Source organism: Corylus avellana, chromosome ca3 (assembly GCF_901000735.1).
Source record: "Corylus avellana chromosome ca3, CavTom2PMs-1.0".
Lineage (NCBI taxonomy): Eukaryota > Viridiplantae > Streptophyta > Magnoliopsida > Fagales > Betulaceae > Corylus > Corylus avellana.
In genome coordinates this window covers 5,469,035-5,583,871 of record NC_081543.1, presented here as the reverse complement: position 1 = coordinate 5,583,871, position 114,837 = coordinate 5,469,035, and the positions used below count along the sequence as shown (strand labels likewise).

General features: G+C 36.7%; 20 protein-coding genes and 1 non-coding gene across 22 annotated transcripts; 7 read left to right on the top strand and 14 right to left on the bottom strand.

The window, feature by feature from the left end:
• The first annotated feature begins 1,217 nt into the window (after positions 1-1,217).
• Positions 1,218-2,437, top strand: LOC132174812 (peptide methionine sulfoxide reductase-like). Its single transcript, XM_059586498.1, has 2 exons — positions 1,218-1,617; positions 1,975-2,437. The coding sequence occupies exons 1-2, from the start codon at positions 1,282-1,284 to the stop codon at positions 2,227-2,229; spliced, it is 591 nt and encodes a 196-aa protein (XP_059442481.1). The 5' UTR covers positions 1,218-1,281; the 3' UTR covers positions 2,230-2,437.
• On the bottom strand, positions 2,346-4,499 carry LOC132174811 (vignain). Its single transcript, XM_059586496.1, has 4 exons — positions 3,782-4,499; positions 3,414-3,649; positions 3,184-3,324; positions 2,346-2,988 (listed from the first exon to the last, which is right to left on the bottom strand). Exons 1-4 carry the CDS (start codon positions 4,221-4,223, stop codon positions 2,719-2,721), a joined length of 1,089 nt encoding a protein of 362 aa, XP_059442479.1. The 5' UTR covers positions 4,224-4,499; the 3' UTR covers positions 2,346-2,718.
• Positions 4,500-6,199: 1,700 nt separating this feature from the next.
• LOC132174916 (F-box protein CPR1-like) lies at positions 6,200-7,798 on the bottom strand. The gene has a single exon (XM_059586669.1). The coding sequence runs from the start codon at positions 7,702-7,704 to the stop codon at positions 6,559-6,561; it is 1,146 nt and encodes a 381-aa protein (XP_059442652.1). The 5' UTR covers positions 7,705-7,798; the 3' UTR covers positions 6,200-6,558.
• A 5,093-nt stretch (positions 7,799-12,891) lies between these two features.
• Positions 12,892-14,172, bottom strand: LOC132173994 (F-box protein CPR1-like). The gene has a single exon (XM_059585711.1). The coding sequence runs from the start codon at positions 14,170-14,172 to the stop codon at positions 12,892-12,894; it is 1,281 nt and encodes a 426-aa protein (XP_059441694.1).
• A 1,933-nt stretch (positions 14,173-16,105) lies between these two features.
• LOC132174798 (autophagy-related protein 16) lies at positions 16,106-20,157 on the bottom strand. Its single transcript, XM_059586478.1, has 5 exons — positions 20,080-20,157; positions 19,619-19,745; positions 19,173-19,354; positions 18,844-19,039; positions 16,106-17,281 (listed from the first exon to the last, which is right to left on the bottom strand). Coding segments are annotated over exons 1-5 (1,530 nt in total). The 5' UTR covers positions 20,082-20,157; the 3' UTR covers positions 16,106-16,258.
• Positions 20,158-20,812: 655 nt separating this feature from the next.
• On the bottom strand, positions 20,813-26,495 carry LOC132174678 (uncharacterized). The gene is made up of 5 exons (XM_059586318.1): positions 26,016-26,495; positions 24,443-24,479; positions 24,088-24,324; positions 23,925-23,972; positions 20,813-21,563 (listed from the first exon to the last, which is right to left on the bottom strand). Exons 1-5 carry the CDS (start codon positions 26,315-26,317, stop codon positions 21,072-21,074), a joined length of 1,116 nt encoding a protein of 371 aa, XP_059442301.1. The 5' UTR covers positions 26,318-26,495; the 3' UTR covers positions 20,813-21,071.
• Positions 26,496-28,259: 1,764 nt separating this feature from the next.
• Positions 28,260-29,294, top strand: LOC132173992 (protein JINGUBANG-like). The gene has a single exon (XM_059585710.1). It carries the CDS (start codon positions 28,260-28,262, stop codon positions 29,292-29,294), a length of 1,035 nt encoding a protein of 344 aa, XP_059441693.1.
• Positions 29,295-36,893: 7,599 nt separating this feature from the next.
• On the bottom strand, positions 36,894-37,331 carry LOC132173991 (uncharacterized). Its single transcript, XM_059585709.1, has one exon. It carries the CDS (start codon positions 37,329-37,331, stop codon positions 36,894-36,896), a length of 438 nt encoding a protein of 145 aa, XP_059441692.1.
• Positions 37,332-37,454: 123 nt separating this feature from the next.
• Positions 37,455-37,526, bottom strand: TRNAT-UGU (transfer RNA threonine (anticodon UGU)). Its single transcript has one exon. It is a non-coding gene; the product is annotated as a tRNA-Thr (tRNA).
• Positions 37,527-38,539: 1,013 nt separating this feature from the next.
• Positions 38,540-40,474, top strand: LOC132176129 (protein MHF2 homolog). Its single transcript, XM_059588257.1, has 6 exons — positions 38,540-38,699; positions 38,811-38,859; positions 38,946-38,986; positions 39,700-39,739; positions 39,893-39,946; positions 40,060-40,474. The coding sequence occupies exons 1-6, from the start codon at positions 38,673-38,675 to the stop codon at positions 40,161-40,163; spliced, it is 315 nt and encodes a 104-aa protein (XP_059444240.1). The 5' UTR covers positions 38,540-38,672; the 3' UTR covers positions 40,164-40,474.
• A 2,934-nt stretch (positions 40,475-43,408) lies between these two features.
• LOC132174735 (leucine-rich repeat receptor-like serine/threonine/tyrosine-protein kinase SOBIR1) lies at positions 43,409-45,586 on the bottom strand. Its single transcript, XM_059586392.1, has one exon. The coding sequence runs from the start codon at positions 45,502-45,504 to the stop codon at positions 43,606-43,608; it is 1,899 nt and encodes a 632-aa protein (XP_059442375.1). The 5' UTR covers positions 45,505-45,586; the 3' UTR covers positions 43,409-43,605.
• A 6,683-nt stretch (positions 45,587-52,269) lies between these two features.
• On the bottom strand, positions 52,270-57,011 carry LOC132175250 (protein SIEVE ELEMENT OCCLUSION B-like). Its single transcript, XM_059587124.1, has 7 exons — positions 56,737-57,011; positions 56,525-56,602; positions 55,548-55,996; positions 55,333-55,442; positions 54,333-54,466; positions 53,770-54,243; positions 52,270-53,044 (listed from the first exon to the last, which is right to left on the bottom strand). The coding sequence occupies exons 1-7, from the start codon at positions 56,947-56,949 to the stop codon at positions 52,424-52,426; spliced, it is 2,079 nt and encodes a 692-aa protein (XP_059443107.1). The 5' UTR covers positions 56,950-57,011; the 3' UTR covers positions 52,270-52,423.
• Positions 57,012-65,616: 8,605 nt separating this feature from the next.
• On the top strand, positions 65,617-72,254 carry LOC132173611 (protein-L-isoaspartate O-methyltransferase-like). Its single transcript, XM_059585147.1, has 4 exons — positions 65,617-65,863; positions 70,160-70,433; positions 71,073-71,237; positions 71,726-72,254. The coding sequence occupies exons 1-4, from the start codon at positions 65,843-65,845 to the stop codon at positions 71,953-71,955; spliced, it is 690 nt and encodes a 229-aa protein (XP_059441130.1). The 5' UTR covers positions 65,617-65,842; the 3' UTR covers positions 71,956-72,254.
• An 821-nt stretch (positions 72,255-73,075) lies between these two features.
• LOC132173610 (protein-L-isoaspartate O-methyltransferase 1-like) lies at positions 73,076-76,303 on the top strand. Of its 2 annotated transcripts, none has more exons than XM_059585146.1 (4): positions 73,076-73,295; positions 74,723-74,993; positions 75,522-75,686; positions 75,796-76,303. In XM_059585146.1, exons 1-4 carry the CDS (start codon positions 73,077-73,079, stop codon positions 76,044-76,046), a joined length of 906 nt encoding a protein of 301 aa, XP_059441129.1. In that variant the 5' UTR covers position 73,076; the 3' UTR covers positions 76,047-76,303. The 2 variants fall into 2 exon arrangements, with proteins under 2 accessions (XP_059441129.1, XP_059441128.1); XM_059585145.1 differs by having other exon boundaries at positions 74,711-74,993.
• A 1,560-nt stretch (positions 76,304-77,863) lies between these two features.
• Positions 77,864-82,272, bottom strand: LOC132174695 (28 kDa ribonucleoprotein, chloroplastic). The gene is made up of 4 exons (XM_059586338.1): positions 81,657-82,272; positions 81,453-81,554; positions 78,397-78,678; positions 77,864-78,111 (listed from the first exon to the last, which is right to left on the bottom strand). Exons 1-4 carry the CDS (start codon positions 82,197-82,199, stop codon positions 78,049-78,051), a joined length of 990 nt encoding a protein of 329 aa, XP_059442321.1. The 5' UTR covers positions 82,200-82,272; the 3' UTR covers positions 77,864-78,048.
• A 1,754-nt stretch (positions 82,273-84,026) lies between these two features.
• Positions 84,027-88,492, bottom strand: LOC132174797 (probable galactinol--sucrose galactosyltransferase 2). The gene is made up of 14 exons (XM_059586477.1): positions 88,204-88,492; positions 87,454-87,719; positions 87,266-87,356; positions 87,127-87,175; positions 86,949-87,040; positions 86,741-86,848; positions 86,516-86,635; positions 86,007-86,417; positions 85,776-85,917; positions 85,497-85,564; positions 85,236-85,370; positions 84,905-85,131; positions 84,713-84,801; positions 84,027-84,624 (listed from the first exon to the last, which is right to left on the bottom strand). Exons 1-14 carry the CDS (start codon positions 88,380-88,382, stop codon positions 84,343-84,345), a joined length of 2,259 nt encoding a protein of 752 aa, XP_059442460.1. The 5' UTR covers positions 88,383-88,492; the 3' UTR covers positions 84,027-84,342.
• A 2,472-nt stretch (positions 88,493-90,964) lies between these two features.
• Positions 90,965-98,661, bottom strand: LOC132173820 (probable galactinol--sucrose galactosyltransferase 2). Its single transcript, XM_059585435.1, has 16 exons — positions 98,574-98,661; positions 98,265-98,474; positions 95,094-95,708; positions 94,344-94,609; positions 94,140-94,230; positions 94,001-94,049; positions 93,824-93,915; positions 93,617-93,724; positions 93,392-93,511; positions 92,883-93,293; positions 92,651-92,792; positions 92,372-92,439; positions 92,120-92,254; positions 91,790-92,016; positions 91,592-91,680; positions 90,965-91,502 (listed from the first exon to the last, which is right to left on the bottom strand). Exons 3-16 carry the CDS (start codon positions 95,270-95,272, stop codon positions 91,221-91,223), a joined length of 2,259 nt encoding a protein of 752 aa, XP_059441418.1. The 5' UTR covers positions 95,273-95,708; positions 98,265-98,474; positions 98,574-98,661; the 3' UTR covers positions 90,965-91,220.
• On the top strand, positions 97,422-100,830 carry LOC132173822 (proline transporter 1-like). The gene is made up of 8 exons (XM_059585438.1): positions 97,422-97,599; positions 97,718-97,942; positions 98,028-98,122; positions 98,237-98,423; positions 98,541-98,665; positions 98,751-98,966; positions 99,615-99,845; positions 99,942-100,830. The coding sequence occupies exons 1-8, from the start codon at positions 97,485-97,487 to the stop codon at positions 100,089-100,091; spliced, it is 1,344 nt and encodes a 447-aa protein (XP_059441421.1). The 5' UTR covers positions 97,422-97,484; the 3' UTR covers positions 100,092-100,830.
• A 2,272-nt stretch (positions 100,831-103,102) lies between these two features.
• LOC132173821 (proline transporter 1-like) lies at positions 103,103-105,898 on the top strand. Its single transcript, XM_059585437.1, has 8 exons — positions 103,103-103,260; positions 103,448-103,672; positions 103,756-103,850; positions 103,966-104,152; positions 104,266-104,390; positions 104,477-104,692; positions 105,268-105,498; positions 105,595-105,898. The coding sequence occupies exons 1-8, from the start codon at positions 103,146-103,148 to the stop codon at positions 105,742-105,744; spliced, it is 1,344 nt and encodes a 447-aa protein (XP_059441420.1). The 5' UTR covers positions 103,103-103,145; the 3' UTR covers positions 105,745-105,898.
• Positions 105,899-106,779: 881 nt separating this feature from the next.
• LOC132175976 (putative pentatricopeptide repeat-containing protein At5g37570) lies at positions 106,780-109,417 on the bottom strand. The gene is made up of 2 exons (XM_059588074.1): positions 107,475-109,417; positions 106,780-107,359 (listed from the first exon to the last, which is right to left on the bottom strand). Exon 1 carries the CDS (start codon positions 109,289-109,291, stop codon positions 107,618-107,620), a length of 1,674 nt encoding a protein of 557 aa, XP_059444057.1. The 5' UTR covers positions 109,292-109,417; the 3' UTR covers positions 106,780-107,359; positions 107,475-107,617.
• Positions 109,418-112,613: 3,196 nt separating this feature from the next.
• LOC132176297 (aldehyde oxidase GLOX-like) lies at positions 112,614-114,471 on the bottom strand. Its single transcript, XM_059588464.1, has 2 exons — positions 113,203-114,471; positions 112,614-113,118 (listed from the first exon to the last, which is right to left on the bottom strand). Exons 1-2 carry the CDS (start codon positions 114,453-114,455, stop codon positions 112,686-112,688), a joined length of 1,686 nt encoding a protein of 561 aa, XP_059444447.1. The 5' UTR covers positions 114,456-114,471; the 3' UTR covers positions 112,614-112,685.
• Between the last annotated feature and the right edge of the window lie 366 nt (positions 114,472-114,837).

Below are 114,837 nucleotides of genomic sequence, written 5' to 3'. Positions count from 1 at the left end.
TAACCTTTTGAAGAAGGGTTGGCCCCTATTAGAGTGTATCGTTTGAATGGAAGAGTATAGCAGTATGAGAATACAGAGTCATTAGGAGTAATTCTAGAAGTCCTTGTGGTCTTCTAAAAATGAGGAGACTTTTAAAATTACAATTAGATCAAAATTTAATAGTGATCAATCACTAGGCTAATTGTGATTTTAAGAATCACATTATTTTTAGATGAACACAAGAGTGATATAAGAGGAACTTGTAGTATTACTCGAGTCATTAGAGACTGTTTTGCCAACTGTCCTGCACCTTGTTGGAAATATTATAATTAGCCGTTTGGGCCAGTCAGCATGGGCCTTTGCCCCAGCCGTTTGGGCCTACTGTTTTACAACTTGAGAGAAATCCCATGCCAGACGTCGCATGCGTACAAATTTAGACAACTGTTTGTCACAAACAGAACCAACAGCTAGACTATTTGAGTCTATTTCTACAATATCAAACTAGGAATATACAACACAGAAATGGTAAGTACAGAACAATCCTGTGTCACCCAAAAAAATAAGGTGGTAACACAAGATAATTTAAGAAAGGCACATTATTTTTGAAGTAACATAAGAGTAATTTCTAACGTTACTATTTAAGTTTTTGAGAATGAAAATTCGAATTAATAACTTCTGTTTCATGAAATGTAGTTTCAACTGATTGAACTACCCATTAAAAATGGAAAAAGGGTCACATTACTCCTCAAGTTAAAATTACAAAATGTGGAATGCATCCCTTCAATAATCTCAAAGGACATGATACGTGCAACTTAGATATCATTGGTTGACTTTTTATTTTATTTTATTTTTTGTTATTTTTATTTGTTAAGCATTTTAATAATAAAAATAAATGTAAAATTAATCATTGTAGTTGACCTAAATTATAAATCACTTAATATGATATAAAAATTAATTTATAAATTTATGTGGTTGACCTAAATTACAAATTAATTTATACAACATAAATATATACCAAAATAATTATCTACTCCCTAAAATTAATTTTCATTAAATAAATTAATAAAATCTGTCATTTTTACGCATCATTTCTAATATATACGTGACACGTGTTATTATTAATTTTTTTTTTTTTTTTTTTTTTTTTGGTATAACACATGTGATAGGCCGATCAGAGACCACAATAATTTTGCATGTTTTTTGGGGATAAAAATGTACCTGACCAGTTTGCAAGGACTAGATTCACTCATTGATTTGTATAAATCTCTCTCTTTGGTCAATTGAGACTGGGAGCGTTGAAGAATGGCCGCCATTTCTGACAATATTGGCAACAACCACAATCCTGCTCTTGATCCAGATACGGATGCTCCGAACAATCCGGGTCACGAGTTCGCCCAGTTCGGAGCCGGGTGCTTCTGGGGAGTGGAGCTGGCGTTTCAGCGAGTGGTCGGCGTGGTGAAGACGGAGGTTGGGTACTCCCAGGGCCACGTCCCGGATCCTAACTACAAGCTCGTGTGCTCCGGAACCACCAACCACGTGGAGGTGGTGCGGGTCCAGTTCGACCCGGAAGTTTGCCCCTACACCAATCTGCTCTCTCTCTTTTGGGCTCGCCACGATCCCACAACCCAGGATCGCCAGGTATCTCTTCCTATAATGAGGCTGGTGTGTTGCTTTAAAAAAATAATAGTTAGAAATGAGAAAAATGTATTTATAGTTATTTTGATGAGTAAAATTTGGTGAGAACCGATAAAAATGCTTTGTGAGGGTTCGTTTTACCATGGAAATGATCCCTGACTATTAACTCCACTTTGGGTTTATAGTCCCTCATCTTAACTTACTGTTCACAGCGAAAGCTCTATGGTGACTTTAGGGTCGGATTGGGTTTATGATTTTAAAGGCCATTTTTTTTTTCTTGGCTGTAATCATATAATATATACCAACCCCTACTACTTGATGTAACCTGGCCTTTTCAAAAACGATTCACTTGTCTGTCAGGGTGGTGATGTGGGAGCACAATATCGATCAGGAATATACTACTACAATGAGACCCAAGCTAGTTTAGCCCAGGAATCAAAGGAAGCTAAGCAGTTGGATTTGAAGGATAAGAAGATTGTGACAGAAATTCTTCCAGAAAAGAGATTTTATAGGGCAGAGGAGTATCATCAACAATATCTGGAAAAGGGTGGAGGTAAAGGCTTAAATCAGTCTGCTGAAAAGGGTTGCACTGACCCTATCAGATGCTACGGTTGACAAGTATGGTACTGTGATTGGAACTCTGAAATATGTTGGTGTTCTTGCTTGGAACCTCTTAAAAGTTCAGTTATGTGTATATTATGCATTGAAAGCATTGTAGTTATATTATCATCTGTGTAAGTTGCAATCGTGCTTTTGGAGAATTTTTTTTTTTCTGTGTTAATGGGTCAATGGATGACTACCAATAAAGTATTATTTGATAATCGATTTGTTTTTGTGGACATGCTGTAAATATTTGATGAATGTAGCAGTTTGCTCATCATAACAACACCAATAATGTTCCAAGCAGGTGTTTCTGGAATTCTGGCAGTAAAATTTGAAAAAACAAATATGGTTTTGCCTTCACACACACACAAACAATTCTTGAACTCTTGATCAATTATTTGACATTATTTGTTCATGAAGCCATGACAGCAACTTCAAACACAAGAAACAAGAGCTGAAACTGAGAAAAGGCAAAGGCAAAAAGCCCCCTGTGAATATTGTTTACAGTTCGTCTTTAGAAGGATAGGATATTGAAGGTCCTAGAGGGTTATTTGACTTGTTCTTTATGGGATATGAAGCCTCCATTGCAATACCACACAGCCCCTCCTTCTCAGAGATGCCACGCTGCATCCTTATGTAACCCTTCTCTCCCCATTCTGCTCCCCAGGAGTTCTTCACTATCCAGTATTTGGTTCCATCGAGGGTTATTCCATATCCCACAACAGCAACTCCATGATCCAGCTCTGTCCCACATTTTCCAGTATACACCCCCTGTGATCATGTGCAGCCAATCAGAACATAAAAAACTCAGTTAATTCCTAATAACATCATGTTGCTTTTAGTTCCACAAGTATTCCCATTTTCCTTTTTTCCTTTTTCTTCCTTTTTGGTAACTTTGGCTCCGAAAAATTAGGAAAAGAAAGGATCAAACGGAGCCTTATCAACTCATATTTGCAAATAGTTTACCTCCGAATAGAACTGGAAATCAGAACCTCCAGCATCTATGGCCACAGATACAGGTTGATTTGCAGCTGCTTTAAGCAATGCGTTCTCGTCGTTAGCAGGCACATTCTCATGCCCATCAATTGACACCACTGGAGAATTTTCCTGCACAACCACATGTCTTAATAATTTCTTGATCATAATAATCTAAAGGAAGTATTAAAAGTTTGATAAATCAAACACTATATATACACCTTGGAAGCATCACAAGTTCCGTCTGTCGCTTTGTAAGGGTAATTAGTTTCTATGTTTATGCCCCCCTTTTGCTTGATAAACTCAAAGGCATATTCCATTAACCCTCCATTGCAGCCTTCATTTTTTTCAGTGTCACAATCTATCAACTCTTGCTCAGACAAAGAAACTAGCTTATTGGTCTTGATTTGATTAACACCCTCTACTGCTACAACGGTTGAAAAGGCCCAGCAACTACCTGTTGAACATTAACAAAAACATTCCAGTATTATGTCATTAATTACCCCAACAATTTTGGTGCCTGAATCGCTAGCAATTCAAACAATAAATTTGAAAAACTTGGAAAACAAGGGAGACAAACTCTCCTTACCACAATGGCCTTGGTCCTTGACAGCGGTCACGGCACCTTTCTTCCTCCAATCAACAGAGGGGGGAACTGTGTCCTCATTCTCGTACATGAAGCTCCGACTTCCAAGTTGCCTTCCTCGGAACATCCTGTGGTGCTTAACCTTGGACCCTGCATAAGTGCTCCTAAACTCATGGTTAGTCATGTCTGCAAACTTGTTCAACTTCAGCTTATAAGGCTTGTCCATCTTGTTGGTATTATGAACATGCATAACATTCTCCCTGAATACATTGAAGCGCTTGTGCTTCTCATCAAGGTTCGAGGAGACCGTGTGGTGGCTCCTCCACCTCTCATACAAATCCCACAAACTTTCCTCGGACCCCAAATCCTTCTCATGAAAATCAAAAGCCTCAGCCACCCCAAGAACCAAAGCAGCAAGTAAGAGAGGAACCCAAAAGAACTTCATTTTGAACAATTACTAGAATTCAAAACCAGATGGTGGGAATGGAGACCCTTGGGACTTCTTTATATAGCGGAATGAAATAAAAAGATATGGATGAAAGCTGGAGAGAAGATAACAATGTAATAATAATAATAATAAATGGAGAGGTTACAGTTCCTTATGGGCATCAACAATTCTAATCATGGAGGAAAAACAACAAATTAAGGGGTTTTGAGAATTATGGAGAAGATGATGAGTGAGTTTGGTTTACTTATACAAGCAAGGTCTTTCAAATTGCAATGATAATTAAGTAGGATGGGAAAAAATTCTCCTGTTAATTCGGGGTTAAATGGAAAACTTGCGTGTGTTTGGGGATGGTTTTAAATGCCAAACACGTTACAACTTAAAGGTGTGTTTGTGTGTATAAGAGAGAGAGAGAGAGAGAGAGAGAGGACGAGGAAGGTTACGTCTATATTGGCATTTCATTGCTTCAAAATGGATTGGGTAGATCCCTTTCCTTTTCCCCAGAATTTGAATAGGAAAAAAAATGGATTGGATAGAACTAATAGACGTAAAAATTTATAGAATATTTTCTATATTAGTTTTGATGTATTTTTTCTTATTAGATATTTAACATAATTGTTTGTCTGTAATTAAATCTTCAGGATTTGCTTATCTTTCTCAGCTCACTTCACCTATCATATTTTTACTCTATTATATGACTCAATCAATTCAAGTCAACATAATCAAAGTGTAGCCCTATTAAACTTTAGAAGGTGGCCGTAAGCCTCTAACGCCAAACCACCTCAAATCTCTCGTCTTTCTTTCTCTCTCTTCGATTAAAAAAATTGGATCGGTCTTTGAAAAAAAAAAAAAAATCTCAAGGGTTTGTTGAAATTGTTACGTCAACATTGTGGAATAATAGTGGGATAAAAATATTGTATATAACATTAGTTTTATTTTTAACCTTTGAATTGGGAGTGGATGAAAGCTAGCTAAGTAATGCTATATACCACATTTTTATTCCATATTTATCTAATTATCTTACTTTGTTGATGTAGTATTGTTAATCTGCCTTTGAAATTTTATTTTATTTTTATCAATGACTAATTGACATTACAACATCAACAAAATGAGATTAAAAGAGTGGTTTTTCCATTTCTGAGGCTAGAAATGAAGGAAAAATGGTTTTATTTTCTATCTATTTACACGAATTATCTGTGATATATCAGCAGAAAGTTAAGAGTTTTGTCGCATAGTAAATCATTTGCCTAGCTATCCACTGTCTTTATTTGGCCGAAAGCCCCAATAAATGGCAAGGCCATCAAATGTTCTCCATTGGCAAAAGCAACCAAAGCCAGCTCGTAACGGCAAGCCCTAACCTTTTGCTTGGAGGACACGCTAGCGTTATGTGTTGGGCACCGTTGGGTTGTTCAGTTTTTGGTGTGTTATCCACCCCAAGACTCCAACATGGATGAAAGTAAAGCATGCATGTTACCATGAACATCAACTGGGTGCCATGCCTTTCCGTCATCCATACACATGGACAGAGCCATGTCACACTAGTCTAGAATTCCAACCATTGCTAAGAAATTCATTCAATCTAATCTATTAAACTACGTGTGCATCATTCAAGTACGTAAATGTATGTAAGAATCACATGCCCTGTTAATCCTATTATAAATGTAAGTAAGAATTACATACTCTAAAAATATATGTCAATTTAATAGATTGAGTTGAGTGAAAACCTAGATTATGTCGAGCAATAACAGTGTCTCACAATTGAAAAAGCTAAAAGAATCAAAACACTTGTGGGAGATGAGTAACATCAGCTTATAAGATAACCCAATAAGTAGCTTAAGCAATAGAATCCACTTGTTTGGCTTGCTGCAGTAACCCTTCTCTGACCCTCTTCATCTCCGTTTCCCTTTCCTATCTTTCTTTCTATGAAGATAGACAAAAGGGTGCCAATTTATAAAAAATAAAAAGAAAAAAACATCAAAAGTAAGTATGAAGTACATTTCCATATATACAAGGTTTATTTACAAGCAGCAAACAGTGAATACAATACCAATTACTTCATATTCTGGTTTTGGACAAAACTTCATTCACAACAGGGTTGCAACTGAATCTTGAAGTCTATACATGTAAATTGAAATTCAACATAAACCCAATATAACGGAAAGAGAACAAAATCAAACCAAATTCAAATTTCGATTCATCCATATGTCTTGAGTGTTAGACAATGTGTAGACAAAAATCTCTTCCTTCTTGATTATCCATCATCACTTGCAACGCTCCCTCATATGCACAAAGGAAAACACACATATGTATAAGTTCATAAAAGAAACTAGATGCACTAAATTGAATCACAGTTATAACCATGAAGCAGAACAAGGCTTCCCACGCAAGTCACCGTCTGAAACAAACCGGGCATACCCTGAATCTTGACCCTCCTGCTACTCTTCTTTCTAATGTCATACCAAAAGAGATGCTTGGAATCATGCTCCATCAGAACCTTGTTTCCATCCTTGGAAATCACCAAAGGCTTGCAGTGATTAAAATTCCAAGGAACTTCACCATGCACAATGGTATAAAGCCGAGTCCAGGAGCTTGCCACCCCGTACTCCTTCATCACCCAGACTTCATTAAATCCCATTGAAACATCTTTGCAAACACAGAGGAGGATGCGTCCTCCCCACACCTCCAATGCCATACGGGTCATCGCATTGCAGTCCGATTGAACTGGTAGCGTATACACCCGAAACTTCTCGGTTGCAAGATCGAAACCCACAAGTGTCTGCGAGAGATGGACCCCATCAGTTACAGGAGTAACCAACCAATGCAAAATACCGTTTAAGGACGCTGAGCTCAAGGCCTCTGGATTCGAACAAATATATGACTTCTCGTAAGGCCATTCGTCTTCTACCCTTCTCCAAGAATGCGCCCTCAGACTGTATGCCTTGACTTCAAATGCGCTTGGAACCTCATTTGTTTTATAGAATTCCACAACCCTGAAAACCATGTAGTCGTCATTGATCGGATCGTGTCCGAAGGCGAATTGGGGCAAACAATATTCGTTGAAACCAGAGGGTTTTTGTATAGGCTCAAAGGGTAATTTCTTGTATTTTCTGATCAATGGGTTCCAAATCACGATCTCTTCCTCCAGGTCTTGGATACAAACCAGGCCATTGCAATAGCCCACGATTTTGGTGCAACCTTCGGGATCGGGCAGTGGCTGGTGGATCTTCACTGCGCTGCCGAACCGATCATCTTCAGGAAAAGGCACCGAGAAGTAACTCTGTGGCCGATCGAAGTCCCGTTCCTTGACAACAAGAATGCGTTCCTGACTGATGTGGATGGATCGCGCGAGATGCTTCTTGATAAACTTTGCGCCATTGATTAGGGCGTACCATCTCTTCGAAACGCATTGGAAACGTACGAGGGGTTTGGTGGGTAACAGGGAAAGTATATCGTCGAGTAGCTCTGTCGGGAGTTTCGACATGGGCGGATTTGGTGGCGGAGATGGAGGATCGGATTTCTCAAGGCGGGAATTTCATTTCTTTGGGAGAGAAATAAAAATGGGGAAACCCACGCGATGTGAGGGTTTGTTTGTTTTGAAATTCGATCGTATTTGGGTTAAAAGCCCTAATTCTCGTCTAAGCCCATTTGCATGTGTTGCTACGATGCAAAGCCCACCAGCCCAGGCTCTCTCTCTCTCTCCCCTTAATTTGATCTTTAGGAGTTTTCTTTAGCATATATCCACCTGAGCTGAGCATTCTTTTAGTATTATTTTCATAAATTATTTTCTTTTTTGCATTTTGTTCCTTGCAAATGGTTTCTTTGCAAATATAATCAAACGAATTATGGAACACATTGTTAGATGGACATAAATTTTCTAGAGCTCTTACAACTCAATCTCTCTAAAAAGTGACGTGCCCTTTTTTTTTTTTTTTTTCCTAAGCAAACAGGAATGACGGAAAATAGGGGTTCTCCCCAACAACAAACCCAAAATAAAAAATATAGTGCAGAAAATACAACCAAATATCATAGTAAAAAATAGGTCAAAAAATGACATGGTTTTCTTTGAAAGGCCACATAAAGTGATAATTGAAGCAAAGCCAAAAGGCACGAGACTCATTAGCAAACAACTGAAACGACAACCAAGTTGATGTCGGTGAATGATGAGTACTAATGAATTCCGAAACAAATCTGACGAAGAGAATAATTGATCTCCAGTAGCCAAAGTTTCCATAACAAGATCAAATAACAAAAGTATAGGGAGATTATAAACCAAAAAATTAAACCAACAAAATAATAAAGAAAAATACAGAAAAGCAAACACATGCAAAACACCAAAAAATAGCTGTTATGGCGGAGCAAGGCAGCAAAAGAGTGCATAGGAGGAGTCGCGCACCAAAGAGAGGAAGACACGGACAATGCGCGGGCGAGTGGTGCTCGGACAAAGAAGAGGTAGGCTGTGACGGGTAGTAAAGAAGATAGGGAACACAGTGGTGAGGCACATAGGAGGAGGGAGTTGACGATGGAGGCCAAACCTGGAAGAGATGATTCAGCCAACAAAGCTAAACAGGAACGGAGAGGCGGACTATGACAGAGTGGAGCAGCCAATTGGACTAGGAGAGGCGGGGCAGTGGCTAAGCACATAGAGCAAAGGAGACCAGAGTTGGTGATATGGAGTTCGGAGAAACAATATTGAAGAACAAAAAGAAAAACAATGAGGGACAAAAGGAAAGAGACGGAGTTCGGGGAGGGAAGAGAAATGGAGGGAAGGAAAAAATCTATCCCCCTTCCTCTAAAGAGCCTCACAAGAAGAAGAAGAAGAAGAAGAAGAAAAAAGAAGAAGAAAAAGAGATAGAAATACTTTTTTACTCTTAGAGAGAAGCGGGAGCTCTTTCTCTTTGTAAATTACTATTAATGACATGTCCTTTAAGCATGTGATAAGCATACGTTTTCTTTGTTGTTTCCAATTAGAAAGACGGCTTAGAAGGGGACTGATAATAATAATATAAGTGATTTATTACTCCCAACCTTCACAACATTAACTGATTACAAGCTTTGAGACCCTGGAAAGCTCAAACATCAATCGGCCAGATTTATTCTGAGTTTGGCATGTTCAGAATAATTACCATTTACAGCAATCCCACAACTAGTTTAGCTTTTGTACAGCATGCATATATATACGGTGTCTCTCGCACTAGTCAATACTACATTTCCACCTCGTGACAAAGAGATGGATGTAACAGCAAGTGAATGTGCAACTACTTCACTTAGTAGTTTTCCTGTGTGAATATCCCATAATCGAAGATTCCCATCAACGTGGCCAGAACAAATGATTTGCTGAAGCAGAGAGCATTGCAGTTGCTATAAAAAATGATTGTGTTGATGCAGTAACCCTCATTCAATCATAAGCTGCGCTTACAGCACGACGACTTGAAATTTTGCTTCCATCTACGGCACATATACTTTATCTGTGTGGGCAGTAAGAGTATGGCGGATGCGGCCGGAATTGACGTCCCATACATACAAGAAGTTCGAGCTGCTAGCTGCAACTACGTACAGATCTATTATCATGGGTAATAGTAAGATCAAGAACAGAGCCAAGGCAACCATAAAGAGTATGACTTAGTGATCCACTGTTTGTATCCCACTAATCAATTTGCCAGAATTGTGCTCAAAACAATATGGAAGCACAACCACCTTCATGGGCATGTATCATGTGCTTGCATACAGATTGAACGGATGATTCCAAAGAGAATTCAGCACCATCTTCGTTCCGGCGGACCATGCCGTCCTCCTGCTGCCGAGTAAAGACTTTCTAAACCAATAGCTTGAGCCGATCAACCATATCTTCATAAATTGCATTTGCTTAAATAGATCAAAGAAAAGTCAATTCTTTTCTTAACATTTTTTTTTTTAAAAAAAAAATCCTTCTAAAGGCAATTCTTCTAAATCCTAGTCAATCTTCCTTTTTTAGTGTGTTATTCTTAATAACTATGAAGAGTTCTCTTCCGCTACCAAAACTAAAAGGATTAATGAAAATCCATTAATTCAAATAATGAAAATCTTGCATTATTAAGATATAGGATTAATTAATAACCATTGCTGTCCGGAAGGGTGTGAGCTTGTGCTTTTACCTCACAATTGTCTTGTATGGAGATTCCTAATACTATGCAGAATGCTCTGAAAGTTCCTGAGTGGAAGGAGGCTATCTTCGAGGAGATGAAAGCTCTTAAAAAAAATGGCACGTGAGAGTTAGTTGATCTACAAAGAGGAAAGACAACTGTAGGGTGCAAATGAGTGTTTACAGTCAAGTATAAATCCGATAGCTCTCTAGAACAGTATAAAGCTCAATTGATTGCCAAAGGATTCACTCAGACCTATTGCATTGATTACTTGGAGACATTGCTCCAGTCGCAAAGCTAAACTTTGTAAGAGTTCTTTTGTCACTTGCAGCTAATTGTGACTGGCCTCTGCAACAGTTTGACATAAAAAATGCATTTCTCAATGGAGACCTGGAGGAAGAAGTGTACATGGATGCACCTCTAGGATTTGGTAAAAAGTTTGGCATAAAGGTGTGTAAATTGAAGAAGTCCTTATATGGGTTAAAATAATCACCAAGAGCCTGATTTGAGAAATTCACTTAGTTTGTTAAAAGTCAGGAATATACTCAAGGGCAAGGTGATCATACGATGTTTATAAGACATTCACAGGATGGGAAGATAGCGATATTGATTGTGTATGTAGACGACATAATTCTCACTGGAAATGATGTATTTAAGATGCAGATTGGGCAGGCTCAGTTATTGACAGGAAATCCACGTCAGGATACTATACTTATGTATGGGGAAATATGGTCACATGGCGAAGCAAGAAATAGAATGTGGTTGCAAGGAGCAATGCCGAGGCAGAATATAGGGCTATGGCTAATGGAGTTTGTGAGATGTTATGGCTGAAGAGAATTCTTGAAGAGCTGTGGATGCCGGTGAACATGCCAATGAAGTTGTATTGCGACAACAAAGCTGCCATAAGTATTGCTCAAAATCCAGTGCAACATGATTGCACGAAGCATGTAGAGATTGACAAACACTTCATAAAAGAGAAGATTGATAGTGGAGCTGTTTGCATGCCTTTTGTTCCTACTACTCAACAAATAGCCGATATCTTCAACAAATGACTTTTCAGACCTAATTTTGAGCTCTTTGTAAGCAAGTTGGGCATGATAGATATCTACGCTCCAACTTGAGAGGGGGTGTCAGATTTCTAGGGAATAAATTAAGAAATTCTATTTTTTGCAAATAAAATATGAAATTATTATTTCAGATTTCTAGCCTACTGATTTTGTGGCTTTTCTAATTTGGTGGCCTTCCTCTACTATTTATCTTATAATCGTCTCTCTCGAAATTCAATAATTCTTCTTCTCAAAAAACCTTCACTTATTGAATGGAAAACCCAGATTATGTCGAGCAATGACAGTGTCTCACAATAACAAAGCTAAAAAAAATCAAAACACTTATGAGAGATGGCTAACAACAGCTTATAAGATAACCAAATAAGTAGCTTAAGCAATAGCATCCTTTTGTTTGGCTTGCTGCCGTAACTCTTCTCTAACCCTCATGATCTCCATTTCCTTTTCCAGTCTTTCTTACTATGAAAATGACAATGCGTGCCAATTCATATATATATATATATATATATATATACAAGCATCAAACGGTGAATAACAATATTTCAAAATTCTGCTTTTGGACTAAACTTCATTCACAGCGGGAGTTGCAATTGAATCATGAAGTTTATGCAAAGTAAATTGAAATTCAACAACAGGAAGAGAACAAAATTAAACCAAATTCAAATTTCGATTCATCCATGTCTTGAGTGTTGGTTTTTTCACAAAAATCACTTCCTTTTTGATTATCCATCATTACTTGTAAGGCTCCCTCACATGCATTAAGCAAAATACATATTCAAAAGTTCATAAAAGAAACTTGACACTTCAAATTGAATCACAGTCATAACCATGAAGCAGAACAAGACTTCCCGCGACAGTGGCCGTCTGAAACGAACGGGGCATCTTCCGAATCTTATTACTCTTACTAAGATTATAACCACCAAAGGCTTGCAGTTGTTCACAATTTGGGTGAGATCACGCAGTGGCTGGGGATCTTCACGTGGCATTTCTCTGGGGATCTTCATAGCTCACTACTATATTCTCACTCTAAACAATAATGCTAACTTAAACATCACCGGTTAGGCAGTACAAAAAATAACTCTAACAAGTTTCATTTTTTGTGAATAATTAAAACATACACTTACATTTTCTGAATGAAATAATTAAAAAAATCCAAACGCTAATGGGAGATGAGTAACAACAGCTTACAAGATATATATATAAAAGCAGCAAACGGTGAATACCAATATTTCAAAATTCTGCTTCATTCACAGTGAGGGTTGCAATTGAATCATGAACTTCATACAAAGTAAATTGAAATTCAACATAAACCCAATATAGCAGGAAGAGAACAAATTAAACCAAATTCACATTTCGATTTTTCCATGTCTTGAGTGTCAAGCAAGGTGTAGGCTTTTTCACAAAAGTTACTTCCTTTCTGACTATCCATAATCCATCATTACTTGCAAGGCAGGCTCCCTCAAAAGAAAACACCTATGCAAAAGTTCATACAAGAGGGCTTGATGCATTAAAACCATGAAGCAGAACAAGGCTTCCCACGCATGTAGCTGTCTGAAACCAACTGGGGAAACCATCCCTCCTGCCACTCTTATTTCTAAGCATGTCCCTAATATTAAACCTCCTGCCACTCTTCTTTCTAATGTCATACCAAAAGAGATACTCGCGATCCTGCTCCATCAGAACCTTGTTTCCATCCTTGGAAATCACCAAAGGCTTGTAGTAACTAAAATACCAAGGCAATTCATCACCCACAATGGTATAAAGCCAAGTCCAGGAGCTTGCCACCCCGTACTCCTTCATCACCCAGACGTCATTAAATCCCACTGAAGCATTCTCACAAACACAAACACATAGGAGCATGCGTCCTCCCAAAACCTCCAATGCCATATTCACATTGCGGTCCAATGACTCCAATGGAACTGGTTGCGGAAACACACGAAACTTCTCGTTTGCAAGATCAAAAGCGACAATGGTTGGCGAGAGACGGGCACCTTCAGTTAAAGGAGTAACCAACCAGTGCAAAGCACCGTTTAAGGACTTCGAGCTCAAGGCCATTTCACAACGAGAGAGACGGGCACCTTCAGTTAAAGGAGTAACCAACCAGTGCAAAGCACCGTTTAAGGACTTCGAGCTCAAGGCCATTTCACAACGAGAAATATATGACTCCTGGTAAGGCCATTCGTCCTCGACCCTTCTCCAAGAATGCGCTCTCAGACTGTAGATATTGACTTCAAACGCTCTTGAAAGCGGATTTAGTTTTAAGAATTCCTCAACCCTCAAAACCTTGTAGTCGTCATTAACCGGGTCGTGTCCGAAGGCTAAATGAGGCAGCGAATATTTGTAGAAACCAGAAGGGGGTCGTGAAGGCTCATAGGGTAATTTCTTGTACTTTTTGATTGATGGGTTCCAAATCACGATCTCTGCGTCCAGGTCGTGGATAAAAACCAGGCCATTGCAACAGCCCGAGATTTGGGCGAACCTATCTGGGTCGTGCAGTGGCGGGTGTATCTTCACGACCCTGCCAAACCGACCGTCGTCGTGTAAACGCACCGAGAAGTAATTCAGTAGGTAATCGGAGTCCCGTTCCTTGACAATGAGAGTGCGTTCCTTATTGGTCTGAATGGAGCGGTCGAGATGCTTCTTGATGAAATCTGGGCGTCTGATTAGGGCGTTCCATGACTTGGAAACGCACTGGAAACGTAATAAGGGTTTGACGCGTAACTGGGAAAGAATGTCGTCAATTAGCTCTTCCGGGATGCTCGACATGGACGCTTGATTATGAATTTGAAATTCAAAGGTTTGCAAATGGTTTTTGTTGTTACCGTGCACAGCAATGTGCCTACGTTCATAGGAGAGAGAGAGAGTGCGACTTTATTTTTCTATTCAATAATTTAGAGTTACAACATAATATATTTATAGGAAAATCCTAATTATAAGTATTTTGAAAAACTCCAAAATAACCCCCTACAACTTATTTGTTCCTAGGCCCACATAAACTAATTACACCCAATGAGCTAGTAGTAGAATATGAGTCACTTGTTCCAACAGTTTTAATATCGGTAAAATAAAAGTATTACTGGGATTAGGCGGAGAGGGATGAGAGACAGAGAAGACATATAAAACAAAAAAATATCAACGATCTCCTACATTTTTTTTATTTTTTTTAAATTACGAAATTTTGGCCGTATTCAACTACTTGAAAAGTAGTGATTAGTGGAACACCGGCGTGCTTAAACAGTAAGCACACCGGTGGCATGGCACATGCCACATTTGCGATGATATCATCTATTAAAAAATTTATATGTTATGGAGACAATAAAAAAATAAAAAAAAATAAAAAAATCTTAAAAGATTTTTTTTTTTTTTTGCAGACTTATTTTTCTTAAAAACCAAAATTTAGGTTTTGGTTTAAAGTTTTTTTACAACGTAAATAATAAGAACCTAATAAAAATATACTTAATTCTCAACAGTAATATTATTTCTTTTTAAAAAGTGCCATTTTGCACCTATTTTTCAGGTTGTTTGATGTAAAAAAATAACTAAATTTTATAATTTAATTTTTAAATTGTATAGGATTTGCTCCAAAAAAAAAAAAAAAAAAAAACGACGGTGTTGGGAGTCTTGAAACTTTTTACATGAGCTTTCTATTCAAGACATAGAGTCGCCTTTCATTTTTGGAAAGGAGAGTGAAATTGGGTGAACCGAAGGCCACTTGGCTTGGTTTGTTGTGCATGGTTTTAAGGTCATTTTTGAGAAAAAATCAAAGTTAATTATTCTCTTTAATTCAGCTTCTGAATTCTTTAATCAGGTGATTGATTTTGTCTAATTACTTAACAGAACGCCGAAAAAGCGTTTTCTCTTGTGAACGAATAACAAAATGGAAGTATAGATCAATAAATAAATTAATGTAATGTTGATCTTGTTTATGTAGTGAAGGTTGTTGGCACATTTTAAAAGCCCAGGAAGTAGGCATCCATGATCAAATTATATCAAATATTAACAACAGTTATCTCATATTATTTGAAAATTTTCTTTCTCTAGACTGAAAAGCTTACATGAAAATGAAAATGACAGAGAAAGAAACCAAAATCAAACGAAAATTACCAAATCTATAAAGACAAATTCGCATATTTGAAAATTTTCTTTCTCCAGAGAATGAAACGCTCAATATGATTCAACAAAGAAAGAGAGAGATGAGAGTACCTGATATGCCAACCGAGAAAGAGAGGACTACGTGTTGAGTGTGAAGGAGAAGATGAGAAGCCCGACCGAGAGAGAGAGAGAAGTTGTGCGTGCGTTCTAAGCGTGAAGGAGAAGACTGTGTGGGTTTAGGCCCTTGAGGTGAGTGTCTGAATGAGTTTGGAAAAAATGGTTTACGAAATTATAAAATGTAAACTGTTTTCCAAAAAATGTACAAGCTTTTTGGTCAACGAAAATCATTTTCAGTTGAACTTTTATTTTATAGCACACCAAACACTGTATAATGCCAAAAATATTTTCTGAAAAATATTTTACGCCGAAACAAACGGAGTTCTAGATTGTTTAGTGTACCACAAACTGAAAACAGCATTCTTTTAGTATTATTTTCACAAGTTTTTTCTTTTTCTATTTTGTTCCTTGCAAATGGTTCCTTTTCAAATATGAAAGCAGCAATTACGACGCACATTAACTGATTATAGGCTTTGATACCCTGAAAAGCTAAAAAATCAATCGGCCAGATTTATTCTAGAATAATTACTATTTACAGCAATCCCACAACTAGTTTAGCTTTTTTACAGTATCCGTATATTTACCTTATGAACATAAAGAGTAAATAACGTTGTCCTGATTTATCTCATTGACACCATATCCATCATGTCCAGGTACAAATAATCCCATTCTTGTCTGCGGAGGCTAGAGGTTTTCCAAGCCCACTCCATGAACAACACAGCACAGGAGAGGTGTGTTCCCCAAGAGTACCCACTATATCACCTTTAGATATGGACCAAATATACACAGATCCATCAGCGGATCCAGCAGCTACATAGTTGTCATCAGGACTGACGCAGGATCGGCTCCAATTCGATGCAACTCTGTTTCCCGTCGCTCTGAATGTGCCACAAATTTCTAGAGATCGCATATCAAACAAATTGTGCACGTTGTCTCTCCCACTAGTCAATACTACATTTCCATTTCGTGACAAAGAGATGGATGTAACAGCAAGTGAATGTGCAGCTACTTCACTTAGTAGTTTTCCTGTGTGAATATCCCATAATCGAAGATTCCCATCAACGTGGCCAGAGCAAATGGTTTGTCCATCCATGCTGAAGCAGAGAGCATTGCAGTTGCTATAAAAAATGATTGTGTTGATGCAGTAACCCTTATTCAAGTCCCATACTTTTATGGTACGATCATAAGCTGCGCTCACAACATGACGGCTTGAAATTTTGCTTACATCTACGGCACATACTTTATCTGTGTGGCCAGTAAGAGTATGACGGATGCGGCCGGAGTTGACATCCCATACATACAAGTTGTTTGAGCTGCTAGCTGCAACTACAGATCTATTATCGTGGGTAATAGTTAGATCAAGAACAGAGCCAAGGCAACCATAAAGAGTATTACTTAGTGATCCACTGTTTGTATCCCATATCTTGATCGACCTGTCTTGTCCCCCACTAATCAGTTTGCCAGAATTGTACTCGAACAATGTGGAAGCGCAACCACCTTCATGGGCATTGATCCTGTGCTTGCATACCGATGGAACGGATGACTCCAAAAAGAATTCAGCACCATCTTCATTTCGGCGGACCACACCGTCCACCTGCTGCCGAGCAAGACTTTCTAAACCACTAGCCTTGAGCCGATCAACCATTTCTTCATAAATTGCATTTGCCTAAATAGATCAAAGAAAAGTCAAGTGAGGCAAATCACTCTGTGCTAAAAAGGGAGGAAAATAAATAAATCTCAACTCCTTTACAAACAAGGAAAAAAATTCAAAGTGGTTGCATAAATAATCCATGTCTACACATCATATCAAATCCAAATCTAACTTCGTATTGTTTTAAACAATGGTTTTCAACATTTTTCATATGGTACCATAGCTCTTGAATTGTTGTATCAAATTACAGCATGATAAATCATCTTAAATGACAAAACTACTAGTTCCATTTCCTCTGCAAATCACAAAATCTTTTTCTTTACTAAAATATAAGATATAAATGCTATTTTTCTAGCCATGGTATACGTCCCCATGAGCACTCTGCGAAACACAAATTATTTCCAATTAATTTGACATTTCTATTATTCTTTTCTTGTGAGTATAATTTATATTAACGAATGAAAGAGCAAACCCCATGCAAATAATGTATATATACACAAAGCGGAGGAACAAAGAAATAAACAAGAGCACAAAAATAAGAGGCACAAAACATTGGCAGAACAAACCAAGGGTGACAAAAAAACAAGAAAAAGAAATGAAGACAATTTTCACTATGCTAAAACTGAAATGCAAGAATACAACAATTTCTCCAACTCTCATTCAACTCTCTTGCACACAGTTTTTTCTACCTCTTACTCTCTTTTCTTCAATCTTTCCTTCTTTTTTTCTTTTTTTGTAAGGGGTTTGTTATATTTTTTGAATAGTTCAGGCCCCACAAAGCATACCTTCCAAACACATGAAATGAAAATGGTGATAATACATCTTCATTTTACTGTTTCCTAGGCATAGGGCCATAAATCACACAAATAGGTCTTAATGAATTAAATAAACATTTCTATTAATAGGGGGCTTCATATAATTTCTAGGCATGTTTACACACACAAATATCTTTTCTTAATATTTTCAAACAAAAAAAATCCTTCTGATGGCAATTCATTTAAATACTAGTCAACCTTACTTTAAGTGTTATTCTTAAAAACTTGAAAAAAAAAAAAAAGGTGTTATTCTTAATAACTAAGAAGGTTCGCTTCCGTTGCTAAAGCTGAAAAGATTAAGGAAAAAACAAAATTTTCCTCCAGACCAACCAATTTTCTTTAAACTAACATGTGTCCAAAATGCATGTGAATCACATGCACTATTAAAAATGAATGCGAAAATCACATGCATTTTAAATACGTCAATTTAATAGTCCAACTTGGAAAATTTTGTCCTTAATGAAATTCCTTTAACTAAAATAAACGAGGACAACACAATTATAACAGTACTAATTAAAATAAATGAGAACAATACAATCTTAGTGGCATTATAATAGATTGTCAGGTATCACATGCCATTAATTGCATCACCAGTAGCCAAAGCTCGACCAGTTTTTAAAATATTAGCCGCCTGGGGGTCAAGCGTCCAGGTGTACAGTTCACAACCATGCGTCCAGTTCACAACCTAAAGCAAACACTATGTATCACCATAAAACTACTCCTGATTCCATGCTTCGCAACTATGAAAATAATATAAAGTACCTCATTGAGCCGTTCAGCATCCTGCATCTTCTGCAGCATCCAGCGATCAATTAACATCTTATTTTCGGCCTCAGCATTCTTAGCTTTAATTGTCATCTCTTCCAGTTGTGCTCTAAGTTCCAGGTGCTCACTCAGAACCAATTCTAAAGCTTTAATCTTTTCTTCTAAGTCCATCTTCAATTGAGAGCATTCGTCCCTGCAGCATATACCTAAGTTGAAGTCATTCATTCACCCAACAGACTGAAAATCGAGTATCATCAAATGGTTGTTTATTTATCTTTCTTTTTTAGGTAAGTGTCTAGTTGGCTAAAACATGAGTAAAAGATAACCTTGTTTGAGTCAACTCTGTCTGCAGATTCGAGATTGCTTCTTCTTTCTCTTGAGCTAAAGCTTTCGAAGATCTGGATTCAGCTACTTCCACCACGAGTTGTTCAGACAAGCGCGATTGAGCTTTGTAACATTGCTGAAGTTCCAACTCCAGATTTTCTGCTTTCTCTTTCCATTCTGATCCCTTAAGGGACACGCACAAGAAATCTCAATCACAATATTCAAAATCATCAAAACGGAACATCATAAGGGGCACAAACATTAAGACTCTGCATCTAAAAGGCGTTCAACTTTACATCTCCTAATATTATTTAGCAAGTCATATATATTACTATTTTCAAATCAATTTCCAATTTAACAAATATATAGAAGTTTGTTTTCAAGCAACTTGCAAGTTCACAAGCAGAAGAAAATCATAACTTTTGAAGGGCAAATAGCAAGAGAGTACCTGAGAGACGATGGGCCTGGAAAGAGCGATGAAAGCTGGACCATGAGCGCCTTCTTCGAGCAAATGCCGCTTACGCAGAGCCCTCAAAGCGTGCTTTATCGCTTCCCTTGCTATCTCGTCCTGTGACCTGCGAAGATTTTCCGCCCCATTTTTCATCAAAATTCAAAAATAATTTTTTGATAAGTAAAGTGATTGTTATAATATCAAAATGCAAAAATAATAATAAAATTCCTTTTGTTTGGTTGCTGAAAAAACAAGCAGGAAAACAAAATTCCACCTCTTTTCAAAACAAAATCACCGCTCAACTCAAGCCAGAGTAAAAAATTGATTCGTTTTGGAGTTGGGATATAACAAAACCAGCTGATTTTTTGTTTTTCTTGTAATTTCTAGTCAACCAAACGGAATATTAACACAAGAAATAAATAAAACGTTTTCTGAGAATAATTAAAACATGCACTTACATATTGATGGAATTCGATTGTATCAGAGCAACTGATGGTATTAGGGTTTGCGAAGGAGGAGTCAGAAGAGCAATTGTATTCTTCACAGGGGATTAAGAGAAAGATTTGACGTACAGGGGTACTTCGGGAATATCAAATTTTTGGATAGCCAAAAAGAAAAAAGATAAAAAGATAAACGACGATCGTTGCCTTCGTCCTAAAGATAAACGACGATCGAAAAATTCGTTTTAAAAACTGAATTTTTATTAAAGATGTAGCATACTTGTGTCCTACTTGTATCTTTCTAGGTGACCTACTTGTGTCCTACTTGTATCCTACTAACAATGATGTGACTATTAAAATCACCATTGAGCTTGTGATTAATTATTATTGAATTTTGATCAAATGATGATTTTAATAGCCACATCATTTTTAATAGGACATAAGTATGCTACTTACAATTACTCTTTTTTTTATGAACCCTTACAAATAAACTTCCAACACTTTGAGAGCCAACTCAAGTACTACAAGTGATATATTTAATTAAAATAAGAGATAAATTATAGAATTAAGGTTAGAATTCTAGACATTAACTTCGATACCATGTTAAATTAATATTATTACAAAAGTTTAAACTAATAAATTTTATAGTTTAATTTAACACAATTCTTGGACATTGGTCTCTAAAAATTGTGTTGAATATGAAGCAAGCATGCCATAACATGAAGTTGCCACAGCTTTCTAAACACGATCATGTTAACTACAAGCCTTGATTTCTTTCAACAATGAAAAACAAAAGAGGTTAGAGTTCTTCCATTGACAAGTGACAACCAAGGTAATGATCCCAATATATCAAACTCTACAATCCATGACACAATTACAGGAACTTGAAGATACAAATTCAGAAACCATAAATGAAACCCAAAATAATTTGCTTATCCTTCCCTCGTAGCTTTTTTTTTGTCATCTTCCCCAAGAACAGATTCAGTGCACAAATTTCACTAAGAATAGGACTACCCAGCTCGGATCCGATCCAACCAGTCGACGCTCTTTCGTGCTCTTTCTAGTTGGTGGTCAATGCTTCTCCGGGATTTCTCATGGTAATCCACACTTTTCCGAGACCTTTCCACTTGGTCAAATGGGATTCGTAACTTTTCTAGCTTGTCAATGTTATGAAACTTGTAATCATGAATTTTCAGTTTTTCAGGCCTGTCGATGCTTTTCCTCGGTTTTTCTCTCCAGTCACTACTCTTCCTAGGAGCCTCAAAACAGTCAGTACACTGTCTGGGCTGTTCAATTCGGTCTATGCTGCTCCTTGGACCATTCCTAAATGAACGCGACTTTTCAACTGTCGATAAGAACTTCTTTAGATGCCTAATGTATTCAGGATAAAGCTCCAAATTACAGTGGTTTCCTCCTTTGAGCCATAAAGGTTCATACTTCTCCTGACACAATTGCCAAAGCTGCTTGCCATGAGAACAGTCAACAACTTCGTCAGCAGTTCCCTGAAGAACAACAAGAGCAAAACACCGAATCAGATAATTTGATACTTCATTCAGAGATTGTGCAAAGTATGACTGGGAAAAACAGGGAAGTCCAGAAAATCTTAATGCTTAAAGTTGATTGTGCATTTATAAAATGGCAATAGCATGTAAAATCAACGTTCCAAGCCTGCCCACATGAACAACTTGTCATTAAGATAATATCCACACAGCTATAGCTGACTTCTTTTTATTTTTCTGAAGAAAAAAAAATGCTATTTGTTCATCATTTATCATGATAGTGAAGTGTCATAAAATTTTCTAAGTCATGTTGACTGTAGACTCCAACGTAGAAAGTAAAGATTTTTCATAATTCCAAGTTCTCCTTGCTACAATTTTCCTTTTCCATTTCTCTTCGTTTCATTTTGATTTTCTTCATTATTACATGAACAATGCTTATGTGACGGAACGTATGTGTACTGCAAAAATGAATCTTCCCAGGAGATGGACCAAGACAAAAGTTGCAAAAAGCAGATGCTAGATATCCATAGAAGTGCCACAAAAACGAACTTGATCTTTAACTTTTGATGAACGATTTCCCCTAGAGTTGTTATTGAATTTTATATGCCAATGTTGACAAAGAAATCAAATTTGTAGTGTTGTTTATTTCTTCAACACAATGCAAAGGAGAAATATTCTTAAAACCTCAAATTATGTTGGCGAAGTTCAAGATAAGAGCTGGAACCTTTCTTCAAACAGAAGGTAGGCATGTAATAAACATTTAAAATCATACATGTCTACTGGGCCACTTCTTTCATCCATCTATTACTTCGATCAACAACTCGATCTCAAAAATTCTTGAATCCCAACAAGTTGGCGTTGGCAACAGCTGATGAGAGAACTTTGTGAAGATTTAGCTCCACCCAAAACCATATCCTCTATTAAATTATAAACCATCATATCATCTTCCATTGCATATACCTTAAAAGCATGATTCTAGCCTTCCTCTTTCCCTAAAAGGCCACCTATTTAATAAAAATTTATCTCTTTGCTAGGATACAAAAAAATCTGTTGCACATCATCAAACCATAGTAGACAACTTTACTTATTTTTTGTCATAATTGCTGCTACCTCTTCCTCTTTTTTAGGCTACCCTGCCGGTTGACAGGCATTCTACAACTATAAACTTTTAGTTTGTCTCTTCTCTCAGAAAGCAGAATCCAGATATCAAGATTACAAACTCCACAACATCCTATGCCATAAATTTTCACTCGTGTACTAGAGCTAGTTGATGCCATCAGCAACAACGAACATCACATTTACAAAGGTGTAGGACCATAACTAAATTCATCATTCTTAAGGAAACTACCTTGAATCATTAAAGTTTTGTGACCATAGGAAGATGGACAGAAAGGGATAAAGGGAACTCAGTTTTTGGTGTGCCCCTTTTGGGAGGGGGGGTGGCTGTTGATCATCATAAGTAATAGTAGTTCACATAATAGAATACAGCCTACCTCGTTTCAAATCCTTTCCCTCTCATGGTTGAACAGAAGTCCTTCCCCTCATTAAAGAGGAACATCACTTTCAAAACAACCACTAAATCACTATCCAAGCATATCACAATAAATACATTAAGATCTTTTTATTCTATCCAAGGAAGAGGAGCAAGAGAGTAAGTGAAGGGCATCAAATATGGCAAGAATTTGCACTATCCATAAATTTTGGAATAATGGAAATTAGTTTCATAACTGCCTTGGTTCATGCTCCAATTTTCGATATTCCTTTTTATTTCTCATCAAACGAATGGCATGAGAGGACCTTTCCCTAGTATGAGAGGACCAGGAAGGACACACCTTTGATTCAGCTCACTTCCTATTTCAACTGCGGAAGGTTAACTAATAATTTTGGCACAACAGAGTCCTGCTCATATCCTTGGTTTAGACAAAAACCTTTATCTCTTATCTCTAGTCCTTTTAAGTGCCTTCAATTTATATATATTGCAGTTTCAGTCATTGCTCTTACTTGCAAGTGAGATGTGAGCATCTGGTCATGAACTACTTTCTCTGGCTTCTTACAGAAGCACTACATTCTCTCCATTATCCCGTGCCACTCAATTTTCTCAACATGTTTTTTTTCTTTCAAGGAATTACCTCAGATTCAAAATTTGCTATCATACTTTGATTCCAATGTTTTTGTGAGACATAATGGAGCATTTTATTTCTTTATTTCTATGCAAGTCCAACTCACCACAAGAATGAGTTTGCATGGATTGTTCTAATTGAATGATACTGCTTTAATGTAGTCAACTACAAGAAACAGTAAATACAAGAAGCATGTCACAAAAAACCTAAAACAGTAACACTCTAATAATAGAGTAAAACTTACATGAATCACCAGCACAGGACTCTTTACCAATGGAATTTTGTCAATGTTCTGCACAAAATCAAAGTAAAATAATATTCAGAGAAAGAACATGCACAAATATTTTTTTTCTATATAGATGTAACAGTTAATGACAGTGATATAGATCAATAAACAAGCATTTGACCTTATAGATGTCAAACCAGTATGAGCGCTTCACAGGATACATGACCCTTAACCCTGATAGTATGGGACTATGCAGGACAACAGCTCTTAGTCTAGGCAAACGGACAGCGAGATCCAGTGTGGGGCCACTCCCGACAGATTGCCCATAAAGGATTATGTCTTCCTGCTTAGCACCATAGTTCTCTTCAAGACACTTGTATGCTGCTTCAATGTCTGCATAAGTATTCTGCTCACTTGGCTGCAAAAACATTCACATATGAGCTTCAGAGTGCTAATGTGTAGCATTTTCAAAACATAGAACAACTAGAAGGAAATTCATATTGCCTTTTTTTTTTTTTTTTTCATACTGTGGTTACCTTGCCGGATGACTGCCCATATCCAGTGTAGTCATACCTGCATAATTTCATAAGATGATTGAGAGTATGTCCAATATCTGACACTTAGGTGGAAAGTCAGTTGCCTCCTATCGAGAGAGCCATCATACAATAAAAATGGACACTGTAAACTATGACTTATGCTACCAAGGCATATCTTCTGGTTTTAGGCCTTGGAACAGAGACTCAAACGTTATGAAAACCAAATATGCTACTAATAATAATTTTTAAACGACACTACAAAGCCTTTTTTTATAATTAGGGTGAGTGGTGATCTTTCAAGCTAGTTTTTTTCAACTTTGAAAATACCTTGCCTTTGTTTAAAAAAGTTTTCTTTACCACACAAAACCAACTGAGATTCTTTTCTTCTGCATCCAAATGAATCCTACTCAACTAGGAGACGAGAAGGAAAGTAATTCTAAGTTAGGGGTGCATTAGAAGCTAAATCTGCAATCACTGTAACAAATTATTAATTAAACCAGGAGGTGGGTGAAAGCTCGTGGGGAGATATTCAGTGTGCTTTTTGTAGAGGGTGTATAGAGAATCTTGACCCCCTCTTCTTTAGTTGTGGTTATAGTAAGAGCCTGTGGCAAGTTGTTATGAGAAGAAATTCTTATGGCTCTATTCCTTCTTCATGGCAAGAAATGGTTTATTTGGGCTTAAAGGAGTGGAATAATTATAGTTTGAAGGCCAATCTGTGTAAATTTCTTGGGGTGTTGTGGTTTACAATTTATGGTGGCAAAGAAATTTCATTCGGAATGGTTCTCCTCCTAAGGCTGAAGGAAAGCTCTTGCAAGATGTTATTTGGGAAGTCAAGCGTAGAATTAAAGGCAAAGTTAAGTTCAAGCTGAAACCTGAAAATGAAATTCTATGTCATCTTTGGGGTCTGAGTCTGGATGTTTTGATTTGATTGAGGGTTGCTGCATTCACCAACCTCTTTGAATTCATTTATTAACTTCCTTTTGGCTCATCAAACCCTGGACCAGAAGTAAACTAGAAAGAAACATGAAAGCTATAATTGCACCTAAATCTTAATGGCAAACTTACTGCAGGAGTCCCAACTTTCCAACTTTATTCATTGAATCAATTCATTAAGCTTAATAATCTAAGCAGCTTAATAGAAATTCAAAAGATTTTTCGATTCCGCTACTACTCTTTATTTCCCAATAGCACCAAGAAGTCGGACAACCTACGGATAACATCACACGCCAATCATATGAAAGAATTAAATCTACTCAGAGAACAACGAAAAAGAAAAATCTATCATTTTTTCCCCGTTTGGATCAAGATTTGAACCTGAGACCCTAACCCAATCCCAGCCCAACCCCACATGGAAACAGCTTCAACATCCCATTCTACTTCAATTCCTTCCAGGCAAAGAAACTCGAATTCCCACAGACCACGAAATGGGTATACTTAATTCATCTTAATTTCATCAACTTACCCTCCATAAACACAGAACACCAATCACACGAACAATTTACATGCATGAAAAAAAAAATAATAATAATAAGAACTACCAAATTTGACAAAAGGGTAGAGAGAACATGCACACCCCATGAGATTGAGCCGCAAATGGACGCTGAGCTCGACGAAAAGCTCATACATTTGGCCAATATCGGCCGCGTTTCCATGAGAGTAGAGGATGGTGGAGGTGGCCATGGGGTACCGGACGTACACGGCCACGATCTCGGTACCACGGCGCGTGGGCAGCCTCAGGACCTCGACGTTCTCGCGGTGAGGAAAGGGGTCCAGGAGCAAGAGCCCGGTGGCATCGTCCGTAATCAGCTTGTAGGAAGGTGGGTTCGGTGGAAAGAATGCAAATTTGGCAGCCATTGACGAAGTCACCCCACCCATTATCTCTCTGTGAGACTGAAGCTCTGGAAAGAGACTCACTGGCAAATTGACATTCCTTGAAATTTGTTCAGTTTCTTGTGCTTGCTGCTAAGCTCACTAGCTCAGTGACAGAGAGGACTGAGGGACGGAGAGTCACAGAGATATGAGTGAGAAACACACAGATTTGGGCATGGGGGGTCTATAATTAATTCCTATCCATTTGTTTTTCCCCTTTAGGGGGAGGGGCAATGATACTGTCACCACTTCTCTCGTGCAGTTCCACAGTCCATCCTCCACGTGTCGTGTTAATGCCCATTTGTTTTTTTTTTTGCACTAATGTTCTTCTGAGACTCTTTGGCATGCTTGCCTACAAAAATAAATAAATAAATAAAAGGTAACATTGGATGTTTAAGAACTCTCAAAGATTTCAAACAAAAGCATTTACCACTTTCTTTTTTCACTTTTTAGAAAAACTTAATAAGGGTATTTTTGCCAAAATAGATTTAGTGTACCGTTATATCTGATAATTTTTTAAAAATGAGAATATTTATTAGCCTAATAATAAAGAAATCTAGTAGGAATAATAAATCATCGTTGTAAATTTACCTCGTATATAATTAATACTTTGACACACATGTTGTCTATTTTGGAAGGTTTTGATTCATCAACGGCTGGACATGAGTCTGCAATACCTTCTAGATTGACGGCTATGATTGCTTCAAAGCGTTTAACATCTTGAAATTCCGGGAGATTTCAATATTTGATTGTGAATAATACAAATATTTACTGACACATAAAACACGTACCATTTAATTGACTTTTTAGATACCTAAATAATTTATGGTGCATGGTAATTTGGTACTTTTTCACATGCACCTGTCTCAAATCAGAAAAGTACCCTATACACAGGAAAAGAAGACCAGGCTAACTACATAGGAAGCCATTGTTTTTATGTGCATTTTCAACCACCAATTTAATCATGTAATTGATAAAATACAAGCTATTATATCTGGGCGTGATTATATTAGTATTTATTTATTGGAAGCCGTATAAAAAAGGTCTAAATTAAAAAATTGCAGATACTCTCTCAAATTCAAATTCAACGGAGTTATAGTCTGACTCAGTTCTATCAGGGCATCTTCCCGTTAAGATATTAATGAAAATTCAAAATGGTTAATACTAATTAAGCATATATAAAGATTCTCTATTACAGAGATTCGAACTTACGCCTTAATACATGTCCTTACTACTTAAAAATTTTCTTAGACCATTAATTAAACCATCACCATGCATGTTCGGGACATGTTAATTTGTGGGAACAACGGATACTTATGTAACAACAATGACGTGCATGGGTTACGACAAAGCTCATGAAAAACCCAAACATCATGAACTTGAAGAAAGTGCAAAAAGAGGGTCAGAGAATTAAAGTGGGGTGGGAAAGAAATCAAAGGTAGAACTGATCGAATCATGTCAATCAAATGGGCTACTTCAAACTTCCAGATCCAGTTCAACCAGGAGGAGTTCTGGCAGCTCGATCGCCGGCCCCTGATACCGCGACTTCATCGACTCCGACGAACCCATCGTCCTCATGATGATCTCCTGCCATGCACGCCATCTCCTCCATCAACAGTGCAAAAGACAAAGGAAGCTGCTGCTGGTCATTTTTTCAGAATTTTCCTTCATGTAAAAAATGAAAGAAGTCTAGAAAAGAACCAAAAAGTACTATTTCTCCAACCCCCAAACAAATAACTCGCGAGTATATATAATTAGAGAGAACCAAAAAGTATATTGATCACTTCTCCTATTATTGCCACAAACCAACGCGGCTCTGGCTCCCCCGACTATATTTAGCCGTGTACATCTTTGATCTTTTGATGAATAAAATAAACACAAACCCTTTACTATATATATATATATATTCCCCCGCCTCCAACATATTTTCACCACTGAAATCTCCCAAATGCATACCACTCAAACCACATTATTGGCACCTCAAACCAACTCCCATATAAGCTGCTGCCTCGCGGTTCACGACAACCTCCTCTACGCCGCTTCCATCAACGCAGTCAACGTCTTCGATTTATCCAACTACACCCTCGTCGACGCGTTCAACGACGATCCCACTTCCGGCGCCGTCAAGTCCGTCGCATTCAACGCCACCAACGTCTTCACCGCTCACCAAGACTCCAAGATCCGCGTATGGCAAATGGCGGAGTCCAAAAAACACCGCCTCGTGTGCACGCTTCCCACCATTATGGACCGTTTTCGCCGTTCTCTTTTGCCGAAGAATTACGTTCAAGTCCAGCGGCAGAGGAAGCGGCTTTGGATTGAGCACTGCGACGCCATTTCGGGTCTCGCTGTTAACAAAGGGCTGATGTACTCGGTTTCTTGGGATAAAAGTTTTAAGATATGGAACGTGTCGAACCATCGGTGCTTGGAGTCTGTGAAAGAAGCCCATGAAGACGCCGTGAATGCCGTTGTCGTCTCTGATAACGGCGCCGTTTACACTGCTTCGGCTGACGGGTGCATTAAGGTTTGGGAGAGAAACGACGGCGTGCGAAGGCACACTTTGGTGACGACCCTAGAGAAGCACAAATCCACCGTTAATGCGCTGGCTTTGAACGGTGATGGATGCCTGTTGTTTTCGGGTGGTTTTGACCGTCGGATCTTGGTTTGGGAGAGGGAAAACGGTGAAACTAACAACATGGTCTTCAGGGAGGCACTGTCGGGTCACACGGGGGCAATCCTATGCTTAATCAACGTCGACGATTTGTTAGCCAGTGGGTCATCTGATCGAACGGTGAGGATTTGGCAACACGGAAAGGACACTGGGTACCATTGTATGGTGGTGATGGAAGGACATGAAAAACCGGTTAAGTCGTTGGTGGCAGTTTCGGCAGGCGCTTCCAACGGGGTCGTTTCAGTTTGCAGCGGCAGTCTAGATGGAGAGATTAAGATTTGGGAGATTAAAAGAATAACAGTTCCTCAAACTTGACTACTTTGTGATTTAGTGGTTGAAATCACATGATTTCACATGTTGTATTTTGTTAATATTTTTCTGCGACATATATTGAAAGGTTCGTGCACTTCCAAGTTTTAAAATATGTACCGTTGAAATCATTATGTCAGGTTGATTTTTTGTTTCCTTCATGTTTGGAGGTTTGGCTGGTGACCACGTCTTATGAAGGGAAAGTTACTAGTTCGAATCATCCTCCTCTTGTATGAACACATGATTTCACATGTTGTATTTTGTTAATATTTTTGTCCGACATATATTGAAAGGTTTGTGCACTTCCAAGTTTTAAAATATGTACTGTTGAAATCATTATGTCAGGTTGATTTTTTGCTTCCTTCATGTTTGGAGGTTTGGCTGGTGACCACATCTTATGAAGGGGAAGTTACTAGTTCGAATCATCCTCCTCTTGTGTGAACACATGATTTCACATGTTGTATTTTGTTAATATTTTTCTCCGACATATATTGAAAGGTTCGTGCACTTCCAAGTTTTAAAATATGTACTGTTGAAGTCATTATGTCAGGTTGATTTTTTGTTTCCTTCATGTTTGGAGGTTTGGCTGGTGACCACGTCTTATAAAGGAGAAGTTACTAGTTCGAATCATCCTCCTCTTGTGTGAACATGTCAAAAAAAAAAAAAAAGGTTTGGCCCTAAGCTCCATTATAACTCAAATAATTTTATACCCAAATCTTAAATATCCCAAATTTATCATGAGCAACAACTCAAATTAATCTGTTACTAAACAAATTAGGCATGAGCAATAGCTTTTATGAGAAATGTAAAAGAGATTTACACAACAAATCAGGCAGCAACATAGAAGCTGAAGCGGCATCATTACGACAAAATGTTGGATTCTACTTTGATAGGTATTTGAGTTGAAAATAAAAATATATTAAGAAACAATTATTTTGTTTATTTTTTGTTAATACTTAATGAATACTAATTATTGTACAAATTATAGAGTGTCATGTCAATTTTAAAGAAAATTATAGTACCACGAGCATTTTCTTTGTCTTAATGACTTTTGCGATGTTATCGGTTGCTAGAAGTTATTATAACACCAAAAAAAAAAAAAAAAATGTAATGAAATTAATGAAATAAGCTTAATGCTGCAAATAACATCACAAATAACTCTCTTTTAAGTTGTGTATATATATACTTTCTTAAGCATTCGCATATAGTAGGAGAAACCTTTATATATTTTCATGGTGATCATGACGGCATGCTTTAGGAGACCCACGGCCACTACTATATTGCTTCATCGTTCTCACATGGTGACATGCTTTTATAGCTTGAAGAAGATCACTGTCTGGAAAGTGCTTTCCACCTGTATCATATATATATATATAGGAGACTCTTCATTTGCTCATTTCAAAGCCCTCCCCTAAGATAATTGAGATCGAGGCCATGTTTGGGTTTTGTTTATTAATTTAGTAGCTTATAAATGACTTTTCAGGGAGATCCAAATGGGCTCTAGGTCATGGACATAACGAGATTCATGGAGTAGAGTCCCCACTTTAATATACATTCCATAAAAGTGGGAGCAATACAAACCTGAAATTAATTAAAGAAGTTTTGTCTTGTTTAAAAAAAAAAAAAAAAAAAAAAAGTGTCCCATTTAACCACATTGAGTTGTCTGCAAGACTCATTGCGTGAGTGCTTACGTTGTTTCAAATTAATTGTAGCTCAGTCAAATTTGGGCGAGCGTCTGCAATTTTCACTGTTTAGATCTTTTTTGTGCGACTCATAGTTGGTAGGTGCTATTATAGTCACAGTTAGTCTCCTGACTTACCTTTTTTTTTTTTTTTTTTTTAAATTAATCCCTTGAAATTCCATGTTTCAAATGGAAAAGCACATTTGATGGTGCTGCTTCACATTTTTATACTTCTAAGGGCATATAATTAATTCCATTAGGTGGCCATGCACGTTTCTAATAATACAAATCGATGACAATGATTTTACAACTAGCAATCACTTAATTGGGTCCACCAATTAAATTAGTGACCATCTTAGGATTAATTATTTAAGATTTTGATTATGCATGAATATATATACCATGTGCAAGCTAGTGCACACATGAGTTGGTGGGTTTGAATAAAACTATATACCAAATGTTGACGCGAATTTTTGCAAGGTCGGATTGAGTGATGATCACCTTTTTTTTTTTTGTAAGCTCTATGTTCCTTCTTACACAGGAGACACGAGTTGGTGGGTTTGAATAAAACTATACTAAATGTTGATGCAGATTTTTACACTGCCGAACTTAGCGAAAGAGCACCTTTTTTTTTTTTTTTTTGAGCTCTATGACCCTTTTTATGCAGGAGTTGGTGGGTTTGAATAAAGCTATACACAAGATGTTCATTGCACGGTGACCATGAGCACCTTTTCTTTCTTCTTTTGGTGCTCTATGACCCTTCTTACACAAGATTTTTTTGAGGTGGTCTCTAGAAGATGTTGCCTGGTTTTTTGCTATGTAATGAGTACGTAGATGTGTACTAAGGTAACCGTTTGGTACGCGGAATGACTATTCTATTAGAAAAAATGAATATTTTTTTATTAAGAAGTAGGTGTAATAGAATAGTCTTGGTGTTAGAGTATTTAATAAAAGATCTAATACTTGGAAATTGGAATGTCCGTATCCTCATGGGCAATGGGAATTGCTATTCTTAGGCTATTTCATTCCATATTTTTCTATTTTCAATAAAAACTATTTATTTTCCTAATTAAATAGTCATTATGCATACCAAATGTAACCTAAGGGTACGTTTGGTACGCGAAATAATTATTTCATAAGCCCCAAAACTTATTTCCTTTCCAAATGATCTGGAACCCACGTTCACTTAAGAAAAAAAAAACCAATTTAAATCTAGTTATTTCTTGAACGGACCAAGTCATTTGGGAACAAGAATTTGGGAAAAAGAGTTTTGGGTCTATAGCATTTCCCCATTAGAAAAAATTAATAGCTTTTATTAGGTTTATAAGAAGACTGAATTAAAATTAATGATAAAATCCTTGTCATGTACTCTATAAACACTTGGAATATGAATTCTTCTCGAATTACTAGATTCTACTCTGATCCTTATTTTAAGGTCTAACATTAACCTATGTTTAACTCCTTCATAATCAAGAATTTCTTCAACATCAATCAACAAAAGGATTGGATTAACCATGCATGAAAACAGGTCGTTCTTTTAATTTGTTTGTTTGTTTTTTTTTTTTTTTTTTCTAGTGACCGAAAACATGCATGTATAATTAAGTTTTACGAGATATTCTGTATTACTACCTCCATGCACTAACATCCATTTTTAACGTTAATTAATTACAATAATTTGTTTTCTCATTGTCAAAGTACATTAGCTGTCTTTTATGCCATTCGAAGTTAGCAGCTAACATGCAGCAGAGAGCTGATTGCCGGTGCCCGGGGCTCCGTGGCATTATGGGATTTGCAGAAACACCGTGAATTTAGGCAATGATAGTTAAAGTTTCCTGAGATGGTATAATGCTATGATGAAAAAACAAAGGATTATAATAAGCCTAGAAATATGAATCCCGGATTTCAATGAGATTTCACCTGACTGAATAAAGAAAACTGCATTACACACTTGATTTCTCTGGCACCCACCGATAATCTAGCTTAATTTGTCTAGCTGCCTAATAAAGAATTCATGCTATCTCACAAAAAATTATATGAATTGTGACCGTTTATTGTGTGGAAAGACTTTAAAAATGCTACATATTAAAATAGTCTTTTATGGTATATAAAAGTTTAGAATCACAGTAGTAGTCGTTTTGAAGAAGAAATATCTTTTCAAAAGTAAAGAATAAGCCTTTAGGAAAAAAATTCTTTTTGACGGCCTCAGTAACTTACCACCTTTTTAACATGTAGCATTTTTCAAGCCGTTCAATTCAACAAACACCTAAATTCGTGTAATTTAAGAATTTAGAATTTAAATTTGAATCTTGAATAATCTGCGTCTCAGCCAAACTGCAACTCTTGGTATCTTTCCTGATCTTTGATGGTTATTAGAAGGTCCTCTAAATTTGGCTCATTCTAATGTTATCTATTTGCAATTTCACATCAAGATGGTTCAATTTTTCAATTTCAGCATGATGTAGTACAGCTCCCGGGAGAAAACTCTTTCCCGGGAGATGTAGTACGGCCCTTGGGAAAACCATTCCTGGGAGCTAATTCTCTCACCCGGAAATCAATTCCGGGAGAGAATTTTCTCTCTGCCCGGGATTCAATTCCGGGAGATAATTTTCTCTCAACCCGGAACTCAGTTCCGGAAAAACATTCTCTCTCAACTTGGACTACTTGTCTCCCGAGCTCAATGACTGTTGATCCGAGACAACTTGTTTCTCGGGATTCACAATTCTGACACCTGACACAAAATTTGCTAAGCGCCGAAAAGAATCTTATCAAAGCCACAATATTAGATGGACAGTGATGTCAGAGCCGTAGCAGTGGGCAGGAGTGTCAAAGCTGGAAAGGCCGCAAATTTTGTCATTAGTGCAATGAATAATTAGAGCCACAAAGCATGTCAGATCTGTCAACCAAAAATGAGTTTATTTTGGGCTATTCATATTAAGGCCGTAATTTGGGATAAAATAATTTATATTATTTTATTATGTTTTTTTTCATGTTAGAATATTTTTATTGCTGTTCTTTTCTTATAAATAGGAACATTTCAAAAACAATTCCTACTTTTATCAATCAAATATATCTGAGAATTCTCTCAAAACTTTTCTTTGTGGAGAACTTATCCTACAATCTGAAGATTGTGTTGTGTGTGAATCTGTGAATTGAGCGCTGTTTATCAGGTCAGAAGACGCAGAAGCTCCTAACCTTTTAGTTACCAAGTCTTCCGCTATGTCACACCACATCAAGAATTGCCCACCACGCCCAAACCACCCATATACTTTCATGGTTATTCAATTTTTTTTATCGAAATTATACTAGTTTTCACATCCAGAGCTAAAAAATTGAATATAGATTCTTGAAGATGGGTACAGTAGTTGGCAGATTCAAAAAGAATGCTGTCTCTTTTGAAATCCCATGAAAGCTGGGGGGTCGCTGTGCAAAACAACAGGCATTGAAGTCACCTGCTTCATATCCATATATGGAAAGATAAATGGCTAGCAATTAATTGTTATGGGATTTCAATCATTCTAATGGGAGGTGAGCCGCTCCCATAGAAAACACAAAAGAATTTGTTGTGCATTTATAAATGTAAACCAGACTAGATTCTGAAGCAGTCCTTTGTGATGCATCAATGAAGCATAGAAAACAGACATGCAAAAGGTCTAAAGTGAACTCAAAGGAGGCATCCACTAACTGTGAGCTTTACTTCTGCTATTATAAACATACATTTCAAATTTGGTTTCACCAACATTTGTGAAATGAGCAAGTGAACACGAATTTTTGAGCAAGTTACTCCACAATCTAGATTGACAGATGAAAAAACTAGAGTGTAAACGTGATTTTGGAAGCAAAAATAGCATGGTTACTAAAGAACAACGTTAAAGAAGAGAAGGGAGACAGAAGCTGACAATGTGGGAGTTTCATATACAAGGAAACCAAATTGACTCCCTTCAGACATGATTTTCGAAAGGTCAAGTATGCCCTTTACCCTGCCAAACTCTTTCTTGGAACGCATGAAAAGCACCACTGCTCAAAAATCATTCTAGTTCCACCCATGTTAATGAAAATGATGACTTATAGCACTGCACAGTCTGAAAAACTATGCATGCTGAAAATTGAGGCAATACAATATAACAATACTTTGTGGCACAGTCTTAAAATGATGATGAACTCTGCACATGATATCGCCAAAAGTAATTCTTATAAAAGTTCTAAGTCCATGACATTGCCCAAGCGAAAAGTTATCACAAGCACGCAATCAACCTCATTATAGATTAACTGTGCATCAACATTTTCCCGTTTAAGTGGCAACACATAAAGTCAAACCATACATAACTTAACAATTTGGGTGCATGTAACCCAAACCGTCTATCATCTCTTAACTAAAAATGCACATTCAAGTCTCGGGCAGCTCAATTGACTGGGGATCACGCCTTATGAAGTGAAAATCACTAGTTTGAATCTCCCTCCTCCTCTTTCCCTCCCTTTGTGTGGACATGTCCAAACAAAAAAACAAAAAAACTCCACATTCAACTAAAATCATAGGCTAACATTTCTTCCATTGATACCTTAAGTCACTTCCATTTAGGTGTTCTCCCGCCCATAAAACTAACTCTTCTAGCCAGAATTATATCAATCCTCCTCGGTGAAGTCAGTAGTCTTAGTTGCGGATAGAGACATCTCCAAGCCAACTCAACCGAATTATAAGATCAAGATCAGCCTAATTGTTGAAGATATCAAGTCTGATAAGGATAAAGATCAGAATAGTCGAAGTGATAGATAATCTCCTACTTCTCTGTATAGAACTTATCGTGCATAGAGTTTATCATGTATAGAGTTTTACTTGCTTACATTCTGTATTCATACCAGTCTCTTTGTAACAAATTACTGTATAAATAGAAAGCCTTTACCAACGTTGAGGTAAGGCAGCAACAACAAATACATTCTTAACTTCTATATGGTATCAGAAGTTCCACCACCCACTACCAAACACCTCTCAACTAATTCTTGCTCATTGTACCCAAGACTGGTGCTACATCTGCTATATCACAAATGCATTATGCATATATAATTTTTTTAAATAAGAATACCTTTCTTGCCCTGTCAATTGTCCTCTCAACATCCTTTTTTAGTTATGTGCATTAGATTGACAAGTTGTTCAGCAATGTGCACATATATATTCTCTTACAGGGAAGCACGGCTGCCAATATTTTGTAGGAGATATTAGAGAACCATATAATAACAATATTAAGACAGATAAAATATGCAAAAGAGGGAATTCCAATTCAGTTTCTTCGTTCTTGGCTCAAGAAAAAAACAACAAAAAAGTGATATTTCTAACAAGCAGGTTGTATTGTGTTCAGTCGTTCCTCATTAGTCATTTCTGCAGCTATTCTAATTTAAAATTCATAAGCAAAAGTAACTCTTACAAATTTGCTATGCTAAATGACATGCATTGATGCTGACATACAGTCATACACAATACAAACAGTACTTTAAACAGACAGTCTCAAGCTGGGTTAAAGAAGAAGGCTTGTGGTACATAGATGGCCAACCTATAGCAGGTCACACCCTGTGTACATTACATGTAACAAGGAATTACCTTCATACACATTTACACTGCCTATCAGTAAAAAGGCTCAAAATAATATGCAAACGCAATCCGATGCGCTTTTTGAGGTAGACTACAATTTTATCAGCAACGATTCAATTCACAGACTTCCCTGCGAATATGCCAAAAACTTTAATTAAACAAAGAAAGTGAAAAAGAAAGCAATTTTCAGATGGTAACACTAAAATGTTAGCTCCCAATGGTAAATTCCATAATTCCCAAATGGAAGAAGAAAAAAAAAAAATTAACAATTCCATTCCAAATCTCTAAAGAGACTGGCGCAATATATCTCAAAAACCCATCCTCATTAGTCATTCCTAACCGATCATGCCCTAGCCTTGCGACGAAGGCGCTTCCTGAGCTTCTTGTACTTATGCTTGTTCATCTTCTTCTTCCTCTTCTTCTTCACACTGTCAGCCCAAACCCTCCTCGCATCATCATCATCGGGTTCGACCTCCTGGGCCTCGAGCACCCCAAAACGCTCAAACCCAGTGGAGGAAACGGGATTTAAGCAATATCCGAATGGGAAACTGGGGAAGAATCGTATTGTTTGAACGGCATCCACCTTTGCTCTGCCATTGGGACCCAAAAGAGGAACTGGATCGTTCGCATATTCTTCTGGTTGTTTCGTTGTGTCGAGAGGGGTTTGGTGGGGGATAAATGAGGGTATGGGTTTTGGAAATAGTGGGGTGTTGAGGGTTGTGATGAAGATGGTTCTTATGGAGGGAGTGCTTTTAGTGAGTTTGTGTATAAGGCTCGCCATTTTTGGGCACAGATGAAGCAAAATGCTATTCTGGGACTCTCGTTTGGAACTCGACATTTAGAAACGCTCTGACACTTAGAACGGCGTCGTTTCACTTGGGGAAAAAGACAGGTAAAATGCAATTGCCCCCATGCAGGATCGAACTACAGACCTTCAGTTTACAAGACTGACGCTCTACCACTGAGCTATAGGGGCCACTTGCGTTAACACAGTGTGTATAATAAAGTATTATACTAAATGTATTAGTTATATCTAGGAATAAAAAACCTGACTAGTGACAAAAGGCTACTTATTCTCCTATAGTCCTATATATAGAGTGATTGATATGCACGTTCAAGAAAATTTTCTTAACTACTTCAATAATAAACTAAACTTTTCATGACGTTAAAGTAAATAAAATTTGACAGTAAATGAACATACATTTTCGACAATCTGCTCATATAAATTATACTCGAACTTAGTTTTTAAAAGTAGAAAGTTGTTCAATTATTAAATGAGATGTACTTAAATAAGCTCGACTCTATTCAATTATGTGAGCCTTGTTCGTATAAAGTTCGAGTCGACTTGTCACATGTTTGTTTAACAAACTTTTTATACGATGCAAATAGGTACAACCAAATTTTGCAATTTCTTTTGGGAATAAATGCATTTTTAGTCCATTTGGTTTGAGATTTTAGCAAACAACTTCCTAAGTTTTTTTTTTTTGAAAAAAAGAATAATCACTCTTATGGTAAGAAAAAAAAAAAAAAAAAAATCCTACCATCATTTTGACAGAAACTACTATGCATATGAGTTCTAATTATAGTGTGACACATGTCACTTACCATAAAAAAAAGTGAAAATTTAACATGAAGAGGTTCAAATAGTCGAGCTTGCCAATCAATGTATTACGCTCTTCATACATATTTTTATAATGTTTTATGTATTGTAATTTGTAAGTGACCCATGTCATTATGATTAGTGTTGAAATAACACGTTAATGAATTATGTCAAATTATTTGATAACACGAGTAATGTTAGAAGGAGAATTCTTGTCTTTTTTGTGTCATCTTAATGTGATATACCTTTTAAAAATAATTATTGAATTTATGATGATTATTATTAAATTTTGATATATTATAAATATTTAAAATGACAAAAAAAAAAAATTTTAAAAAAATTAAAGAATTCTCTGAAGCATTAGTCGAATGACATGTGTTTACCTTGAGTTCGCGCGCAAGGATTGGAACGAGAAGACGAAAACGTAAGCCTCAGAGATTGGGTCCAACTCTCAGTGGCATTTTTCAAAATTCTCTCTCAATAAGATCTTTCTATCATCTTTGTAGCTCGTTCTAGCTTCTAATGGAGGACGAGACCACCTTCGATCCTGTACAAACCCTAATTCTTCCACCTATTATTTCATTTCCATATTTGAATTTCAGTACAAATTTGTGTGTCTGACTCTTTTTGTTTGGTTTATAAATTTTGGTGTACGCTCAGGATCTGATTCATGCCATTTTCAAGCTCGTGTGGACCAGAAGAGCCCTCGGTTTCAGACTCTCATCTCTTTTTTTTTTTTTTTGGTCTCTTTTAACTCTCTTTGAATCTTATTCGGTTCTTCGTGTCCATTTGCAGAGCGACAAAAAAACGAAGGCGCCGATGCTTTGGATTTCCAGGTATATTGTTCCTTCTCAGTTTCTCCCATTGTGTTTTAATCTTTCAATTTGATTTCGAATTCCGATGATTTCTATGGGCAACTAAAATTCGCAGCTGAAAATTGCATTTTCTCTTATTGTTCAATGTCTTTTTATGCAAATTTTCAGGTTAAGAATTGTGTCATTATTCAATTTATTTGGGAGATTCACTTTGGGGAGTCTTGTAAATGGGGCTATGATATAACATGTTGGAATACTTTTCAACTCACGAAGCTTGACCTTACGGGTTTGAATCCAATTATATTATACATGTGTGTGTGTGTGTGTGTGTGTGCGAAACAAAGATTAAGTCTCAAATTGGAAATTTGTATAAGTATACGGCTACAGTTACGGCTACAGTTATTTTTTAAAAAAGTATTTGCAAATTACAATTGAGAGAAACAAAAAAAAAAAGAAAAAGAGAGGAAATTTTGTGTTAAAGGCAACCAAAGGGTTGCTAGAATGAGTCAGGTTGACACTTGTGTTAAAAATGGTGGGTAAAAGTTAAATTCTAAAGTAGAAATTATTTTGGTGCCTTAGAGAGAAATAATGTTAATATAAAGCTCTACCATCTTCTCTAATTGAAGCATCTAATATTTAATCTAAAGTACATTCTCTAGTTCCAGCTAAGTTCTTGCACCTAAAGCTCTTCTTTGGCTTCTGAATTGTGAAGTTGTGTCTGTTTCGTTGGTTAGGTAGGAGCTGGAACATCCAAGAAGAACCGGCCGACTTACGGTATCTTACATCATAAATTACTTCATTCTATTGGTGGTTTTTTGCATTTTTAATGGATAGAGCTTGTTGTTCATTGTGCATTAATGTGTAGGTTTAATTGTTACTGACATCATTTAAATTCTTGTTCTATTCTTTTGAACTTTCTTCATGCAGCCAATGCAAATGCACTAAAGCTGAGTTGTGAACTTCTTCGTGTCTTTATCACAGGTGGTGTATCAAACTGAAATGAGAACTTAATGCTCAGTTAAGACTATGGATGTGGTTTAGTTTGCATTTCTATGTTCCAACATTTTCTTACAAAACCCTTTACCTTGAAGCAGAGGCCGTGCAGCGTGCTGCTACAATTGCTGAAGCTGAGGGTGTTAGTAAAATTGAAGCAACTCATTTGGAGAGGATTCTCCCGCAGTTACTTCTGGATTTTTAAGGTACTCCAGAGCATATAGCAGCTTCTATCATTTTCACATAAATGTTGGACTCATACTTGAGCAAGTGTCGTAGCGGTATCCTGGCTAGCTGTGACTCGTATGTCCATACAGCGACTATCGACTCCAATACATCCATATGGGTTTTACTCTGTTTGCTGCTTCCTAACCTGTTCAGATATTGCAGACTATAACTAGTGACTTTGTAAAAGACAAATCAATTTGAGACTGAAATGTAATACTGGAATACTAAATAATCACCTGATGCATTCCGTTTGTGGCATGAAATAGATGGAGAGCTGGCTAAATATCATATTTAATTTTTTAGAGTATCATTATACTCAATTTGATATACTTTTTAATCCACATTGATTCATCATCCACCAAACAAATTATGGTATGTGCTCCTATATTTTCATCCAGGAGTCATGATTGTTCCCCACTGTGCATGAGTTCGAGTTATAATTTCTTGTCTACTGGTACAGATATATGTATCTCAATCAGTGGTATTTGCCAACATACTTTGTAGAGTTAAAATGGTTCCTCTGAGTTGGCATTACTTAGTCAGGTAAGAGACTGGCAGTTTTGTCCATTATCCGACAGGTTAATGCAGTTTGGATGCCTAGCAAAACGAAAAAAAAAAAAAGAAATGCTGGCCAGATTGGACTAACGCTGATCAAGTCGAGCCTGGTTTAAAGCAATCTATATCTGTACAGTATATTTTTTTGATGTATATATCTTTACAGTAAATATATAGGTTGTAAGGTTCTTTTGGGTGGTTTCTTTGAGATAATATCGCGTCCTTGAGGATAGCTTCCCTTGAATTTGATTGTGCTCTTGTACACAGTGAATTTGATAGTACAAACGAAACTTTCCTATTCAATATAGCACTCAGTCCACATGAATGAAGAGAGGAAGTGTACAAAATTATTAGAGGATATGAAGTGAAATCTGAAAGCTGAGACATCAGAGATACTGAGGATATTATATAGCATCTATTAATTCTAGAAGACTCTCACAGTTCATGCTCACTTGCTTGGAAATTGAGATCAACAGTTTTCTAAACCTTTTGGAGGTTTGCCTCAATTCACCAATGTTTTGCGCCTTATTATCTCTTCTCATGAGCAATATGCCTTGTGTGATCATTTTTTATTGTGATCAAGATTGAATATACTGTATTATATTTCACTTCAATAACTGTGTTTCTTTTTTGTTCTTTGCTAAAAGTATATTCAAGCATCCCTTTCAATTAAATTCGTTCTCATTAATATCAATCAACCAAACAGGGGTAGCGACTGCTATTTGTAGCATTCAGTTGTCTGCATAAGCTCATTTCTAATGTATTAGTAACAAAAGTGATGATTTGTCTTTCCTTTCTATACTTGATTATTTGACTAGTATTCTAGTAAAAGAGGTAATAGAAGTGGCCTGCTATAATTTTCAAAGGATAGTTCAATCGGTTAGAGACTACACCTCGTAAAATGGAGGTCACTAGATCGAATCCTCCTCTCCCATTTCCCTCTTATTTTGTGGACATGTCAAGCTATGAACCTTGACAAATTCATACTGAAATATTGGTTTCTCATTCATATTGATAAAGCTAGTAGCTCATCATATTGTTTTTATGATCCTCCATAAAAAATGAATTTGCAGTGCTAGATATTTCATATTTGTAGATGGCCCTCAAAACTTTGTAATTTGGTAATTAAGATATCATTCATGGGCCTAGAATGATTGTACCTCTAATTACTTAGAAATAGAGTTTCCATAATAATCGATGCAGAAGTCAATATTCAACAGGGCTGACCTTTACTCAGGAATCTGAATGAGGGGTAAGTTACTTGGTCTATTTTTTTTTTTTACCAAGTCTGCAGAACTGAAACGTTTATTTTATAATCTGAATCATTAGTCTTTTTCTATTCGGTTAAACAAGTGAACCTTCAGATAAATTCTGTCATCTGCTTGCCTGATAGAAAAAGAGGATATTTAATGTTTTGTTCACACAATGTTAGTGGATGACTAACAGAAGTGTTGACTTCTGTTTTGTAATATGTGCCTAAATACATGTAGAATATGAAGAGAGAGAAAAACACATGTAGAATAGTAAATATTGTCATGAGGAGTAGAAGGAAGCTAGGCCTTCCTTTACTGGTATTCATACTGCTTATAATACTCACTCCATGATTGAGAATGATGGAAAGTTGAACCAGACTCTTTTGAAAACAAAGGTGAAAAGACTGAAGAGGATAAAGTAATGTGTAACGTTATTGGTTATTTCAAAGATAGCACTTTGTTTGTTTCATTAAAAAAAAATCAAAGGCAGAGCACTTACAAGGGACTTTCATTTTCTTCAAATGTTTTAATTGCTTCTAGAAGGAATATTTTAGCCTTCCCTAAATGCCTTTTGCCAGATCTTTTGTTGGTACCGCACTACCACCTTCGAGTGAATTTAGGGTTGGGAAAAACATAATTATTCTAAGACGTGCCCAATATTGGTCCAAGATTTTTGTGGGAGTTTGTGTTTGCGGATACACTTCTTATGCCATGGTTATTTTGGAGTAAAATTTTTGTAATTGGGAGTTAGAATAACCCCTTGCTAATCTGCCGAATTGATATATTTCTAAAAGAGAAATGTTATGTACATTTTCAAATGCTTATTCTCAAGTTTCGGGTGCACACGATGTAGTAAAAAAAATTAAATTTGGATTTAAAATCTAATAGTGATTTATCTAAAATCAAATGGTGATTTTACTGCCACGCTAGAGAATATGCACTTGATATTAAACATTAATAAAAATCTGCTCGCATTAAGGATTTATCTTAATATTTGTACCTTTTCGGTTTATGTACCATTTCGTTGAAGTATGACTTAAACCTAATTGAGCTGCAAAACTTTTTTAATGATACATCGACCAGACATTTATCAAATAAATATAGTTGCTTCTGACATCTTAGTTAACTGGAAATTTTTAAATATGGCATGTAGAAACTTGGTATTTGTGATCTTTTCAAATTTCTGCCATATATATATATTAAAAAATTTATTAATAAGAAATAAACATTAGAATTATACTTCTTTGTTCACTTAGTCCCTAGTGCTTCTGATGTCAAGGTTCATAGCTTAGCAACTATTTTTCCCGTTAGGTTTATCACAATTATCAGATTCTCAAGCTATTTATAATTTTTCCCGTTGCATCCCAAGAGAAACAAGTGGAATCATTTCAAGCGAAGATTTTTGAGAGCAAAAAAAGACAAAGAAAATGTAAATATGATACCTTCAGTTTATGAGCAATAGGCTTAACCAAATGCAGCACACAACATACAACAGTTTCCTTAATGGCTATTATACATCATGATCATAGACATGTAATTGATCTACTTAAAACATATATTGCTGGTCACTTGCATGATTATTGTTCCCTTCATTCTGAAACACATGTATCCTTAATGCTTGATTTGAGACAGCATGCACCTAACGTCCTTGCTGTTAGGCCTTTGCTTTGGGTCCTCCAAGGTACAGAAGCAAGCAATCTTCAAGACCAAGAGCATTTGCTCCTCAAACCCATTCCCCAAAAGCTTTTCATCAATCGCTTGTCTGGGATTCTCCGATGTCATCACATTCCTCATCCATTTCACCAAGCTCATCTCGTTGGTATCCTGGAAGAAGTTATCGGATGGGAGCTTTCCTATCACCAGAACCCCCAGCATCACCCCGAAGCTGTAGATGTCACACTTGTCGGTGAACTTCAGCGTTTGGTGGTACTCTGGCGCTATGTAACCCACCGTTCCGGCCACGTTGGAAGTCGAGATATGCGTGTGAGCATCAGGCATGGCTTTTGCAAGCCCAAAATCAGCAATTCGAGCTTCCATGTCGTCATCCAGGAGAATATTCCCAGGCTTGAGATCTCGATGAATTATACGCGGGGTGTGGTTCATGTGAAGATATTCAAGCCCTGCAGCAACTCCTATTGCAACCCTGAGCCGGGCAAACCAATCGAAGTCTCTATTGCCTTCCGAGACCTCATTCAACAAGTCTTGTAAACTGCCATTCTTCATGAATTCATACACAAGGTAATGGCAGTCCGGCCGGCTCAGATGGGCTAACAGAGGAAGAAGATTCCGGTGCCTAATTTGACCCACGGTGTTAATCTCCGAACGAATTTGACGCATTTTCTTGTTTAGAACCTTGCTGTCTTCCTCGGTCAATTCTGCTGCATCCTTTGGAGGTTGAACTATCTTCTTTATGGCAATCATTTTGCCATTGCTTCCAGGCAATTCAGCCTTGTAAACCTTGCCACACCCACCTTGTCCTATGATTTGCAACGTAGCCATTTGATCGTCGTTCTCCAAGAAAGCCAAGTCCTCTGCTTTTTTGATCAAAGGACTGAAGATTGAAGGGCCCGATTCCTTCCCTCCACCTTTTACAACAGCCCAGATCAGCTTAAACAGCAAGGAAAATATGAGCCCGGATATGGTTCCTGCCATTGCTCCGGCAAGGAATCCGAGTATCCACCCAGCTAGCTTCCTCTTACTGTTTTTATGTTTGCGAGGTTGGTGCACCGGAGAAGGAGCTGGAGCAACAGAAGTAGCAGAAGTAGCAGTTCTATTTGCAGCTGGTGAAACTGCTGATGCGTTGCTTCCTCCAGGTGAATTCTCAGCCAAAATGTAACGTTTTGGAACATCGGATGCCGAGTATGAGAGCCTGTCCATCAATGGGGCTGAGCCTTCAAGAAATTGATTTCCAGAGAAGTTGAAAAATCTGAGATTACGGAAAGAACGAATGGATGGCGGAATTTTCCCAGTAAATAGATTGTCTGCAAGAGAGAGATTTTCCAAGTTGGGAAAATACTTCAAGAAACCCAAGTCCCCGGAAAATCTATTGGAAGCAAGATCAAGGACTCGAAGGCGTATAAGCGAGGATAATTCACTTGGGATTTCCCCTGAAAACTGGTTGCCTTGGAGGTTGAGAATTTCCAGTTTCCGACAGTCAACGATTTGGGATGGTACTTGGTCAACGAGTTGGTTGTTAGGAACAGAGAGCTCTTTGAGCTCAGAGAGCCGCCCGATCGCCGGGGACAGGAACCCAGTGAGCCGCTGGGATTTAAAGACGAGTCTAGTAACTCTGAGCTCATAGGAGTTGTTGTTTGAGAGTCTCCTCTCACAGGATACGCCGGCGGCCATGCAAGGTTTGGTAGAGAGGTAAGGCTGGTGACCGTTGAGGCCCAAGTCTTTTTGAATGATGGAGAGGGCTTTGAGATCGGAAGGGTTGAGAATTAATCTCCCCTGAGTGAAGAGGAAGAGGGAGAAGAGAGTGAGGAGGGAGAGGTGGGGAAAAGTCGCCATTTTCCGTCAAGGTGTGTCGGTCGGCGTGAGAGGCCTCCCTTGGTGGATGGTGGGTGGGGTGGGTGTCTTGAGGAGTTCAATGGCTCATGTTGGGTGGTCGTTTTGTTTACTTTATAGGAAAGTAGGCGCCCCCGCCTTGTGGAAATTTTGTGGAAATTAAAAAATATTTTTATAAAATAAAAGAAAAGCAAACAAATAAATAAACCCGCGGGGCACATAGTACTGAAAATGTGTATCTTTCTTTTTAATTTTTAATTTTTTTAAAAAAATTATTTTATGTTTTAATTTTTTTTTTTTTTTTTTAAGTTTTGGGTTTTGAGAATAATTTTGTAATTTGTTTTGAAAAATGTATTATTGGTTGAGTCTTCATCTTAAAACCCATTTGATAAACTAGTTTTGAGAAGAGTTTTTAGAGTTTAAAAAGTGCAACGAGTCCTTTATTTTTAGTTGCTTGGCGATATTTGCCCATTACATTTATCAAATTAACGAGATGTTTCCACTTTGTGTGCTATTTTCTGATGAGCAAGACCGGGGATTGAAAGATGACAATGGTGTCCTAACAACTCAAGTATGCTGCATTTTTTAATCAATCACCATCATCATTTTAAAATAACACTTATTTGACTATTCCAAATTTACATTACACTATTCTTTAATGGCTTTATTATTCTCTTAGTCAAGGCTGTCGATTGTGTTTAGTGTGACAGATTTGTGTTGGATCGATTTACAGTACAATTAAATTAAATTAAACATATCAAATATCTTAACTATGACCTGACCCGACCCGACTCTCATAACATGTTTAATAAGCAAATCACATCAAGTTGACCCGACTGGATCCGCCCCCTTTTTCACTATTGCTTATGGGGAAAAAACATCACTATTGGTTTTGGAAAGCAAGACCCATTCAACACGCATAGGATTTTTTTTTTAAAAAAAAAGAAGAAGAAAAACACTCATAGTCAAATCCATTAAGCACGCAAATGTCCGTCGCTTGGACGCGTTTTTAGTGGATATTGAAGCTTCTGAGAAGACTTCGAGTCAACACCCCCTTCAGAGATGAGAGTCAAGTCTACAAACGCCATTCAAGTCTTTGAGCCATTTTGGGCCGTTGGATCATATCATAATCGAACGGCTTGATATTGACAGAAAGTGAGAGCCTCCATCCAGCAAATTGCTTGGTTGCTGCCCTTTTCTAAACGCCGGATTCAATAATTGCAATGGAAATTCCGGCTTCCCCAATTAATTGATTCATTGAATATTCTCCATTTTAGATGAATTTCGGATTTCGGTTCCTATTTTATGGATCTTATCCACTCTTCTTTTTCTTCAAATTAATAATCGAAGAAAAACAAAAAGAAATTATAAATTATTTTCTTACAAATGAAATTATGTTATGTTCAATTAAGAATGGGGAACAAAAGGTTTGGAATAAGGCAAAGCCGCCCTTCATTCTTAAACTCCACTATCAAACAATATATACTAGTAAGGGAGTCAAACAAATAAATTCATAAAAATTTTTAAATTGATGTGACAAGAGTCTTTAAATTAAAAAAAAAAATGTAATTCTCTCATCTTTGTCTGTCATGTTAGTTTGAAAAATTTTCTAGATTCATTTGTTTAGCTCCCTAGCACTTCTTTACACCGAATATGTCCAAGCATAGAAGAAAAAGAGGGATAGGAATGGGCATACTGGGTTATTCCCCTAAAGCTAATGTGATTTTTAATTTTTGGCTTTCAAAAATTAAAGAATTTTTATTTGTAACAAAAATTCGTGATGGAAAATTCTTTGTAGATTATATTCAATCCAGACTTTAAAATCCGTCCCTAGCATGATTTAGACTTTTGCAAACATGTCCCCTCCAAGAAACCACCATGCAATTTCATTTTCTTTTTTCTCTCCTTTGTCTATCACGTCAGTTTGAAAAAAATTTTGAGTTCATTTGTTTGGCTTCCTAGCACTCATCTACTCCAAATATGTCCAAGCATAAAAGAAAAAGATGGATAGGAATGGGCCTACTGGGTTAAAAGGACCAAAAAGCAGTGTTGGGAGGAGAACTAGAGTTTTTATGATGTCTTCTTAAAATTATGTTACACATTTTTATATATATATATATTTTTGACATTTCTACACAAGATGGGGGAGGAAGGATTCGAACTAGTGACCACTACTTCACGAAGCGTGATATCTAGTCGATTGAGCTACCTTTTAGGGACAATTACATTACATTTGGGAGGACACAAATAGAACTCTAATCCTCATTTCATCATTACTCCAAAATCAGTTGATAGCGTATCGAGGTAACAATCAGAAATTGTTTAAATATGAGTAATGTTAGAGACCATATTTTTATCCTATTTTTATCCTCCTAAAGTTGATATGACTTTCAAAATCGCCATTAAATTTTAGATGAATCGTACTTGAATTTTAATTTTTTGGCTTTCAAAAATTAAAGAATTTTTATTTGTAACAAAAATTCGTGATGTAAAATTCTTTATAGATTCTATTCAATCCAGTCCCCAGCATGATTTGGACTTTTGCAAACATGTCCTCCCCTCCAAGAAACCACCATGCAATTTCATTTTCTTTTATCTCCGTCCATGTCGTCCAATTCTAAACGGCACTTGATGTTTTCAGACTTTAATTCTAAGTGGAACTTGAAGGACTGGTTGCCGGCCCCCTTTTTAACGTCTAAGCTCTACCCCATGCGTTTACTTTGACTTCCAAAACATCTATCAAAATTCAGATACACTTGCTTCGGTTATACTTGGACTACCCAATAAGGTTTGAAAAGCTGCCAATTTCGTTAATTTGTTAATTCTTTTTATTTTTTGTTTGAAATTTTTATGCATATTCTCAATAGGGGTAAAAGGGCGGGTCTAACCGCACTAACTCTAACTGCTAACCGTTTTTGAAGTCCATTACGAAAAATCATTAACTGCCTCAGTGGTTATAGTTAACGGTTTTGAAAAAATTTGCTAACCGCTAACCACATTTATGTATATTATATAATATATATTATATTTATATATATAAAAATATATGAAAACGAGATTTTTTGAGTGTTTTAAATATATAAAAAATCTAGAAATGTCGTATGAAAATTACTTTTGTGTAATATATATATATATATATATTTTCTCCTAGGCACGTACGTACAGAAGTTTTAAATTTTTGTAATTGTTGGACAATTCGTGTCTACTTGTCCTTGAGAATTACGATTTGGCAATAATTGAAACCAAGGTCTTAATTACCTTGTATACTAATAATTCGATGATTATGTTTTAATTTCTTGTTATGCTTATTAGTTATTACGTACGATAAATAGACAGTCGTGTTTGTTTCTTATGAATGATATGTCGGTTGGAATCACAGGGACGACATTTTCTTCGTAATAGCTAGGGTTGAAATGTCCAAGGCCACTTTAAATTGACTTTGAAATCTTTATTATCTCTGAAAATTTGATCATGGCATTTTCAATTTTGACAAGGAGTAGGGAACGGGAATAGAAAATAATAACAATAATAAATAAAGGCAAAGTTGGTGAAACTCTACTTACAGTTGACAACTGGTGCGACCAAAGACTCCAAAAACGTTTTGGAGAAATTTTACTTAACCTATTTGAACTTTTATTATATTTATAATTACTTTCATAAACTTTAACAACTCTTAATTGTCTTCAAAAGGTAGCTCAATTAATTGGGACCACACTTAGTAAAGTAGATGTCATTAGTTCGAATCTCCCTTCCCCCTCTTGTGCGGACATGTCAAAAAAAAAAAAACAAACAAACAAACTCTTAATTTAGTGTATTCAATCTTTATTTATTTATTTATTTTTTAATTTTACAAATCCGTTAAATCTCTACATAGGGGTGTCAAAATTTTCAAAATACCTTTCATTTTTTTAAGGAAAAAATGAAGAAAAAAATGCAATAATTTAGGCTTTGGACAGGAGTGAATGGAATTTGCAAAAATACTCATGCCCGAATCTTTGATTTTATTACTATTATTATTTTAAAAGATAGAAGTATTTTGAAAATTTTGACAAGATTGAATAAAAAATCCTAATGGAGGGGTGAAATTGAAAAAATTGAAAGATTAATACATTAAATTGAGAGTTTTTAAAGTTTAGAAGAGTAATTGCAAAAGCAGCGACAATTCAGAAAGGTTTAAGTGAAATTTCCGCAAATGTTTTTGAAAAGACTTGTAATTATTGAATCATTCTATTCGGACCTCTAACAATTTGTTGTCCAAATTGCTAACAATCTAGACAACAAATATCAAAGAGTTTCTATAAAATTCACTTGTCTAAATAGGTGAGAGCGGGTTACTTGATATCTGTTTGAGCAAGTGGACTAGCTATATAGGTTTTCTCACTTTTACTGGTTTTTTTTTTTTTTTTTGTAAGTACATCCATTCAATCAAAAGAAATTACAAAGAAAACTAAAAACATAAAACAGATACAAGCTAAACTGAAAAATCCAATCCAGATAGACCACTAGCACCTCAATAAACTGGAAGGAGATCAGAAAAGTGGAAGACATTAGCAAATGCAGCCGATGAAAGCCGCAATGTTCTATGATGGATCATCTGGAGTAAGAAAACCCATAAAAACTTAAATCTTGACAAGTTTCTAAAGAAACCATGAAGATTAAGTAGAAAAAGAACAATGGAATAAGGGTTTCCTTCACAGACACAGAGTCTGAGGCCCAATCGGTTCGAGTTATTTTTAAAAAACCAATTCAGACAGACTATTAGCACCTCAATGAATTGGAAAGAGATCAAACAGGTGAAAAAGATACAATACACAGACACAGAGTTTAAAGCCCAACCAGTTCGAATTAAACAAAGAGCAACACAACAATAGAACATAATGGAAATACAAGTCAAAAAGCAGAAAAAAAATCTCTAAGTCCAAAAAACAGCGACACCAGAAATGGAGGCAGAGACGTGGATGAGCTCATGTCGGCACGTGAGGGCCACGTGCCGGCGCTTGTTGCCGGGAGGATGTTGGGGAACGCCAAAAGGGGCCGGCGGCAGTGTGGAGGGGCAGAGGAAGGCGGCACATGCTTCGCAAGGCACACCATGTGTCGGCATGTGTGAGCCACGCACTAGAGAGTAAGATCTACTCTCGGGCGCGTGTGGACCATGCACGCACTGGCGCGTGGTGGTTGGATGGCGGCACGGTAGGTAGCATCTGGAAGTTGAGTAACTCAGGATCTCGGTGGAGTGGCTTCTTGAAATTGATAGATCTGACTTTGAAAAAATCAAATCCAAAAACTTCTGAAAGTTTGCAAATCTAGGGTGGAGGACAACGGTATGATGTTGAAACCGGGCGACTAGCTATGGAGAAGGGACTGGTGGTGCTTTTGACAAAGATAAAACCTCCAAAAGAGGCAGATAGGACCTCCGAAGAGGCGGTAGGAAGGGGATGGAGAAAGATAAAGGGGGAAAAGTAAGGGGAAATGGTGGGAGGAGAGAGCTGTGACTACCTCCCCCTAGGTCGCCGGAAATACAAGGGGAAGGGAAAGGGGTTTTTCTCTTCTGGAAGAGAGCGAATGGTGGGATCCTTTTGACTTTTGAGTCATTAGTCGGGCTTCTATTTGTCATCACTTTTACTGTCTGAATTACTAATAATTAAAACAATAAAATTACAGAAATTTCTATATGATCATTTAAGTAACACCGGTTTTTAAATATTGTTTCCTTGGGGATTGGCCGGCATAATATGATTTTTCCCTAAGTTGGGGGACCTCTCCTCATATCTGGCGGAACATTGTACCGTTGAACATGGGAATAATTAGTTTCATTGAGGTACTCATGATCCTCCATCTGCTGCAAATAATCAACTATTTTTAATTTAAAAACCTTAAAAGGTCGGATATTTGGACATTTTAAAAGAGTCAAATTACACATTAGTATGCCCAAGTTTGATTCCCTTATTAAAACAGGCTCTATGAGATTATTGGGGCAAAAAGAATGTTCTTCCCATCTACTCATAGGAAAGTGAATTTTCTTTTTAGGTTAAAATGGTCTATATATATATACTTTATCAATTAATGCTCTGCCTTTGGGTTTTAGAAAGGTAAAAAAAATAAAAAATAAAAAAATTGGGTTTTGGACTTTATGAGTTTATAAGATTAGTTTTTCTTCTATCCATTTGCTATTAAACTTGTTTATTAGAGTAATGATTAAGCGACTAAAATTTACCTCTTCCTATAAATTTTAGTTATTGAGACAAGTATCAATTTAACATGGTTTCAGAGTCAGAAATCGTGAGTTCGAATTCTAACTCTAACAATTTACCTCCATTTAAATTAAATATTCTATGTAATGGGTCTCACTTAAATGGTTAAAACCTATCAAATATTGTTCCATGTACATTTTTGTCATATCTATAAATTCCTTAAAAAAAAAAAATGGGACGAATGACGATGGGAAAAACCTTATTCGGGGGTGGTGGTGTCGGTTTTTTGGCGCTTCACTCCTAACCCTAACCCCACATCGTTGGTTTAGAGGAAACTCCAGCCCTTGCAAAGGTAGTTTTGAGAGTGGAGTCCCCTCCAACTCATCCTCTTTCGTCTTTTTAGTAATTGAAGACAATGTCGTAGCTAATATCTAAGCTACTCTTCCAACAAATTTTGGCTCAAAGCGGTTTTTAATTGACAACTACATTGTTGTCACAAAAGATATATTTTTACACGACATTTTATACTAGAAAACATATCCATTAATTAATAAGATAACAAATTTTGACAGCACACTTTTATTTATCAGTCACAGCCTCAACTCCCAGACATTTCACACAAACATCATTAGTACGTACTATAATACCAATCCTAGGATTACTAGCTAGTTCTTCCAACCAGACAAGCATATATATATATATATATAACATTGCTCAATCGATCTTGTGACTTATTCGTCGGTGCAGCAGCGGTACATGAAGAACTTCTCCATCGGACGGGCACACTCTGCACACACCACAGTCTCCGGGATTCCGCCATTGACTCCGGGAAGGATGAGGCGGTTGCAATGCTGCGGGAGGTGAAGAAGTTGCAGGCGATTTTTGAGTGCTGGCACAAACCCAATTTGCGCAGCTTCCTGTTTCCACTCCTCGAACTGTTCCAGACCTTTTAGAGCGATGTCTCCTTTGGCTCTGGCCATTTCACCCGGCGCTCCGTACACCAGTGCCCATCCTTGTTCACTGCCGTCGAAGCTAAGCATAGTCATCACCTCCGGCATGATTTGATCGTTTTCGACGGTCTTCCCATGCTGCAATTTTGAATACAACATGCTCTCCAGTCGTGTCCAAAAGAACCATGTGAATGTGGGGTCCTCCAAGAAGCGACTAAGATGATCTTTTTTGATAATTTCATTGTTTTTCCGCACCTTCTCCTTTGACTTGCTCTTCCCCAGGTAAAATATTTCTAACTTGATCTTAGCACTATTGGCAACAACTTGTGCTTTGGTTGTGAATTTCCGGATCCACTCAATGTCCTCTCCTCCATATAAGCATACGATCATCCCTTCTGCCATCTGATCATAATTAAACAAGGAAATTCTCTATGAGTATTGTAATCATATATACTTTCTGGGGTTATTAAATCTTAGCACGGGAAATGTTATTTAGCATTCTTAATTGAGTTGGCATGCTTGGTTGGTGAATAAAGCATGCTAACTCAACTGATAATGCTAAGAGAATGCTAGGAGAGTGTTAAATAACATTTCTCATTATTTAAAGGGTGGTTATTGATAAAGTAAAGGAAGTTGAGTATTATTTTCTACAATACAGTTCATCGTGTGTTTTGGAGTTTATGGTATCAGGGTTATCTCATATCGGTTGGGGAAGGGGCTGGTAGTTAATTAGTTTATAAGTGTAAGGCAAAGATTCACCTCTTGAGCTAGCTTTTAAGGTTGAAAGAGGTCCAAGACCACCCAACATTGGTACCAGAGCCTATGTTTGACCAACAAGTCTCGGCCCAACAGTCCACTGGAGAAACGAGTTGTTTTTACTCCGACTTAAGGCCCAATGTGTGAGGGAGAGATTGTTAGGGTTATCCCACATCGGTTGTTTATAAGTGTGAGGAAAAGCCTTACTTCTTAAGCTAGTTTTTTGGGTTAAGATAGACCTAAGACCACTCAATACACAGCTCCCTCGTCCTCGAAGTAGCTGTGTTTTGTACTAGTTGATTCACATGAGTTGATTAAAACAAGTGCATGCGTATATGAGTATGAGTAGAAGGTTTCAAAGATGGAGATACCGATTTTAGTAATGCTGGATCAATGCCGTCAACGAGCAGCTCAGGTGTCCAAGTTTCTGACTTCCATAAGGATTCCTCTTTCTCACTATTGAAAGGGAAAGCCGAATTCCCCCAAATCCACAGCATGTAGAGTGCATTTTTGGAGACCACCTTTCCTTGTGGATCTAATGAAACTAGAATTGACTTCTTTGCAAAATGCCACACTTCCTTGATATACTTGATGACTGCCGGTTCCATGATCGATGGATTAAGCACAGTGTACCATGGCATCATTGATTGCAATTTCTTGAATTTCTCTTGCCAAGGGGTCAATATATCCAAAATTGGGAGCCACACCACTTCATATTGGATCTCTGTCGTTGGAGTTTGTGAGCTTTCGTAGAATTGACTAAGAATAAGAATTTCTTCATGGGAGATGTCAAGATCCGATATGAACAGTAACACATGTTTTCTCTTTAGTACTTCAATCTTTACCTGTTTGTCCAAAAGAATTCAGTTGTTTATTTTTCAATTTTGAGTTCAAATTTGAGCTTAGGTAAGTAAAATGGGATTTCAGAGAAAACCTGTGCCTTGGTAGCACCACTGTGCAGATCTTCCATGGGGTGTATCAATGCCCTGAGATTCTTCATATTGTCAAATTGTGGTGATTCGAAAAGGTGGACGAGATTATGGAAGTATTCTAGATGTATCTTCTCATCTGCATCCCATGGTGAACACATTTAGCCCTTAATTAGGTGTGACTTGTAAAAGAAACTTCTCTGGTAATCAAGTTCAAGTAGTTTATCATAAAATCAACTCGTAAAAGTCATTGGTAAATGATTCATCTCTTGAATTCGCCGTATCAATTTGAATATGTTCATCTAATTACTCTTGTAAACAAAAGAAAGGTAACTGTTTCATAATGTTAATTCTAAATATGTTGTAAATTAAGGAGGAGTTCATTGAGTATTCTGCAGAAAGGTAACTGTTTCCTGATTCTCATGAAGGATGCTCTGCGAAAACAGGGGAAAGGTTATTTAGATGGGGATGTAAAGGGGAATTTCATTGTGTATTCTGCACACATGGAATAGAAGATCGTGATCAACTATTTTATGTGGAAAGATATTATGAGAATGTGTGTGTTCTTTCTGAAGGTTTCCAGCAATGGAGAAAGAAAAGTTTAAAAGCAAATAAATGCAGGCTGGTATATGACTCAACTTTGTATGATATTTGGAGAAATAGTAATGAAACTAAACATGGAAGCCAACTCAAGACAGAGGAGCAAGTTATGCAGAAAATCAAATGGGATGTACGAGCTCAGATTTTGGGGAAAGAAAAGTTCTAAAGAACAGTAAAAAATGAGGGCATCTGTTGTAATTGGGGAATTGATTAGGGGATTTTGGTGTAGATATGTTTGAGAGCTTTATTGTAAAAGATAGCTGGGGTTTTTTCAACTGTGTTTGCTGAAGTGGTTTGTAAGAAGAGTTGTTTGTTTGATATAAAAATTTACTCATTCATCTTAAAAAAAAAAAAAGGGTAAACATGTTTTTAAAAATATTGAGAACTTGAATGTGAATGGCCAACCTATATGTTGATTGCAGAGAGCAAGTTGCTTCATGAGATGCTCGTGTATGTTGTTGACCTTATGAGCCAAGCTTGATAGTTCCCACGCCTCTGTGGCAGATGCAGTGTACCTAAAATCAGTGTGAAGGGGTTGTTTATAACTTTATATATACATATGGTACACACATATATATATTACACTGACTAATGAGGTTGATGGGTCATGGAGGACTCACTCTTGTCTCAAACCTATAAGGCCTGCAATCTGCGAGGCACAAGCAACTATGCTTCGAACTGTCCAGTAGGTAGCAATGGGGATATGAGCTGTGGCAGTTGACATTGGTGGTGTGTCAGGTGAAATGTACTGAGATGGAAGCTCATTGAACTCAATAATGCACTTTGTTACGTCTATGATGGCCTTGACGAGTGTGTTGAGTGCGCCAAGCTGGGGGTTTAGATAGTTTGAATGCTGTGAGATGTCGGGCAGCTGCTTAAGGAAAGCCACGGATTTGGCAAGTGGGTTTGTTGTCAAAAGGTGAACAACGAGCCAGAATTCACCAGAATTCACAGCAAAAGCTGCTAGGGCTATGACAGCTTTTGCATCCCATGAATAGCTCGAAAGGGTGTTGAATAACACCATAGTTGTTGCATGTGCATCACCACCAGCTGAGCACTTGCATGATAACTGTAATAATAATACATGCACATATCAATCAGCTGATTTTATTTCTTCCTACAATTTAACAAGAGGAAAAAAAAGAAAAAGAAAAAAGAAGATAGGAAGACCCTTTGGTCATTAGAGGGATGGTTTAAAATTAGGCTCGATGAGCGAGAACGAGGCCGGGGGCGGGAGCGGGGGGTTATGTCCCGTCAGGTGCGTGTATAACTTACCAATACAAAAATTAAACACATAAGCATCCACATATATGTATCAGTCGATTAAGAGAGTAATATCTTCATTTCAAAAGATAAACTGAGCTAGACATGAAGAAAGGCAAATGCTCACTCCTAATTAAAGCACCTTCCGGATTATATATAAACTAATCAATACATTTTTCCTGTAAAAGAGAGAGGTAAAAGAAATATTTGTTCTGCTTTTTTCAGATAAAGTTATTAGACTAAAGAAGGACAATTAATTAAGCATTTGTTCTTAGCAGCAGAATGGCATAATTATAAGGTTGAGAAGATGTTTGACTCAGGTCTCAAAAGCAACCTCGCAGGAAATTTTATATATAAGGTGAGCCAATGCTTCAAGACTGCCAATAAAATCAGCCGGATTAGTATTGTCGTCCTACACAAAAACACAGAACATCATCAGTTAGTTAAATAACATTAATAATTACAAATATTTAACGTTATTTTGTATGTAAATAAGAGAAAATGAAATAATTAAGATGGCAAAAGAGAAAATGAAACGAGTAATACTTGATGAACACCATCAATGCTAGGAACGGCACGACCCAAGATGTCCTCAATGATATGGAGAATGGGCTTGACATCAACTTCACGACCATCAGGAGAATGCGTTGCCTGAATTTGCTTCATCATTGCATTGTCGTCGGATGCTGAAAACATCCGACGGTCACTCTTAATCAGTTGCTGCTGCAGCTTAAGAGGTGTCTGTGTGTTGCTGGCCATGTTGATCAATTATGGGTGGTTTGATCAGTAGGCAGGAGAGTGATATATTACTTGGGGTTTTTTTTTTTTTGGCGTGGTTTTTCAACTACGAAATCTTGGGCTTATATAATGAGGGAAATGGAATAAAGCCTTGTTGAACATGTACCTTGCTTGCAAGGGGGTCTAAACAAAGCTAAAAGTCATGTTTGGGAGGATAAGTTTATCTGATTATTGTGGCCCCTAACCATGTTTACAGCATAAAGGAGCTTGGTGTCTAGGATTTCCAGTCAAAAGGAATGTTGGCAATAGATCTGCCTAGCTTAGAGAGAGTTTCACGTTTCTGACATCATCAAGCCAATGTCACCTGCCCACCTCAATCACTTTGAGTAAATATTTACTCTGCCACTCCCCACTAGCAATATTGATGTAACAGTCAAAATTAGTCTTAGGACTAATGAAAAAGAAAAATCAAGGGTTATCCCCCTCGCTTATGAGTTTTTTTTTTTTTTTTTTTTTCACATTTTCAAGAGTGTCACACGTACAAGAGTTGTGGAAGCGGACACAAGTCTAAAACCAGAAGCATACTTTGGAGAGTCTTTTTTAGCAAACCCATAATATAACATGTCGAGCACTAAACAACTGAAATGACATGACAGTAAAAATCAATCTTCAAATTGGTAAAGACTTATGAAAAAAAAAAAAAAATCAAGGGTTAACAATCTTCTCCTTATGTATAAGTCCATGACCATATTTGCTCAACTCTCCATCGCTTATGAGCTTTTTTTTTTTTTTTTTTTTTCTACATTTTCAAAAGTGTCACGCGTATAGGAGTTACAAGAACGAACACAACTCCAAACCAAATAGATGAGCTTATAATATGGCATGTTGAGATGCCATACAACAAGCTTAAAGTACTCATAAGTTTGGGTTTTAAAAATACTATTTTAACCGCTCACACTTCTCACATATTTTCAAATGGGAGTCTCTATTCTTTTACCCACATTCATATACTAATTACGGAAGGAAGGAATCTTGCTGGGATTATCTTACCATAAATTATCGGATTTAAAAGGAAAAAAGTGAAAAGTGAAAAGAAAAATAAAGAACCTGTGCTAAACAATGCTCCTGGAGTTGGTACACCTGTCATGTTTTATGCATGCGGCCGAATGATTGCAGAGCTCTTTTGCATCATACTTTTTTTCCTTTTCCTTTTTGGATGCCAATCAAATGTACATGGATTTGGGCATTATCCATTGCCATAATACTACGTGGTGGTTGCTAAAAATTGGTTAATTAGGAAGCATCTCCATCTAATCCATATGTTGCTTTACCTTAAGGAATCTTTAGCCTTCAACTTTTGAAGCACACCAACTCAAGAATTATCTTCTTCCTTGAGGATGATAAATTTTAGGAGAAACTTCAGTAAGTCCCTCCGAACTTTCAGCCAATTTGACAAGCACTCCTGAATTACCAAAACTCTCACTTAGGCCCACTGAACTTTGGTTTACTCACATTTTGAACCATTCTGTTAGTCTTCAACGTTAAAGTCAAACAATTTGACATTTTATGTCAATTTTACCCTTACCCCAAAACTACACCGTTTTGTGCCTTAAAACTACAACACCTATCCAGCCCAAAACGACATCGTTTTAGGCATTAATTTTTTATTTTTTTTAAAAAGTAAAATTTAAAAAAAGGACGAAATCGGGGTGGCTGGAGCCACCCCCTGGCCGGTCTGGGGGTGGTTCAACCACCCCCATGGCGGACCACCCCCAAAACACCCGATCCCTTTTCCTTTTTTTTTGGCCTTTTGGGGGAGGCCGGACCACCCCCTTGGCCATGGGGGTGGTTCGACCACCCCCAGACCGGCTAGGGGGTGGCTGGAGCCACCCCGATTTGGTCCCTCTTTTTTTTAAAAAAAAAAATACTATACTCAAAACGACGTCATTTTAGGTTAAGTGGTGATGTAGTTTTGAAGCCCAAAACAGTGTAGTTTGGGAGCCCAAAACGACGTAGTTTTGGTTGAGGGTATAATGGGCACAAAATGTCCGTTTAACAGTGAAAGCTAACATAAGGGTCCAAAGTGAGAGCAAACCAAAGTTCAGGGAATGCTTGTCAAATCGGCTGGAAGTTCAGGGAGGTTTACTGAAGTTTCTTCTAAATTTTATCAACAAATCCAAAAGGAAAAGAAGTGAAGGATTTATATTACTTTATTATATAACCAGTGAGTTTTAACTGTCAAACTCTAGAAGTTTGAGAGCTTTTCTCTCCCGCACCTTATCTCATAATTAACTAATAAAAGTAGGACATAAATTTCCTTTAAATAGAGGAAATATTCTCCAACTCATTTAAAATAGTGTTAAAGTGTCTATAAACATTTAAAATGCATATTAAATTTAGTCTAAATTAGTAAATTACTATTAATAAGGTTAAGAATTTAATGTGTTTTTTAAATATTTATACACATTTGACATTATTTTAAATGAATTGAAGAATATTTTCTCTAGACTGGTTTAGAGAAAATTTATGTCTATAAAAGTATTTAACGAAGGACTTAAGTAGATTTTGTGTTCCATTTGAAAACGATTTATGAATTTAGGACAAATGGACTAGAAATCAATTTTTAATTTTGAACATGTATATAGGGAGTTATAATTTTAAGGTGCAAATGTCAAAATAACAATTTCAATTCGGCCAAACAAAGCAATATACATTTCATGTGAATTTTAAGGTATCAAACAATTTTGGTTTGGATATGTTTCCAACACTTAAAGAATAAAAAAAGAAAAAAATGGTCTGGATGGAAATAAAATTGCCATAAAAAAGTAATTGATGCTTTGGCGATTTTTTTTTTTTTTTTTTTTTTTTTTTTTTAAGTAGTCTTGCAATCTTTCGTTACTAGAAAAGGCTAACAACTACGATCAATAGCTTTAATGTCAAGAATATTAATGTGAGGGGATTCCTCAATATGGACTGGTTCGTCCGTAAGAAAAAGTGTTTCATTGGCTAGCTTATGAGCTACCCTATTTCCCTCCCTCCTGTCATAGGACACTTTACAGTTTTGTAAACAATTTAGCATGACCCTTTAATCATCAATTAGTTGGCCATATTTGCACCGATTATTCTCCTCTTTCGCAGCACTTGCACTACTTGAAGAGCATTCCCTTCTAATTTCACTTGTCAGAAACCCAATTCTCTAGCAAAAATAATGGCCCACAACAGTAGCGGATTTAAGAATTTATCTTAATAGGGGCGGAAATAAAATAATAAAATATAATGACAAGATAATTTTATTTTTGTTCTATTTATATATTATATTTTTATTATAACTAGCACATAACCCACGCTATGTGCGGGATTCTTTATTATAATTTAATTTCAAAAACTTAAACGCATCCCATCTTACTTTTTATTATAAGTTAAAATATGTGTGTGCAAAAATCTATCACGCATCTTTTAATGAAAACACATACAGAATGTTATACACTAATATATTACTGAACATGTACTTTTTTTTTTTTTTTTAAGTATACCAAACATGTACTTAATGAAAAGTATAAAAGAAAAAAAATAGTAAGAAGAAAACTTGAATTCTGATTATCAAAATATTAATAGAAAATTAGTAGGAAACTCTGATATTGTTGATGTGATACTTATTATATTTCAATACAAATAAAACTCATAAAGTTCTAATTATTTCAGAAAAATACAGAGTAAAATAAACAAAATCTTATAAAGAATATATATCATTCCTTATTTTTTGAAATAGTAATCATTACTTTCTCATTAGAAAAAATCAACCGATGGAATGGTATGCTCCATCGTTACAATGTCTGAGATACAATCAAAATAAAATCTTCACTCAATAAACAAAATCTTCTCTCTTCTTTTTAATATAAAATAAAACACATATTTCACTCAATATTTAAAGCAATCAAATAAATCTCTTAAACACTTTCAAACAATGCTAGAAAATCTGAGTAATCACAAAAAAAAAAAAAAAAAAAAAAAAAAAAAAAAAAAAAAAAAAAAAAAAAAAAAAAAATCCAATAAAATATTCAAATAAATTAAAATATAAAATCTTATTGGTGTGATACCTATTATATTTCAATACAAAGAAACTTTCTAGAGAAACAAACATAAAAATAATCAATTTACTGTCATAAAACATTTATACATAGACACACAAAGATAAATCCAAACAACAAAATTTTCAATTAAATAGAAACACTAGACGGAATCAAATACAGTGCAAAATAAATAAAATCTTTTTATTTTATAAGTACCTAGTAAAACAAAATATTGCACTCATCATTTAATGCGATAAGATAAATCATCTTAGGTTCAATGTTTAATTATCTCTTTAGTGTTTTCGAAAGAGTTTTTATTCTTTTTTTTTTTTTTTTTGCACAAAAATCAAATAAACACACTATAATCTTCCATTAGCCCACTAAAAATCCAAACAATTTATTATCTTAATTCAGAAGTTGCAATTTTCATCAAAGAACAAACTAAAAAAAATAAACAACTTACAAATACAGTTAATACTCAATTACAATTGTTTGGAGAGGGTTGTGTTATTTTTATAAAGGGTTCGTTTGAGATTGCAGTTTTAATAAGTACGATTTTAAAAATTAATTTTTTTAAAAATTGCATTTTTCAAAGGTTAAGAATAAGAATTACTTCGGGATTGAATTTTTAGGTTATTATTGTTGAAGAGTGGAGAGAGGAAAAAAAAACAAAGTTAATTCTTGAAGTTTTAGTTTTTCTCAAATAAAAAATATACACATAGAAGATTGAAAAGAAGAATTACTTCAGGTTGATTTTTTAGGTTGTTATATTTGAAGAGTTGAGAGGGAGAGGTGGGAAGAGAGAGAGAGAGACGTGGGAAGAGGGAAAAAAAGAAGAAGTTAAATAAGTGAGAGAGAAAAAAAAAATCCGAAATAATAGGGAAATCTTTATTTTGTAGCCTTATTATTTTGTGTTAAGATTAATTGCATAAAAGTAAAAGTAAGATAAATTGTAGGGAAAATTATATTTTAAAAAGTTTGGAGCGATTTGTAATTCGACCTCCAAAGTTTCAATTTTGACAATCCACCTCCCCCAAATTTTCAAATTTTTGCAATTTGACCAATTGTATTCAAAACTTTCCATATTGCCCCTAATTTTTTTATCTTTTTATTTTTTTATAAATAAAATTTGGGGTGGCTCTTTGGCGATCTAGCCATTTTTGCACCCCCAATTTTTTATTATTATTTTTTTTTTATATATAAAAATAAAAATTATGGACAATATGAGAATTTTAGGATAATATTGGTCGAATTGCAAAAATTTGAAACTTTTGGGGGCGTGGATTGCCAAAATTGAAACTTTGGAGGTTGAATTATAAATCGCCTCAAACTTTGTGAGGGGGGTAAAATGTAATTTTTCCTAAATTGTAATGAGGAAAAAAATAAGAGGTTGACTTTACCACTAATCGCAAAAAAATGGTTAATCATAAATTAACAAGGGAAATTCATTCTATTTATGATAAGGTTCGTGTCACTCGAGTAGTCAAGAAAATATCATTATTACGAAATAAGTATAATCCATCTTCAGTTGGCACAAGCCGTTTGCATAACCTCTAGATGTGGTACAATCCGTTTTCCCTAGGTGTGGACTATCAAATCTTCTTAATTAGTTACACGTAATTAATGGATAAACATAAGTCATCTTCGGCTAGTACGGATCCTCTACCCAAATTAGACTAAACTAGGGTTTTCTAGGCATGACCTATCAAACCCTCTTGATTAATGAATCAATTAAACTGTTGTATAACCATCATTCTTATAATCATAGAAAATAAGAATGATTCAATTCAATCAAGATAAAAAGCTTTGTAAGACAAGATAAGAATTCTATCATTATTGAATATAAACATTAAAATCAATTTTCTTAGTGATACAACTATCATACATGTAGAAAAACCCTAAATTAAAATCAAATCAAACCATTGTTACTGAAATGGTTACATCAATACCCTATTACGGATTTAGTTGCTCATGGTGGTGTTGGAATGGTCTTCTGTCGTGTTCATATTTTCTTCAACTCTTCAAGCCTTTAAGAAGATATTTGAGTGAATTTTCTCTAAGCTAAGCACCTCTTTCCTCTTGTGAGGTTTATGACATATTTATAGGGTCTAAAATAAGCCCTATGAGCCCATTGGAGTTGCAGAAATGTTGTACTTTCGTCCCCTAGTCGAATTATGAGACTTAAACTTGTTTCTATATCAATTTTGTGTTTCTGTCCAGCAAGTCTGTGCAAGTGCGCTCAATCTCGCTTTTGGTGCGCTCGAGCTCACTTGAACTTATTGACAATATTGAGCTCGAGCTCACTAGCTTCAGCATTTCAAAAAATCATGTTTTGAGCCAAAACTCAATGGAATTTCTTGTATTTTCATATAGAAGTTGAAAACACTAAAACAACCCAAGATCAAAAATATTACAACACTAAGGAATTAACATATGCGAGTTATGGAGCTTGAATGTACAACATTCAACGCATATCCAAAAATTGATGTGGTATTTTCGTTGTGCAAAAATTATCAATAATAAATAACCACTTGCAATAGAACGAATTCTTGTATGATAGAGCTATATTGAGGGTGATGAACCTCAAGGACTACGTTGATGTTGTTATCAAGTTTATCAACATTAAGTCTAACTCAAATAAAAGAGGATTGATTTGTGTTGTGATAAGACTAGTTGCATAAAATTAAAGTAAAATAAATTGTGATGGAAAAGAATAGGGATTCACTTCACCACTAACCATTAACATTGGTTAATTATAATTAACAATGAAAATTCATTCTATGCATGATAAGGTTCATATCACTCAAGTAGTTAAGAAAATATTATTATTATAAAATGAGTATAATCAATCTTCGGTGACACGGACCGTCTGCCTAATCTTGAGATGCGGTATGGTTTGTCTTCTCTAGGCATAGACTATCAATTCTCAATTAGTTAAACGCAATCAAGTGATAAAATATATGTAACTCATCTCCGGTTAGTACAAATTGTTTACCTAAATTACATTAGACTAGGGTGTAGAATGATTCTTCACCAACTATGGTTTGCGATTTGTTTTATGGAGCTTAAAAAGTGTTTTTTTAATACATAAAAAAACTGTGATAGATACAAATAGATTAATTTGGTAAAAATTTAAAAAGTATTTTTAATTTTTGCCCTAAAAGTTGACTTTTACGAAGAGCTTGAAAATGAGCAGTTTTTCTAAAAAGTTCTTTATGACTTTTTTATAAGCAAAAGTTATATTTTTCATTGCAATCCAAACGTTCTCTTAATTTATAAATATTTGAATTTTCTCTTTGTTAGTTTTTGTGTTGGCTTAATTCAGTTTTAAAATGCAAAAGCTACTGTTTATGGGCTCAAACACTGATATAGAATGCTTAGAATCCAATCGCCACCGTACATAAGGTAGATTCATGTGTTATGAACGTCCCTGCAAAATTTCAGCTCAATCGGACTATAAACGCCTATCGATCGGAGCTGTTGATCAAGACTGGGCAGCATTTCCAGAATGCTGATTGCATGCCCGGTCTAGACAGGCCTTCCCCGAGTTCGGACCGCATTTCCAGAAACTTCATTTTTTCTCCGCAAGGCCGTGTTCGGACAGCCCATTAACCTGTCCGAACACCCCGTACCTTTTAAGCCCAAAAATGTGATTTTAAGTAGGTTAGGTCTAGAGTTTTGTCGGAGGTATATATACATCATTATAGAAGAGAAATATACGAATTTTCACCCCCAGAGAGTTCGTCGGAAGCTGTGCTAAGAGAGATCATATGTGGTGAGCGTTAAATTGAATCTCTTAGAGTTTTAGTTATTCCTTTGATAAATCTACTGTTGAGAAGTCTATCGGAAGGGTCCGGTAAAGGAGAATCTCGTTGAAGAAGATTGTGAGCAAGGAGACGAGTTGTAGGCTTGTCGATCTTACAGAGCCAAGGTCTTGCAAAGGGTTGTAAGTGTTCCTAGTGTCTGTAATTTCTGGATAATCTATTGATAATGATTTCTTGAGTTTGGCTGCCCCGGAGAGGTTTTACTTTTAAATCGGTTTCTAAAAGGTTTCCTCTTCGTAACCAAAATATCTGTATCTCCCTCTTTATTGCTTTATATATTTTGGGTGATTGAATTGTTTATTGTTTCATAATATTAATTTCGCATAAATTGTGATAAACAAGTTTTTGGAGTCAGCATAGCGTTTTTCACTCTTGATTGTATATGGATATTATTATTTTCAAAAAAAAAAATGATGGATTGGTGAAGTAAGTTTCTATTTTCTATATTTTTTAAAAGATAATACACACTTAGAATCAGGAGAATTAAAAAAAAAAAAAAAAAAACTTGAGAGCGGAACTCTTCCTCTTTTAGAGTAATTCTCATGCATCAACGTCTTTTGCAGTTAAAGCATTTTCAATAGTTTTCTCGTCATTTTCTATTTTTTCTATTTTTTAAAAAATAATACACACTTAGAATCAGGAGAATTAAAAATTAAAAAAAAAAAAAAAAAAAACTTGAGAGCGGAACTCTCCCTCTTTTAGAGAAATTCTCATGCATCAACGTCTTTCCTCTTTCCTCTTTGAATAAATAAAAATAAATAAAAAAATAGAAAAAGTCTTTCGCACGGTCGCACCGACGCGCATAGGGTCCCGTATTGATGACGATTACATATTCGATTCTCCATAAGTAATCGATTGGATTCCAGAGAACTCTGAGGATTGATGAGTTGACATCTTGGTAATGAGCATGGAGGCATCTGATTCCCGGCGAGGATACGCTAAGTCTAAGTCTCTGTGTCGTCTCCTTTATTATCCACCATTCTCCGGCTCTCTTCTCAGACACCAAACCCTGATTTCCTCATGGGCAACTCTCTCTTCTCTGTACCGTTTTTCTCTCACTATTTCTATGTAATACAATATACACAGATATATGTTTGTATGTATGCATGTGTTAATGGTTTTCTTTGTACGGGTTGGGAGTGATTTTGGTGAAATCACTGGGAAAGGGATTGATTTGACGATGGACCGTTGGTTTTTGAATGTGGGTGCTGCTACTTACCGTTGGAACGGACGCGATGGACAGACTGCGGCTACGAATTCTCTTTCACGCATTTGCTAGATTTATTTCGTTTTTAAAGATATTTTCGGTACATTTCAATATTCGGGCTAAGGTTAAACATTGTAGTCTATAAAAGGGCGACTTTAGTGTAAGAAAACCTATTATTTTCCCATCATTTACTTGATTATGTTTCCGTTATTTTATTGATTATCTTTCCATTGTTGTCACAATTTCTATTCTTTTTTGTTAGATGCATTTATTTACATTCCAATTTCCATGTTAGTTGTATTTCTTTCCAATTTAAACTTGTGGATGATGCCATATGACCACTTCATAAGAGCATTTACAATGGAAGAGCCAAATATTACTTTTATTTAAAATGACTCTTCAAATTTGTAAAAAAAAATCATACATTGGATTAGTAAAAAAAAAAAAATGCAAAATGAATATTTGATTAAAAGAGCCAAAAAAAAAAAGATAAATGTAGCAGCACTTTTTAAAGGAGTTATTTTATTTTTTATTGTTTCTCTCACATATTTTCTCTTTTTCCCAAATATTTTCCCACTTTTCAAGGGGTGATTGGTTGTTTTTGGTGTTTTTTTTTTTGTTTTTTTTTGTTTTTCATGGAAATAGTTTTTTGAATTAAAATTAATAAAAAAATTAAAAATAAAATATGATTTTAATAGAATAGATAGAAATATAGCTAATTGGATGTAGAGACATTTAAAAATTCATTAGCTAAATTAGATAAAAGTGAGTTTTGAGGAGCCATTTTGCATAAAAATTTGGCTCCTCCATTGTGAATGCTCTAAAAGAAGAAAATTCATTTTGGGCATTTGGAGAACCATCCCTTCGAATTGATCATTTTTTACCCCTTTACCTTATTTTGGTGTTTGGATAGGGAAATCTTAAAAGATTACTTCATTTAGTTGCACCAAGTAAAGGGAATCCATATGCTGAATCCCATTGCCTTTTGCTGGGAATGTGGATTTACTTCTAGAGGGGTAAGAATCCACATTTTCTTGGCATTGAGATTTTTTATTTTTATTTTTTATTTTAAGGACAAAAACGGCCACATTCCCTTGCCCATTGTCACGCCCCCAATCCCTAATCCCAAATTAGGGCTACTGAGAGTGCGACTTAACCATTTAGTTAGAGCAATAATTTTGCGAACTACGGAAGCAAATAAAAAAGGGCAGATAGCAAAGATATAAGGTAATATGCATTACCATCAGTACTAGTGTACTACATCCATATACATAGGATTGGGGGCCGTTATATAGGCCAACAAACAGGCATGTTTGCAGGCTTGCTTTTGGGGCTACTGCATATCACATTTGGTGTAACAGAAATGCTCTTAGGCATGGCAACCACCCTCTGTCTGAAGATCAAATCCTTCAGAAAATTAAGTGGGAAGTTAAAGTTCGTGTGATGGGAAAAGGTAAGTTTAGGAGGACTAGGAGGAATGAGAGTATTTGTAGTAATCGGGGTCTTGATCACCAGTTTTTAGTTTAGCTGGTGTTATTGGTTTGTGTTGTTGATTGACGGGAGATTGTTAGTGTTTGAGAGACTTTGATGTCTGTTTCAAAGTTTGGTTGCTGCTGGTTGTTGCAGAAGTGTAAAGAGATTTGTTTGTGGATATAAAAGATATTCATCAAAAAAAAAAAAAAATTTAATAGCCCATAGATCTATGGGGCTCCACCTGGGTCTGCCCTGTCGAAAAGAGAAAATGGAGAAAGAAGTAGTAGTAACCTATAAGATACCTGTACCTGAAGGAAAACAAAGTGCTGGAAAAGATCCCCAAAGATCTTACATCGAAATAAATACTAGGTTTCCAGAGGTAAATGCAGTATCTATAGACCTAGGTTTTATCCAGTTCTTCAATACTTTGAAATCTATTGGAGATTTAGATATGACGAATCATAGTTGGTCAAAAAACATTTAAATGTGATTTATCATTATGTAAGGAGAAATTATTTGCTACAAGACAAAAGTGGTCAGCGTATGAATGGTTGAAGTACTATCCTCCTAATGAGATGACTTCTTTCAGTCTAAAATTGGAGGCAAGTTTTCTTGAAGCGGAGGGAACCTATATATTGGTGTTAATCCAAGCCATTAACTTAAGTGTTGTTGCTTCTTGAATTACTTTTATTGCCTACATACTAGGCAATGAAATCGTGCATAGTAGCATGGATGCTGTTTGGTATGATAATGCATGTGCAAAAAGTATGAGTGATTTGTGATTGTGTTGGAAGTTGTTAATTGCTAGTCTGGTTCTTATGTTTCTAAATATGGTTGTTCTTATATGGTGTTGTATTTTCCATATATTGGTTTAAAGCAGCATTGCTTGAGATGATTGGTGAATGTGGTTCTCTTCAAACTGTTTGATTTGTGTGTTTTTGGAGCAATTTCTACCGATTAGCGTGGACATATTATGTTATACTGAATATTTATTGGGGCTCATTGAACCCTCAATAATGATGATGTCCAACTGTTTACATGTCTGAATGCGATGGACACACACTCATCCCTAGCTGCAGGGGCGGACCCACTTTAAGGGCTTGGGGGGGGGGGGGGCAAATTTTTTTTAGACTTCTACTATTAAGGGGTTTTGAATGAGAGTTCCCCTAATTGTTAATATTGGTCCCCTCAATCCTGGGTATTCGTCCCCCTTTTCCTAATTGTAGAAGCCATCTTCACATCTGGAGTTGGAGGAAAGGAAGGAAAGGAGTTTTTAGAGATGGACTGGTGAGTGGCTGTGTCATTTGAAATGGGTTGCTACAGACTTGAAGAAGAAAGGGGAAGATGGGCATGGAAAAGTCATAAGTATAAGGCTCGAGATAACACATGTGAAGGAGTGTGTATCCGTATGCTGAGGTGTCGAAATGGTGGAATTCTCGAGAAGAAGTTGAAAGCTGGCGCCCACTTATGAAGACTGTTTCATGTGTGTTGGTTATGCGTTTTGGTTAGGTGTATTGTCAGATGTTAAGCTGGGCGTTTTGGTTTCGTGTTTTGTTTGATGTTAAGCTGTGTGTTTCATGGTAACGCCAGGTTTTAAGTTGTGGGTATATTTGATATCATGGCTTCCATATTTAAGGCCAGGTTTGATGCTCCCCCTTACCAAGTTAATCCAACATGCTCCACTGTCCATTTCATTTTTTTTTAACATTCTTATAATTCTTTTAAAATTAATATTTTATTTAAAAAAAAAATTCCGTGCCCCCTCATCTTAAATCCTAGTTCCGCCCCTGCCTAGCTGCAACTATTGTGGAGGCTGTGCAACTTGAAGAGGTATCTGCATCGACTTCAAGTTTCCTGAGAAGAGTGATGTTGTAGGGGCCTCTCCTTTGGGTTTCTGCACTTTTGGCACCACCTTTGACACAACTGATGTTGAGTTGACCGATACCCAATGTGGGTTGATTGAGCGCCTGAGGGAAGAATTAAAGGTCAATGATACAACTAAGGTGGTTTTGAAGCAAATCGAAGAGATTTTTCTTCGGGTGAATAAAGGTGCACGTGATGGGGTGTTGTCCGCCAAGGAGGAGGAATCTATGTTGGCGTTTCACTATGGGCAGATTGAGAAATTCCTTGGTAGAAATTTGGTCGAGCAGCCTAGGTCTAAGGGCAAGAGAGAGCTTTTAAATTTAGAAAGCTCTATTAATTAGAGCAAAGCTCGCGGGCCTTCCCGGACAAGGAGGGGAAAGACCACTGTGATGCAGTGATCTGAGTGGGTTTGTGGGGGGATTTTATGGGTGTTTTTCAGGGTTCTTATGTGGGTTTGTGGGGTTCCTTTTGTGGGTGTGCTTTGGGGTTTCTTCTTGTACAGTTCTTTCTTCTCTTTCTCCTTTTTCAATAAAACTCTTTATTACTTATCAAAAAAAAGAAAGTTGCATAGGATCATTAATATGTTTAAAAGAGTGGCATTTGTAGCTATTGTCCACTGAGTAGTAGGTTACAAGAGTTTGCTGGTTCCATCTCATTAACTCAATTTTGTTGCTTGGTTTTCTGTGCACCTTCTAAGTGATTGGCTTCAAATTTTCTCTTGCAGTTCAATGGTAAAGGAATACTGAACTAAAGCTTTTTTTGGTGTTTTTTTTCCTGGGGGTGGTAATTTGAAGCTCTGGGGCGTTAATACAAACAAAGCAATGGTGGAGTATATGCAGAAGAATGGAGTGATCAGATCAAAGAAGGTAGCTGAAGTAATGGAGACAATTGATAGGGCTTTGTTCATACCTGATGGGATTGAGCCTTATCATAGCCGTCCTGTGTCTCATAGCCATCCTGTGTTAGAATTTTATTGCATTATTCCTGCCCCTAATATGCATTCCAGATGCCTTGAATTGTTGGAGAAGCATTTGCAGCCTGGAATGTGCGCTCTGGATGCTTGCTCAGGTGTTCTCCTTACGCCATCTATCACATTTTATACTAATATTCATGCCCTTTTGCTTGACAATGTTGCTATCCTAATTCCTATGTTTACATCTCAACAAGAGTATTCTCATTGCAATATTACATATAACCATATGAGTACTTTGGGATTTTCTCAAATTAGATGGACAAGTGATAATATACTTGGTTTACCTGCATTATGTGCTATGTAGACAGTTTATTGTTAAGTTAGTTTTGTTCTGTTTTTACTTTCAACTCCATCTTCTTCTTGTAGAAGAAGCACCTGGCTGTCCCCTCCCTCTTTTTTCCTCTTGGGTTGGACAGCTTCCCCCTAAAGTAGGAGACAAAAAAAGTGGAAACAAAAGCCAAGTACCAGTGGATTTCTTAATAAATTCAATTTTTATATATTCATGATTTCCATAAATTATCTAGATAATATATTTTTAATTTTAATAAATATTCTCAATGATTTTTTGATCCCGTTACTCAAGTAGTTGCCTTCTTAATTTAACTGTGAGGCAGCATTATGTTGGCTTCCTTAAACACCAATTTATCCCTCTAATTGATCATGGTCCAACTTAACCGCAGCTTGAATATTTATTTTTTTATTTCTTTTAAACCTTAACTTGATTCTTTTTTCAGGAACCGGGTATTTGACAGCTTGTTTTGCACTGATGGTTGGACCACAAGGTCGTGCTGTGGGTGTGAACCAATTTCCTGAGATGGTATCTTCCTCAATCCAGAATATTCAAAAAAGTGCAGCAGCTCCATTATTGATGGGAGGTTCCCTTTCAATGCATTGTAGTGGTATGTTTTCAAGAACCCACATTTTTTGAGATTTAGATAATGTAGCTTCTGAATAGGAGAATATTCTAATCCAGTTGGCGTAAGAATGTCATGGCTCATAAAGTGGACAGTTCAATGAGAATGTTACCTGAGTGGGTTGTGTCTCAAATGATTTGGGTCTGTTTAGTAATACGACCTTTTTGGAAGAAATTGAGGATGATGATCGTAATCTACTTGTACCTTGCCCTTCCATTTTTTCGTTGGTTGTGATAATCTTTTACATGTAAAAAAAAAAAAAAAAAAAAATCTTTTCCTTTAGAAACCTAGGTCCAACTTAATTTAGTGTAGTCTCTCTCTCTCTCTCTCTCATAACTTTATCATTGGCGTATGCCTATATATGACATATACATCTATGTTTAGGATTTTATTTGTGATAAAAATTTGATCAACTTGTGACATATTTCTGATATATTGTTCTGTTGCATGTTCATTTGATATTCAAATGACAGGTGATAGGTTAGATTGGCCACAGCATGCGCCTTATGATGCTATTCATGTTGTATCAGAGGATTGCGTTATCCCACAGGCAATTACTGACCAGTTGAAGCCTGGAGGAAGATTGGTCTGGGGCGTTTTGCTTCCCGGAAGTATAGTTGAAAGTTTCTGGGTGATTGACAAGAATCTGGATGGTTCTTTGACTCACAGAGACGACTTCTCCCGTGGTACTCTTGAGTTTTGATGCTCATTTGCAGGCTTCTGAGGCTGGGATGAATTCCTCACCTAGGAGTTGTTTGGAGGTCTCTGGTTGTACTTGAATTTGTGGTTTCATATACGATACTATATGGATCTTTTATATAGTATTGCTGATTAATATGTGATTTCATGTAGTCTAAGGCCTCCTTGTTGCTTAATTATTTGTGATAAGTTTACTTTAGACCTCTGAATTACCACGCGATTTGACAAGCTTTCCAAACTTTAAAACATTTCAATTTGAACTCTTAAACTTTCGATTGCAGTCAATTTGAACTTATCCGTCAGATTTAACCGTTAACTTCTAACGACAATATCCAAAAAGACCAAAATATCCATAATTTTTTTTTTTTACTTTATTTTTTAATTTGGAATTTAGGGTAAATTTGAAAATTTATAAAAAAGTCAGGTATATAAACGTTATTGTCTTACTTTAGACGTTTAAAATTTGACAGAAGGGTTCAAATTGACTGTAATTGAAAATTTAGGGGTTCAAATTGAGAAGTTTTAAAGTTTTGGCGGTGCTTGTCAAATCGCGTGGTAATTCAAAGGTCTAAAGTGAAATTACACTTAATTCTTTTTATCTCAATTTCCAAAAAAATCTTTACTCTTTTATCTTTTCAATATTTAGTTGGACTGTTATTAGTGATACACTGTTACTGCAATGCATAAACTTGGGCAGCTCTTGAAAGGATTTGTTTTTTTGGTTCTTATTTGAAAATAGTTTTTAATATAATAGAAAGTTGAGAAGTGTTGGGTAAGGTCATTCCCAAACCAAAGATAAGAGACTAAAGATTTTCGGTAAGTCTTTTGAAAGGATATATATATATATATATTTTTTTTTTCTTTTTCTTTTTTTATTTGAAAATATTTTTTAATATGACAGAAAGTTGAGAAGTGTTTTTACGGTAGGGTCTACTGGCCATGTTGACACCATATATTTTGAGGCCTAAGTCGTAATTTAAAAATAATTTATTTATTTAAAAGCCCATGGACTCAACTATGCATTCCACGTCAGAAGGCCCAACAGATCACTCGCTCGCTCGCTCACACGTGTGGGGTATATGAGTCGGTGGAGGAACACACAGTACTTTGTAGAAAGTGAAAGAGATGCGTCTATCCCCAGCTTTAGCGTATGGTTGCCGCTATCGTACGCCTCCTCTTAAACACCTCTTAACCTTCACCCTCCTCCCTCATAGTCATCACCACCATCATCATCGTCGTCGTCTCACAGTCTCTGCTCCCTTATTGCCCACAGCTCTCTCGCTCTCTTCTCAGCTCCCAAATCCTAATTTCTTCACGGGGAACTCTCTCTTCTTTCGCATGGAGGTATATACAGCTTTTCTTTGTCTCTCTTTTTTTGTACTCCACAATTCAGACACACAAGTTAATGTATGTAGCCATGTAGGTGTTAATGGTTTTCCTTGTTTGGTTTGGGAGTGGTTTTACTGAAATGATTGCGAAGGAGATTGATTTAACTATGAAAGTTTGGTTTTCCGATTTTGGGTACTGATTAATTGTGCTGTTACATTCTGTTTGAATGCTTAGAAAATCTGGGAGCGGAAGTCAATTGGGGTTTAGATTTTTTTTATACGTTTTGTTTGTTTTGGTTTTGGAAAGAAGGTTTTGAGAAACCCAGTTCAGGATTCTAATTTCATTTCTTTTTGGCACTTTATGTGTTAGTTCGACCAAAGAGATCAATTATATGGTGTTCGCCCTTGAATTATTTTCATTACCCAAGTAAACTAAATGTAGGTGATGAAATCATCCATGCTAGCATTTGATATTTTGATGCCGTTGGGGATTATATAATGTATATGCATATACGAGATGTTTTGTCATCGTGGCGGTGGTTATTAATTGTTACCCTGGTTCTTATGATTGCAATATGGTTGTTCTTATATGGGTTTTGTAATTTTCGACGAAGTGGTGCAACCAAGTTTTACTTGAGATGATTGGTGAATATGGGTCTGTTCGGACTGTTTGATTCGTGTATTTTCAGGACAATTTCTACCGAGTACTGTGGACATGTTATTTAATACTGACTTCTTTCATTGGGGTCATTGCATCCTTTATAAAGATGATATCCAACTTTATATATGTCCGAAAGCCTTGGAAACACGAACTCAGCCCATAGCTTCCACTATTGTGGAAGCTATGCGACTTGAGGAGGTATCTGAATCATTGAGATTTAGAGTTTTCTAACTAAGGGTGTTGCGATTTTGTTTTTAGTGTGACTTGTTAGTGAAATTGCTTGTGTTCATTCCCATGTTTGAAAGTGGTGGCAGTTGTCCCCAAGAGATAGCTCAATCGGCTGGGACCACACTTAATGAAGTGGAGGTCACTAGTTCGAATCCCCCTCCCCCCCTCTTGTGCGGATATGTAAAAAAAAAAAAAAAAAAAAGTTTAAATTTATAATAAAAAATAAATTAAATATAAGAGCTAGCTCGCGAGCGAGTTCAGTTCGGCTCGGCTCAACTTATTATGAGCTCAAGCTCGGGCTCGATTTTTTCTTCCTCAAAAAATGTTTGAAAGTGGTGGCAGTTGTAGCTATTGTTCTTTGTTTAGTATGTTTTTACTTTTTAGGTTTTAAGCGTTTGCTGCATCCATCTCATATACTCAATTTTGTTGCCTGGTTTTCAGTGCACCTTCTAAGAGATGGGCTTCAAGTTTTTCTTTTAGTTCAATAGTAAGGAATATTGAACTAAAGCTTTTCTCTCTTTTTTATTTTTTTTATTTTTGAGGGTGATTTGCAGCGGTTCTGGAGTGGAAGTAGCATTAATAAGAACAAAGCAATGGTGGAGCATTTGAAGACCTATGGAGTGATCGCATCAAAGAAAGTAGCTGAAGTTCTGGAGAGTATTGATAGGGCTTTGTTTGTACCTGATGGGAATGCGCCTTATTATGACAGTCCCGTGCCAATAGGTTACAATGCTACTATTTCTGCCCCTCATATGCATGGCACATGCCTTCAGTTGTTAGAGGAGAATTTGCAGCCTGGCATGCATGCTTTGGATGTTGGCTCAGGTGTTGTTCTAACACCATCTAGTGTAGTTTTATAATTCACGCCCTTATGCCCAAAATTTTTTCTATCCTATTACATCTCAAGATGAGTATTCTAATTGACATATAACCATACCATATGAGTACTTGGGATCCTCTGAAACCAAATGGATGGTGAAAATATGCTTGGTTTACATGCATGATGTGCCGTTTGCTCCTTCTCTCATTTTTTCCCCTTTCCCTCATTTTGTTCTCTTGGGTTGGACAGCTTTTCCTTAAGGGCAGGAAACGGGGAAGAACAAGCTAAGTGCCGATGTTTTTCTTAATAAGCTCAATTGTTATACATTCATGTATTATCTAGATAATTTATTTTTTATCTCATTATCTGAGGCAGCTGTATAATCTTAAGTAGTTGCGTCCTAAAATTAACTGCTAGATGCCATTTTTTTGGTTTCCAAGTTTAATCCCAATTGGTAATAATCTAACTTAACTGCAGTTTAGATTTTTTTAACTCTTTTTTTCTTTAAAACCTTAACTTGATTCTTTTTTCAGGAACCGGGTATTTGACAGCTTGTTTTGCACTGATGGTTGGACCACAAGGTCGTGCTGTGGGTGTGGAACATATTCCTGAGTTGGTATCTTCCTCAATCCAGAATATTCAAAAAAGTGCAGCAGCTCCATTATTGAAAGAAGGTTCCCTTTCAGTGCATGTTGCTGGTATGTTTTTGACAACGCAAGTAATTTGAAATTTAGATGATGTAGCTTATCAAAAGAGAGTATGCTAATATATTTTTCCATTGTTTTTTCATTTGATATCAAATGACAGATGGAAGGCTGGGTTGGCCGGAGCATGCACCTTATGATGCTATTCATGTTGGGGCAGCAGCTCCAGAAATCCCGCAGGCACTTATTGACCAGTTGAAGCCTGGAGGAAGACTGGTGATTCCTGTTGGAACTGTATTCCAAGATTTGAAGGTGATTGACAAGAACATGGATGGTTCGTTGAGTGTCCGGACTGAGACCTCTGTTCGTTATGTACCTCTCACTAGTCGAGATGCTCAGTTGCGAGGCGCCTGAAGGCGGGATAGATTTCTTTCCTGGAGGCGTCTGTAGTTGAAGTTGGGGTTGCGCTACTACTTTGTGTTTGTTTTTCTCCTTTCTGTATATATGATGCCGTTGATCTTCTATGCAAAATAATACGTGATCTAGTAGAGTCTGAATGCCTTGTCTAAATGCATGTTTACAGAAATCTGTAGTGATGAGAGCTTTATATGTAGGTACTTGTAAAGAACACAAATGTGACAACGTAGTGTGCTACGATTTGATGACAAACACCACTGGGATCCACCAAATCGCCTACCTCAGATAGTATTATAGTTCCCTTTTACAAACACCACACAAAGGGGAGCTACTTTTATCCTGTTGGCTATGGATATTTATGAGAATTGGTTGGGGCAAAGAGTCAATAGAAACAAGTACATGATTCACTTCAGTAAAATGTAGGAGAAAAATACCAATATGAAATACCACAAACACCACAAATACTATTGCATCTACTTATTTCGAGAAAAATAAATAAATAAATTTTTAGCAATATGAAATACCTAGGGCTTCCTATCAATGTTTGCCACTAAAACAAAAATGTCTCGATCAGATAACGAAGAAATTTCAGAAGAAAATTAATATTTGAGATGTAAAGCAAAGTTGTTATTTTTAGGCAGGTAAAACCGGACCGTGATTTTTTACAATTGGAAATCTTTTCTTTTACTCCCGACCCTTCTTCTTTGGACAGAGGTGTGTGAGAGGAGTTTTCTTGTTCGAGCAGGGTTTTTTTACCCTCTTATATCTTCTTGTTATTATCTCTAAAACGAGGGAAATGATTCTCATCTAAAAGTTGATGAACCATTTTTAGGTGGTATAAGTTAACCAAACAAGAAATGCTCATTTGCATTCTCTGCACCATCTATGTGTCTTAATAATAATAATTTTTTTTTGTTTTCTGAAAAAGTCAAGATGCACTCACATGAGATGGTGAGTAGATGGCCTTGGGAATGAAGAGAAGCATTCCTCTAACCAAACCACTATTATCAGATTTTTAAAAAACAAAAAAGAAAAGAAAATCCATAACCTACATCTCCCCCCAAAACTCATCTCTCCCCACACGCTACGCTGCTCTCTCTCCCCCACCCCCACACCTTCAGCCTCTGGCGACGCCCACCCACCAACGGAACCAGATCGGCGACTTTCTGATCAAGACTCAGCTGACAGCATCCTCTACATAGTACCTACACATTCTTCAAGTGTCACATTATGCTGACATCTTAATTTGGACTTTTGGCCATCAACAAGTTGTACACTCTTGGGCTACATAACCTCTCTTTGGAAGCTGATTCATTGGTTCTCATTCATGCTGTGCTAAACTATCATCTCGCCCAACATTCGCAAATCGCTCCCCCTCAAGAACTTTTCGTCCTAAAATTCACCCTGTTTCGCATGATTTAACCCTATTCCCCTGCATTGTTGATTTTGCCCAGCAAAAAATATAAAAAAAATCACTTTTGTTTTGATGGTGTAGTAATTTGGTAATTTAGTCCTTCAGTAGTTACTTGGCATAATGAGTTGTTGGCATGCTCAATATAGAGCAACATGGTAACAGAGGAGCTAGGATGTCCTTGAAGCGTAGTTGAGAGATTATGGGCTTAATATGATTGCGTTCTGTATAATTTACAGCCCTCTCAAATGGAGGCCTCTGACATAAGAAAGTCTATGAAGGAACCCATTATTGCCTGAAATGCCAATCATGGTGAAAATTCGGGATATCCAAAGCCTGTCAGCATGTGTTAGAACTAATAATAGCCCATCTCTGAACCAAAATATTAAGTGGGCACTGGACCTAGAGCAGTAATAACAACTATAATTAGCCAAAAAAATTTGGACTCAATTGTAAATTTTGTATTATTTCCAACTGCAACCGAAAAAAAAAACATTACATTCTCAATTAAAACTAGCTGACAGGAAAAACCTCACTATAGAATAAGACACCAGCACCAGTAGGCGTTGAGATTCACATTCTCTCAAGTCAGAATGTACGCCTTGGTCTTTCTTCAGCAACATTCACTCTTAGCGCCCTCCCATCCAAACTCTGCAGCACCAGGAAACCCAAATGAGATTAGGTAAACATGTTCTCGGAGATGAAAAATGCTATGTGCAGTTTCAAGTAGACGTGACAGTAAAAATTACCATTGAATTTTGAATCCAATGGTAATTTCTATTGCCACATAAGAGAGTATACACTTAGAGACATGGCTACTAACTAGTGCTTAAAAGTTCTCATTAAGTATGTCCTTTTGGTCTTGAAAGTTTTGCATTTAGAGATCATATTGGATGAAACAGCTTGCTTTAACAAAGAAGGGAAAAAGGTGCATACCTGTCCATCAAGAGCAGCAATGGCATCATTCATTTCAGTCTCACTCGACATTTTTACGAAGCCGAAACCACGAGAACGACCAGTCTCTCTGTCATAGACCACCCGAGCTTCCACCACCTTACCATGTTCGCTGAAAACCTGCTCCAGGCGCTCATTATCCACATCCCATGGCAGGTTACCAGCATAAATTCTGAAGGCAGGTTCAAATGTGCGAGGGGAGCGTTCTGGTTGAGTTCCTCTTGGAGCAGCCTTGTTAACAGTCAACAACCTTCCATCTAATTCCTAATAAAAAAGATTTAAAAAAAAAAAAAAAACAGGAAGGCAAAATCTGAGACAGCTCAACACAGCCATTAATGTGTATCTAAAAGAGAGAGGATATTCCGGTAAATAATAAGCAAATCCTTTCTGGAACTGCATGGTCGATTCCAGTACTGGCAATTCTTTATTCCATAAATGCATTTGGTTATTCAAAGATTAGAAATTCAAAACCAAGCAAAAGAAATTGAAGTTATTAAAAAGTAAGCATAACCTGGTATTTGCAATAGAATTTTAAAAGCAATTCAAAAAAGAAAAATTCCAGCTAAGCAAATTCCTCTCCACCATGTGATAGATAATAATTTCGCTGGAGAGATTACAACTTAAATGGCCAAACTTTCTTCCCCCTGAAAATGTCACCTTTGAGAACTGAAAAAGAACCACAAAGAGACGAGCAGTAGGAAAAACACAGAGAAGAAACTTGGGATCTTAACAAACACCTGGGCCGTATGTATGCTAGTCACAAGAGAGCTAATGGCAGTGCCAACAGATGAGCACACCACACCAAAATAAAAGGAGAAAACATACTTTACCGCAAAATCAGTGGGGTGGCCACCCGAAAAATTTGAAAACCCCCTGCCACTCTATAAAAATATGAAAATGACTCCCCAAAAAGTTGAACGTAAAGATATGAAAATGTCCCATTTTACTCTTCCAAAAATTTAAGGAAAATTCCACACTTTCTAGAAACCTAAAAAACTTCTTTAATCTCTTCATAAATTTGAAAAAGAATCCCTTGACATGCCATGAACCTCCCAAAAAGTTGGAAAAGACCCCTAGCCCTTCTCTACAAATATGAAAATACCCTATTTGACTTCTCCAAAAATTTAAGAAAAACTCTATCGCCCCTCCAAAAAATCTAAAAACCCTTTAATCTCTTCAAAATTTGCAACAAAAAAAAAAAAAAACCTTTAACCTTTATGAAATAAAATATTTAAACTTTTTTGAAAGAAAAAAAAAAAAAAAAATCTCCATAAAATTTTTATGAACTAAAAAGATTTCTGTTCCCAAAATGCAAAACATGCGACTTTCCTCCATCCTTCCCCTCAACTCTCTGCTTTCCTTATTCTCATCAACTTTCACATTGTCTCCCAATTGTCTTCCATCCCCTTCGCAACAATTTCTTGCTTCCGTCACTGCACAAGATGCACACAAAAGACATATCCAGTCCACTACCACAAGAGTAAGTGAAATCCTTCTAGCATGCCATTCACGGTGCCAAATAGAGTGTCTGATGTACGTGTTATTGGCATTATTAAGGGCAACTTTGCACCAGAAAATTTCACGCTTGTTAAGATTATGGTAAGTTTAGAAAAATGTCTAAATATCTATTTAAAATTAAAGAAAAAGAATGTCCAACCATTATTATGTCAGACAAGCCACAGGAAAGGATGAAAAATGGTAAAACCCCACAATTTGGAAGGCCCATGGACTCGCTGTTTTTTTTATAAGTAATTTTTTGTTCCCAAGGGAAGGGGGAGGAGAGATTCGAATTAGTAACCTCCGCTACATGAGGTGTAGTCTTTAGTTGATTAGGCTACCCTTTAAGGACCAAAATACTTGCATTTTAACTGAAATTCTCCTGCATATATATGTAAAGGGCACATCTCTTTTTCAAGGCTTGCCTTACGTTGCAGCCTTATGTGCAAGATTACAATGATGTTATAAATGTCATGGAGAGACGCCATAAATAAAATTGCCAATTGAGCTTTGGCTCAAATGGTACTTCCTCCCTTTATAGCAAGGTGGAGGGTGAGGTCGTGGGTTCAGTCCCATTGAGTGCATTTTAACGCATTTGAACTTACCAGTAACAAATATATACATCTTTCTGAGCTAACAATGTAATATCCTAGTTCAACCTAGTTTTGTGATTATTCTATTTAATTCTTCAATTTATTACAGTGATATATAGGTTGTGCACACTATTCTGGCAATCAGCATTGCCGCACCTACTAACCTCAAAGAAAACCCCTTAGGTCCGGTTCCTCCAAACAAGTCCATGACCAGATAAACCAATCCCTTAAAAAGAGCTTCACTAAAGAGTGATTCAACTTCAACTGTGGGATCTGTGTAAACTTGCTACTAATCACCATAAACACTACTCTTTGCTTCTACTTTATTGCTATCAGCAAATCACCAATTAACACCATAACAGTCGTACCTCCTGTAAACATCCAGACTGTGCAACCCAGACAATGCCACTCATAAATTTCATATACTGGTTGCTGAAATTTGGATGCATATGCACATATTCTCTTCGTCACTAGCAACTTTGTCTACTCATGACAAAGAACCATCAAATATGCCATCTCTCTCTCTCTCTCTCTCTCTCTCTCTCTCCAATTTTAAGTAAAAGAATTGATGCTCATGGATTTGACCAGGAGTTCAACCCAACTATTTCCGTCAATGAGACATAATTTCGGCTAGTTTGGGCTACTTGGTGCTAGTACCCTCAAATGATCAAAGTCTCTCATCCTCCTCCTCGTCATTGCTATATTATGACTACATTCCCTCTATGGTCGACAACCTTGTACAAGATTTTTGGATTTTCTTTTCTTAATTTCTTCAGTTATTTCTCATCGTTTATTTGTTCACTTCCCTTCTTAATTGCTTCAACTCCTATCCAATTTTGGGTACAGACATGCTGTAAATATTTAGACACTCAAATTACAAAGAGATCTCTGAAAAACAACTACATAAAAATAGTCTGAAAAAAGAGAACACAAGTAGAAGCAACTTACATAGCGGTTGAGGATATCTACCGCCTTCTCAGCTTCCTCAACAGTACTCATCGTCACGAACCCGAAGCCACGACTCTGATCAGTATCCCTATTGTAAATAACCTACAACCACAGAAACTAACCAAAATCACACCCACATATCATAACCTCCTAAAACTCCCAAAAAACACAAACATCGCAAAAACCAAAAGCCATAAACATCACCTCAGCGATCTCCACCGTCCCGGCCTGCTCGAAAAGCAAAGCCAATTTCTGACTATCGATATCATAAGGCAAATTCCCAACAAAAAGCTTAGCCTCTTCTGGCGGTTCCACAAACTGCTCTTCCTCTTCTTCTCCCTCCTTAAAGTCCCCATCTTCACCACTCTCTGCCTCTGCTTCAACACCTTCGATAAAAGAATCCTCGCCCTCGGCTTTCCAATCCGAAACACGTGCCTCGGTCCCAGCTTCATGTTCTTGCTGGTCAATGGTGATGGTGTTGTTGTCTTCTTCTTGTTGGGCCCAGTCTGAGGTCTGGGCTGCAAAGCTGGCTATGGAGGAAGAGTGGGTTTTGTTTCTAAAGGACAGAGGTGGGGAAAACAGTGAAGAGTGAGAGCACGAGAGGTGGAGTTTGATGGGTATGGATGGGATAGAGAGAATTGGATATGGGTTTTTCGTGTTGCCAGTGAAGAGTGGCGGCATAGTGAGTAAGCATGATGACTCTGCCATTGACAAGGACTTGAAGACTGGTGTGGTTACAGAAGCCATTTCCAGAGAGAGAGGGAGAGAAAGAGAGAGAGGTTTTAGAGGAGGATGAGGATAAGGGGTGGAGAAGAGTAGAAGGGTTTATCGGGAAAAAGAAAAAGGAGGGGCAGTGTCGTACAAACCTGTGAGATTTTTGTTTTTGGGTTGGATGTGTAGGGTCCAAATGGGCTGGACAATTCTGGCCTTTGAGACAATTTTATGGAGGCCCACTATTAATGATGTGTTGTTCGGCATGAATGGATGTTTTAGTCTTTTAGATATAGGGGGATAACACCAAAACCATCATGAAAAAATAATGCTTTTGTTTCATTCTCTTTTCTTTTATGGTTTTTCTCCTTTGAGTGGTATTACGTGCTATTTAAAAAGTATGTGTTTTTCTCATAGTGACACATGACGTTTTTATAGACTAAGTTTAAAGAATTTTTACCAACCTAGTCCATATTAACTTACATAATAACACAAAAATAACAGTGTAACAGAATTTATTTATCCCAAACAATTTAATGTGTGAAATCCACAATACCACTCTACTCTCTAGGCAAACTAGTAACAGGGATGCACCAACATTTAAACACAAGTCTTATAAAAATTTCTATACATCTTAATTAGCACTCAAAAAATGTGAGTTAGCAAATCCAGCTGTAGAGAGCAATCAGCCCTGCCACATTCACGTTTTCATATATACATCAAAGTTGAGTCTAGACGACATTATACAGACAATAGAGGCAAGACCCCATTGTTGATGTATGAGCATCTTCAATAGCATTATCTAAAATACCTAATCAAAAAGTAATTTTCTACTTTAGCTATTGATTATTATGACATATTCTCTATTCTACTATCTTTTTTGGGAATAATTTCATTCAACCGGCCCATTAGATTCCCATCAGATCCTAGGACTCAAGGCCAATGACAAGCTTATAGAGCTACGAGAGAGATACAATCCAAGTCTGAATGAGACTCTACTAGAAAAATCTGGGTTAACAGTCTTACTCCAAGTTAAACTAGAGTAGGAGCCCAGGTTCATTTTAAACTCTCAACACTCCTATGTCAAGTTGGGGGTAAAAACCCTAATCCAAGTTGGACTTTACCTCTTAGCCTATAAATAGGCCCCTACGCTAGGTATAAAGGACATACTCAATTATTATGTATTGAGCAAACTTTTCTCAAATGACTTAACTTAGGCAACAAAGGCCTTGTTTGTTAAACTACACGATACTGTTTATGGACCACGGCATTGTTTATGGATAAAAAATAAAATAATAATAATAATAATAATAATTGGTATGGGAAAATGAAAAAGTGGTATTGGAAAGTAAAAAATTTTATTTTGTAGTGATTTTTTTATTTGAATAGTAATAAAAAGTAAATGATGTGATATAAAAAGTGAATGATTTGATATAAAAGTAATAATATTTTTTTGGGAAAAAAATGAAGTGAATAGTGTGGTGGATGTGAGGGGGTTTAACAAACACCCCCAAAGTGAGACTTGTCGGCACCCCACTCCATCTACTTTCTTCTATTTCTTTCTCAAATAATTCTACCACTCCATCTACTTTCTTCTGTTTCTTTCTCAAATAATTCTATTCATCACAGTATTATCTCACTCTCATCTTTAAAGTTGATGTAGCATGGTCCTTGCAACCAAAAAATTAATCTCTATGCACTAAATGCTATTGGGACTAAGCAACATCAGCTGTGGAAGATGAAAGGGGGATAATGAAGTGATCAATATAATTACTCATCTTTGAGCCCCCACCGCTACCAACAGCAGCGGTGTAGAAAGGGGAACATTGAATAGCGACGTTTGGGGCATCGATGTAATGAACGTTTGAGGAAATCTGTTTCGGTTGCTAAATCCAAAACAGTGAAGTATCATCTATATATAACCAATGAGGCAGAGTGCTGTTTACAAGGGAAAACAGAAACAGAAAACATAAGAGGAAAGGTTGTACATGCTGCGATAAAAGTACAAGTCGTTTACATGATTAATAAAAAGTTATATTCAAGTAAACAAGTCGTTTACATGATACATTCTACCTCAAAACTGTAAACTGTTTACAATTCACATGAACCAAATCGTGTTGATTCCACGCAACAGTATTAACTCCCTCATCAACTGTATAATTCCTCAGACAGACTTACCTCAATAGACAAACTCAATGTCCCTCAATTTGCATTCACCTTGAAGTTTAACTGTCAATAATCCATCTTCAGCATTGTATGTGAATTCCTCTTCTTTCATATCTACCATACATTGTCTCGGTTTGGTGCTCGAATATGATCCAAACCGTCCACAGCCTCGTCCTCTTACTTTTACTGTGCACCTTGGGAGATCCATGGTGCAGTTCAGGGCTTCTACTGCTCCTCCTGAGTTGTACATGTCAAGCAATCCGATTGGAGCGAAAAGAAGATCGTTACTGAAAACCTGTTCACACCATAAGCACATGATTGGCATTAGACTAAATAGATATTAAGAGATTTTGTATGAAATAATTGTTGGTTAGACTACTCACTGTGACTGGGGAGATGGTGTATATTTCACATGTTAGAGTTCTCAAGGACACTTCAAGTGTTCCTTTCTTTGGCAATTTAGAAAGAGATCCTGAAATATTAAGAAAAAAAAAAACTTGAAATTATTCTAAAGAAGTCGACTTTCAGCCTTCAGTTTATTTGGTCAAATTAACATGGAGAAAGAAAAAGTTAACCTGAACTGAAGGCATACATTGCGCAATCTCCATTCCAACTTTCATCTGCTATCTCTTCAAGAAATTCAACATCTTGGGGACTCACATGACGTGAGATTAAGGAAGATGTAGATGTGGCACTAGACATATCTTGAGCTACTTCTTTCAGTGGCCAACTTCCTGCTCCTTGGCAATTAAAAACTCCAAGGACCCCAGATAACTTATTCAAGTTCCATATTTTCAACAAACTGCAAAGAGTCAACACACATAGTGATTAGAATGCACTAATTTTAAAGAGAAAAACTAATTCAGACTGAGAGTCATAAAAGATGAATTTAAGAAATTACTGCACCTTTTTCCGTCCATCACCGGGTCTTCAAATAAGCAGTCTCTAGTAGGCCGCCCTGCATATCTTGCTCTTAAGACTGACCCATCAGGCAATACTAGCTTCCTAAGGATTTTGAAATCATGATTGCCAGGCTTGTCACTGTATAGAAATTGAGTAACACATAAGAATTTTCTTCCCCAAATGGAAAATAAAAGTTGAGCATAAAATAGCTTCTCTTCAGAAGACATGTAAAACGAATCAATAGTTACTGCTTTTGTGTCTCACCTTACATATATCGCACACCCACCTAATGCCCTGGCTGCAGCATGAAATTCAGCCGTATCATGTTTGCTCTGAATGAAGAAGTACAAACACTTAGATTTAATTGTATGGCTACATATCTATGACTATGTTAAGTTTTCCAAAAGAAGCTAACCCAGTTTCGAATATTATGTTGCGTCGCCACAGATTAAAAAATTCAGCAGAGTATCAACAAAGTATCAAACAAAACTAGTTGTACCAGCTCTTTGGTGGGACGGGAATAAAATGTGTAGGACATCTTACATGGAACATGTCCCAATCTGGAGCCAGAATCTCCCCCAGAAGAAGGCTATTAAAAACCACTGAGGTGATATGTAAGGTCTGATATGTTGGTTCTCTTGGCGTGAAATCCTCTGATGTTCTTGCAACCGCACTCTTTTTTGAACTGAAAGCAAACAAACTTATCAGAAACTACATTCCAACTAGGTAACATAATTTTATTATATGTGTCTGAAATCAAGAGAGTAGGCAAACCTGTAGATTGAGTCTGAGTTGTGACTCATGCAGCAAATCAGGTTATTGTCCTTAAAGTTCCTTGCAATAGATTGCTCAAGTGCTTCTTGATAGCGTCTAGTCAATGATACACGTCCACCGTACCCAGAACCCAATGTCTCTATCAAATTCTGAACATCCACCTTGACTCCATCCACACCACTGCTTGCAAGATAGCTGTGGAGATCGTTATAAAACTCGAAGATTTTTTGGGGGTCTATAGTCCCAACTCCGTATTTTTCCAAGATGTCCATGACAATGTCTCTAAGGTTCCCTGTGTTACCAGGTGACTGGATTGGATAGGCAATCTTTGGGTTGTACTTCTTCATTGCTTCTGATGATGGCAGCACACCACCCCAGTAACCAGCCAAAGCATGCCAGACGTAAACAAATCTGCATGCATAATTTAAGTGTACATGGTCAAAATTACTGAAACTTTTAATAAGCTTCTCATACAGAAATAGAATTCCATAACAGATTGGAAAACTTACTTTAACCCATATTTGTCTTTGATGACATCAACAAAATCATGGAGATCAATGCATGAATTATCTGAACCTGAACTCTTGAACTTATTGTTTTCTTTGATGTCTACCAATCTAGTTGCAAACCTATTGATCAACCAAAGAAACAGGGTGGACGATTAACAAACTGATACAGATTGCTTCTACTTTATAGAATGGTTATTATTCCTATAAAAGGAAAAGAAGACTTACTGTATCCCTTCAATTAGTGGTTCACCTTCTTTCTGGAACTCATTTACCGTCTCTTGCCATCCATCATCAATTATCAGAAATTTGGGTGAACATCCTCCTTCCATGAAACTGCAGGAAAACATAATAGAAGAGACCAGTATTTCAACTTATGGAGCAAGATTCAGATTGATGCAACTTTTACTCAAGCACCATGAATATCTTATTATACCTCTGAAGACCCTCTTTGATCCCTTGTGGATTTACTTTAGTGTAGAAAGCATCCCAAGTGCACCATCCGAACCAGTCTAAATGGGCTGGTATCTGTAGATTCAAGTACAATAAGTAAATTCGTTGGAATGAAATGAGCACAAGCTGTCAAACTGGTTAAGTATTTGGATCTTTGTTACCTTCTTGTTTTCAATGTGGCTAAAAGTACCTTTGTGCTTCTCCAGTATCCTGCATTATTATACATATGGAAGTGTAAGAATATGAAAATGGCTACTTTACATTGACAAGCAATATAGAAAGCAAATTAAAAAAACATACTTGATAGAATTCTTAATGAGCTCAAACGGGTTATCCCCAGAGTTTATGAACACTGCTTGCAGTGATTGGGAGGATTGAACATTGTCATCTCCTGAAGATTGACAAACAGCAAAATAGAAAACCAGAGCAAAATGAAATCTAGTTCAACAAATTTTCTAAAGGAAAAACAACTAGAAAAGCTAACTGACCACTTTCAATGCAAAACTTGAGCTCATTTATGGGAGTCCCCTGCAAACTTGTCCTAAATTGTCCATCCAACACAGGCAAGAAGAGGATGTAGAAGGTGTCTTCAGTATTTGGACCAGAAGAAATCTCATCAAGCTGGACAGACTCTTCTCTTGCTTCCAAAAGAAGCATTTGCGTTTCCATGGGAATTTCACTACCCGATTTCCCAACACATGGTATCATCCACCAGATTTTTACTCTGAAGAGAGACAAGAACTTGTATCCTTCCCTATAATGGCCACATATTTTTCATGTCAAACTATAAGAAACAGGACAAAGTAAAAATCACGTATACAATTCTGAGTAACAACATAGCTTCTTTTTTTTTTTTTTTTTCCTTATGGGATACAGGGTGTAGTAATGTTTAATGTTTTTCATTTCAAGCCCCTGATTTCTTTCATATAATTCTGACAAAGTATATATATGTCATTGCTGATTTGAAATATGATTTCTATGACCCAGCCAGCTGACATATCTTAGTCTCAAAGCCTCCTTGGTTTTACTTTTAATTCAGAACATGCATCAACTAGATTATGCGCACAATTCTTAACCAAAAAACTTATTAATTGGGGTTGAATTGCTTTTTGCATCAACGTTTTCAAATCTCTTCCTACATCTTCTTACCAACCAAACATATCATGTAAAGAGAACAGAGAAGTACATATAAGATATTTCAGGAAGGAAATGCAGAGGCAGAGAGCTTAGAAACTCACCCAAGAACACCAAGACTGAAAACATGACGTGAACTTGGAGTAGTTGAGGTCGCACCAATGAAAGCCGCCCCGGAGCCAACCGGAGAAACGACGACGTTCTCCGGCACCCCTGTCGACACCACCTTGCCCCTCACCAGAAGACATCCCTCCTTGACACTCGGCGTGGCTGTGATCGTCATTTTCAGCTCCAGAAACACCAGCACTCAAGAGTTTGCTTTGGTAAATGGGTGAATATATATAGAAACTATGGAAGAGATTGAGAATTGAGAACGACCCACCCACTCTCTATATATAGCATATTATATACACACGTGTTTTTCAAATAAAAAACATACAAATACAATATATGACTTGGACAGACTAGTTGATGATGTTTATCCGAGAAAAAGATGCAATTGAGGGCGATTAGTAGTTGGAGTGTTGGAGACTTCAACCGCCGGGGCCCTGTTGTTTCCCATGCAGTGCCAGCTCGATTGTAGAGTCGTGGAGCCATGTCAGCAACACATCAGCCAGGATTCTGGAGAGTTCCGATTGGATTAAGCCGTGTGAGGACCAGCTGACGTGGTTTTGAGGGCCATCCACATGTTTTGACTGGCAGGCTGTTTAAAGTCTGTGAGTCATAGATAATTATTATAATAAATTACACAAAACAAGAATTTTTGTGATTCCCTACATGTCAATTACGTCATCCATCCACTGGCGAAGATGAACAAAGACAAAGTTTGAGGAAATTTTTTTAGAATTATTCTAGTAAGTGTCGAGTGTCGTATAACATGTGAGAGAGACATGTTTTCTTTAACATTTTTAATAATAAGTTATTATCATTCTATTAAATTAGAAATCCAAACATTATATTTTGAAAAATCTAAACATGTTAGTTGACGTTCGGCACTTATTAATTATTAGAGTGAGTTGAATGAAATTTTCTCTAAACTAATTTGAAGGAAATTTGTGTCCATGCACCATTAATTTTTTTTTTGGTCGGTTGAATTTGTTATTGGTTTGACCAAAGTTTTTAACTGCCCTAAACACTTAAAAGTGGGGGGAAAAAAAAATGAATGAAAATTTTATGCTGCAACAAACGGCCTCCATTATATGAGTCTTGATAAAAAGAAGTGCTAGAGAGTCAAACAAATAAACTCAGAAAAATTTTCAAATTGACGTGGCAAGGGTTTTTTAATTAAAAAAATGCAATTCTCTCTTCCTTGTCTGCGACTCACGGTCTGTCACATCAATTTAAAAAAAAAAATTAAGTTCATTTATTTAGCTCCCTAGCACTTCTCCTTGATAAAAGAGACATGGGATTCTTCCTTGGATTTCCGGCCTACTCTTAATTGTGCTTTTCCTGCCTAACTTTTCTTTTCTTTTTAATTTTTTTTTTTTAATTTATTTTTATGAATATCTGCCTAACTTTTCATTTAGGCTTTAAAATGTTTTTTGAAAAAGATTTTTCTTATTTTTAAGAGTTTAGTGTCACATAATATATTGTTCAACCTGAAGATATTTTTAAAAGAAATAACATTTACGATGTGTAAAATAGTCTATGCTTTTCATGTGTGTAAACCACTTTGCCCTACTTCCTTATACCTTCCGCTAAACAATTGTGAGAAGACCCTTTATAAGAAAAAGGATAAGGGGTGGAGAAGAGTAGAAGGGTTTATCGGGAAAAAGAAAAAGGAGGGGCAGTGTCGTACAAACCTGTGAGATTTTTGTTTTTGGGTTGGATGTGTAGGGTCCAAATGGGCTGGACAATTCTGGCCTTTGAGACAATTTTATGGAGGCCCACTATTAATGATGTGTTGTTCGGCATGAATGGATGTTTTAGTCTTTTAGACATAGGGGGATAACACCAAAACCATCATGAAAAATAATGCTTTGTTTCATTCTCTTTTTCTTTTATGGCTTTTCTACTTTGAGTGGTATTACACGCTATTTAAAAATTTAAATACATATTTTTCACATGAAAAAGTGAAACATAACATTTTTATAGATTATGTTAGAAGAATTTCCTCCAAATTAGGTTAGAGAAAAACTCAATTCTTATTGGCTTACAGAATAACACAGAACTAGAATTGTTGCAGAATTCATTTATCCCAAACAATTTAATATGAGAAACCCACAATACCACTCTACTCTCTTAGGCTGCCTAGTAACAGGGATGCACCAACATTTAAACACAAGTTTTATAAAAATTTCTGTACATCTTAGCACTCAAAAAATGTGAGTTACAAATCCAGCTATAGAGGGCAATCAGCCCTGCCACATTCACATTTTCATATGTACATCAAAGTTGAGTCTAGATGACGTTAAACAGACAATAGATTGTTGATATATGAGCATCTTCAATAGCATTGTCTAAAATACCTAATCAAAAGTAATTCTTTACTTTAGCTATTGATTTTTCTATATACACTATGACAATTATCTATACTATTATCTTCTCTACTTTCTTTTAAATATTGTTTTTCGTTTTTTTTTATTATATTCTTACCATCTTTCTCTGTCTTCCACCTAGTTCCTTTCTCGACTAATTCTATTCATCTTTAAAGTTGATGTAGCATGGTCCTTACAATCAAAGATATAATAATCCCCATGCACTAAATGCTATAAGGACTAAGCAACATCAGTTGTGGAAGATGAAAAGAGAATAATGAGGTGATGAATAGAATGACTCATCTCTGAGCCCCCACCGCTATCAACAACAGCAGTATAAAAAGGGGAACATTGAATAGCAACGTTTGGGGCATTGATAAAATGAACGTTTGAGGAAATCTGTTTTGGTTGCTTAATCCAAAACAGTGAAGTATCATATATATAATTATCATATACAAGGGAAAACAGAAACAGAAAACATAAGAGGAAAGGTTGTACATGTTGCGATACAAGTACAAGTCGTTTACATGATACTTTCTACCTCAAACTGTTTACAATTCACATGAACCAAATCGTGTTGATCCCATGCAACAGTATTAACTCCCTCGTCAACTCAACTGTATAATTCCTCAGACACACTTACCTCAATAGACAAACTCAATGTCCCTCAATTTGCATTCACCTTGAAGTTTAACTGTCAATAATCCATCTTCAGCATTGTATGTGAATTCCTCTTCTTTCATATCTACCATACATTGTCTCGGTTTGGTGCTCGAATATGATCCAAACCGGCCACAGCCTCGTCCTCTGACTTTTATTGTGCACCCTGGGAGATCCATGGTGCAGTTCAGGGCTTCTACTGCCCCTCCTGAGTTGTACATGTCAAGCAATCCGATTGGAGCGAAAAGAAGATCATTACTGAAAACCTATTCATTCCATAAGCACATGATTGGCATTAGACTAAGTAGAAATTAAGAGATTTTGTAGGAAATAATTTTTTGGTTAGACTACTTACTGTGATTGGGGAGATGGTGTATATTTCACATGTTAGAGTTCTCAAGGACACTTCAAGTGTTCCTTTCTTTGGCAATTTAGAAAGAGATCCTGAAATATTAAGAAAAAAAAAAAAAAAAACTTCAAATTATTCTACAGAAGTCGACTTTCAGCCTTCAGTTTATTTGGTCAAATTAACATGGAGAAAGAAAAAGTTAACCTGAACTGAAGGCGTATATTGCGCAATCTCCATTCCAACTTTCATCTGCTATCTCTTCAAGAAATTCAACATCTTGGGGACTCACATGACATGAGATTAAGGAAGATGTAGATGTGGCACTAGAAATATCTTGAGCTACTTCTTTCAGTGGCCAACTTCCTGCTCCTTGGCAATTAAAAACACCAAGGACCCCAGATAACTTATTCAAGTTCCATATTTTCAACAGACTGCAAAGAGTCAATACACATGGTGATTAGAATGCACTGATTTTAAAGGGAAAAACTAATTCAGCTGAGAGTCATAGAAGATGAATTTGAGAAATAACTGCACCTTTTTCCGTCCGTCACTGGGTCTTGAAATAAGCAGTCTCGGGTAGGCCGCCCTGCATATCTTGCTCTTAAGACTGACCCATCAGGCAATACGAGCTTTCTGAGGATGTTGAAATCATGATTGCCAGGCTTGTCACTGTATAAAAATTGAGTAACACATAAGAATTTTCTTCCCCACATGGAAAATAAAAGTTAAGCATAAAATAGCATTCTCATGTAAAACAAATCTACAGTTACTGCTTTTGTGTCTCACCTTACATATATCGCACACCCACCTAATGCTCTTGCTGCAGCATGAAATTCAGCCGTATCATGTTTGCTCTGAATGAAGAAGAACAAACACTTAGATTTAATTGTATCGGCTACATATCTATGACTATGTTAAGTTTTCCAAAAGAAACTAATCAAGTTTCAAATATTATGTTGAGTTGCCAGAGATTAAAAATTCAGCAGAGTATCAACAAAGTATCAAACGAAATTAGTAGTACCAGCTCCTTGGTGGGAAGGGAATAAAATGTGTAGGACATCTTACTTGGAACATGTCCCAATCTGGAACCACAATCTCCCCTAGAAGAAGACTATTAAAAGCCACAGAGGTGATATGTAAGGTCTGATATGTTGGTTCTCTTGGCGTGAAATCCTCTGATGCTCTTGCAACCGCACTCTTCTTTGAACTGAAAGCAAACAAACTTATCAGAAACTACATTCCAACTAGGTAAACATAATTTTATTATATGTGTCTGATATCAGGAGAGTAGGCAAACCTGTAGATTGAGTCTGAGTTGTGACTCATGCTGCAAATCAGGTTATTGTCCTTGAAGTTCCTTGCAATAGATTGCTCAAGTGCTTCTTGATAGCATCTTGTCAATGATACACGTCCACCGTACCCAGAACCCAATGTTTCTATCAAATTCTGAACATCCACCTTGACTCCATCCACACCACTGCTTGCAAGATAGCTGTGGAGATCGTTATAAAACTCAAAGATTTTTTGGGGGTCTATAATCCCAACTCCGTATTTTTCCAAGATGTCCATGACAATGTCTCTAAGGTTCCCTGTGTTACCAGGTGACTGGATTGGATAGGCAATCTTTGGGTTGTACTTGTTCATTATTTCTGATGATGGCAACAGGCCACCCCAATAACCAGCCAAAGCATGCCAGACGTAAACAAACCTGCATGCATAATTTAAGTATACATGGTCAAAATTACTGAAACTTTTAATGAGTTTCTACTAAAAAAATAGAATTCCATAACAGACTAGAAAGCTTACTTTAATCCATATTTGTCTTTGATGACATCAACAAAATCATGGAGATGAATGCATGAATTATCTGAACCTGAACTCTTGAACTTATTGTTTTCTTTGATGTCTACCAATCTGGTTGCAAACCTATTGATCAACCAAAGAAACAGGATGGACGATTAACAAACTGACACAGATTGCTTATACTTTATAGAATGGTTATTATTCCTATAAAAGGAAAAGAACACTTACTGTATCCCTTCAATTACTGGTTCACCTTCTTTCTGGAACTCATTTACCGTCTCTTGCCATCCATCATCAATTATCAGAAATTTGGGTGAACATCCTCCTTCCATGAAACTGCAGGAAAACAGAATTGAAGAGACAGTATTTCAACTTATGGAGCAAGATTCAGATTGATGCAACTTTTACTCAAGCACCATGAATTTCTTATTATACCTCTGAAGACCCTCTTCGATCCCTTGTGGATTTACTTCAGTGTAGAAAGCATCCCAAGTGCACCATCCGAACCAGTCTAAATGGGCTGGTATCTGTAGATTCAAGCACAATAAGTAAATTCGTTTGAATGAAATGAGCACAAGCTGTCAACTGGTTAAGTATTTGGATCTTTGTTACCTTCTTGTTTTCAATGTGGCTAAAAGTACCTTTGTGCTTCTCTAGTATCCTGCATTATTATACATATGGAAGTGTAAGAATATGCAAATGGCTACTTTACATTGATAAACAATATAGAAAGGAAATTAAATAAACATACTTGATAGAATTCTTAATGAGCTCAAACGGGTTATCCCCAGAGTTTATGAATACTGCTTCCAGTGATTGGGAGGATTGAACATTGACATCTCCTGAAGATTGACAAACAGCAAAATAGAAAACCAGAACAAAATGAAATCTAGTTCAACATATGAAACTAAAGGAAAAACAAAAAACAAAAAAATTACTAGAAAAGCTAACTGACCACTTTCAACGCAAAACTTGAGCTCATTTATGGGAGTCCCCTGCAAACTTGTCCTAAATTGTCCATCCAACACAGGCAAGAAGAGGACGTAGAAGGTGTCTTCAGTATTTGGACCAGAAGAAGTTCCATCAAGCAGGACAGACTCTTCTCTTGCTTCCAAAAGAAGCATTTGCGTTTCGATGGGAATTTCACTACCCGATTTCCCAACACATGGAATCATCCACCAGATTTTTACTCTGAAGAGAGACAAGAACTTGTATCCTTCCCTATAATGGCCACATATTTTTCATGTCAAACTATAAGTAACAGGACAAAGTAAAAATCACGTATACAATTATGAGTAACAACATAACTTCTGTTTTTTTTTTACTTATGGGATACAGGTAGTAGTAATGTTTAATGTTTTTCATTTCAAGCCACTGATTTCTTTCATATAATTTTGACAAAGTATATGTCATTGCTGATTCGAAATATGATTTCTATGACCCAACCAGCTGAGGCTTTGAGACATATCTTGTCTCAAAGCCTCCTTGGTTTTACTTTTAATTCAGAACATGCATCAAGTAGATTATGCGCACAATTCTTAACAAAAATACTTAGTAATTGGGGTTGAATTGCTTTTTGCATCAACGTTTTCAAACCTCTTCCAACATCTTCTGACCAACCAAACATATCATGTAAAGAGAACAGAGAAGTACATATAAGATATTTCAGGAAGGAAATGTAGAGGCAGAGAGCTTAGAAACTCACCCAAGAACACCAAGACTAAAAACATGACGTGAACTTGGAGTGGTTGAGGTTGCACCAATGAAAGCCGCCTCGGAGCCAACCGGAGAAACGACGACGTTCTCCGGCACCCCTGTCGACACCACCTTGCCCCTCACCAGAAGACATCCGTCCTTGACACTCGGCGTGGCTGTGATCGTCATTTTCAGCTCCAGAAACACCAGCACTCAAGAGTTTGCTTTGGTAAATGGGTGAATATATATAGAAACTACGGAAGAGATTGAGAATTGTGATCGACCCACCCACTGTCTATATATAGCATATTATATACACACACGTGTTTTTCAAATAAAAAAACATACAATATATGACTTGGACAGACTAGTTGATGATGTTTATCCGAGAAAAAGGTGCAATTGAGGGCGATTAGTCGTTGGAGTATTGGAGACTTCAACTGCCGGGTCCTGTTGTTTCCCATGCAGTTCCAGCTCAATCGTACAGTTATGGAGCCATGTCAGCAACACATCCGCCAGGATTCTGGAGAGTTCCGATTGGATTTAAGCCGTGTGAGGCCCAGCTGACGTGGCTTTGAGGGTCATCCACATGTTTTGACTTTTTAGGTTTCTATACTTTGGCAGGCTGTGAGTCATAAATAATTATTATAATAAATTACACAAAACAAGAAATTATGTGATTCCCTACCTACATATCAATGACGTCATCCATCCACTATGAAGATGAATAAGGACAGAGAGTTCGGAGGAAATTTTTTCTAACTAATAAGTGTCAAGTGTCAGTGTCAGTGTTTTCTTTAACATTTTTAATAATAAGTTATTATCATTCTAATAAAAATTTAAAAAAGTGGGAAAACAAAAAAAAATTCTAATAAAAATTTTATGCTGCAACAGACAGGCATACGTTATATGAGTCTTGCTTAAAGAGACGTATGAGATTCTTCCTTGGATTTCCAGCATACTCTCAATTGTGCTTTTAATTTCCTGACTAACTCTTTTTTTTTTTTTTTTTTTGATGAGTACCTGCCTAACTTTTCATTTAGGTTTTAAAATGTTTTTTGAAAAAGATTTTTCTTATTTTTAAGTGTTTAGTGTCACATAAAATATTGTTCAACCTGAAGATATTTTTAGAAGAAATAACATTTACGATGCATAAAATGGTCTATGCTTCTCATCCGCGTAAACCATTTAGCGCTGCTCTCATACACCTTTTGCTAAGCAATTGTGAGAGGATCCTTTATGAGGCATACCTGCCCGAATAAGTCTTGAGCTGCCCAACCAGGTAGGCTACAAGGGCTCTCTCTCACAATTGCCTATCCTAATTGTAAACAATATGGACAAGCAATTACATTGAATTTTAATCCCACCCACTTTCGAAGACATTCTATTCTCATATATTTTTCCTCGGAAAGTCTTCAGATTACATGAAAATATAATCATTTGTAAGTTGGGTTTTTTTTTTGTTTTTTTTATTAATATCTTTATAGTATAAATAAAAGTTGATATTTATAAATTAATATGATTGAATCAAAATATAAAAAAAGTATTTGTTGAGTTTTCATATGAATCAATTAAACGCGGAAGCAAACAAAACATCGCAATTCCACTTTTGGCCGCAACTAGCCGTTGAAATTGAAGTCCACTCAGCATATATATGAATTCATTGGCTGCAGTGGGCGGCTTGTAGATAAGATAAGCATGCTAAGCCTCTGAAATCACCCAACATTTGGAACTACCATTTTGATCTTAACATTTCTCTTCAGTAATGGCTGGCAATTTGAAAGAATAATATATATATATATACATATATATATAAGTTCATGAGCTTTGATATATTCACACACTTTCCATTTCGTTTTCTATGACAGTATGAGTAGAGAATTAAAACAGAGGATCTTTACTCTCTAGGCCTTGATTAAGAGAGTTGGATAATAATAAAATTTGGGATTCGAGTGTTTCTTATATTTTTTTTGTGTTGTATTTATTAATTGAATTTTTTCTGACATGTGGATTTTAAGTATTTATGTCGAACAACGTAAATATTACATCTCTTATATATTACAATTTTAACACTATATGAGACAAATATGTTTGAAAAGGAACTGTAATGACACGATTACGTACATGCATAGAAGAAACAGCTTGTGGCCCATGATGCTATGCAATAATGATGAAATGATCAGGCAGAATCATCATTAAATCCAAACAAATATACCTAATTTTCAGCCATTAGATTCTAACTGACACCCCCAAAACAATATTCTAGACAGGGCATTTATAAAAGTCTACACCCAGTTGAGATTTCTGTCGTTGTAGATACTTTAGACACGGCATTTATACAACTCTAGCCACCCCATGATATCATTATACAAGAAGGCAAGTTAATTACTGCATAGAAGCAATGGAAACAGGAGGGGAAATGAGGAGTGTGGAACCATTGAGCATAGAACAAGGTCAAACAAAGGGCAGTGAGAATCATAAGTATGGTCTTACTTCTGCTCATACCACAGACCATGGTATTTTTCTCTTTCAAGTTCCAGTCTTTGTTTTGTTCATGTTTAGTGATAAAAGATTTAAGTTTATGCCTTAACTGGATGGATGCCTAACTATTTATTAATTGGTATGAATTTATAGATTCATGGCAACAAGTGGGATTGCTGCTAGTGACAGGTTTCAACTGCGGATGGATACTCAGTTTTTCAAATCTCATGTTGGTGCCTTTGGGTTGGACATGGGGTATCATATGCCTGTTTGTTGTGGGGCTCTTTTCTGCCTATGCTAACTGGCTCTTGGCAGCATTTCACTTCATTGATGGTCAGAGGTTCATTAGATACAGAGATCTTATGGGCTTTCTTTTTGTTGAGTTTTTCCACATACCAACAGAAAAATGCAATGGGACAGACAAATAGAAGTAGATTACTTATTTGTCTCTTTCTGTTCCTAGGCAGAGAAATGTATTACATCACTTGGGTGTCTCAATATTTGACCCTTCTTCTTGGAAACATGGGTTTCATTCTCCTCGGTGGTAAAGCACTAAAGGTATATTTAAATAATTTCAGATAGTAAAAAAGTAAATGCAAATAGGGGTGTATATAATTATTTGCCTCTTCTTGTGTACTAAAGCCCTATTCTTGGTTGTTTCAATGGAAGCAGGAGATCAATTCAGAACTTAGTGACTCACCTTTGAGGCTCCAATATTTCATCATCATCACCGGAGCAGCCTACTTCATATTTGCACTTGTTATTCCAACAATGTCTGCAATGAGAAGTTGGCTTGGAGTCTCTACCATCCTCACTTTCACTTTCATCACCATCATTCTATTGGTATTGATTCATGATGGTACAGATATCCTTTGCTTTCAACCTCTTTCCTCTTCAAAATTATGGAGTCCTGTACCATTTATGCACATATCTATATACTTAAGCAGGCTAAACAGTGAATTAATTCTTTTTGAAGGGAAATATAACAGAAGTAGAGATTATGAGATACCTGGAAGTAAAGTGGGCAAAGTTTTCAATGCCTTTGGTGCAATTTCGGCCATTATTGTTTGCAACAACTCTGGCTTGCTACTAGAAATACAGGTTAATACAACCAAAGATGAATCTCAAAGAGGAAGTTTGTCTAAATATCTATATTCACTTCAATATTTGTGTGTTCACCATGCAGTCAACTTTGCGAAAGCCAGCAGTCAATAACATGAGGAAAGCCTTATATGTACAATTTACCGTGGGGCTCATAGTCTACTATGGTGTGATCATTGTAGGGTACTGGGCTTATGGCTCAGCGGTATCTGTATACCTTCATGAAGAGCTAAGCGGTCCTAAATGGGCCAAGGTCATCATTAATGCTTGTGTCATTCTACAGTCTATAGTCTCCCAGCATGTAAGATTTTTGACTTCTTTTTAATATCAAGTTCAGATTTATCCATTGTCTGCAGAATAAGAATCTCCTCAGCCTTGAACTATGGAAAAATCAAATGGTCTTGACCTATGAAAGTTCTATTTGGAGAGTCTTATATCACTAAGATAATTTTAGACAGTACATAAAAATTCAAATTCTATCATAATAATGTTAAAAGATCGAAGCAATTAATACAACTATATGCCACCATAGAGATTACCCCTTAGGAAGGTACAGGGTATAGAAGGAAGCTTCTGAATTTAGAGTGCTCCATCAACTATGATGCTAAGGGAGCATCCTCTAGGCAGAGGAAAGGCAAGACTCATGTTTTTTAGTGTTGAGTGCCTCTAGTGGTTTTTGGGCTTTGTTGTTATGTGGGTTTGAGGGATTAGGTTTCTTGCTCATTTGGAATGTTTTGTGTATACTGCATATGTACTTAGGGGCGTTTCACGCATTTTAATAAAATGCATTTCTTACTTATCAAAATAAATAAATAATACAACTATATTTAGGACCCTTGTGGTTAACTTGATCCTACATATCAGTCTTATGATTATTCTCTAGTTACTGCTATGACTTACAATGATTTTTTGGCTGACCTCTTGCCCCTTGTTTTGATGATGAACTCAGATGTTTGTCGCACCAATTCATGAGACACTTGATACTAGGTTCCTCAGGCTCAATGAAAGCATCAATTCAAAAGAAAACATCAAACGTAGATTCCTCCTGCGAGCACTCCTCTTCACATTCAATACATTTGTGACAGCAGCTTTTCCTTTCATGGGGGATTTTGTAAACTTGTTAGGATCATTTACGCTCATACCCATAACCTTTATCTTCCCAAGCCTGATTTTCATCAAGGTAATACATATATTTTGTGCTGCTTTACAATAAAGATTAAAGAAGATAAAGTAATTAAACTTGAACTAAATCGTGTTTGCTTTATCACTTTGACAGGTGAAGGGAAAGACAGCAAGAGTGGAAAAGAAGGTGTGGCACTTGTCTAACATTTTTCTCTTTTCCCTCCTTACCGTAGCAACCACATCTTCTGCAGTTCGAATAATTATTGAAAATATTCGGGAGTATAATTTCTTTGCAGATGCATAAATACATGTATGTTAAGTACCATACATTATTTGTATGGTACCTGGGTTGCACTTTTCTACACTTTGAATGAACATACATTATTTATCAAAAAAAAAATGGTCATGGTATACTACTACGACTATGACAATTGACTGCAGCAAGGTCCCTTATTTGCAGAAAAATTTGCAAGGAACAACCATTTCAAAGTGGCAAATATAGTAGAAATGTGTAAACTAATTTTTCTTTTTTGATTAGAAAAAGACCTCCTATGCACATGCACATCGCTGACACAAGACCAAGAGGATGTTGATGAGTTTACATTTGCCACTAAGATACAATATTTTAAGACCTGGTAGTAGGTTCATTCTGGACATGATCTATCACTAGCTAGGCAAGACTTCAAAATGCTACAAATAATAGACAATAAGAAAATCACATTATTTTCTGAACTAATATTAAAGCCATCTCCAAATCTAAACATCATCTCTAAAGGATCAACTTGAAGCTTTGCCCAGGTTGAAAGTTGAAACAAGCATCTAACCACCAGTGTTTATGGTAGGGAGATTGATACTTTGGGGAGCCTTTTAGTAAGCCCAAAGGTCATTGTGTCCAAGGCACAACGAGAGTCCATGAAGTAGGGGCAAAGGTGCGTGGCGCGGGCAAAACTCACATAGCCTACAAGTGATCTTGGAGAGGGCCCATAAGATTGATAAAAGGCTTTCGTTTGAGGAAGAGTGTAGCAATGTGGTGATGGACTCACACATAAAAGAAAAATTGTTGAGTATATATGTGTTATTGTAAAAAGATATAGTCCCACATTAGAAATATGTAAGAAGTGTGAGTGGCCAATATAGAATTGTGTAAAATTATTTAAATTGGACCTTATGTAAGTCTATATGCTTGAGAAAAAAGGAACCCTGTTACTTTCACAAATTCTATCTTCTGAGTAACTATGACTAAGGCCTTCCCATGTTGTCTGCAATTGCAGACAAGGTATTGGTCTGTAATATGAAGCATGGCATTACCAAGTTGCCATTGATATCATGATTTTCTGAGTCCATATCCACAACATGGATTTAGACACATGGCTTTCCATGCTAACACCAACTTAATACAGTATAACAATTATTTTAAGAACTTTTACAAAAAACAACCTCCAACAGGTAAAACAGAGCATGACCAAATGTCAAAACAACACAGCCATAGCTGTAATTTAAGAAACCCAAAACATTAAACTTTCTCAAAAAATTAATTAAAAAATCTCAAATTATGTGAATTTAGATTGTAAAGTGCATTGCACTGGCATAAATGTTGAGAATTTTCAATCCTATTAGTATTAGCAGCCTTAGGTCCCATTAATGCCTTGATGTGGCTAGGTTAGGCTATGGCGCAATCGAACTTGAGGGATTTCATGCAGTTCTCACCGTTTAGGCCATTCTTGTGAGGCTCTCAATGAGCAGATGTTATTATGGTTATACCCTAATAAATAGCTACCTGCCAGCCTTTTTGAATAGAAAAGAAAAATAAAATAAAAAATTTCGTCCATAACATGTATCACTTTCATTTGGTTTCCGCAGTGATGAAATTTGCTTCCATGGCTGCTCCAAATTAAAGAAGCAGGAAAATTACATACAAAATGCTACGCACATAAGGTCTAAGAGATGGAGAACCTGCAGCCAATGTTTTATATGCAAAATACGTGTAGGAAAAGATCTAGATACTTTTGACTATGTTGATTTCAGTCGTTTATTTCAAATGAAAGTATCTGTCAAGACTTATTTATCCTAGACTGTCCTGATTCTTAGTTGATTTCATCTGCTCATACCTGCAGCCAATGTTTTATATGCAAAATACGTGTAGGAAAAGATCTAGATACTTTTGACTATGTTGATTTCCGTCGTTTATTTCAAATGAAAGTATCTGTCAAGACTTATTCAGCCTAGACTGTCCTGATTCTTAGTTGATTTCATCCGCTCATCTCTTTTTTCTCTTATTTGATAAAAAATTATTAGTTTATATTAAACATTAATGAGTCATATTATTGTGTGCACGGCTTGAATTCAGCCACTTTTATTGAATTCAGCATCAATTGCACATCTTTGACCAATATTAATCTTCTTCCCTTGGAATTTAAGTTTGCAGACAATTTTCACGATCTTTCTGGCTAAGGTCTAAGAGCACTAGTAATAGACTTCAAATTTCATTTTCTTTTTTAAATGTTGAAAAAACTCTATTAAAAATTCATGCAATAGACTTCTTTAGTGTTCCCTAAACCAAGAGAAACCTAAAGGAAAGTTAGGAAACAAAAGTGCTAGCACTTTTACCTCCCTTGCCATTATTTTAATAACAATTAAAAAATGATTTATCTTTCCTCGGTCTTCCCTTACATTTATTTGAAAGAGTATTTAAATGATATAAGAAAAAGATAAGGAATTATGGTGGAGTTTATTTGAATAAGAAAGCAAAAATTAGTTTAATTTTCGAAATTTTAAAGAAAAAATAAAGGAAGCTCCAGCTAGTGTTCTATAACAAGCTAATTTCCCAATAAATGCTAAATCCACCAAACCTTGATTGCCTTTCCTTTTTCGTTCTTCTGCAATTAATATTCCGAGTTTTAAGCGATTAATTTGTATGTTCCATATAACATTAGGAATAATAAATGAGAAAGCTATCAGAAGACATATGATATGAGACAAATATGTATTAAAAAGAACTGTAATGATATGATGATGTTATGAGAAACAAATGCAGGCATCAATGATTGCACTTAATGGCACGCAGATACGCCAAAGATGCTATGCAGTAATGATGACATAATCAGGCGGGATCTTTATTAAATCCAAAAAATATACCTACAGCCATCAAACTGACACCCCAAAAACAATAGGGAGTTCGTCGTATATGGATGAGAGTCAACAGGACGAGGCCCCCCAAAAAAAAAAGGGTGGTGGGGGGATAGGCTACACGACGTGAGATTGCTGTCATTGCAGATAATTTAGAAAGGGCATTTATGCAAGTCTAGTCACGCCATGATATCATTATAAAAGAAGGCAAGATAATTATCGCATAGAAGCAATGGAAACAGGGGGGGAACTGAGAAGTGCGAAAGCATTGAGCATAGAACAAGGTCAAACAAAGGGCAGTGAAAATCACAAGTATGGTCTTACTTCTGCTCATACCACAGACCATGGTAGGTTTTCTCTCTTTCTTCACAAACTGCAGTCTTTCAAATTCCACTGTCTTTGTTTTGTTCATCGTTTTATGCTACTTCTGTTTGAAGATGTCGGGAAAGTCAGAAAGGCATCTGGGTTTTCTTTCTGCTTCATGAGTGAAGGCCTTAAGTGGATGCCTAACTATTAATTGGTATGAATTTATAGATTCATGGCAACAAGTGGGATTGCTGCTAGTGACAAGCTTCAACTGCGGATGGATACTCAGTTTTTCAAATCTCATGTTGGTGCCTTTGGGTTGGACATGGGGTATCATATGCCTGTTTGTTGTGGGGCTCTATTCTGCCTATGCTAACTGGCTCTTGGCGGCATTTCACTTCATTGATGGTCAGAGGTTCATTAGATACAGAGATCTTATGGGCTATCTTTTTGGTGAGTTTTACCACATACCAACAGAAATGCAATGGGACAGACAAATAGAAGTAGATTACTTATTTGTCTCTTTCTGTTCTTAGGCAGAGAAATGTATTACATCACTTGGGTGTCTCAATATTTGACCCTACTTCTTGGAAACATGGGTTTCATTCTCCTCGGTGGTAAAGCACTAAAGGTATATTTAAATAATTTCAGATAGTAAAAAGTAAATGCATATAGGGGTGGATATTTGCCTCTTCTTGTGTACTAAAGAAAGCACCTAATATTCTTGTATGTTTCAATGGAAGCAGGAGATCAATTCAGAATTTAGCGACTCACCCTTGAGGCTCCAATATTTCATCATCGTCACTGGAGCAGCCTACTTCATATTTGCACTTGTTATTCCAACATTGTCAGCGATGAGAAGTTGGCTTGGAGTCTCTACCATCCTCACTTTCACTTACATCACCATCCTTATGTTGGTATTAGTTCATGATGGTACAGATATCCTTGGCTTCCAACCTCTTTCCTCTTCAAAATTATGGAGTCCAGTACCATTTATGCACATGTCTATATACTTCCGCTAAACAGAGAATTAATTATTTTTGAAGGGAAATCTAACAAAAGTAGAGATTATGAGATACCTGGAAGTAAAGTGAGCAAAGTTTTCAATGCCTTTGGTGCAATTTCGGCCATTATTGTTTGCAACACCTCCGGCTTGCTACTAGAAATACAGGTTAATATAACCAAAGACGAATTGTAAAGAGGAAGTTGGTCCAAATATCTATAATTCACTTCAATATTTGTGTGCTCACTATGCAGTCAACTTTGCGAAAGCCAGCGGTCAAGAACATGAGGAAAGCCTTGTATCTACAATATACCGTGGGGCTCATATTCTACTATGGTGTGAGCATTGCAGGGTACTGGGCTTATGGGTCAACGGTATCCGTGTACCTTCCTGAAGAGCTCAGCGGTCCTAAATGGGCCAAGGTCGTCATTAATTCTGGTGTCATTCTACAGTCTATAGTCTCCCAGCATGTAAGATTTTTTCTTTTCTTTTCTTTTTAAGATCAAGCTCAGATTTATCCATTGTCAGCTGAACTATGGGAAAATCAAATGGTCTTGACCTATGAATGTTATATTTGGAGTCTTATCTTTTCTTGAAATATTACTAAGAACATGTTTGGGGTTGCAATGGAGAATAGAGATTTTAAAGTCAAAAAGAGTTTTTTAGAAAAAAGCTTTATTTTTAAGCTTTTTCCAAAAGTGTGTTTTGGCTCTTTTTAGAGTAAAAAAGTCAAAAAAGTACTTTTGAAATTTTTTACCAAACATGTAAGTTTTTTGTTTGGCACAACTTTTTAGATACTAAAAGTATTTCTTTAAGCTCCATAATGCAATCTTAAACATGCTCTAAGATGATTTTAGCTAGAACATAAAAATTCAAATTCTATGTTAAGAAATTAAAGATCGAAGCAATTAATACAACTATATGAAGGACCCTTATGGTTAACTTGATCCTACATATCGCTCTTACGATTATTCTCTAGTTACTGCTACGACTTACAATGATTTTTCGCCTGAACTCTTGCCCCTTGTTTTGATGATGAACTCAGATGTTTGTCGCACCAATTCATGAGATGCTTGATACTAGGTTCCTCAGGCTCAATGAAAGCATCAATTCAAAAGAAAACATCAAACGTAGATTCCTCCTGCGAGCACTCCTCTTCACATTCAATACATTTGTGACAGCAGCTTTTCCTTTCATGGGGGACTTTGTAAACTTGTTAGGATCATTTACGCTCATACCCATAACCTTTATCTTCCCAAGCATGATTTTCATCAAGGTAATACATCTATTTTGTGCTGCTTTACAAGAAAGATTAAAGAAGATAAAGTAATTAAACTCGAATTAAATCGTGTTTGCTTTATCACTTTGACAGGTGAAGGGAAAGACAGCAAGACTGGAAAAGAAGGTGTGGCACTTGTCCAACATTTTTCTCTTTTCCCTCCTTACAGTAGCAACCACGTCCTCCGCGGTTCGAATAATTATTGAAAATATTCGCGAGTATAATTTCTTTGCAAATACATAAATACATGCAAGTTAAGTACCATACATGTTTAGTCGTCATGGTATGCGACTATGACAACTGACTGCAGCTGGGTCCCTTATTTGCAGAAAACATTTGCAAGGAATGATAATTTCAAAGTGGCAAATATAGTGGAAATGTGTAAACTAATTTTTTCCTTTTTGATTAGAAAATGACCTCCTATGCACACATCCCTGATACAAGACCAAAAGGATGTTGATGAGTTTACATTTGCCACTAAGATGCAATATTTTAGGACCTGGTAGTAGGTTCATTCTGGAGATGACCTATCACTAGGCAGGACTTCAAAATGCCTGAAATAATAGACAATAAGAAAATCACATTATTTTCTGAACTAATGTTAAAGCCATATCCAAATCTAAGCATCATCTCTGAGGGATCTAATTGAAGCTTTGCCCTGGTTGAAAGTAGAAACAAGTATCTGACCACAAATGTTTAGTCCTCAGATCAGAAGCATTTGTAAGCCCTAATCACTAGAGCCACAAATGGATCCTGTCTTGCCCCCCATTGGATCATGTTTTGCAGGAAAAACAGTGGGTAATGTCCCTTTCTGCTTCTCATTCAAGTCTTCTCCCCACCAATCCATGGTAGGTAAATCTTTAGAACATCCCAGACGGGCATCATTATCCTTTTGCAGAAAAACATAATTTTCTGATATCCAAGCACTTAGGACACGAAGGTTTTAGTGAAAGATCTCCATATGCTCCTTACAGTTTTGCTTAAAATTATTTAAATTGGACCTTATGTAAGTCTATAAACTTGAAAAAAAGGAACCCTATTAGTTTCACAAATTTCATCTTTGAGTAACTATGAGTCTATGACTAAGGCCTTCCATGTTGTCTGAAAAGCAAGGTAATGGTTTGTATTATGAGGCATTATATGTCACATTCCAAGAACACATTGTGCTTCAGTGCCCCCGAGACACATGGCATTACAAAGTTGCCACTGATATCATTATTATCAGAGTCCATATCCACAACATGGATTTAGATACATGGCTTTACATATTAACACCAACTTAATACAATATAACAATTATTTTAAGAACTATTACTTTTACAAAAAACAACCTCCCAGCAGGTAAAACAGAGCATAACCAAATGTCAAAATAACACAGCCATAGTTGTAATTTAAGAAACCCAAAACATTAACTTTCTCAAAACATTAATTCAAAAAATCTCGGATTATGTGAATTTAGACTGTGAAGTGCATTGCACTGGCGTAAATGTTGAGTCCATCGTTAGATGCAATACTAGGTCAATCTCGGGTATATATATAAGTGATTAAGAGAAACCTTAATGGTGACTAGCTATTTTGAGGTATTACATAAAAGTGGCTAATGCATTTCCAGGTTGTGATGATACATTTGAGTTACTAATGAAACTGGTTGCTTAAGAAAATGAACTAGTAACATCCCTAGAAGGCATAGGTAAGCACTTACATAAATTCCTGTACTTGAGCCATGTATCTATATCGAACACAGAGAACCAAACAGGGAAAGCTGGATCTTTGATTGGTACCTCCATATTGGCAATATGTAAGCCTCTCTCTCCATGACAACAGTGGCAATGGTTCGCCATGGTATCTTTCCTGCTTCCTATAATTGAGTTCCAAAATAACACCTTTAGGGGCCAGTGAAAGAAAAACATACGTGCGAAAAGAGTCCAATTAGTCACTTAATGGAAGTTTGGGTACCATTGGACAGAACTCACCCCACAATGGCAAGGACTTTCTGGTCGTGCATTATGTGTAACTTGCAGCATGCTGTGAGGAATTGACTGACTGCCTTCAAGTCCTGCTGGTTAACATGGAGCAGAAGAGTTTTTCTGTAAGTCCTTAAGTTCTTCATTTGATTTCATTTTTTGTTGCAATCAGACTCAACCCAACTGCACCCAGGAAGTTTAATTACACGTCTCTCCTCCATTGCTTCCCGAACCAATTTGGCCTCATCCCACCGTTCCCTTGAGGCATAGATACTGATAAGAAGCATGTAATTCCCAGTATTTTCAGGTTCTAACTTGAAGAGTTGCTCAGAAACAATTTCTGCAATCTCAACATTTCCATAAGTTCTACATGCTGCAAGCAGAGCACCCAATGCTCCAGGCTGTGGTCCCATAGGCATGCTTTTAACTAATTTGTGAGCCTCATCAAGTTTCCCGGCACGGCCCAGCATATCAACCATGCAAGCAAAGAGATTAGCATCAGGCTCAATTTTGTAATCTTTTATCATGCTTTCCCAATATCTCATTCCATCTTCAACAAGTCCCGCATGGCTACAGGCAGTCAATACTCCAACAAAGGTGATATGATCAGGCTCAACATTTTCTGCCATCATTCTCTGAAAGATCTCAAGAGCTTCAACCCCATGACCATGAGAAGCAAGACCTGTGATTAGCGCGCTATAAGAGAAGATATCCCGCCGAGGGATCTCCTCAAATATGCAGCATGCCCGTTCCAGGTTGCCACACTTTGCATGCATATCAACCAGAGCAGTAAGTACTGGTTCATTCTGCTCAATGCTTTCTTGATCCACATAAGATGCAATCCAATTTGCTATATCCGGTCGGCCTAATTGTGCCGATGCAGATATTGCAGCAGTCATGGTGAAAGCATCTGGTTTTACACTTGCTTTTTCCATTATCTGGAAGAGTGCCAGTGCTTCACTTGGTCTCCCATTTTGTGCATACCCAGAAATCATGGCTGTCCAACAAACTAAACTCCGTTCCGGCATTTCATCAAAGAGAGCTTTAGCCAAATCTATTAATCCATTTTTAGTATACCCCACCAACATTGTAGTCCAAGAAACAGCATTTCTCTCAGGCATCCTATTAAAAATAGCACGTGCTGACCCCAGATCTCCACTATTTACATAACCCACAATCATTGCATTCCAAGATATCATATTCTTTACGGGCATCTTGTCAAACAAATCCTGAGCATTCACCATATCGTCCCCACCTCTCGCATGAGCTCCTAGAAGAGCATTATAAGACACAACATCATCTCTCACACCCATCTCATCAAACACCCGACGTGCCCTTTCCAGCGCACCACATTTACCATACATATCAATCAAAGCATTCGAAACCGGACTACACGCACCAAAACCCGCTTTCACAACGCGTCCGTGGACCTCAATTCCAAGACAAAGATCGGTTAGAGCAGCACACGAGTTGAGTAAAAATGGGTACGTGAAATTATCAGGTCTAATCCCAAAGCGAACCATTTGGGCGTACAGATTTATTGATTCAACACGAAGCGACGAAGTCTTGGAGAAAGCTCTGATGGCGTGGTTGAAGAGCGAAAGGTTTGGGTGAGAGAAAGAGGAGAAGACGAGACGGGTGTAGCGAGGGGAGGAGAGAGAGGCGTAGAGAGAGACAAGAGTGGAAGCCAAGGAAGCGTTTCCGTGGAGATTGAAGCGGACGATGTGGGCGTGGATTTGCTTGAGCTGAGAGAGGGACGAGCAAGTTTTGAGCAGAGAAGCAGCGATGTCTGCTTTGTTGTATGGGTGCTTTTTGAAGGCTAACATTTTGTTGCATTCACAATGATCGCAATTTTGAAAGTTCGTTGGTTTGACTGTCGTACTGTGTCTTACCCGGGTTTTGTGAGGAATTTAAGGACGTGTTTGGATCTTGAAAATAACTTTTATGCTTTATATTTGAGTACATGTAAAATAAATCTTTGGTACCCCTCCAATTTTTAGAAATTAAATTCGATTGCTTACATTTCCTGCCCATTTTGTCTTTCCGTGCTCTCCGTCCAATAAAGCGATGCACGTTAAGAGAGGAGGAGGGCAGCCACCTCGTAGGCCACCGACTACCTTTGGAGGGCGGCTCGCACAATGGCCTGCTAACCACGAACATCAATGGGCCAAGCAAATCAACATGCATGCGGGTCACTCGCTCATTAGATAACAATAAAGATGTATTGCTAAGGATTATTGTTCTATTACCTCGTCCCAATTATTAAATTATTCTTGGCAAGGAATCATATGATAACCCAATGAGAGTATATGAAATACAACAAAAATAAACTAATAATTAATCTCCACTTCGAGCGGGAGTAACCACGGTACAAATCTCCGCTTAGATTTTGAAGGATCAATATGGCCACCTTCGATCATCTCCTGCCAACCAACCTTTTCTTTATCTTCCTGAATCCTCTGATCACTTCTCCTGATTCTTCATCAAGCAATCCACCTTCATTTCCCAGTCTACAATACGAAAACTTGGATGAACCCATCTCAAGCAGAAACAGAGCATGCCCAGAACTGAAGATCGTTTGTTAAGGAAAAAGTGGTGGGTTTGCTTTTCTTTTTCTGATCTTTATTCTGCTGAAAAAAATAAAAATAAAAAAATAAAAAATAAAGCGGAGAAAATAGTTGAGTGCAATTTATGAAAGCCATTGCAGAGCTTGAATTGTCTTTCTGATCTTTATTCTGCATTTTTAAAAATTAAGTTTTCAAGTCGCATCTTTTAAAATTATTATTTTAAATCGCGTTTTTTAAAATCGCAAACCCAAAGAAACCCTAAATCACCTAGTAATTAACTAGTCAAATTGAAAATTCTCTAAAATTCACTTTTTTTTTTCTTCTAATATCTCTAAAATTCACTTAATAACTCAGCAATATAGTAAACAACATTTATGACTATGTTTATAAAAGATTCACTCTATCTGTTCAATCTCCTGGTTTAGCTTTGAAGCAACTCTTTTTTTCTTAATATGGGACTAAAGTATTATAGGAAAAGTGTTAGTCACATCTATGCTATCACCGAAAATGACTAGTCAATTAGAAGTTTTCCTACAATTATTTATAAAGTCCAATTTTACCTAGTAACTAAATAATGTGGGACTTAACACTTATAATTATCTTTATAAAAGACACTCTATGTGAGCAACTCCTCATCTTTTAATAATTACCCGGGTGTTACAAAAAGTGTATTATAAAAATCTTTGTTGTTTAATTATTATTATTATTTTTAATTGAAAATCTTTTGTATTTCACTCAAAATAAGATTTAGAGCATAACAGCTCTAACATCTCAGAGCATAACGCTCTTACATAACATAGCCCAAAGCTATGTTAATACAACGTCATAGATACAATCAGTAAAATCTCATAATAAAAAACTATTTATGACAGTAGTCTCCACTAACTTATGCACAACTTCTCTTATGGAACAAATCTGCTACAGCTTCCAAAAGCAGCAGAAAATAGTAATTAAGGATTGAAAAGAGAACTCAAGAAGAGAGAAAATAACAAATAGGGAAGAGAAAGACCATAATTACTCTAAATAAACAAACAAAGAAATAACTCTGAAATACTTAAATTTAATTGATACTTCAAAATTGAATTTACAATAATACAGGCATGCCTTTATATAAGCTAAGGTTTGAGTATTTCTCAAGCCAAATACTTGGAGAAAAATAAAATATAAAAATACAAAAATATTCCTAAACTTGGGGACAAAGTAAAATACTTGTAGACAAATAAATAATCTTCAACTATTATGCTTGAATCTTTTCATTCTTGTGCATATCTTTATTCACACAGTATTTTTAAATATTAAGGCTAATCCTTGCTCTTTTTTTCTTAATCTTTTTGGTTAAGATATTCTAATGTCATTAATTCAGTATCTGACAACTCAGCTACTGATTCAGTATTTTCTCTTGCATCATAGATGTACTAACTTTAAATCCTAACAATGAAATTGATGATATTAACTGCAAATAAAATGAAGAGAATTCTTGTCCTATTCGAATTACAATAATCACTCTTCCTTAATATACCACTCTATTGGAATATTAAAGCATAGAATAAAGCTGGATACCACAGAGTGAAATAATAAATTGACACCTAAGTCAAAGGGTGATATTTAATATTTTCCCAAAATTCTAAACATTTTTAAGGATAATTGTTGTAGTAGTGACCATTTGCTCCTCTAAAACATTTTAATAACGTCAGCATAATAGAGAGTAATGTTTCTCTTCACATTGTTTACATGGCGAATTTTGAGTAGTTTCTCTTTGCTACTTAAAACACGCTATGTCAACTGGCATGAAATGGGTGTGAAGAGTAATATTACTCTAATAGAGACAATATAATTAGTTTTTTTGGACAACTCCAAGATAGTAAAGTGGACATTTGTTTTGAGTGAACTTTTATGCAAATTATAGCTAGTAAAATTTAAAGGGGAAATCCTAAATAATTAAGCTTAATAGGGAAATTTTTATTTTTGATCAAATAATAATCATTTTATCGGCACTAAATTACCGGTTGTCTCAACCCTCATGTGCCAATTTTAAGAACAACTTGTTGCATGCGTGGGTATATTCACTTTAATCCACTGATTGTATGGCATTGGTATTAAAAGTATTGTTGTTGTCTATGAAAGAGTTAGTCGAAACCGTCACATCAATATTATGAGATATTTATGGGATAAAATGTAGTTTCTAGCATTACTCATCTAAATATGCTATTTGCAACGAGTTCAATAGTAAGAAAAATCTGACTTATTAATTTGGTATTGGAATTGGCTACCCAGGGCAAGTAGACCATGTGGTCTCTCGCCCTCTGTAAAATTCGAACAATCTAATAATTTAATTTTAACCAATTGAATTTAGTTGATCCAACACCTTGCCTCCAGCGAGGCCTAGGCTTTTCATTCTCAAATGATGAGGCTGCTGCAATGTTGTTTGGCTAATGATGAACAATGACAGGGCTTTTGAAACTTGTTTTGTAGGCTTTGCACATGCTAAATTAATCATCTTTATTATCAAATAGAATTAGATAAAAATCCAAATATAATGGCTACAAATTATGAGTGGCACTTTACTAGCTAGCTAGTTCACTCATGGGAATTTACGCCACATAATAATTAATTAAAGTGGTGCTTAATTTCTCTTACTAATCATGAAATTTCCTCAAGCATTTATGAACTTCACCCACTGAGATATGCTAGGAATTCCTCCATTCACTACGGTGAGCATGTAATAACCAGAGGGTGCAACATTAGGAGATGGAGGGGCCTCCACAACTGCATTTACCCGTCCATCTTCAGCCCTAACCATGCTCCTGTACCTCAGCTTTAGCAACCTTTGGTTCATAGAGATTGAATGTGTTGTGAATGGTGGCGCATAAGCATTGAACTCCACGTCATTGCTCGGCCTCCTCCCTAACCAAAACTCAACGCTGAAGTCTCCGCCATGTCTAACACCGATCTGCCCATGATGGCCAATACCATAGCTTATCGTCACGTTATCCGGCCTATGAGTATGGTATTGCCTCTCCATGTAGTGCGGCACAAATGCTTGTAACCTAAGTTCTGTCGGGTAGGGCACGTTTCTGAACGTGTACCTGTTAGAATATAAATTAAATGATTAAATTTTTTTATTTTTTTATTAGCTTATGCTTTTAAGATAAGTGGTGATTTAATAATACCTATTGTGAGGGTTACCGCCAGCAACTAAGACCCTCCCGTCGGGTAAAAGAACGGCTGACGAATGATACATTCGGGCTATTCTAGTGGACCTCAGGACTGAAAACCTTCTCCCAAGCGTAGCGTTTGGTTTGTAGAGGTATGGTTCGAGGGAAGCGTTTCTTGCGTTGTCCCATCCGGCGGAGCCACTTCTTGCACCATTGATGATCAGGACATGGCCGGTCGGGAGGATGAGCATGTCGTTTAGGAGACGGGGACCAGGCATGTATTCCATGTTCCATTTGTGCCTGTTCCCTGAGATCACCATTCTTCCACAGGAGCTCAACGCCTTCAAGTATCTTCTTTCATTAGCGGCTCTAAAAGCTCCTCTAGTTGAGCCTCCGCACACCATGACTTCCACCCTCTGGAACTTGTTTCTGTGGTCTAGCGGAAGAATCACCGATGAGCCGGAGCTCGGATAGTTCCTTGAACCATTCCCGGGAATCCGAGGGAAGGTCTTGATAACCTTATTCTGCCTGAAATTGAAAAGGATCGAATCCCGGTTGGCGAAAATGAATAGGTTGCCATCGGAAGATAGGTGAAGGAAGGGATAGAGGTTGTTTCCTCCTGCATCCCTGTCATATGTTCGGTGCAAGAATGGAAGATTAAAAGAGCCTTCACTAGGAGACCTTTTCGGAACAAATTCATAAGTAAATACCCGTCTTCCACCGACGACTATCGCTCGATCATGCCCGGGGAGTAATTGATTGGAAGCATACCAGCGATCATCTGCCAACGATCTCTTTGATTGCCTCCAATCGCATACGTGGTCGGCACATGGACGGAAGTATCGAATGCGTCGAGAGCCGCGGCCATAGCCACCGGTTTGTTGCAGTGTTCCATTGCTCAAGAAAGAGCCCGAGGAGCACCATGTATCAGTAGAAAGCCTCAAAGGCCTAATTCTGTTCCTGGAAACATCATACTCAATGGAGTGAGCATAGCATGAAGAGTCGTCCAAATCAGCTCTAGAGTTGCCGGTGCATCTTCCTCCGCTTGAACGTCCCCGGAGCCGGTACCCGGACCGGCCTGATTGCGTTTGATCAAACAATATGACAGTGTTGTGGTGGGTGAGTGCCATGTGCATCGCCACTACGCCGGTGTTGCTCAGAAGAAGCTGCCATTGCCCTTTGCTCCCGCCTCCGGCGGCTGCTCTAGGAACAGGTACAGCACCACTGATTCCAACGGAAAGGATTAACAGAAATATTGTAATGATCATAGAATAGCGTCGTTTGTCAGCCATGTTATACAGATTGTTGATTGTGTTATATATGGAGTAGTGAAGTTGTTTATATATATATGTGGTTGTTTTTTGGTTCAAGCCGATCAACTAGGCATTCATCCCCCTGCACTCAAGAAATGGGAGCTTTAGGTGAAGAAATCACGCATTTGGAGAGAAAGAAGCCCCGCTGAAATTCTGTCTCTCTTCATCCTAAAGTATTTTACAATTTTTACGCAAAACAATCTTGCCGTGACAGAAGTTGGGGAGGGCGCCTTTGGTGGAATTCAACTTCTTCGGCACTCATGCACCATGCATGCATGCTAGAAACCAATATGATATTCCTAAGAATTCTCTGGATTTATATGCGAATCTTTGAATG

Excerpts from the sequence above, each read along its gene's own strand:
- LOC132174812 (XM_059586498.1), top strand. The coding sequence starts at position 1,282 with ATGGCCGCCATTTCTGACAATATTGGCAACAACCACAATCCTGCTCTT. Across the intron at positions 1,618-1,974 it reads CCACAACCCAGGATCGCCAG|GGTGGTGATGTGGGAGCACA; the intron begins GTATCTCTTCCT and ends CTTGTCTGTCAG.
- LOC132174811 (XM_059586496.1), bottom strand. The coding sequence starts at position 4,223 with ATGAAGTTCTTTTGGGTTCCTCTCTTACTTGCTGCTTTGGTTCTTGGG. Across the intron at positions 3,650-3,781 it reads CAAGGACCAAGGCCATTGTG|GTAGTTGCTGGGCCTTTTCA; the intron begins GTAAGGAGAGTT and ends AATGTTCAACAG. Across the intron at positions 2,989-3,183 it reads ATTTCCAGTTCTATTCGGAG|GGGGTGTATACTGGAAAATG; the intron begins GTAAACTATTTG and ends ACATGATCACAG.
- LOC132174916 (XM_059586669.1), bottom strand. The coding sequence starts at position 7,704 with ATGTCGAAACTCCCGACAGAGCTACTCGACGATATACTTTCCCTGTTA.
- LOC132173994 (XM_059585711.1), bottom strand. The coding sequence starts at position 14,172 with ATGTCGAGCATCCCGGAAGAGCTAATTGACGACATTCTTTCCCAGTTA.
- LOC132174798 (XM_059586478.1), bottom strand. Across the intron at positions 19,040-19,172 it reads ACAGAGTTGACTCAAACAAG|GGACGAATGCTCTCAATTGA; the intron begins GTTATCTTTTAC and ends TATATGCTGCAG. Across the intron at positions 17,282-18,843 it reads ATGCTGAACGGCTCAATGAG|GCAAATGCAATTTATGAAGA; the intron begins GTACTTTATATT and ends TGATCTATTTAG.
- LOC132174678 (XM_059586318.1), bottom strand. The coding sequence starts at position 26,317 with ATGGGTGGGGTGACTTCGTCAATGGCTGCCAAATTTGCATTCTTTCCA. Across the intron at positions 24,480-26,015 it reads TTGCGGCTCAATCTCATGGG|GTATGACTACACTGGATATG; the intron begins GTGTGCATGTTC and ends GAAATTATGCAG. Across the intron at positions 21,564-23,924 it reads GTCCTGTGCTGGTGATTCAT|GGAACTGCTGACGAAGTTGT; the intron begins GTAAGTTTTACT and ends GTTGTTCTTCAG.
- LOC132173992 (XM_059585710.1), top strand. The coding sequence starts at position 28,260 with ATGCATACCACTCAAACCACATTATTGGCACCTCAAACCAACTCCCAT.
- LOC132173991 (XM_059585709.1), bottom strand. The coding sequence starts at position 37,331 with ATGGCGAGCCTTATACACAAACTCACTAAAAGCACTCCCTCCATAAGA.
- LOC132176129 (XM_059588257.1), top strand. The coding sequence starts at position 38,673 with ATGGAGGACGAGACCACCTTCGATCCT. Across the intron at positions 38,987-39,699 it reads CCGATGCTTTGGATTTCCAG|GTAGGAGCTGGAACATCCAA; the intron begins GTATATTGTTCC and ends TTCGTTGGTTAG. Across the intron at positions 39,740-39,892 it reads GAAGAACCGGCCGACTTACG|CCAATGCAAATGCACTAAAG; the intron begins GTATCTTACATC and ends TTCTTCATGCAG.
- LOC132174735 (XM_059586392.1), bottom strand. The coding sequence starts at position 45,504 with ATGGCGACTTTTCCCCACCTCTCCCTCCTCACTCTCTTCTCCCTCTTC.
- LOC132175250 (XM_059587124.1), bottom strand. The coding sequence starts at position 56,949 with ATGGCCAGCAACACACAGACACCTCTTAAGCTGCAGCAGCAACTGATT. Across the intron at positions 56,603-56,736 it reads GCATTGATGGTGTTCATCAA|GACGACAATACTAATCCGGC; the intron begins GTATTACTCGTT and ends GTTTTTGTGTAG. Across the intron at positions 53,045-53,769 it reads ATCCAGCATTACTAAAATCG|ATGGCAGAAGGGATGATCGT; the intron begins GTATCTCCATCT and ends AATTATGATCAG.
- LOC132173611 (XM_059585147.1), top strand. The coding sequence starts at position 65,843 with ATGGGCAACTCTCTCTTCTCT. Across the intron at positions 70,434-71,072 it reads CGCTCTGGATGCTTGCTCAG|GAACCGGGTATTTGACAGCT; the intron begins GTGTTCTCCTTA and ends TTCTTTTTTCAG. Across the intron at positions 71,238-71,725 it reads CCTTTCAATGCATTGTAGTG|GTGATAGGTTAGATTGGCCA; the intron begins GTATGTTTTCAA and ends TTCAAATGACAG.
- LOC132173610 (XM_059585145.1), top strand. The coding sequence starts at position 73,077 with ATGCGTCTATCCCCAGCTTTAGCGTATGGTTGCCGCTATCGTACGCCT. Across the intron at positions 74,994-75,521 it reads TGCTTTGGATGTTGGCTCAG|GAACCGGGTATTTGACAGCT; the intron begins GTGTTGTTCTAA and ends TTCTTTTTTCAG. Across the intron at positions 75,687-75,795 it reads CCTTTCAGTGCATGTTGCTG|ATGGAAGGCTGGGTTGGCCG; the intron begins GTATGTTTTTGA and ends ATCAAATGACAG.
- LOC132174695 (XM_059586338.1), bottom strand. The coding sequence starts at position 82,199 with ATGGCTTCTGTAACCACACCAGTCTTCAAGTCCTTGTCAATGGCAGAG. Across the intron at positions 81,555-81,656 it reads GGACGGTGGAGATCGCTGAG|GTTATTTACAATAGGGATAC; the intron begins GTGATGTTTATG and ends CTGTGGTTGTAG. Across the intron at positions 78,112-78,396 it reads TTGCTGCTCTTGATGGACAG|AGTTTGGATGGGAGGGCGCT; the intron begins GTATGCACCTTT and ends CTGGTGCTGCAG.
- LOC132174797 (XM_059586477.1), bottom strand. The coding sequence starts at position 88,382 with ATGACGATCACAGCCACGCCGAGTGTCAAGGAGGGATGTCTTCTGGTG. Across the intron at positions 86,418-86,515 it reads AAAGACAAATATGGGTTAAA|ATTTGTTTACGTCTGGCATG; the intron begins GTAAGTTTTCCA and ends TTATGCATGCAG. Across the intron at positions 84,625-84,712 it reads ACACCATCTCCCCAGTCACA|GTTTTCAGTAACGATCTTCT; the intron begins GTGAGTAGTCTA and ends TGGTGTGAACAG.
- LOC132173820 (XM_059585435.1), bottom strand. The coding sequence starts at position 95,272 with ATGACGATCACAGCCACGCCGAGTGTCAAGGACGGATGTCTTCTGGTG. Across the intron at positions 93,725-93,823 it reads ATCGAAGAGGGTCTTCAGAG|TTTCATGGAAGGAGGATGTT; the intron begins GTATAATAAGAA and ends GTTTTCCTGCAG. Across the intron at positions 92,017-92,119 it reads CCAGTGACGGACGGAAAAAG|TCTGTTGAAAATATGGAACT; the intron begins GTGCAGTTATTT and ends GACTCTTTGCAG.
- LOC132173822 (XM_059585438.1), top strand. The coding sequence starts at position 97,485 with ATGGAAACAGGAGGGGAAATGAGGAGTGTGGAACCATTGAGCATAGAA. Across the intron at positions 97,600-97,717 it reads TGCTCATACCACAGACCATG|ATTCATGGCAACAAGTGGGA; the intron begins GTATTTTTCTCT and ends ATGAATTTATAG. Across the intron at positions 97,943-98,027 it reads TCTTATGGGCTTTCTTTTTG|GCAGAGAAATGTATTACATC; the intron begins TTGAGTTTTTCC and ends TTCTGTTCCTAG.
- LOC132173821 (XM_059585437.1), top strand. The coding sequence starts at position 103,146 with ATGGAAACAGGGGGGGAACTGAGAAGTGCGAAAGCATTGAGCATAGAA. Across the intron at positions 104,153-104,265 it reads GTTGGTATTAGTTCATGATG|GGAAATCTAACAAAAGTAGA; the intron begins GTACAGATATCC and ends TTATTTTTGAAG. Across the intron at positions 105,499-105,594 it reads CAAGCATGATTTTCATCAAG|GTGAAGGGAAAGACAGCAAG; the intron begins GTAATACATCTA and ends TCACTTTGACAG.
- LOC132175976 (XM_059588074.1), bottom strand. The coding sequence starts at position 109,291 with ATGTTAGCCTTCAAAAAGCACCCATACAACAAAGCAGACATCGCTGCT.
- LOC132176297 (XM_059588464.1), bottom strand. The coding sequence starts at position 114,455 with ATGATCATTACAATATTTCTGTTAATCCTTTCCGTTGGAATCAGTGGT. Across the intron at positions 113,119-113,202 it reads GGCGGTAACCCTCACAATAG|GTACACGTTCAGAAACGTGC; the intron begins GTATTATTAAAT and ends ATATTCTAACAG.